Source organism: Arvicanthis niloticus, chromosome 29 (assembly GCF_011762505.2).
Source record: "Arvicanthis niloticus isolate mArvNil1 chromosome 29, mArvNil1.pat.X, whole genome shotgun sequence".
Taxonomy (NCBI): Eukaryota; Metazoa; Chordata; class Mammalia; order Rodentia; family Muridae; genus Arvicanthis; species Arvicanthis niloticus.
The window spans coordinates 1,469,801-1,613,979 of NC_133437.1; positions in this window are offsets into that span (position 1 = coordinate 1,469,801).

Sequence of the window (144,179 nt, forward strand, 5' to 3'; positions counted from 1 at the left end):
TTTTAATTAGTTCATGCAGTTCTCACAAAAAATTTAGTAAAATAACATAAAACTAGGTGTATATACTGCTCCTCAAAGCTGTGAGTTCTGAAATGAAAATCCCAACACTAGGTATGCTTTACTCTTTACCAGTATATTGGTGACAAAACTTTTCCTAAGGAGATGTAATACACATACACTTCTCACCCCAACAGGGAACCCAGAACAGACCAAAGCATAGATACCATCAAAGTCCAACTTAGTGAACTCATAAGTCCTATTGAAGCTACTTACCAGAATATGGGTGAGGGGATACTTATAGGAGCAGCAATGACTCAAAGACATCTGTACCACCAGAGCCCACCCCAGTATCAGTGGCAACTCATGAAAGCTGAGAACTTGGAGCACACTGCACAGCCAACAGGCAGATCAACAGGTTGGATGGTATCTTTTCTAAGTGACTCAGTTCGTTTAAGCTTCTTCCCACACAGCTCAACTGGATTCAGTTTCTTTCAGCTGGCTGGCCTAGTCTCAATCTTCATTGCATATTGGTTTATCTGAGAGTAACTGTCAGCAGTTTGACTTGCTTACTCCAACAGGGAAGAGGCTATAGAATCTGATCAGTTTCAGGAACTTCCTGAGGCTATTCAGAATTGTTTATTTTCTTGTTTAAGAAGCTTCCAGTCAAGATGGAATGTTCTGATCTCTGAAGAAACTCTTATGCAACGAGTTATCCAGACAAGCCCAAGTCCCTCCAAACAATACTCATTGCTCTCTAGTGCCCATTAAAACTTGATGGTTTAATGAATTTAGTACTGAACCCAAACCCAATGAAAGAACAAATGCCAGATGACAAAGTGTCAAAACTTTAACTGATGGTTGAGTGGCAGTTTTACTTGGAAGAGATGCCATATGCAGAGACATCAATATCACATAAATTTTGTTGCTGGGCAAACAAGAACAAGCAGGCAGATTAAAAAGGACCAATGAAAAGCAGTTAGTTTGAGCTAGAACACAACATTTTTACAAAGTTTGAAATAACAGACATTGTTCCACATATAACCAAACTTGCACAACTTCAAATGTTATCACCTTCCTCTATGACCCAACTTTAGATGCTATCTTTTTCCTGTTATTGCACTTTCTTACAGCACACTGAATCTAGGTATAGAACATTTTCACCCTTGGGCTGATTTTTTCTTTTCTTTTAGAAAAGTTTCTCTCCTAGGGTACATCAATGGTAAGACAGATGCTGTTGTTGAAGACCACATACTTTGGTCACAGAACACAGATAAATCAAACTGTGGTAGAGGTAGTTGTGTCCTCCTCTCCGGACCGTGATCACAATGTTAAGAGAGACTATAAAGGGTGTTTGGGTAGAAAAGTCACCAATAGTCATAATCAACTAGAAATTTTTTTAGGTACAGTGAAGAACTATCAAGCAAGAAGTACTTTTTAGTAATATTATGATAGCAAGGTTGTCCATTTGCTTTCTAGCTGGATTTTAGGACTACTCCAGAGGAAAGAACTCAAACCTGGTTCTGTAAACTTTGTGAGATGCTTCTGGCTAAGGAAGTCAGAGTTTCTAGGTGAGGAATCTAAGTTCCAAAGTTGTCAGGGAAATGGCTTCCCCGGTACAGGTGTTACAACTCAGAGTGGAAAGGATACAGCTCTGCTCTGTCAAAAAAAGTTTTCCCCAGTACAAGTGCAGCAGTGTTAGGAGCCAGGGTGAGCATGACAACATTCGCCATTACAAGATGGCGCGGGCATCCTGTGCTCCCACAAGTAAACAACTAACTGCGCAGGTGCAAAAGGCAAAAGCGCGCCAAAGTCACTGCCCATCCCGGGGTGTAATATGGGGTGATGAGTTAACAGCCATTCAGAAGTGAACACACCACTCTAGGGTACATATAGCAGTGCCTTTCCAGGGCTTGGGGTCTTCCACTTCTGCTGATACAAGAATAAAGCCTCGCTGTAGTAATTACCCGAACACTGCCTCACGTGTCTCTTTTGCGGGCAAAGGGGACTCGGAAGGGGCGCAGAACACTGCAGCTCTAAATGGAAAGGTATCTTGGTATCCTGGAGCCAAGGAATACTGTTAGGAAAAGAATTGGCTCAGAAACCCCAAGACCAAGTACGCAGTACAAAGGACATTTATTTGCTCCAGAGGGACAAAGGACATGGAATAAGAGGCAAAAACAGGCAATACAGGATGAGGGAGAAAGGGAAGAGAACAAAGAAGGTGGGGGTGGTATGTGTCCCAGAAAGGACTGCCTCTGGATAGGGAAGAAACAGATATGGTACATAGGAAAATGACAGTTTATAAAGGTAAAATGGGAAACCCTGCATTAGAAAGAGGTGTTTAATTTTAAGTGGACATGTTAATTATGTGATCCAAAGAGGACTTTGATTGTGTAGAGTGAAAAATTGTAAAGACCATTTTATGAAATATATACAGGCTTTTTCTTTATCCTAGACCTGAGCAAAAGAATGCAGGTTCCAGAAGGCAGAACTGAATGTAAGATTTCAGGCCTTCACTGCCCCTGGATACATTCCTGGAAGAGCAACATTCCTCAAGCCTCAGGGAAAGAAACCCACCTGTGGGTAGGGAAGACCCAAAGCAGGAAGACACATTCCTGACCACAAAAATAGGTGTAAGTCACCTATGTGGGGCTGTGGCCAGAGCAAGTGAGAAATAGTTAATCTGAAATAGTTGGTAAATGACAGGGTAGGGCACAATGACATGGTAAAACTACATTCTTGAAAAGAATGAGTGTGCAGAGTGATTTTCACATGACTCTAAATCATTTAAGGTGGGTTCCTCTGAAATGTTCCACTATTTTTGTGTTATGTATCCTTGATAACCCCTCACCTCGCTTCCCACTCCCCTGGTTTGTGGCTTCCCCCTTTAAAAACCCTCCTCAGACTGACTGGCTTTGTCAATACAACTCCTGTATGAGTGAACTGAATTGAACTTGGCTAGCCAATTTTCTCCCTAATAAACCTCTGCTGATTGCATCTAGGTACGGTGTCTTGCCAGTTTGTGGGTGGCCGTGACTTCCCGAGACTTGAGTAAGGGTCTCCCAATTCTGGGGGTCTTCAATTGCTGGACTTTAATACTTTGATAGCTGGACCCTAGTAGTCAACTTCAGGAGGAGGAAGTGGCCAAATAAGAATATAGACCTTGGTGGCTAGTTTTAGGAATGTGGTCTAACAGTTGTTAGCAAGACAGAGGGAAAGGGAGAGAAGGAAAAAGCCTGCCAGAGCTATGCTCACCATGCTCAGGCTTGCCACAGTCCCTTCAAATACTACAAAGTCACACTACACAATCAACCTCACACAAGAGTTTTATTAGGAGAGATACAAGGTGCTTACCTCTGCTCAGGGAAGAAACAGCAGGGATCTGGATGGGAGACAGGCATTATATAGGGTTTTAGAGGAGAGAAGTTTTCCAGGGTAGAGATTTTCAAGGTTGGGAATGACCAGATTTCAAACCATACCCAGGAATAGGTGCATTTTGGTAGGTAAATTTTCAAACCATTTACCCTACAAGGAATGAACTATTATTATTTTTTAAATAGTCATTTTTATACCTGCATGTGCTTCTTACTATAGTGAACAGCAGTCACTGCAGACTTAAATGCTAGGATAAAAGATTGCACTTAAAAAACTCACAATTGCTGAGGTCATCTGCACAAAATCTACACAACATCAGGCCCATTCAGACTTCATCATAGATAAGGGTGAGACCAACTAGGCCCCACCCTTCCCTGAGGAACTATTGGCAACTAACAGTCGTTGGGTGAGGGGTGTCATTTTCTTCAAATATGTAGCCTCTGACTGCATTCTTCTGCCCAAAATGGAACAAAAAATTGTATTAAACTTGGTGGATTACACACACACACACACACACACACACACACACACACACACAAAGAAGACATGGAAGCAGGATGGGGATTTATTTAAAAGAAAGTTTTCAGTGGGCAAGGGATGAGAACAGACAATAGGGAAGAGTGAAATGACTAAAATTCAGTATATGAATACATAAAGCTGTTAAACAATAAAAGTTAAATATATAAAAAATTTATAGCAAACAAAGACATTATGTAGAGTTTTTTGTGGTGTCAGTAAAATTTTCTGAGTTTCTAAGTCAATAAATAAAAAATAGCTTTACAGTTTGTGAAATATTTAATGTGTTAGACTTAGTTCTAAATGTATTACATATATTGTCTTCCTTGAACTAAATCTCTAGGATATTAATGCCATTATTATCACTTTACAAAAATGGGAACCAAGGCAGAATGTATGAAATGAGTCTGCGTTAAACTTCACTTTAAAAAGAGAAGGAGGTAGCCGGGCAGTGGTGGAGCATGCCTTTAATCCCAGCACTTGGGAAGCAGAGGCAGGTGGATTTCTGAGTTCGAGGCCAGCCTGGTCTACAGAGTGAGTTCCAGGACAGCCAAGGCTACACAGAGAAACCCTGTCTGAAGAAACGAGAAGGAGGAGAAGGAGAGAGAGAGAGAGAGAGAGAAAGAGAGAGAGAGAGAGAATAGGAGATTAACGGAGAGGGAGGTTGGGGGATGGGGAAAAGGGATAACATCTGAAATATAAATAAATAAAATATCACATAAAAAAATAGTGGGCCTAGAATTTAAATTTATGTACTCAAAAGCCATACTCTGTACTGGAAATGGTTGTAGCTCATTTCTTGAAATACATTTGTACTTGAAAAAATAGTCATTTTTAAGAATGCTTTTTCAAATATAAACTGTCAAGCAAGCCATCACACTAATATTAGCAAATTCAGGTCAAAACCACCAGTGGTACTGAGACTTCTCAAAAAGAAGCAAAGGATAAGATAATTTTAATGAAAAGTAAAAATGGAGGAAGAACATCATCAGGGCCTGACAAAAAACAAAATGAATCTAAATGTTCCAGGTCAGTGGGATGGTTCAGTGGGTGAAAGTACTTGCCATAAAACTAGGGTGTCTGAATTCAACTCTCAGGTCCCAGGTGAGGAATACCAAGTCCCAAAAGTTGTCCTCTGAATGTGGGGTAAGCCCATATTCAATCTGTAAGTAAATCAATATAATTAATTTTCTAAAAATGTTCCATGGTAGAAAACTAGCTTCAAAGAGAGCTGTTCTGAAGAACATTAAAGACTTGGCATTTCAAATTTAGCAATGGATTTTTATGCCTTTCATTTTGTCCTTAACTTTACTGTCTTTTTCTAGTTTGTGATTTTGAAGCAACAGCTAACAATTATTTAAGCATTATTTTGATTTTCAAAATTGTAAATCCTAAAGCATGTGTACAGCATCTTCTAGACACATTTCTGTCTTGACCTTCATAATATTTACACATCAAACCAGTCAAATATAACAAATGTTTTGTTGGCATATAAAGAAATTGAATATTTTTGTATGTTTTTAGTTATAATGTTAAACTTAATCATATTTTAAATTCTTGGAACAAATGTTTGTAAAGCCTAAAAAGTATGTGTCAGAGATCTCACACTACTAATTACAGGAAATAGAGGCACACAGCACTCACCCTGTCCCACTATACAAAGAGATAGCACTTTCTCTTTCCTGAGTGCATTTAAGCTGGCCCACACTCCTAGCAAAGGAGCAGGCATCAGGTTTCATTAATCATAGACTCACAGAGAGACACTTATCCATATGCTCAGAAAGATTTATGCTGTGTCCCTGCCCAGTCACAAATTAGTCACTTTCTGCTAGTGACTGTGAATATAAAGAGAGTATTTTCTTGATTATGGACGTTGTTTGAACAATTAATGATGGAGAAGGCAATAATCATTTTTCTTTCTTATGTCTATGGCTTCAGTCTATTGCCTTTGTGCATATTAATGGGAGTATTCCAACCTTAAACACACCTCCAAAGCCTTAGCTCTAACATGAAAAGATAGAAGAATCTTGTTTCTCTTCTTTCCTTCACTGAGTAAAGTGCCATGTTGCTTACAGAACACAGAACTGAAGAAGCAGAAAGAGATCTAGACATTATGCAGGCTAAGTCTTTCTTTTGTATGAATTTATAAAGAATTTATACAGTTGCATTTCTTATGGTCATTCAGATAAGGAATTCACTACTTCATTATTTGACTGTATTCCATCTTTTGAGAGTAAGAATTTAGGGAAATTTCTACCTAATATATGCCCACAGCTTAGTTTATCATTAATTGATAACCATTAAAGTTGTGTTCAAGCTTTTGTTAAAAAAATAAATATGAAGTAAATATTTTTGTAAGTACATTTGTAATCCTTAGGTTGCTTTATTAAAAAGAGGTTCTCATGTGTTAGTTTTCTTAATACATATGTGCATTTAGAAACTTTTGTTGTATGTTTTTATGCATGTGTGTATACATATATTGTATGTGTAAATACTGATGTGGCAGTAAGTAGCATGGTAAGTGTGACAGAAGGACAAATTCAGGCATCAATACTTAGCTTTTAAGTTGACTGAGACATGGTCTCTTTTGAATTAGTTGCCACATTGTACACTGGGCTAGATGGAGCATGAAATTCCAGGGATTCTCCTCTCTCTCTCTCTCTCTCTCTCTCTCTCTCTCTCTCTCTCTCTCCCTTCTTTCTTTCTTTCTTTCTTTCTTTCTTTTTTTTAGTATATGATAGAGTTTATTTGGGGCATGGGGAGGGGAGTTGAGAGTGTAGTAGAAACAGAGAAAGGGAGAGAGAGAGAGAGAGAGAGAGAGAGAGAGAGAGAGAGAGAGAGAGAGAGAGAGAGAGAAGAGAGAAGAGAGAAGAGAGAAGAGAGAAGAAGAGAAGTAGAGGAGTAGAGGCCAACCATAGCAGCACATGGAGAGAAAAGAGGGAGGGAAGGGAATGAGGAGAGAGGAGAAAGGAGTGAGAGGACACAGCTAGAGCAAGAAGGCCAAAGCCTATCTCTATTTCTTATCTCCTCATAGAAACACTGGAATTGCAGATACTTGCACTTCATGTCTCATTTTTTAAACATAGGTTCTGGATATTTAAAACAAAGCACTCATGGTAATTGCTGATCCATGTCTTTAAATTCATTAAAAAAAATTTTCAAATGAGTTATCAGAAAGGTTGTGACAATTTATATTCCCTAATATTGATGTGCCTATTTTTTCAGCAAATTCTTTGAAACTTTTAGGCTTTCTCCAATCTCTGTTTGAAAATGTCATTGTAATCCTAATCTAGATGCCATGACCCTTGATGAGCTTAAATAACTTTTCACATACTCATTCATTATCAGGTAGCTCACCCATTTGTATTTGAACAGTTTATATTAACAATTTGAAAGAAATCTGAGTTGATTAAATGTTTGAGTTTTCTACTCAACTATTTTCATGAGTTTTCAGCATGACTCTTATGAGGATATAAACATTCAGATAATAGTAATTTTCAACTATGTTGCCTGAACTTTACTGAGCAGATTTATTTTTCAGCAGTTCTCTCAAAACTGATGTTTTCTCATAAATTAACAGGTCATTCTAGATTAGCACAGGGTAGGGCCAATAACCCAACAGAAGAATACCTGGAGGTCACTGAGCTGCAGAATTTTAAGTCTTTCTTAGATGAATCTTAGGTTTTATAACTATTATGACATTCTGTCTGCAAATAAAAAATTGAAAATATGGTACAGCATAAAAGGTTATAATTTCTGAATATGGAAACATAATTTTAATGTGAAGGGTTAAATAGTAGTAAATAACAGAGAAACTAGAAATACACTCACAAAAATATGATGAGTTGTGTTTTAAAGAAGTTTTAAGATGATTCAGGGAAGAAACTCCATCTTTTCCAACAATTGGATATGTGTAGGCATAAAATTGTCTCTGAATTTTTAAAACCATACTTTATACAAAAATCAACAAAAGGAGCCAGGAACATATATGTAAAATCTTCAATTATAAAACTTCTAAAGAAACAGAACAAGAAAACAATTTTGAATTAGGCCAAGCAAAATATTCTTAGAGATGACATAAAAATATGATTTATAAAAAAAAATCTCGTAAATAACACTTTATTAAAGTGAAAGGCTATATTGGAAAAACAGACAAACAAGAAATGAAGAAATATATGAAGATTTAGATAACACATTTTAGATACTAATAAAAATACTTCAGAAATAAAAATCAATGACACAATAATTCATAAATCAGGGAGGACTCAAAGACATGCATCAAAGAGCCCAGAGTATAGATGGATTCCATTTCAACAGTGATCTAAAAGTGCAGTCTGTCAACACAGAATAGAGAGTAACTTTTTGATGTTATGGGTGTGATTGTCTGGGATGGAGTTAGGGGTCTTGTTGAGGTAATATTTTAAATTGGTGGCTCCTAATCTTGCTTGTTCTTAAGCAGCCACCATCTTCCTGACTAGCCTAGGCCTAAGACACTGTCTTCACTACCCACAAGACTCCAGCATGAGAGATGGCTTTGCCAATCTTCCAAGCTGTCTCTACAAGGCTGGGCTGAGTCCAGACCATCCCTCCATCCATGTGGTACCCAGTAGAAATGAGACTCTAATGTTTAAAAATTATCCAATAGCTATATATATTTGGTAAAGCTCAATAACAAGATGCTCACACAATTGGAAGTGTTAACCAATTAACTAACCTAGATATAAGTTGTTACCCAGAACTGCTCTCAGTACATTTGTGGTTATCCATGGTGCCTACAACTTTTTCTCCTTACTCCTCCTTTTCCTTTTTCTCTTTCTCTACTTACTCTTCCCACCTTAGCTCCTCCCAACTTGCAAGAAAAATATGTCACTACATATCACCCTTCCTGTTAAAATAAAAAAAAAAACTTTCTCTCAAAATACAATTAGAGCACAACTATACCAATTTGTATCAGTAAGGTACAAGATAGACCTAATACCCAGTCCATCATTTTTGTTAACTAAATATAACCTCTGTCATCACTCCTAACTAAAAGACTTAGTTCTGAACCTGGCTCATGTCCTGGCTTTAGAATGAATGTTAGCTAAAAACGATCCTCTCAAATCTATTCTCTCAAAGTAAATAGCCTGGGTTGGCTATAAGACCATAAGTCTTCAACCCCGTCAGAAACCCAGAATGACTGAATTAACTGAAATTATGGAGAGCACAAAGCATAGCTTCTAAAACTTGGCCAATTTATAGAGACCACTAAACACCTGGACAGTTCCTTACTTTAAAATGTTGAAGCATTTAGTCATCAGCCTTCTGGCCCAGGATCATCTGACAGATGTAGTAATGCAGAATTTTTAAGGTCTGATCACTCTATCTTGGCAGATATAATCAGTCAAGTATTCCGCAAGTGTGTCCTTTTTCTAGACAGTATATTGTCTGTAGATAAAAAAAAAAAAAAAAGACAATTCTTGCCTAGTGGCTGTCTCACCACAACTCGAGTAACTCCAAAGATGCTCAATTTCTTCTTAGAATCCAAAACAGGGAAGCTGTCAGGAGCAGATATGTCTCTAATCAAGTGACTTTAATAAAGAAATGTTTGTACTGTCAATTTTGTGGACTTCTGACATTTTTGAAAACCAATTATCTATGTAAAGTAATCTGGACTGGTGTTTGTTAACTCCTCTAAGCTATTTCTAATTAAAATCTAGAAAACAGCCTAACAATAAACTCAGAGCCATGAATTTGCTATAGGCCCTTAACTCACAAGTTAACTATCTCAGATCAGTTAGAAAAGTTAAAGAAGGACTGGGTCTAAGCCTTGTACCCACCAATTTTGACTTAATAGAAGAAAATGCACCAATGAAACCATTGAATTTGAAATCAAAATAAATTTTGTACCATTTAAGAAATTATAACTTCAGCTTAATAACAATTATATATATTTCTACCAATAGGTTATGGCTATGTAATTAATTGTAGCTATTCCTCCCTATTCCAATAAAACCATTACTTTTTCCTAATATTAACCACCACAGTCCCCAAGCCCAGGGAACTGGGGTGCTGACTCTTCATTAACTTCTTCAAACTGAATTTGGGCATTGAGATATTAGAAGGGGGTAGGGTAAATTGATAAGCCTCTGATGTCTGTGTCTTCACTGCATGCAGCTGAAATTCCAGGACATCAGAGGTTTGAGCAGGTCTGCTCAGCTTGCTTGATGAGTAAATACACCAAGGCTGTGAATTCTACAATAATCAGTTCTCAAAACAAATTTTAGTATCAAGATAATTTTTTGTTTGAATTCTGAAATCTAGTCTCTTGTCAGCCTGCCTCTGTCATGTCTAATCCATATAATTCTGGGATGTAGAAAAATACCTTAATCATCTCTTCTGAAAACACACAGATAAACCTTTTCCCCAAAACAGCATTTCCTTGAGCCAGTTACCAGAAAAACCTTTATCTTGACCTCTTTCCCAGAAGAAAAATATAACCAGAAAACTGAAAATCACACCTATCTTGAAAATAAAATCAATTTAAGACTGTATGTGTCTATTCTTAGGCCTTTCCTATTTTGCCAAGCAGGAAATGAACCCAGAATTCCTGTGGGGCCCATGTTAGACAGAACTCAAGTCTCCTGTGAGGCAATATAACTTTATATAATCTGAATACATCTGATTTACACTCTCTTTCTGTTAAGCCTTCTGCCTAGAACAGTTTTTTATTTATACCATCTATCTGTTTGGTTCTGTACTCCAGAGCAGCTTCCACTTATACACTATAATCTTTACACTAGAGTCTGTAACAATTTTCCTTATCTTAACTAAAGTACTGTATGTGCCTATTCTTGGGCCTTTCCTATTTTGTCAAGCAGAAAATGAACCCAGAATTCCTCTGGGGTCCATGTTAGACAGAAGCTGAATCTCCTGTGAGGCAATATAACTTTATATCATTTGAATACATCTGATTTACACTCTCTTTCTGTTCGGCACTCTGACTGCAACAGTTTTTTATTTATACCATCTATCTGTTTGGTTCTGTACTCCAGAGCAGCCTCCACTTATACACTGTACTCTTTACTCTAGAGTCAGTGACAATTTTCCCTATCGAAGTTCCAAATAGTGGGTAAAAAAATCCCCATGTGATTTGGACAAATATGTTTATAAATCTTTCCTAAATGCAAATAATCTCTATATTGTAACTTTATACTTAATACAGTAACTGCTCCACAATGAAGACGTTTTTACTTAGGTCTCTTGACTCAGAGAAGCAAATAATGTATACCTGTCTAGGCACAGAGCCACAGACAAATTTTCTCTACCTATCTTTGTTCCAAACCGCAGATTCCCCACGTGAATCAGACAAAACTGTTTCTAAATCTATCTTAAAAACAAATAATCTCAATTTTAACTCATAGTTCAAACCTCTCTGTCATAGAAATAAGCTAATTCCTTCTTTTCTTAGCAAAAAGCAACCTGTGTTTCCTCACAACAGGGAACAAGCATTTTTTTTCAGGGTTCCTGCTCTAGGAGTCATGTGACTTACCTCAGTGCTTTCTTCCTTCCTTCCTTCCTTTTTTCCTTTCTTTTTTCCTTTCTTCTTTTCTTCCTTTCTTTCTTTTTTGAATACAACTTTTACTCTCAGGTGAAATAGACTTAAATTTCTGGTGAATTTGTGTCAGACATTGGTCACCACTCTGTTGCAGAAGATATTTAAAAATTGTAGCACCTGATCTGTCTTTTCTTACAGAGCTGCCATGTTCTCAACTAGCCTAGGCCTGAGGTCACAAGCAGTGGCGGCATGCTGCTTGGCTAAGGCCACCCGCTCTGCCAGCTCAGGTGGCTAGAGACACTGGCCCTGCAACCCAAAAGATGCCAGTGTGGGAGATGGCTGAGCCCAGACTATCCTGCCATCCACATGGTACCAGTAGAAATGAGACTGTAATGTTTAAAGATTATCCAATAGCTTTATATATTTGGTAATGCTCAATAACATGATATCCACACAATTGGAAGTGTTAACCAATTAACTAATTTAGATATAAATTGTTACCCAGGACATTTAGATATAAATTGTTACTCAGTACATACGTGGTTATCCATGGCACCTACAACTCTCTCTCCTTAGATTCTCCTCTTTCTTCTCCTCTTCCTCTCCTTACTCCTCCTCTTCCTCTCCTTACTCCTCCTCTTCCTTTCCTTACTCCTCCTCTTCCTCTCCTTACTCCTCCCACCTTAGCTCCTCCCAACTTGCAGGGAAAATATGCCTCTACAGGGTCTTTCTAAATTCATGTGAATACTCTGCTTATTTGCAGTACTATTTATGTGGGTATGTGTACTAGCCAACATTTATTAAACTGGATATTTGTACTCTGCTCATTTTAATATATACATATTTTGATATATATATTATTGATATATATATGTATATATATCAAAACAAAATAAAATATAAAAACAAAACAAAATATGAATAAAAAACAAAACAGATAAGAACATTTAATTTCAATGTAAATAAAAGTGGTTTAAAGTTCAAATTTCTGTTGTAACAATTAGAGAAGTAGTTCAACATTTTGTGTGTCTTTTCCTTGCCCTTCAGCTTCTCTTTGCTTTCTAGTATTTCAGTATTTGTGCTTCTTTCCAGTTAATTATCAAGTAACTTGTTCCTGCTGACACTCAACTTCCTGCCTAGTTTATTTCTGTTTTGTTATGGACAGCCTTGGTATCCATTTAGCTTTCTTTGTCTTTTTGTCTTTCTCGGGTGAGTGTTCATAATGCTGACAGCCCATGGAGACTTCACAAGTCAAATATAGTGACCCTCAGCTATGACAACCTCACAGCTATTCTGCTTTCTTGGTATGCCAGGGGGAATAAAGTTCATCCAAAATATAAAGGGCAACATAAAACAAGATTTAGCCTCGGCATACATTTAAGCTTTGTTTTTGATATTTGAGTCAATGTAATTTGATGAGGAAGAAATGGGAAACCAGAAGACTTCAGTCTCAACATGACACATTATTGAGTAGTTTCCTTTACAAAGCTCTTTCCAGGGTTGTGGCTTTAAAATTTCTTACACTACATATTATATATTAGGATATATTATATTTTATTATACATTATAGTTTTGCACAAGGTAAAGTATTATACAAATAGTAAAATGTGTGAAGTAAAAAGAAACTTGTTCAGATTCTAGATCTTTAAATTACTATGTGTAAGTCTTCTTGGCAAATTAGTTAATGGGCTGAGATGCTAAGCTTCAGCGTCTATATCTGCCAATCTAGAAAACATTTAACTGAAAGAATTGGCATTAGAGCTATATGCTCAATATTTGTGAAGCATCTGCCTATCATTGCTGGCACATATGTCCTTTCATGTAAACATTCATTTCATTGTACAATTCATTTACTGATGTAAATTCAATATTAATGTTTCTTGTGTGTGTATGTGTGAATCAGTGTGCATGTTCCTATGTATGTACAGATGGACACAAAAGTGTGTACACATGTGGAAGCCAGAGATCAATTTTGAATATTGCTCTGATAATAAAACACACACACACACACACACACACACACAGAGAGAGAGAGAGAGAGAGAGAGAGAGAGAGAGAGAGAGAGAGAGAGAGAGAGAGACCTGTTTTTTGGAGACAAGGCCTCTCACTGGCCTAGAGCTTTTCCAGTACACTTGGTTCTCTGGCAGTAAACTGCAGAGATCTATTTCCCAAGTGCTTGAGTTACAAAAGCATGCCAGTACACTCAGCATTTTAAAATATAAATTCTGTGAATTGACCCTAGGTGCTTATTTATACAAGACAAGCACTTAACTTACTGCATTGTCTCTCAGTTCCAAAAACTTCTAAGCATATGCATTTTGAGAGACTAGCACATGCTAGGCAGGGTTTCAGGATGCATCAACAAATGTAATATGTCTGCTTTCATACAATTTATATTCTATTTTGGGAAAGCACACACTAAACAAGTAAGTGAATTCTTACATGTATAAATGACATAAATATAAAGAAAAGTAAATCAGGGCATGGATGTAGAAGGTGGCTAAGGTACATACATTTTATAAAATTTGGTTCACTGAAGTTTGCTGCATAGATGTTTAAGATAGTATAATCTTCTTGGCTGTTTCCCTGATTAAAACGAAGCATATTTCTTCCAAATAGGATTAGATTGAAGTCTATTTTGTCAGATATTAGGATAGTGAGATCTATTTGCTTCCTAGTTTCATTTGATTGAGATATTTTTCTTTCACTTGAAGGTAACACCTATATTTAAAGCTAAGATGCATTTCTGGTAGACAACAGTGAGTTAGATTCTATTTCCATTTAACCAGCCCTTGTTTTTTTATTGCAAAATCGAAGTCATTAATATTTAAAGTTATTACTGACAGGTATTTATTAATTGAAGTCATTGTGTTATTGATTTTGTGTGTGTGCATGTGTTGGAGTTTTTGTTCTCAGTGACACTCTGTGTTTCAACAATTATAGCTTCATTTTTTTCTACAGTTTCTTGGCTATACTCATTCTTCTCTTCAGTCTGAAATATTTCTTCCTGTATTTTCTTTATGGTTGGTATGTTCAGAGTGTCTAATGCAGTGGTTCTCAGCCTTCCTAATGCTGCAACACTTTAATATGATTCTTCTTGTTGCCATGACCCTCAATCACAAAATTATTTTTTGTTACTTTATAAATATAATCTTTCTTCTGTTTTGTGTATTGTAATATAAATATCTAACACATTGAATATCTGATATACAACCCTCAACAGGGCTGAAACCAACATGTTAAGAATTGCTTGTCTAATGACCTAAAGAGTGTTCTTTGCACTTCTTATATCTGTGTGTTAAGTATTAATTTAGTCTGGAAATGTTTTCTTCTATGGCATTATTGAAGATCTGCTCTATGTTACTGGCTTGAGATTTTTCTTCCTCATGCATTACTACCATTTGAATGTTTAGTCTTTGCATGGTGTCCCACAATTCCTCTATGTTCTTTTCCTCTGTGTGTGTGTGTTTTATTAATATTCATTGAATATTAATTTATACTATCTTCTATTTTATCTTTAAATTTTGATCTTTTGCTTGATTCATTCTACTTATAATGGTTTTACTTGAATTTTCTAATTGAGTTATTAGATTTTCCAATTTCAGGTTAATTTAAACTCAAGTCCTCTTCAAGATTTCTATTTCCTCATTAAATGTCATTGTCAAATCCTGGATTATATTCATTATTTCTATCAGCTTTCTGGTTGCGTTTTTTACATTAGTTAAGCATTATTCTCTTTAAATTTTATGTCTTTAATGTCATTGAGCTGCTCTTTTGTGTATTCTTTAAACTCCTTCAATTCTTTGATGATTGTTATAATATTTTTAAACATGAGGTTCATCCAGGCTATTCTTATTGGTGAATATGGTGGCTAGGTTCTAATGTTATTTGAGTTAACATGTCTTCCAAAATTACACAGGAACCTGAATGTCTGCCTATAAGACACTGAGGGTTTCTGCCCCCATTTGGCTCTAATTGGTAAATAAAGTTTCCAAGGGTCCATGGCTGGGCAGGAAGACAGAGGTGGGCCTCAGATTTCCAGGACATGGGAAACACAGGAAGAAGAAGGATTTAGAATCACCATGATAAAAAAGCACAAAGATCAGGCTTGGGAGCTTCAGGAGAGAAAGCATATAGCTATGTGAAAGCCAGAAAAGAATGGCCCCAGGGGCCCCTCCTATATTTGAGTCTGGGGTAGCAAAGATAGAATATAGATTTTAGTAAGTAATAATTCAGGAGTATTGGAGGAGAGGTGTTAGCAACATGGAAGTTTGGGAATGGCCCAACCGTTGAGTTGCTTAGGGCATATTAAAATAGAAAGCTCTGTGTCTGTCTCTCTCTCTCTCTCTCTCTCTCTCTCTCTCTCTCTCATCTCTCTCTCTCTCTTTCTTTCTCGTGTGTGTGTGTGTGTGTGTGTGTGTGTGTGTGTGTGTATGTGTGTCTTTCATTCAAAAATCCAGAGCATTAGGGTGGTACTGAGAAGTGCATGCACACTCATCAGGGGAGTTTAGAGTGGATTAACTGTCATGCTTCAAGCATTTCCAAGTGACTAGTGGGTTTACTTTTATATTGCCTCTATTATTGTGATGGAACTTGGGCATGTGTATATCTTTTATTAGTTTAATTTCTGATATGAACAGAGCAAATTGGATCAGAACACAGGATATCCAGATGATTTGGACCTGATTATTGAAGAAAGCTTAGGTAGGATGAAGTGAAGCTGACACTTAAAGCTGGGGTGGTGAGCAGGATGTGTGTCCTGATTCAAGTCTAAAATTTGAGGATATATTTGAGATCGAGGAAGATACATGGTGGAGAAGAGCAGATGAACTTACCCTGGTAAATCATAGCACAAAATATGCATTTTCTGGCTAGATCGAGGCATTAGAATATGGTATGTACGGGTCCCATAGATTGAGGATAAATGGGCTGTGAACCTGGAGATTGGGAGTAAGGCAAGCAGCATTGACCAGACTAATCCATGGCACTGGAAGTGATGCAAATAATTAATTTGACTATATAAATAGTATCAGAAAAAATGACATATTAAAACAACACAATGACTGGAAGTAGTTGACAACCAATATGGTATTTGAGCAATAAATAATCTATAGTTGCTTTGTTTTGTAAAACTGTGGTTATCAATTTGCCCATCTAGTTTTTTAAGACTACTTAAAATTTTTTTTGAAACTACTATTTGTTTTCTAATAACCATTCCTCAGATAGGCATTAAGAGAGCCATTGTGTCTGTAACTACCAACAGTCAAGTGTCTAGATGAGTCCATGTGAAGAATGTAATAGCAATGGAATAGTGTTTATAGGCAGCACAAGATGTGTCCATGTGAAGAATGTAATAACAATGGAATAGTGTTTATAGGCAGCACAAGATGTGTCCATGTGAAGAATGTGGTAACAATGGAATGGTGTTTATAGGCAACACAAGATGTGTCCATGTGAAGAATGTAATAGCAATGGAATGGTGTTTATAGGCAACATAAGCTGTTATATTGGAACACTGACTCATGTCACAGTGGATGACTTGCTTAGTATTGTTTTGAGACTTTTAGTCCCTTTAAGTAAGACCATTCTAAATTCTAGTATTCCTAAGTTAGCAGTAAAATAGAATGACAAACAGGAAATTGAAGACTGAATGGAAATCAACAAAATTCAATCAGATTTTGAGAAAGTGGGAGCTACAAAGAGTCTGGTATACTGGAGGGAAAATATGTCATGGGCAATAGATACAAATAAGTTGAGATTATATACAAGAGTGTGGATTTGGTATCTAGTTGCAGAAATAGTACAGTTAGTGGGTTTTCTAATGGACTTTCATACGTACAAATATATAGACAATTTCTATTTTTTTAATCTGCCTTCAAGCGATAGCACCACTACTTTGAGCTAAAGTATACCAGACTCCAAAACATGAGTGTTTCCCATTCAAGATACTGCCTGACTGTCAAATGTATCTTATCTTTGTGGCAGAACAGACCCATGAATGGGGATATCTTTTACTGTTTCTATTTATTCCAAGACCTTCAACATGAAAGATCTTTAGAACATCTGTTTCAGTGGGAAAATGTTCATAAAATTAAGTTTGTTTCAATTGATTTGGCACCTAGGCACACTCTGAGAAGTTTTTCTAATCCTCCTCAAATGGTTGAGAGCAAAGGCAGAGGCTGTCGCAGCTGTGTCCAGGGTGTATGATGATATATGTCACTGGTGGGTAAGGCAATGTGCTGACTTTCTGGTACCAATTAATCCCTAACTCATGCTCTTACCCAGATGATAGACTCTTTGCTATTCTAAAGAGATGTTTTCAACATTTGTTCAATAAAAGTACTTTTTTTTTCAAGAATAAGTTTTAATCAAAAGCCCCAGAAGTCTGGACCTATTCCGTGCCCCTTCCGAGTCTCCTAGAGTGGTGTGTTCACTTCTGATTGGCTGTTCACTCACCACCCCATATTACACCCCGGGATGGGCAGTGGCTTGGCGTGCTTTTGCCTTTTGCACCTGCACAGTTAGTTGTTTACTTGTGGGAGCACAGGATGCCGGCGCCACCTTGTAATGGCGAATGCTGTCACGCTCACTGCGGCTTGAAATTCCCGGGTTTCGGCACCAGATATTCCGCGCCCCTTCTGAGTCCCCTTCGCCTGCAAAAGAGACACATGAGGCAGTGTTCGGGTAGTTACTACAGCGAGGCTTTATTCTTGTATCAGCAGAAGCGGAAGACCCCAAGCCCAGGAAAGGCACTGCTATATGTACCCTAGAGTGGTGTGTTCACTCATCACCCCATATTACGCCCCGGGATGGGCAGTGGCTTGGCGCGCTTTTGCCTTTTGCACCTGCGCAGTTAGTTGTTTACTTGTGGGAGCACAGGATGCCCGCACCATCTTGTAATGGCAAATGTTGTCACACTCACTGCGGCTCCTAACATGGACCTATACAATGAATAATCAGAACAGTGCTGCTGTGATTAGGAAAGAGACTACCAACTGCCTCTCCTGTTTCCCTTTCTCCTTCCATTGAGAATGAGACACTGACAAAGCAATACTTGATAAAAATGGAACTCTCAGGTGATTACATTGTCTCACTCTTTATTACCCTGTATACATTATTTCCTCTCTGCTTTCCTCATACCCAACATTCGTGAGAGGAAAAAACATTAGGGCCCACGCATTGTGCGCCGACATGCAAGCTTGGATCTCTGTTGTGTTGAGTTGTAGTTCCTGCATGTCTTCTGCCCAGGGTGAGTGCCTCAGGGAGGTGGTCCTCCACAGAGAAGCAGAAGCACGTATGGAAAGTTCGACTGGATTCCTTACACTGCACGGGGCAGACACTGGACTATGAGGAGCCCGCAGGGGTGCCTCCGGGTGGGGAGTGAACTCAGCCTGAGGCTCCACGAGGCAGGGATCTCGAGTGGACCCGAAGGCTGGTGTCTCCATTTGGGGCTTTCAGGTGCTACTGGGGAGGGCCACGGATGAACAGAGATTGTGGGCAAGCAAGCGCTGCTCATCCCCACAGCAGAAAATGCAGAGAATCTTTCCACAATGACAGTATGACGGCAGGCCCCAATGACACAAGAAAGTCTGGGGTTCCCACAGCTTTATTGACATGGCGGATGATAGATGGTCTGGATGCACCCTAACTTAAGCCAGGGTAGGCCTGACTTAAATAAGGAGGAAGAAGAAAGGAAGGTCTGGGGGTCTGTGAAAAAGAATACATAATTGGCTATGCTCTCTGGCCTTTAGCTAACTCATTGATATGGAAATCTCTCTAGGGCTCAGGCCTGTAGTCACGCCCTCTACCTGTGCTCTTTGGGAGGGGCTGTATTGTCCTATGTGACTGAATGGCGCAGGTTAATGGAGATCTTTACCATGTGTCAGGAGCATGGATTCTGGGAGCGCAGCAGAATAGATGCCCATTCCTCACAGGCAATGGACATCTGTTGGGTCACTGGGCTACTTCCAACCAGCAGTTCTACCAAAACCCAAGCTATCCTATCACGGTCCCACTCACATGAAGTCTCCTATGGGACTTTGTACTTCCCTACATAAATGTCCCATCAGTGCTAATTGAACTGACATATTATGTCATGAGTGGGTGAAGATGAGTATGGTGCTCACATCTATCAAGAGAAAACATTGTGCCAGTAGGAAAAACTGGTTATGAAAACAGTAACTAGTCAGCTGAGTAGAATGCCCTGTTTACAGAAGCAACCTCGACCTGGGAAAGATCTTTTTGAAGTGAATGACATTAGACCTCTTCACAAGAATAAGTTGGGACTTGGGAACAAATTATGGAGAAAACTGGGTCCTTGTTTTAGTGGGAAGTAATGGAGATGAGAATTAGCATGACTTATGTTCAGGAAAAAGAGAATCTGACAGGAAGGAAGGGATGTGTTGGTAGGGATGAGACATGTGCATAGATAAATAGACTGGAACAAAGCTGTAGATGGACTTTCACATGCTTAGATATCACTTCTCTGAAGGTGACTGTCACCTACTGCTAAGAGATTGATGTGATGAAAGTGGTCACTTAGGTTCTTGAGGAAAAGAGTATCATGATTCAAGGCATAGACTAAGAATATTAGTCTGGCAATATTTTGAGGACATGAGAGACTTGCTAGAGGGATCTTTTAATAATAAATGAGCTCTCTCCTCACCTCTGATAAAGAGATGCCAAAGCCTACACTCAAATTCACAAACTCCCACATAATTTGTAGCAAATGCTGACATCAGCTGCATAGCCTCTCTTATATAGATGAAGGCAATTTAATGCCAGATTTAAAACAGGTTCATACGCTTGCAAACAAGTGTATTTGAAAAGAAAATACAACAAAACCAAAATATTTTCAACATTGTAACATCAATAATAATGCTCTAGCTACTTTCAAACTCCATTTGTATACTCAATTACTGGTAGTTTATTAACTTTGTTAAAAAACTTGCATACAAGTGAGTGACTAGTTTCTCACTGGTTTTTGTAGAAGTGACAGGGCATCATTATATGTAGATTTATGTGCATTTCTAAGTTACAAACCCAATTAACCATCTTTTAGCTTGAGAATTTGACTTGAGAATATTCCTTCCTAACACAAGTCACCAAATACAGATGAATAGTGAGGGAATATTATAAATGATAGAACTCACATTTCTTATTTCTAATGCATCTCATTGTAATTCCTTGCTTAGAATAGGACTAATTTATAGTGGAGATGCTAGCTGTTTGCTTACTAGCATCTGGTGTATGCTGCTGGAAGAAGGACAGAATTGATTCTGGTTATTTTGTGGATTTTGCAGCCTCACTGATGGATTAACATCACTCTGTCATGTCTTCTCACTAATTTTTGTCCTTCCTGTTTTGCATTTGGGGCTCATCTGCTTTATTGCAACCTTAATTTGGAAAAGAAGGAATCATATTAAAGGAACAATGAAGTCAAGTCAACAAGTCTAATATATGATTCAGACAAATTCCTAAAGTGTTTTTCTCTAAAGCAGAATTTTCACATAGAGATTCACATTCATTAAGTGAAAGGCCCAGCATGTCGAGCCAGCTGCAGGTTTAATAGAGAGGTCAGAACCTTTTCTCTGTGTCATTGCTACTGAAGACATCATTAGAGCTACAGTAAAATAAGAGAATGTCACATAATGTCAGCCTAGTCATAGTGCAACTGTTCTATTTTCATTAGTGACTCAGCTGGTTGCTATGGAAACCCCACTCTAGCATGAGGGATACTAGAGCTGATGCTTCTCCACCTCTGTTTTCAGTTAGAATAAATTGAGACTCCATCTCATGGGCTCCTGCCATGATATTTATATCTGGGTCATAATAATAAAGCAATTTAGAAATATGTCTGTTGAAATTCTATCCAGGCAAAAAGGCTTTCCACTAAAAAGGAGAGCAAATACAGGATTTCTAGCTTGATTTGAGCACCAATTATCCTTAGGAGGCAGGTATTCCCTTCTGCCCTGTTGTAGTCCTTTTGGGGACTCGTTCTGCACAGTTTCCATCCTGGCTTGAGACATCTTATTCAGGGTTTTCAGGGTGCCTCCATGGTTCAACTGAACTTATGTACTTTTTCTGGATGAATTCAGTTTCAGTTCATCTATTTCCTTATTCATTTAGTTGCAGAGAGACTACATAAGCCAAACATCACAATGAATAGCAGTTTTAAGGCTGACTTGAACTCTAGCCATGCCCAGGCTGATAAGGGCCTGCCTGATCCAGTTGGCATGTATACCCTGACTTGAAGGAGAGTAAACTGTGCATAAACAGATGCTTTCATAACACTTTGTGATGCTTTATTTTTAAATTGGTTCTGGGGCTGGAACTTAGGACTTTGTGTATATAAGGTAAGGGGCTCTACCATTGAGTTATATCCCCAACCCTATGTTATACTTTTCAAAGTTTTATTCACTGCCATTAATAACAATAAAATACTTTCCAGATAAAATATGAAGCTCTGACATGTGTAAATATTGCAGAAGTATCAATTTACCTAATTATTGCATTTATCAGTGCTAGTAACACCTCATTGTGGCAGTGTTTAAAATTCTTCCTAATGTGATGCTTGTTTTAGTTGGGGCATGGGCATGTTTAAAAAGTTGAGAGGGAGAAGGTAACTGACTCTGTCCTGTGCTACAACTCAAAATCAAGAACAGTAACTTAAACTTTTTTTTAATAATTAATTTTTGTATTCACTTTACATCCCTCCTCTCCTTCCAGTTCCACTCATATAAATTCTGTCACCTATCACCCCCTCCCTTTCTCCTCAGATAAGGGGAAGTAATCTTTGGGGACTACCTAGTCACACAGAACTAGGCACATCCTCTCCTACTGAGTCCCAGCCAGGCAGTCCAGATGGGGAAAGAGGATTCATTTGCAGGAATGGAATCTATGACAACCCTGCTCCACTTGTTAGGGGACCCACACATGAAGGCCAAGCTGCACATTTGCTACAATTATGTAGGGGGCCTAGGCCCAGCCCCTGCATGCTCCTTGGTTGGTGATTCAGTCTCTCTGAGCCACCATGGGCCCAGATTAGTTGATACTGTAGGTCTTCTTCTGGTGTCCTTAGACATTCTAGCTTGATCACTTTTTTCCCCCACTCTTCCATAAGACACCCCAATCTGCCTGATGTTTGGCTGTGTGTCTCTGCATCTTTTTTCATCTGCTGCTGAATGAGGCCTCTCAGGAGACAGTTATGTTAGAAACCTGTCATATGTGTCTTTCTGCTTCTAGGTTACATCACTCAGAATGATATTCTCAAGATCCATACATTTGCCTGCAAAATTCATAGTGCCTTTGTTTGTAACAGCTGAATAGTATTCCATTGTGTAGATGTACCACATTTTCTTTATACATTCTTCAGTTGAAGAACATCTAGGTTGTTTTCAGTTTCTGTCTATTACAAAAAAGCAACTATGAACATAGTTAAGCAAGTGTCCCTGTACCTTTTCAGTATATGTCCAGGAGTGTTAGAACTGGATCCTGGGGTAGAACTGTTTCTAATTTTCTTAGAAATAGATTTCAAATGTGGTTGTACAAAGTGGCTTTAAAGTGTATTCCTAGTTGAAAACCTTTGGGATTCAGAACTGGGGCTACAGGACTTGAGCTATGAATCAATGCAAAATGTTTTCTAGTAACTATAATGGGATTCAGTTTGAAATGAGAGGAAAAAACCTGCAAGACCAAGCTAAGAGGCTCACTTTAGAAAACTGTTTTGGAATTAGAAAAGGCCTGAATGAGGAAATCAACTTGAAGACCTACCTCATTGTCTCTTAACCTTGCCTGTAGGATTAGTATAGTAGTCCAGGCAAAGCAAACGGAAAAAAAAAATACTGAACGAAAGGCTGTGTTTGCCTTACAGTAGCGGAATATGAACAGATTCTTTGCAGCACCTATTTCCTATGCAACAAAGTTGTTTTATAACTCTTTAGTCATAGGATTAATAAATTGTTATCTCTCTCCTGCATATCAATCATTGCTGAAGCTGCTGCATAATGGACATGGGTGTTTGCTAAATGCATCAGGACTTTCTTAGTGAATAAAATGTTATTCATAATGAGACAAGAAAGTTCTTTCCTACTGTGCCTGTGTCACTGCATAGTTCAGAAACTTAGACAGCACATTTTATGATGAATGTCCTGCACGGCCTACTGGGAACAGTCTTACAGATATTGTCAGTGAAATAAAAAGAACACATGTCTCACAGCCTCTGCTACACTGAGGTCTGTGGAGGCTGGGTGCTCTCATTGACGTACCCTCTCCAGATTCTTGAATAGAGAGTCCAGAGTCAGTCATGGAGGCTTTAAAAAGACGTGTCACTTTAAAATCCTAGTAGCAGTTGAATCCAGTAATTGTAGGAGTTAACATCCCAGTAAGCTGGATCTTAGCAAAATATTTTTGTAAAGCATCTTTTCATGTTTTTATGTATAATACATATGATATAGTATAAATTCTATCTAAAGGACAACAGATAACAATTGTGTCTCACTGCTATTCAATGATTTGTCTCTTTGGGGAGAGCTACTACAGAGGAGCACAGAGGAAGGACAGCTTCTCATGTATTCTTCCAGGAAACCTCAATCCAAAGAAACACTTAGAAAAATCATAGAATGTGACACAAGCTTTATGCATTCTAATTTTACTTTATCACTTAAAATTTTTGTTGGATATATAGAAAGTTAGACTGTCTTTTCTTTTTTCCACCCCAGGTTCATGGCTGGGGCCCCTATGACATGAGATTGACTAACAGTTTTTAATTATACAAACAGACTTAATACAGTCTTCAGGTGTGGTCTCCATAGTAACAGGAGACCCAACCAGTGGTAATAAACTAGACCAGTGCGACTAATTAGAGCTCATTTGATTGATTTTTCTTGGCATTTCTACATCTCTGGAGTCAAGGAGGCCATTTCTTCACAGAAAAAGATCACTTTTTACATGAGGGTCTATTTCCTCTTTCAGGGTGTTGACAGAATATTTCACACCCTGAACTACATGCTTCAAGGAAGGAGTTGGAGAATAGCAGAGGACTTCCTGTTGGTTGTTTTCTGAAGTTCTTTCAACTTAAAATATATTATAGGAGTGTGTTCTCAACCCTATGAAACCATAGTCTACATTTCAAATGAGCTGCCTCAGATTTTTTAATGGACTACACACTATTATGTGCAATGAGACGGTTGAAAGTAGCACCCATTTTTATGCCATCCATGAAAATAGTGCAAAGAAAATACTTGGTCATATGCTATTCCACCACACTCTATATAGCACTTACAGGAAAGTTTGTAAAGGTATAAATTATGCATGAATGAGTATACTTGTAATTTTTATCATTTTTCAAATTGCTTTTGATTAAGCACTGTTGCATTATTTTCTACTCCCACATAATATGTATGACATTTCTTGTTTTCCAGCATCTTCATTACCACAATTAACTTCACTTTCTTTTTGCCCAATTCTGTTGCAGAAATAAAAAATGTTTGTTTCCCTTGTTAGAAATTAAATGGAGAATTTTCAGTGTATTAATGTGTTGCATTTGGCTGACTACAACTGCAATCTTTGGACTCAAGAAGCTGAGCCAGGAAGATTCAAAATTTGGAGACAGCCTAATCAAAACAGTTACATCCTGACACAAAAATTAAAAGGCATTTGTGTTCATTTTCATAACTATTTGTTTATACAATTTTGATAACAAAAGCTCACTAAAATAAATTGCAAATGTGTTTCTATTTTGACTTTTTCATGGTCTTATTACAGAAAATTTGGGGAATTTTTTATTGAAGACTTCTAAATTTTTATGATAATTAAAATGTTTTTAATTCCACTTTACACACACATGCACACACACACACACACCATATGCATATCTGCTCCATATATTTTTAATTTGTAAAATTTATTTTTATATCCTCAGAATTTTAGTTTTAAAAATAAAGTAAGAGTTAATATAGTTTACTTTTTCTCCTATCTGTTTTTTCAGCATCAACAATATATCAAATGTACCCACTTGGACCATTTCATTGCTATGATCTATTCTGTGGGTCATTTGTGTGTGTTCATGTCCAAGCAGCACAGAATTCTCTGGGCTCTACACTAGTTAATGAGAGCAAGCTGATGCTAATTTTAACTCTACCCTTTATAATCAGGCTACAGTAACAGCATTGGTTCCTGGGAGGTGATTTCCATGCCAAAAGAGGATGCTAGAAGGTTCCCACAACAGAAAGGAGACTGCAATTCTTTGTGGTTATTTTCTCCAGTGGCAAATAGCCCTGTAAGTCTTCCAGTAAGGCACACCTCCAGTTTGCCATTCAGTGCCTGTGTTTTCCAGCAGCTCAGCTATGATTTAACAGTGGACTTTTCTGTTCACTGCTTCTTATTCCCCTTTTCTACCACATGGAAGAGATCCTAGTTTGAGGGAAAGCCAGGGTCAAAGCAGAGATACCATGTTTGTCTTTATACTAATGCAAAATTTAATTAATTATACTTTTAATTTTATGTTATTGAAAATTTTTTGTCAGAAATTTAAATTGTAGTACAAAGTTATCTATTGGACAGTTGTTGATCTAGAGTTTTTGATTTAGAACCTTTGAGTGCTTCTCAACTTGAGGGTTTCTTTTGAGAATGAACACTTCCACAAGGTTAGCATATCAGATATCCTGTATATTGTTGTGCCCATTTTATGAACCCCAAAAGACCACCAAGGAGCCAATTTGGATGTAATTGCATTAAGATCTTTATTTAAGCTGGAGCTTGGGGCACACCATTGTCACTGACACAGCAGGATGGGAGGGTGAAGCCCAGACAGAGCCCAGTTTCAAGCAAGCATTTATTGAGACAAGCAAACAAGTAAGGGGGTTTCCAGCTTGGCACATATCTGATTGGGGAGTGGGGAGGGTGATGGCTATTATGGGATTAATTGACCTTTAAAATGATTAGCTCCTGCTGGGAGCCAAACCATAAACTTTCATGAGTAAATATCTTTAGGTACAATGGTAACTTTTGCTTTCTTCCTGATGGGTAGTTGTTAGGGCTCAACCTTAGGTCAGGTTTCTAAGATATAACCTGAACCCAAGATGGAGTTGGTCTGGTCTCTTAATATCAGATATTTACATTATGATTCATAAAATAGCAAAATTATAGTTCTGAAGTAACAATAAAAATAATTTTATGGTTGGGGTTGTAAGACCCTGACCCTCAGTCAGTGGTACTCACTCTGAGATGCAGATCAATGCAAAAGCAAGAGATTTATTTTCCAGTGCATCAGGGTTGACCTTTAATTAGTCCCTCAAAAGAGTGATTCAGGAACCTGTTTTTGGTTTATTTTCCCATTTTTGAATGTACAATTGAAATTCAATCTTATGATAATCCCCATTTGAATTTAAAAGTATAAAAATATTAATAGATACCTCACCAACAAAGAGTTGGCAAAAAAAAGCACATAAAACACACAATAAATCATTTGTCATTAAAGGGTTGAAACTTTACAAGGCACCAGATACATATTATAATCCTATTATAGCTGACAAAGAAAAAAGCTGTCTAGAATAGAACACCCCCCCCACATCCCCCCACACACACAAAGAGGAGTGTGAGACGCACAGAGAGAGACAGAGAGGGGCAGAGAGAAAGACAGAGTGAGAGAAAGACACACAGAAAAACAGAGAGAAAAGAGAGAGAGAGAGAGAGAGAGAGAGAGAGAGAGAGAGAGAGAGAGAGAGAGAGAGAGAGAGAGAGAGACCATTTCACTCCAATTTGGACCCATGTATGTACAACTTCACATTGTTTCTTTTCACCACTTCTAAATACCCTTCATCTCAGGAACCCGTTGCCAAGCTAGACTGGTCCTTGGCACTCCTCATGTTCTGAATGATTGTTTTTAAATGCACGTTTCTTAAGATTAGAGCTTTGTGATCTACATCTCCACAGGTTTTGACAAACACAAAATATTAAGTATCTATCATCTTAATTTTTGTGCAAAATTATTTCACTGCCTCAGAACCCTGTATCACATGAATTATTTACTCCACTCTTTCCTCCAAACCTATGGTCATAAATGAGTTTTTATTATTTTTTCCAGAATGTCAAGTAATTGTAATCATACAATATCAGGCTTGTCTGTTTCACTTAGAAATACTAATTACTTTTCTTAGATTGGATGGCTACCTTTGAGGTGCAGACCAAAAGCCCAATTTTTATTTACACATCAATTTTAGTTATTTAGCCTACATTCCTTTTTGATTATCCTATGAATCAGCATCCTGTGACTCTAGCCCCTTAAATTTTAGATTACAAGCACTCTGTCTGCCTTTGTTAAGCACAGAGGATAAACTAGTTGGGTGGAACCCTGCCCTGAAATGACCATTTTCACAATGTCTCTGTCTAATTTAGGCTGACCCTGAACTCAGGACCCTGAACTCAGGAATCTATCTGCCTTTGTATCTTTCTGACAAGCTGTCTCATAGTGTAGCTGCCTTTGTTCCTTTAGATTCATGAAACCCCTCATAATTCATATTGCACCCTTATAGCATCATATTGCATAGCTAAGAAATTATTTATTTTTTAACTCATGGTTTTAGAGTTCTTTTCCACAGCCTTGTTTTTTTGTTTGTTTGTTTTGTTTGTTTGTTTTGTTTTTTGAGACAGGGTTCCTCTGTGTAGCCCTGGCTGTCCTGGAACTCACTGTGTAGACTAGGCTGGCCTCAAACTCAGAAATCCACCTGCCTCTGCCTCCCAAGTGCTGGGATGATAGGCGTGCACCACCACTGCCCAGCTTCTTTTCCACAGCCTTAAGGGCTGTCCTGAAGGTTCCAGTGTTTACCATTTTACTGAGACATAGACATACCTTTGACTCCTGGACTCCTGCTGTTTCTAATTATCATGGAGTCATTAACATGAACAGGGAGGACATTTCTCAGAAGAGTCTCTATACTGCTAGTACTGGTTCCAGAAAATATGTATGTTATTACAACAGCTATTGACACTTGTGGAGGCTCACACAAGGGCCCTGTCCCAGGGGCAGGAACCATGTCACTCTGTTGCCGCCAAGGCCATGAGACACAGGAGAAAATAGACATTGGGCACAGGAGAAAATGGAGAAGATGAAGACAAAGCACAGAAGTGTCTTCTGCATGCATGACACATTGTTTCCTCTGACAGAGGAAGGGCTAGGTAAGGAGCTAAATATCCTTAAAAATGGAGTTTTAAAACTAAAAATATAAAGACTATGCAAAGTGTGACACTGAAAACTTATTATTTAAGTTGGGCACAGATGAGCAATCCTAGTGTTGTTATGCACATATCTGCTTTTTAAATTAAAAATGAAATGGAGAAATATGAATGGAGGCATTTTGCACAGGTTGACACTTTCACTTCCAGAAGACATGATGGAAGCATGGGACATCTCCAGCTACAAATAACACAGGCTACTGCCATTATTCTTAGTTGTCTACCATAGCTATATGGTACAACCCTAGTGCTAAAGACACCACAAGCTTGGCTGCAGAAAATAGAAAAACAATTTTAAACTGATCTGGGCCCAGATATCTTTTATAGTTCTGTAGGTGACATGCAGGCTGCTGTGGCAGGAAAAAAATCAATGGTCACGATGAAACAGGCTGACTCCATAGTAGACTTCAAATTGTCAGTTCAGAAGATTAGGCCTAAAATCCTAGGTTTCAGGCAACTAGTCAGAAAGTGTCCCACCACCTGACCTGAAGCAAGGACAATGGGGAAGCAGTTTCCAGCCAACCCCACACCCCAATGATGGAATGTCCTTAGAGATAGAGTAAGACAAAGCCTACCCTGGGATTACTCTAAGATGCTTTAAATTGGGCCTGTGAGAGCTCACTTCAGGGTCTCTCCATCTTGATAATGGGAGGCCACAGGATGCTGGACTTCTGCAGAATAAAACACTCTTTTCATTTATATACTATTTGAGTCCAGGTGTCACTCTTTGGAGAATCATGGACCCTTACAGTCATAGCCAACAATGGACTTTCTGCATGCTTCAACACTGAGCTACCAGGCAAGATGTACCATGGTGAAATAATGGCACTACTGTTATGATGGGGTAACTAAACACTTTCTGGTTGAATCTGAGGCCTCTTCCACAGGAAAAAAATATGCCTGATATTTTAATAATTGTCAAATGTCATTAGCTATGGAGGTCCTAAGTCCTAGGATAGAACTTGCTATTCTTATTTTGCTAAATGTTCATGCTATCAAATTGCCTTCTAAATGTTTGTATATACCCATAGGTCTGGGCAACTCTCAACCTTGGTCAGAGAAGACTCTTTTTGCAATGGGCAATGCAGATAGTCAAAACTGGTCAAAGTGTTGAGAATAAGAAGTCTCTTTAGCCCTATGCTATACTGTATCACCACCTGGGATGCACACATGTGTGTGCACACACATACTACTTTCAACAAGACTCAGTAAATATGTTGCAACAGGAAGCTGAAAGAATTTAAGAGCCAGAGAATAGGGAGGGGTTTTGAAATATTGTCTTCTGGAAATGATGTTACCATTGCATTAATTAACTTATAGCAGCTGTTGTTACCTGCATCATACCTGCACAAAATCAAGATAGCCATAATTCTGGCATAGTGTTTTCCAGGCTATATATATATATATATATATATATATATATATATATATATCAAAGAATAAAAATTAATAATAAAAAAGAAAGAAAAGAGAAGGTAATTGTAGCAAGAATAGTGCAGTTGACAGTGAGTTAGAGCTGAAAACAAAATAAATCACACTTAATTTAACATGACTACATCTAATTACAAATAAAAAGAGCTATATTGCATATACATACAGGTGTGCAAAAATATATTTCATTGCTATACTCCCTAAAAAAGAATGAAGTGAAAAATAGCAACATGAAGGATCAGTACCCAGATTTTGGTTTCTAATCTAATTCCACTTCTAATAACAGGGAAAAGAGCTCATTAGAGAGAAAAGAGTTTCTAGAGGGGGCAGGGAGGTGCAAAGTGAGCAATGAAGCACATAAATAATCCAAAACTTGTGGAAAGAGAAATAAGGTGTTTAAAAATAAAGAAGTCACGTAGTCATATGTTACAGGGCAAGGAAGCCAACTCAAATAGGACCTAGTGGCCAATGCCAGGCAATCTACATACAGCACTGATTCATAATAAACTATATTTTAAGTATTTATGAGATCATAATTGTAATTTTTTATTAGTAACTTCTTTAATGTTAATCAAAGGCTTCATAAGTTTGGTAATGCTCAATAACAAGATGCCAATACAATCAGAAGTCTAACCCAACACCCAACCTAGATATACCAACTACATTTGACTGGCAAAGACACATGAACATCCACCTCCATGTTTCCCCTCACCTCTCGGAGTTCCTCCTCTCTTCCTCATCCTCTCCTTCCTCCTCTTCTTTCTCTCCTTACTCCTCCCACCTTAGCTCCTCCTACATATCACCCTTCCTGTTAAAATTTAAAAAAAACAACTTTTCTCTCAAAATACAATTAAAGCATAAGTATAACAATTTGTGTCAGTAAGGTACAAGATAGACCTAATATCCAGTCCATCATTTTGTTGACTAAACAGAACCTCTGTCATCCCTCCTAACTAAAAGAGTGAGTTCTGAACCTGGCTTTTATCCTTGGCTTTAGAATGAATGTCAGCTGAAAACCATCCTCTCAGATCTTTTCTCTCAAAGTAAATAGCCGGGATTGGCTATGAGACCATAAGTCTCCAACCCCATCAGAAATCCAGAGTGACTGAGTTAACTGAACTTATGGGAAGCACAAAGCATAGCTTCTAAAACTTAGCCAATTTATAGAGACTGCTGAACACCTGAACAGTCCCTATACTACAAGAACCTGGACTGTCCCTATACTACAAGAACTTGGAGCATCCAATCTTCAGCTTTCTGGCCCAGGATCATCTGACAGACCTAGTAATGCAGAATTATTAGGGCTGATTACTCTGTCTTGGCAGATATAATCAGTTGACTATTCCACAAGTATGTCCTTTTCTGGACAGTAATTTGTCTGTAGATGAAAAGAGGCAATTCTTGCCTAGTAGCTGTCTCACCACAACTGGAATAACTCCAAAGATGCTTAATTTCTTCTTAGAATCCAAAGACAGGGAAGCTGTCAAGAACAGACAAGTCTCTAATCAAAATGATCATTAAAACAGAAATATTTGTACTGTCAATTTTGTGGACTTCTGACGTTTTGAAAACCAACTATCTATGTAAGGCAATCTGGACTGTTGTCTCTTAACTCCTCTCAGCTATTTCTAAATAAAAATATAGAAAACTCCCTAACAATAAACTCAGAGCCATGAATTTGCTGTAGGCCCTTAACTCACAGGATAACCATCTCAAATCAGTTAAAAAAGTTAAAGAAGGACTGGATCTATGCCTTGTATTTCTAAATGTGTTATATAGGCATAATGCCTATGAGAGTAACAATATTAATCTCACTTTTATATCAATAAGAAACTCATACCAATGAATAACTTAAATTTGAAATCAAAGTAAATTTTGTACCACTTAAGAAATTATAACTTCGTCTTAATAACAATTATACATATTTCTACCAATAGGTTATGGCCATGCAATAAATCCTAGATAATACTCCCTGTTCCAACAAAACCTCTACTTTTCCCTAGAAAGACATCTCAGTCCCCAAGCCCAGGGAATAGGAGCATTAACTTCTTCAAGGTGATTACAGGTGTTGAGATATTAAAAGAGGGGTGGAGGGAAGAGTAAATTGATAAGCCTCTGACGTCTATGTCTTCACTGCATGCAGCTGAAATTCCAGGACACCAGAGGTTTGAGTAGGTCTGCTCAGCCTGCTTGATGGGTAGATACACCAAAGCTGTATAGTCCGCAATATACAACTCTCAAAACAAATTTTAGTATCAAGGTAATTTTTTGTTTGAATTCTGGAATCTAGTCTTCTGGTGGTCTGCTTCTGTCATGTGTAATCCATATAATTCTGAGAGTTTCTATGAGGGCATGCTCCCACCATGCTCTCATTCCTGACTCCATGCTTTTGAATTCCCCAACACTAGGGAATCCAACCTTTCAGGCACCAAGGCCCTTCACTTCCACTGATGCCTGACAAGGCCACCCTCAACTGCCTATACAGGTGGAGCCATGAGTCCCTCCCTTTGTGTTCTCGGGCTGGAGGTTTTAGAATGGCTACTTCAGCTTGTTTCTTAGGACCATTTGCTTGAAAAATTGTTTTCCAGCCTTTTACTCTAAGGTAGAGTCTGTCTTTGTCACTAGGTGGGTTTCCTGTATGCAGCAAAATGCTGGGTCCTGTTTATGTATCCAGTCCATTAGTCTATGTCTTTTAATTGGGGAATTGAATCCATTGATGTTAAGAGATATTAAGGAACAGTGATTGTTGCTTCCTGTTATTTTTGTTATTAGAGGTGGAATTATCTTTGTGTGGCTATTTTCTTTTTGTTGGAAGAGGATTACTTTCTTGCTCTTTCTAGGGTTTAATTTCCCTCCTTGTATTGGAGCTTTCCCACTATTATCCTTTGTAATACTGGGTTTCTGGAAAGATATTGTGTAAATTTGGTTTTGTCTTGAAATATCTTGATTTCTCCACTTATAGTAATTGAGAGTTTTGCTGGGTATAGTAGTCTGGGTTGGCATTTGTGTTCTCTTAGGTTCTGCATGACATCTGTCCAGCATCTTCTAGCTTTTATAGTATCTGGTGAGAAGTCTGGTGTAATTCTGACAGGTCTGCCTTTATATGTTACTTGGCCTTTTTCCCTTACTGCATTTAATATTCTTTCTTTGTTTTTGTGCATTTGGTGTTTTGATTATTATGTGATGGGAAGTACTTCTTTTCTGGTCTAGTCTATTTGGCATTTTGTGGGCTTCTTGTATGTTTATGGGCATCTTGTTCTTTAGGCTAGGGAAGTTTTCTTCTATAATTGTGTTGAAGATATTTATTGGCACTTTAAGTTGGGAATCTTCACTTTCATCTATACCTATTATTTTTAGGTTTGGTCTTCTCATTGTGTCCTGGAATTTCTGGATGTTTTGTGTTAAAAACGTTTTACATTTTGCATTTTCTTTGACAGTCACATCAATATTTTTTATGGTATCTTCTGCACCTGAGAGTCTCTCTTCTACCTCTTGTATTCTGTTGGTGATACTTGCATCTATGACTCCTGATTTCATTCGTAGGTTTTCTATCTCCAGGGTAGTCTCCCTTTGTGATTTCTTGATTGTTTCTACTTCCATTTTTATGTCCTGGACGGTTTTGTCCAATTCCTTCACCTGTTTGGTTGTGTTCTCTTGATATCTTTAAGGGATTTTTGTGTTTCCTCTTTAAGAGCTGCTACCTGTTTACCTGTGTTCTCCTCAAATTCTTTGAGAGTGTTATTTATGTCCTTCTTAAAGTCCTCTATCATCATCATTAGAAATAATTTTAAATCTGAATCTTGCTTTCCTGGTGATATGGGGAATTCAGGACTTTCTAGTGTGGAAGAACTAGGTTCTAATGATGCCAAGTACCTTGGGTTGCTGGGTTGCTGATGCTTATGTTCTTATGCTTGCCTTTCACCATCTTGCTCTGCTACCTGCCCTGTCCCTGACTGGAGCCTGTCTTTCCTATTATCTTGGTTGTGTCAGAACTGTTTGGGTTTGGTGTTACTACTAGGGTTAAAGCTGGGGCCCAAGATCTGCTCAGTGCTTGGGTCCAGACCAGAAGGAACCAGTGCTCTGAGCCAGGAGTGAATTTCTGGGTCCCAGTGGGTCCAAGTTACTCCCTTTTTGGGGTGGGTGTTTGCTGTCTCCTTACCTAAGGTACTGCCTGGGTTAGAGCTCCTGGGAGCCCTGCTTCCTCTGGGTTCTGCGAGATTGGGTGCACAGCTGCTGCCCAGGATCTGCTCAGTGCTCAGGCCCAACAGTAATTGTAATTTTAATGCTAGTAATAAAGAAATGATGCATTTCCTATTTCACAGAATTCAAGAAAATTATACTGATACTCTGTCTATAAAAGAGATGATACAGTCTGTGACTTCCTGCCAAAGAGCATGGGTTATCAAATTTGAAAACAAAATGTAAACTTAAAATGTAGACCCACATAAATATTACTTCTGCCAATAGACTAAACTCAATATTATCAGTGATATAAAATATTTTTAATATACATGTTCTTGCTGCAATGTGATACACACGACACTATACCTCTGTGATCATTTTCCCTGAAGTCTGCAGCCCTACTGCAACCATGACAACCATATCCAAGAACCTCCAATAAAAGAATGTCTTATAACACAATTGATCAATTCTTCTTGAAAAATGTGGAAGTCATCAAAACCAGGGAAAGCATGAGAACCAGGACAGCTTAGAGAAACTTTTGGAAGACTGAGTATCATGTTATTCTGCATGGACGAATTATAGCTTTGATTAAAACTGGAAGAAGTCAGAATATACTGAATTTTACATTGAATATACATTAACTTTAGTTAATAATAGTTCATTAATTATAACAAGTGTACCATATTAATGGAAGATATTAGTAACACACAGTGTTATTTTAGTGATACATATGAACTTTTCCTTGTAAATCTAGAGAAGCTTAAAAATAAAGTTATTAATACATATATGGAGATTTGTAAAAAAGTGAAACACTCTTTCAGACATTCAAATCTGAATGATTCCATCCACAGTAAACATATACAACAAGAAATGTTACAGCAGATCCTCCAGATAGAATAATGCTGGCAGATGTGCATCTAGATACACACACACCATTAGAGAGCACCAATAATGTTGTATAATGAATTTCTCTTATTTGTATTCATTAGTGTTATGTATTATGTGTATATATTTTGAGAAGCAAGGGAGTGTTAACAGCACAGTGCATGTGTGCCTATTGCATGTGTAAGACTCCAACCCTCAGTCAGTGGTACTTACTTTGAGATGCCCCTGAGTGAGAAACCTAGAAGCAGATTGATGCAAAAGCAAGGGGGTTATTCTTCAGCACTTCAACCAGTTCTTCAAGACGAGTGATGAGAAGGTGACCCCAGATGGCTATTACAAGCAGTTTTTATTCTTCAGTGGCACAGGTTTCATCAGCAAGATTACAGTTCAAACTTATTGGTTAAACATATTGAACTTTAAATTTATTGGCTAGCAAGCATTTGAACTCTACCTGGGACTTCCAGAGGGTCAGTACACTTTTTTTGACTTAAGAATGTTCCTGTGGGTAGAGAATGAAACTTCGTCTAGCCTTGACCCCAGGTGGGAGGGGGAAGCTATAAGGAGGGTGTGGGACTGGAAAAAAAAAAAACCCCTTAAGGTTCCTCACATACAGATTGAGATCACAGGACAGCTTTCAGGAATCTGTTCTTTCCTTTCATTTATCTGGTGACCAAACTCTGGATATCAGAGCTTTTTACTTTATAAGCCATTGTGCTTGTTAGCATTTCTTCTAGGCTCCATCCCATAGTTATCTGGCAACAGCTAGGTATGCCTGATTTTTATAAAAGAGGCTACTTGCCCCCTCCACAAGCTCTTGGCTTCTTACTCTCTCACCCTCTTACCCTCTTCTCTCTCTGTACCTTCTCTCCCCATTCCCCTCCTCCTTCACTTTCCATGGCCTGTCTCTACTCCTCTTCTCTCTCTCTCTCTCTTTCTTTCTCTCTCTCTCTCTCTCTCTCTCTCTCTCTCTCTCTCTCTCTCTCTCTCTGTCTCTCTGTCTTTACTCCATCAACTCCCTTCCTCATGCTCTAAATAAACTCTATTATACTATACCCATCCATTCCATCCATTCTGTGGCTGGCACCTGGGCGAAAGAATGCCTCAGCATGGTCCTGCAGACCCCCTCCCCCCCAACACACACTATACTGCATCTCTACCAAACATATCCTGGCTTCCCTTTCTTTTTTTATAAAACACAACTTTGCTAGTCCTTTTTATTATTTAAATCTACTTTAAAAATAAAAGCTTGAGCAGATAGTGTTAGCTGAATATTTTGTCTTAAAGATGATATTTATACCACTTCCTTGAAGGCTCAAAGAATACCATTGAAGAATGGGTGGAAAAAAATTCTTAAGAGCTAACAAGAAGATTGGAAGTTGTGCCTAATAAGGCAAAAACTGAACACAGAGCAAAAAAAATTATAAAATATCCAATCCATAGTAATATAAGAGAAAAGAAAACCTCCCCTCAACATCATCAAAAGCAACGTGTCTTTCATAAAAAAGCTAAAAGTGAAATAATGGGAAATGATGATAAAATAATAACTTATAAAGATATACTCCACAGAGATGACATTTATGTAAAATAAAATATCATTATCATCTCCCAATAATAAAACAATCAATTAATCAAGAAGATTATTAATACTATATATCTATGCACTTAATAAAGAACATAAGATATCACCTACCATACACTGTTTACTAACAAATCGCATGACAAAATAGTTGGTCAGTGTGTTTGAGCAGGTTCTTGTGGTTGTTGGGGTGAGAGGTAGGGATTGAATCCAGAAGCATAGCTATCCACACTAGGGCAGGTGCTAAGCCACCAACTCCACCCATAGCCATTGCAGAGGCTTTAAGTGTATTACTCCAAGTTTTCCTCATCCACTCGACACATTACTCAGGGCTGAATGTCATGAGTAACAACTCAAGATTTTTTTTAAAAGGATGATATTTTGACATCTGCTGTGATTGTCTTTATACACATTTTATTGAAAAAAAAACACAAATAAAAGAGAACAGAGTCTAGATTTTTTATTCTACAAATGTTAGTGCTTGCTCTAGCAAGATGTCAATAATTGAAGTTCTATCTTCAATTTCATCTAGCATTTAGACTGATGTGTTGTTACAATACTGACCAAAGTGTAGAAGCATCTTTTAAGGATGACATGATAGCAGAAGAACTATTAAAACAGTTCTTTTATGAGTTACTGGGTGTTGACTTTTGATGTTCCAGTATGTCTGTGGTAGTGAAGACAGAACTCTGACCTTGCACATCCTACATACTCTATTTTAGCTAAACTCTCAATTCAGTTCCGTTTGATTACATTTTCCTGAGGTATTTTTCAATTGTGATGCAATAATCTGCTATTTCTATAATTATATACTATGACACAGACTTGGTACCCCAAAGGTAATTCAACTTCCATCTACAAAAGCATGTAGTTGAGGGAGGTTTAAAAGATCGATGTACAATGGAAAACAATGTTTCGGTATTAAATGATTGTTTATTTTTTATTTTAAAACACATAGAATTAAAAAAATTAAGGTTGAGTTAGCTAAGAACTACTGTTAGCTACTTCAGTACCTCCTAATTTGCTTATTTTGCTTATTGTTTACTCTATTATCAGTTCAAAAATTTAAGTGGTGCTCTAAAGCTTTAAAACATTGTCTTATGCTTATAAGCAATAGGCTACATTATTTTCTAGTCGTATGTTTGTCTTCAATCTACATGCTTTAAAAATTATTTTTAAAACAAATTATTTTCCAGATATCTTTCACGCATTACCTTTCTCAACAGATAACGACACTGGAATGTTCTTTCTTTCCATAGGAACAAGGAGCATATCTCCATGCCTCCATGGCCTTTCATTCCTATGAGCTGCCACTTCTAAACTCCTTTCTTTCAAACTTCAAATTAGTGACTTTGTTTGGAGAATCTAGCCCATTAGGAAGAGAGCTCAATTGGGAAAACACTTGTCTGTTGTGCAGAATTCTTGAATTCAGTCTCCAGCATGTTCATAAAGTGGTTGCGTTGATATGCCTGCAATTTTTAAACTTAGGAGGCAGAAGCAGAAGGATCAGAAGTTCAAATCTATTCTTGCTAATGGTGAGTTCAAGGCCAACCTGGACTAGAAATCCCCATCCAAAAAAAAAAAAAAAAAAAAAAAAAAAGATGAAGAGTAGAGAGTGGATCTCTAGAATTTGCTGCTCATAATCACCTGTCTGAAGACAGCTCCTTGTAGGAAGGCTTGAAGGACAACCCTTAGCTCTGGGAGTGTCTAAGAATTTTTTCTTTTGCTAATTTTAACCAGTGGCTACATCATGCAAAAGTTACTTTATCAGGCTAGTGATTATAAAAGGGCTAAGATAACCAAGAAAATCGACTAGGTAGAGGGGTTGAGAAGAAAAGGATCAACTTGGAAATACAACTAGAAGAGTAGAAACTCATTTATGGGGGTATATTTTGGAAAGAACAGATGATAATAATGAGTGTCTTTGCTACATGGTATGTCATCTTTTCTCAACACATTAGCAAACACATGCATTAATATTCTTCCACTTTGAAGGGTGATGTGAACTGAGAATGCCCTAAGGGAGAAAGAAATATCACCCAAGAGACTCACTGACAGACTACCAGAAGCAATATTTCCAGGACAAAGAAGGTAGTTTGACTCTTGCTGGCACTTTTCTGATACAAAGGTGAAACAGTCTCAAGATAACATGTAATGAGGATAGAATCGTAATGAGATAAGGCTGACATCTTTGAAGAGAAATTGTTAAGCCATTTCATGAAAGCCAAATACATAGATTATGTTTTTCTTACTTCCCTGTGTTATTCACATAAACACAGGAACACTATTTATGATTTTAGCAGCATAAATTAATTGTAAATAGTACAAGCTTCATGATGACCTTTTCATTATTGTGTATCATGTATTTCAATTATATTCACCACACAGTACTTTCTCTTTCCTTTTTCTCATTTCCTGTGAATCCTCTTTTACCCAGCTAGTTAGGCCACTTCTGCTTTCATGTATATTCTTTCTTTATGACCAATTGAGTTTCATTAGGGTTGCTTATATGAGAGAAGGGTCATTTTGTTTTGATAACATGTTCTCATCTCAAGATCACCAATGGCTCCTTATACATATATATGAGTTCAGTAATTGAATTAAATGACTTTTTCAAATCATAGAACAACTGATGGGAAACACAGTATTTAGAAAGCTTACATAAGGGCAGGTTGGTTTCTGTATTATTTCAACCTAGTGAAAATGCACTTCAAATTTTTAATAAAATTGGCTAAGGAGTGGCAAATTAGCTTTGTAATTTTGATTTAAAAATACCAGTTCAAATCTAGTACTGAGTGAATAGAGTTTATGGGGATATTGAAGCATAGTAAATATTTTGGGCTAAGGATATAAACAACAGAGTTCAGTTGCCCAGGCAAGATATGAAAAATGACAATGCCAATTGACATGACAACATGGATGGGGGAAATCTTACCCTGTCCTACAGCAAGATGAGGTGCTACAAGCAATGAAGAACTACCAAGAGAGGGAGAATCAGTTTGCTTGAAGGATGAGTTCCCTGATAGGTTATCCATTCCCAAATGGTTACCCTTAAGCACATATACATATGAACAACACTAAAAAAACTCAACAGGTTTGTATTTATAAATATGTGCATGTATACGTTTGTGTGTGTGTGTGTTTAAAGAATAAGAGGCCATGAGTTTCAGAAGGAATGGAGAGTATGAGAAAAATTGAAAGGAAGGAGGGAGAAAATGATTTAAATATAGTATGCACATATGACATTCTCAAAAAATGAATGAAGTCAAAGCTTAACAAGGGTCCTGTCAGTAGTTAGGAGCAGACTGAATGTCCTGACACTGTTTTGAAAGTTTTTGGAAGCAGGTACCATATTTTATCCATATTTTATTAGTATAAAACTAAATGTGTATTATATCCTTAATTTAAATACTGGTTAAATTTAAATTGTAAGAAATTTAGAATTCCAGCTCCTTACATGAAAGAATGGTTTAATTATTTTTATCAGTGAGAATGAAAGTGAGGTTTCCATCAGAGCCCCATATCATACACCCATCATAGTCATATTTCATACACTATAATGTAAAGAAAATTAGTTATATTTCTAGATCCTATATCTATCTCTCTATATTATTTCTATATATAGAATATACAGGATATATCAATAATATTCTTTATCATTTATAATGAATGCTCACTTGTTGAAAACATCCCTCTAAAAAGATATCACACTCTTACCTACCAGCTATTGTTGTGGGATCATTTCCTGAGTCAGGATATAGGATAGGTAAAACAGGAATACTTTGAGATTCATGGTGGATAGAGAGTAAATGTTCTACCTTTCCTGACATTTGTAACTGGGCTTCAGCTCTCTTCTTTTAACAATTAAAGTTCTTTTTCTTCCTTTCCCTCTAGTCCACTATTAACCCATTACAGTCTTGCTTACATTCACAGCCTTCACGACATGTGTCCTTGTCAATCATAATATCAATATTCCTGTGGCCAACCATAGTAGGTGCATCCAAACCTCCTTTAATCAATTTCCTAATCATTGGATGTTGTCTTCCTTTCCCCTTCTCCTCTTCATTTAAAAAAAGAAATTGAACTTACATGTACAACATGTGGTTATTTAATGCATAATGAAATGGCTTAACCACCTCCAAAGCACATTATAATATAATGATTTCTTTAGTTCTGTAAAACTATGAGACACTCAGTCAAAAACTGAAATTTTAGGTTTGTTATATTCTTAAATATAAGATGAGCTCAACTAATTAAAGGTTCATTATTTTTTGAAATTAAAATTTAGCTGAAATTTTTGAATTTCAACAATTCTTTGAAGCATCATGTCCAATGCATTGTTCCCAGGGTCAATCATTTCTCTATTCTAAGACTACTCTTGGTAGTCAGCTCCATATTTCTAAGCAATTTCCCTATTTGTTTTTTACTTCTGTGATGGTAAATAAAGATTAAGTTCCTTGGACTGTTCTTACTCTCCATTTTCTTCTAGTCTTGTGTTGGTTGTTGTTTCCCTAGATATTTAGTAAAATACCAACAGTTTTGTACTTCAGTCCAATCAACTCTTAGTAGAGTCTGGGTTTTCTGGAAGGTGAGACCATTAGTTCTTTTGTTCTATGATGCTATTTCTACTTCCTGATTTTTATGCTCACCTAACTGAATACACAAAGTTACAACTATTTGTAATTCATTGTAGACTTTACATTTATTCTAAAAATGCAACTTAATGAGGTGATTATATGTTCTGTGACTTTACCAGACATGTTCACTGAGGAAATGAGGAAATAATGTTTATTTTCAACATTTTTGTGCTTCATACAAACTGTTTCTTAAAGACTAATTACAGTACAGTATGTGGCATCATGTCATCATGTTTTCATACTTTCTTGCATTAAAGACTAGTCTCCTAAAATCAATCATTTTTGATTACATGACTATAATTTTATATATTAAATACTTAAAAAAATACTGTTTCAATTTGTTATATAGATCTTAAGGGTATTTCACAAGGCTACTCAAGTAAATAGTATTTCATAACAAAAGCATCTAATTCAGCTTGAATTCAAACAATTATTCAATCACTGATGCCCAAGAATGCTTATCTGTTTCAGTTATCAGAAAACTATGCACATTTCTTATCTATCTATCTATCTATCTATCTATCTATCTTTAAGCATGTAGCTTTATATCTATTATTTAGCTAGTTAGCTATTATCTATCCATCCACCTATCAATCCATATTCACCATCATCATTTATCATCTACTATCTAGCAATTTACTTATGTTTTGAGACAGGGTCTCAACATGAAGCCCTGAGTAATCTGGAACTGACTGTATAGAGCAGACAGACCGTGAACTCATAGAGATCTGTCCCTCTCTCACATGCCTTGATTACTGTTGTTTTAAAGATTTATTTTTACTTGATGTGTAAACATATTTTATTGGCATGGATATATGTGGACTATATTCATGTCTGATTCCCTTAAAATTCCCATCAAATCCTACGGAATTGAAGTAACAGATAGTTATATGCTATCATGTGGGTTCTGGGAACTGAAACAGGGATATATAGCCAGGGGTCAAGGTAAATAAGTTATTAAGGTTGTCTGTTTGCATGCAATTATATTCCAAAATAGAATTTTAGGTTTTAAACTTTATACCCAAAAATAGAAATGTCATTTTAGGTTTGTGTGTGTGTGTGTGTGTGTGTGTGTGTGTGTATGTGTGTGTGTGTATCTAAAGTGTTAGCAATTTTTCACCATTGTTTATGCACCATTGGGGCACAAAGCAAAGCACTGACAAAGGCATATTTATGTCATTATTCTGAAAAGAGTTTTGAAAAGAGTCTTGTGAATTAACAGATTTTATACTGAAAGAGTTAAATTTTTTTAAACTGTCCACAGATGGAGCCAAGAGTGCAGATCAGCTTGTTCTGTGCTCTGGGTCTCAGGAAATTAACCATCCACAAGACAAATTAGATAAGATACGGAGCCAGGAGTTCAGAGCTGGGAGTTCAGGTCAGCGTGCTCGTGCACTCTGGGTACCAGGAACCGAACTGACCACAAAATAAATTGAATACGGTTTGATTCTCAAAAGAAGAACGGCTTGTATGAGATATTTCCCCATGACCATTTCTTGAACCTGTCACGGAAGCTGAACACTGGACAGATGCTTTCTATAGATACTTAATCACAGTCACACACACCCCCCCCCCTTATCTCTCCTGGGTTGCGGTTTTGGCCTTTAAAAACTCTACTTCTTTCTGAGTCGGGTCATACTTCATTGCTTGTCTCTGCGTAGGACAGGCTAGAAGTGCGACCTCAACTTGTTGATTCAAATATACCGTTTGCTGTTGCATCGAGTTAGGTGTCTTGTGAGTTACTGGGGTGGCCGTGAATTCCCAAGCGTTGGAAGGGAGGGAGTTACTCCCTTCCAGGTGAACCTTACAAGTTTATGTCTTCATTTATATATTTAATTTATTTTTTTTGTCATTGTTTACTAGAGGCTAGATATAGAAGAAAAAGAACTAAACATGCTATAATCTTACACTTTAGCCAGTGTTTTTCTTCTTACTGTCTTCTTCATCTGTCTGACTGACTATATATAATTTGATACATACATTTTATTGAAAATTATTTCTTCATATATATTCTTCATATATTTGGATAATAGTTTTCCTTCTCCCAACTCCTCTCGTATTCTCTCCAATTACCCCACCAAGATAAATCCATACCTCCTCTAGCAATCTTTATCACACTCACTCTCTGTCTCATTAGAATATAACAAGCATCTAAATAAAATAGTCATAAAATAAAGAAGAAACAAACCAAGATAGGACAAAACAAACACAAAGAAAAACAAGAGTCAAAGGAAAAACACAGAAAACACATACAAACATGGAGACACACATATTTGCACACACAGAAATCTCATAAAAACAAAATCTGAAGCCATAATATGTTACCAAAAGATAACATAAGGGAAAAAAAAAACAACTCAGACAAAGCACTGTGAGACAAACAATAAAACAAAACACCTCCAAAAATATTTTGAGTTTTCTTTTGTTTTGGCTATGTATTGCTGGCTATGTGGCCTGCCCTTAAATGTGGTTCATATACCTAGTGAGATTCCAATGAAGAGAGCTTATTTTTCCTTGGTAAGGGGTTATCAACTGGAGATAGCTTCTGGTTAGGGCTTGGGGCTTTTGTCAAAGTCCCCTCTCAGTGCTAGAATCCCATCTGACTTAGACTCATGCAGGCCCAGGGCATGCTGCCATAATCTCTAGGATTTTATGTGTGCTTAAGTCGTGTTGTGCTCTGAAGTTCTTGTTTCCTTGGTGTTGCTCATTCTGTCTGGCTCTTATAATCTTTCTACTTCTTCTCCCTCAAAGTTCCCTAAGCCTGATGGGGAGCAATTACTACACAGAATTTTTTTCTACCCTGACAGCTTGCTCTTGTAGCCTCTTTCTTCTCCATCCCCCACTTCCTGGTCAAGCATGCCTCCTGTGTTATCTCAAATGTTTACTAGTTTCCTTTTTGCTATCTTCCTTGATGACCTTACTCTTGATACAAGATTGTATATCAGGTTGCCTACTTGAAGTCTACCCTTCAGTATTTCACAGATACTTCAAATGTGGCTTTCAATTATCTCCTCTTTGAATCTGTATTCCTGGTTAGTTCTCCTTACCTCCGAAAGGACCTCTAACATACTTATTCTCCTCCCATAATTCCATTTTCTTCTCTTTCTTGCATGGCTTTTCATTCTTCTCATCTGTCGACCTTTGTTTTCAAGTATTCTCTGAGAAGATTTCCATGAGTATACCGAGTAGCTCTGTCCTTCCAGCCCTCACAAACGCTGTCTTGTCCTTAGAGCTCCGTTATTTGTCCACAGATTTCTACTTCAAATTAGAAATTATTCACTAGTTTTTTTTCTCCTTCTCTTAGGTAGTCAGACCCAAGACATGTACAGACTATACCATCATCATGTTTGTCATGGCCTTTTCTGTTTCAGCAGCACTTATTGAGGCACACAAAGGTGAAATGGAACAAATACACATTGAATTGAGAAACATAGTTTAAAATGAATGCTGAGGCCCAAGTTATTATCAACGAAAATTACCCTTTTAAGTAGACTTGATATTAACAAGTAGATTGATATTAACAATCTGTTTTATTGTTTTTTCAAACACCTAACTGAAACCTAAAATTTTGGCTCAAAAATATGTTTTGTTAATTAGACTCAATATAGCCATTTAACAAATTAACAAAAACTCAACAATCCTTAGAGCGCTTTCTAATGTTTACTCCAGAAAACAATATACACATTTTGAACTGGAATACATTGTGTCCTGCAGGATGATTAATTCTTGGTGGGTTTACCACTTCAATACATTTCTCTCAGTCTTTTCCCCATGCCCATACTTTACTCAACTTTATGAAATTAGCATAGTTTGTTTGATGGGTCATGAACACTCACTTCAAAAGAAATATGAATCATAATATCTCTGTGAGAACATAGAAATAATAAAGAGGTAAGAATTTCCTGCTAAATTCAGACAGCTCTGTTTCATCCCTTTAAACCTGTCAAATAGAATGTCGGCACATGGAGGAGACAGGAATGAGAGGATCTTGCTTCCAGAATGAGCTACATTCACCAAACAGATGTCAGTTGTCTCTTTATTGGTTCTTGACTTGGATCTCAACATCTGCTTCTTCAGAAAAGACACAGCGGTGGCAACAGTTATACAGAGAATTTAGACTTGAGAACTGACATAATAAGATTTTATTGATGACTATGACCATGACTCACTGCCCAGTCTAGTCATCTCCACTCGAGCCTTCTCTTGCTTGCTAGAAATACTAATGTGGGATCAACCGTAAAGAGGTTAGAAACTAATGCCTTACGTGCTGCAAGTTCTTGATTTTAATGGAAAATATCTTTTAAATGAATAATTTTTTTCAGTTTTGGAAATAAATGTAGTAAGAGCACTTTCTTTCTGCCTTATCACAACCAAGAGATATCAACCACTTGGGGAGAGCATCTATTTTTGTTTCCTAAGTCTTGAGAGACCTTTGAAATATTTCCAGTATTCTTCTGCTAGCTGCTTCTATCTGGCAGAGCTGTTGTTCACAGGATCATACTTGCAATGTCTCTAGTCTCCAGGGAGAGTCACAGTATAGGGTACTAGTGTTAGCCCAGAAGTGATTATTGATAGAGCCACAGGTGGGAAGGAATTAATTAGATTCCATTCTACAGCTTCTTTGGCCCCTTAAAGCCAAGATGACACCTGCCTCTTTTGGTGTGCTCTTGCTAAACTGGAAAATGCTTTGTGATGAGTTCTGAAGGCAGATGCCTAGATTCTGACCAACTCAACCATTTCCCAGTATTGTGACTTCAATGAGTTATTTAGCCTCCCTGAGTTTCAGTTTTCCCTTCTAAAAATGCCTGTGAAAGTATAACCTTTCTTGGTATTTGTGTTTTGTTCATGAGAATTAAATGAAAGGGTTCCTTAAAAAAAAAAATTAAAAAAGGACAAATTGCTATTATTTACTGTAGACCTGTTGCTTATTTTTCTATCAAGGGGGTACTATTCTTTCTCTCAGCAACTACTTTAACCATTTTGGGTCTGGGGAGAGGAGCTTAGACCTAGAATAATTTTGTACTGTTTTTTTAAACCTTAGACAAAGTTCTACATACCCATAGCTATGGTTAGTTTATTTCTGGTACTAGTCAAAGGCACTGAACTCAGGCCTAAAGTAACAGTAGAGTCTTCCCTGACATGGTTTCTAGATGTAGAGAGATCTTGGAGTGATTTTCAGGTGTGGTTTGGACTTCAGAGAAAGAATATACCTTTCAGGGGTTTCAAAGCAGCCATGTTAGTGATGCTATGTTGTGATAACTTTACATTCCTCCTTTGTGGAGTGAGAGGTCAGAGACTCTAAAGAGGCTTCATACAAAAAAAAAAAAAAAAACCTGCATCCCAGTCAATGCAGAAAAAGCTCCCTTCCACCCAAATAACTATAACAAAAAACTTCACCCCTTTTAGTAAAGGATATGCATATTTAAAAAGAAGTTTCTATTAGTAAAGATGTCAACACAAGAAATTATTGCCTGAAACATTTCCATTTACATGAAAAACAACATTTATTCATGATTTTCCTCCTGTTCCTGTTCTTAATCCCCATACCTCCAAATCTGAAATACCCATTTCTTTCTATTGAACAGGATTCTGCATGCCCATCAGCTGGCTGCTTCCCAAGTCTCATATATTTGTCTGTTTTCATGTATATTTATGTACTTAAAATTGCTTTCTATGCTCTTTTATATTAATTTAATTCTTAGATTACCACATAACCTAGAAAAGTAGAAAACATTTTTCTTCACCACAGGGCATTAACAATCTTGAAAAAGTAAGTTCTTGAAGATCCTTGCTTTTCTTCTAGCTGCATGGTCAGCACAGAAGGACATTTTCCAGTAGATTTGGGTAAGTTTCTAACAAGAAAAGCCATCCCTGGGCTAGGTTGCAAGCCTTCCTACCAAAAGAAGTCAGATATGAGGTTACTAGTGCAAGTTTCAAAAATCTAAAACATGTGGGCCAGTTGTGAGACATAGAATAGTTTTCATTCTTTTAACACTCAATTACAACTTTGTCTTTCTCTTTGTCCTGTTTTGTTCATGCTCTCCATGTTAAAAAAAAATTAACAATGGACAGTAGGACAGTAGAAGCAGTAGCTGACAAAAGTTTTCAGCCTCCTGCTGGCAAGGTTTATCCATGTTTGGAAGAAAATCCATGTCAATTCTCTGATTGTCAAACTCTGTTGCAAAGTATAACAAAGTTAACTGACATTTATAGTGTATTTCATTGTTTGCTTATCTACAATGACTATTTTTTTAGCTTAATTCAATAACTACATAACTTGGTCTAGAATTTATATCTGATTATCAGAAACAGAAGATATTGGGAAACATCAAGTTCTTTCACAGTATTTAGTCATGTAGATAATATCTAAATAGGCACAGAGAAAGAATATAACCAAATTTGATTTTAAATAGCCTTTTGGAAAATGTTTCATGAATTTTTAACTGTGTAATAGACTAGGAACTTTTCTTTATGACTCAGCAGAAGGATGTTTCTTCATAACCCACTGATTTCAGCTGACATTCAAAAAAAGAACATTATCTACTAAATCATCAATATTCCTAGCTGAAACACCTTGGGTTTCCCTTAGAGACTTAGTTTTGGCCTATAAATTTGCAACCAACCTCAGACACAGAGGAAAAAAATCCCTGGTGAGTGTCAGCCGACAATAATCTTCCCTATCCATATAACATCAACAAGAGACAGTTCTTTCCTTCCAACTTTCAGATTAATTTAGTTTTTTTTTTTAAAGAAACAAACAAAATCCTGATCAATGAATCTCAGCATCCATGATGACCTGACAAAGGATGGATGAGATGATGACCTCTGGTATCAACATATTATACTGGTGGTCCATGTAACTAAATAGACTGAGCACCTGTCCTTAAAAAGTTTATACCCTGAAAAGTAACCAAGTAGGATTAGATCAGCATAGGAAAACAGAACAAAAGATGAATCAAAGGTGAAATATGAGAAATTTAGATGAATCATACATCAGTGATGAATTCTGTCTCTACTTCTATCTTTGAGCCTTAGAAACAGCAAAACTATATAAGAATATTCTCAGAAGACTTGAGCTTTGTTTTTAGCTCTACTCATTAAATCATGACAGAATATAAACCAGTAACACAAAGATAAATAAATAATTTAAAAACTATAATGTTTAAAATGTAAGATTCTCTACAAAGTTTTATCTGCCTATCTCATATTCTTGAGTCATTTGGATATGTAACTTTTACCACTTTAGGTAAAAATTTGGGGGTTACATTATATTTTATCTGCATAAGAAAACTCAGAATTAGGAGAATATCCCTTTAATTGTATGCTCATATTGATCATTCTTTCTGAGAATAAGTATCTTAGTCATAAGATCTATCTCTAGGTTTGGAAGAGTTTCATAACCTATGTCCAGCTGCTAGACATACAGCATCTGGTCATTCCTCCATGGCATACATGTGGTCTAGAGTGCTATGAATCATCACAGCACTGATCTGCACTCCATGCTAGATACCTGTGCTGCATAGTTTTATGTCAATTTGTTACAAAATAAAATGATCTGAGAGAAGAAAACCTTGATTAATAAAATACCTCTATAAGATCAGTCTGTAGGCAAGCCTGAAGGACATTTTTAAAATTATTGATTGATGAAGAAAGACCTAGTTCATTGTGGGTGGTAGAATCCCTGGGCTGGTAAGCCCATGGTTTCTATTTAAAAAAAAAAAAGTAGGTTGAACAATCTACAAGGAACAAGTCATTAAGCAGCAATTCTACATGGCCTCTGCATTAGCTTCTGCTTCCAGGTTCCTACCCTTTTTGGGTTCCTGTTCTGACTTTCTTTGATGATGAGCAATAATATGGAAGTACAAGCAAAATAAACCCTTTCCTCCCAAAATTGCTTATAGTAATGGCGTTTCATCACAGCAATAGTAATCCTAAGACCAAAGCATTTTTCTGTTTGAACTGATCCAGTTCTGCTTTCCCTAACCTCTGTGGTTCCCATTCTCTCTATATATACTTTCATGTCACTGCTTTCATGAGCTTGTTCCTTAGAAACAAATGCCAAGACTTAGTTTACTGGCTTAGTATCTGATAACTTCTCATTCCCACAACTGAAAGCACAGGAAAACATTAGCAGACATCTCCTTGGTGATTTGGGGAGAGACATGTATTAATCTCAGTAAGAAGAAGACACAGATCTTCCATACATCATCCTGTCTCATGTTTGCTGTGGGCGCACAAGCACACACATGATTTCTCATAGCTCTACATATACATGTGACCTGAGGAATGCACAGGCTACATTTTTTTTAAATTTTTATTACTGAAGATAATAGCTGTTTTTCACTGAAATGTTTTGTTAATATATGAACTTAGGATGGGCTAAAAAATTGCTTTTTAAATAAAAGCCTAGAACTATTTATGATTGTATAAAAAAGATTTGATTTCAAGAATTTAATATTGTCCTATGTACAGATTGTGTAGGAGGTAGTATTGGCTTACAATTTTACTATAAGTGGAGGGAGAACAGTAATGTAAATAACCTTTTGCATTTAAAGAATAACACAAATAAATAGTGGGTGGCCAGCCAATAAAAAAAAAGTGCTTTCTTTAAAAGACTCATTTGAAACAAAGGTGTCATAATTTACTTTGACAACATGGTTTTAACCCTATTTTCTCAACAGTTCCAAATATACAGAGGTTTTTTTCTTCTCCAGCCTTCTTCCACAATGCAATGAAGAGCTAAACAAATATAGTCTTTATCTATCTATCTATCTATCTATCTATCTACCTATCTATCTATCTATCTATCTATCATCTGGTGCTTTCTAGAAGTAGATGTGTCACACAAAAGTAGAAAGAATGGAAAGTTGAGTGGATTATAACCCTTGTTGCCTCCTGTAAAAAGACAAAGGGAACAACTCACTGCAATATAACATGACAAGTGGATCGAAGATAAATATATTTCAAGAATAAGTCCTATGGGTCACGTGGAGATATGTGATTTTTGAGTGTAGTCATTGGCTGGCCACAAGGTATGAAAACTTTCCTCATCCACCACAAGCATCATGACCAATAATACCCTTAAAGCAAAAGACAGCCTAACAACAACAACAACAAAGTATGACAGATTTACTTAATCAAAATTTTGTGTAATGTGAGCACTTCAGAAATGAATACAAAACATCGAAGTAAAACTATTTTATGCTTATATTTAATCAAGAGTAGACAGTTATGATATGATAGAATCATGTGATCTAATAATAACGTGTGTTGCAGGGGCTAAGTAGGCAAGAAATCTACAAAGGCCTAGTTGTTTAGATTCTTCTTGATATATTTGTGTAACATTTCTCTGGCAAGATACTGCTGGATAAACAGTCCTCAAAAAGAAAAATAAGCTGGAATAGAATGTCTTCCAAGGATCTATGCTTTTTTTTTTTTTTTTTTCAGAAAGATAGGCTCTAATTTATAAGACCTGCCTTGCAGAAGACTTCTAAGTTCTGTGAATTGCTTTAAGGAAAAAAAGACTAGCCTGAGACAAGAGGACAAAAGATCAGTAGGTCCTGGATCTGAGAGCTCTCAACCTGCTTAGGTTAAATGTCAGTGTTACATAATCAGGATATGGTATGCTGAGCAGCAGCTTCATGGGTGGTGAGTATGACTTTATTAAGAGTAGGTAAGTTAGCAGGAATTGGTAGCTAAAACCTATAATAGCAGTGGTTAGGAAGTAGAGGCAGGAAAAAGCTGATCAAGAGAACTTAAGGGCTTTATTATGGCTCACAGTCTCAAAGTATGGCCTATCACTGTGGAGGTCATGAAAACAGGAGTTAGAGACAGCTGCTGTTATTGTATCCACAGGAAGAAGAGGGAGATGAATGCTCAGCTTGTCTTCTCCTCTCTATTCAGCCTGGGGCCCCCATCTTTAGGACAGTGCTGCTGACCTTCAAAAGTGCTGTCTTCTCCCCTCAATTAAACCTCTTAAAATGAACCCATAGAGGTGAATCTCCTAGGTGATTCCAAATCCAAGCAGGTTGACAATGGTGATTAATCATTTCAGGAAAAAGGATGGGGAATACTGGAGAAAAATTGCAGACCTAGGACATACCTAATATTTTTCTCTGACTTCTAGAAATAGCAGATGGAAATTTAAAGAAAATAAAATCAAATGCAATGCTAGATGGCAGAATGGAAGACTCTCTTTTTCAATAATTAATTAATTAATTTGTTTTGCATCCTTGGTGCAGCTTTCTCTCCCTATTCTCCTCTCCTTCTCTCCTTCCCCCTTCTCCCTTGGGTATCAACATGCCTTGGAATATAAAGTTGCAGTAGGACTAAGTACATTTTCTATTGAGGCTAGACAAAGTAGCCCAGTTAGAAGAAAGGAATCTAAATGCAAGCAATTACTTTAGAGACAGCACCTGCTCCTACTGTTATGGGTCCCACATAAATACCAAGCTGCACATCTGTTACAAATGAGTAGGGTGCCTAAGTCTGTGCTTAGCATGCTCCCTGGTTGTTGGTTCAGACTCTGTGAGCCCCTATGGGCTTAAGTTATTAAGTTAGTTCATTTTCTGTAGGTTTCACCTCTCTGGTCCCTTCATTCATTCCACGAGACTCCCCAAGCTCTTCCTAATGTTTGGCTGTTGTTCTCTATATCTGTTTCTATCAAATGCTCAGTGATGCCTCTTGGATAACAGTTATGCTAGGCTCCTGTTTACAAGTGTAGCAGAATATCAATAATAGTGTCAGGACTGCTATCTCTCTAATGGCATAGGTCTCAAGTTGGCCCAGTCAAGTATTAGGCCAAATTTCTCCTCCATCTTTGTCTCTGTACATTTTGTAGGCATGACAAATTGTGGGTCAAAGGTTTTGTGGCTAGGTTGGTATCTCCATCTGTCTTAGTTAGGGTTTAACTGCTGTGAACAGACATGATGACCAAGACAACTTTTATAAGGACAACATTTAATTAGCACTGGATTACAGGTTCAGAGATTCAGTCCATTATCATCAAGGCAGGAGCATGGCAGTGTCCTTGTAGGCATGATGCAGAAGGAGCTGAGAGTTCTAAATCTTGTTCCAAAGACAAAAAGGAGAAGGCTGGCTCCTTTGTGGCTAGGAGGAGAATTTCAAAGCCCACCCTCACAGTGACATCTTTCCTTCAATAAGACCACATCTACTCCAACAAGGTCATACCTCCTAATAGTGCCATTCCCTGGGCCAAGCATATTTAAACCACCACACCATCCCTTCATTGGAAGTCTGGTCTAGTTACAGGAGGTGGCCATTTCAGGTTCCATATCGTATTCTGGTAGTTTTAGCTAGGGTCACCCTCATAGATTCTTGGAATTTTCTATTGTTCTAGAATTGTAGCTAATCCCAGAGATGTCTCCACTTCACTATGAAGGAGACTCTTATGAATTAGAAGTTAATCCATAAATCTCAATAGATAAAGGTAGATAGATCCAATCAAAAAACCATATCACAGACAGCTTAAATTAGGGCACACATGAAGGTGATTTTGAGGACTCTGTATGGAACTTGAAAATACGAGGGTCTTCCCCACCTTCTCTTCTATTAGTTTCAGTGTATCTGGTTTTATGTGAAGGTCCTTTATCTGCTTGGACTTGAGCTTTGTACAAGGAAATGAGAATTGATTGATTTGCGTTCTTCTATATGCTGACCTCCAGTTGAGCCAGCACCATTTGTTGAAAAATGCTGTCCTTTTTTTCACTGGATGGTTTTAGCTCCCTTGTCAAAGATCAAGTGACCATAGGTTTGTGGGTTCATTTCTGGATCTTCAATTTTATTCTATTGATCTTCCTGCCTGTTTCTGTACCAATACCATGCAGTTTATATCACTATTGCTCTGTACTACAGTTTGAGGTCAGGGATGGTGATTCCCCCAGAAGTTCTTTTACTGTTGAGAATAGTTCTCACTATCCTGGGATTTTTGTTATTCCAAATGAACTTGCAAATTGCTCTTTCTATCTCTATAAAGAATTGATTTTGGAATTTTGATGGGAATTGCATTGAACCTGTAGATTGCTTTTGGCACTATGGCCATTTTTACTAAATTAATCCTGCCAGTGCAGGAGCATGGGAGATCTTTCCATCTTCTGAGATCTTCGATTTCTTTCTTCAGAGACTTGAAGTTCTTGTCACACAGATCTTTCACTTGCTTGGTTAGATTCATTCCAAGATATTTTATATTATTTGTGACTATTGTTAAGGGTATCATTTCCCTAATTTCTTTCTCAGCCTGTTTATCCTTTGAGTAGAGGAAGGCTACTAATTTGTTTGAGTTGATTTAATATCCAGCCACTTTGCTGAAGTTGTTTATCAGGTTTAGGAGTTCTCTGGTGGAAGTTTTAGCGTCACTTAAGTATACTAACATATCATCTGCAAATAGTGAAATTTTTACTTCTTCCTTTCCTATTTGTATCCCCTGGGAAAGACCCTTGAATACCTAGGCACAGGGGAAAAGTTCGTGAACATAACACCAATGGCTTATGCTCTAAGATCAAGAATTGACAAATGGGACCTCATAAAATTGCAAAGCTTCTGTAAGACAAAGGACGTTGTCAATAAGACAAAATGGCAACCAACAGATTGGGAAAAGATCTTTACCAATCCTACATCCAATAGAGGGCTAATATCAAATATATACAAAGCAATCAAGAAATTATACTCTAGACAACCAAATAACCCTATTAAAAATGGGGTACAGAGCTAAACAAAGAATTCTCAACTGAGGAAACTCAAATGGCCGAGAAGCACCTTAAGAAATGCTCAACATCCTTAGTCATCAGGGAAATGCAAATCAAAATAACCCTGAGATACCACCTCACACCAGTCAGAATGGCTAAGTTCAAAAACTCAGGTGACAGTAGATGTTGGTGAGGATGTGGAGAAAGAGGAACACTCCTCCATTGTTGGTGGGATTGCAAGCTGGGAAAACCAGCTCTGGAAATCAGTCTGGCTGTTCCTCAGAAAATTGGACATAGCATTACCTGAGGATCCAGCTATAACACTCCTGAGCATATACCCAGAAGATGCTCCAACATATAACAAGGACATATGCTCCACTATGTTCATAACAGCCTTATTTATAATAGCCAGAAGCTGAAAAGAACCCAGATGTCCTTCAACAGAGGAGTGGACACAAAAAAATGTGGTACATTTATACAATGGAGTATTACTCAGTTATTAAAAATAATGAATTCAAGAAATGCGTAGGTAAATGGATGGAACTAGAAAATATCAATCTGAATGAGTTAACCCAATCACAAAAGAACACACATGGTATTTACTCACTGATAAGCTGATATTAGCCCAAAAGCTTGAAATAGCCAAGATTCAGCTTATAGACCACATGAAGCTCATGAAGAAGGAAGACTAAGTGTGGATGTCTCAGTCCTACTTAAAAGGAGTAACAAAAATACTCAAGGGAGCAAATATGGAGACAAAGTGCGGGACAGAAACTGAAGAAGGAACCATCTGGGCATCATTCCACCTGGGTATCCATCCCATATACAGTCACCAAAGGTAGACACTGATGTGGATGTCAGGAAGTGCATGCTGACAAGAGCCTGATATAGCTGTCTCCTTAGAGGTCTACCAGAGTCTGCCACATTCAGAGGCAGATGCTCACAGCTAACCACTGATCTGATCAAGGGTTTCCCAATGGAGAAATTAGAGAGAAGACTGAAGGAGCTGAAAGGGTTGGTGGCACCATGAGGAGAGCAGCAATACCAACCAACCAGAGCTTCCCAGGGTCTTAACCACCAGCCTGGGAGCATGGAGGGACCCATGACTTCATTTGTACATGTAGGGAAGGATGGCCTTGTTGGTCATAGGTGGGAGAGGAGATCCTTGGTCTCATGAACATATTTTTTAAATCAGTATCCATAAAAGCTTACCCTTCTTTCTTTCCAAATCCACTGACCTTTTCTTCTGAAAAAAAAAATGACTCCACAAACCTTGGTGTTTGATGCTCATTTATTAGTGCAAAATAAAAGCCAATTTCCTAATTATTAACATTTTGCAAAGATGTAGCCTGTGATATTTTGTTTGTTTAATTAAAAATATGTTTTTCAGATAGTATATTCTGATTAGGTTGTCTTTCTATTGTTTTCTCCCAGATTCTTAGTATCTCACCATCCAATCAACTCCAAACATTCTTCTTCTTTTCCTTTAGAAAACAACATGTCAATAAACAAACCAGAATAAAACAAAACAAACAGACAAACAGAAAAAATCACAACAACAAAGAAAAAAACACAAAAAACCACACACATGTCTACACAAGTTCACACAAAACCCATTAAAAACACAATTCAGGGACCATAATGGATACACATATACAAGAAAGTGAAAAAAGGATACATTATGAGACAAGATGTCCAAAGTTAGCATTGAGTTCATCTTGTGTTGGTTACTTACTCCTGGGCATAGTGCTTTCCTTGAGGGCTTCCCTTTTAACTGACAAATCTAACCAACATCATCATGGAGACAACAATTCTTTAAGTTTATAATAAATTCTGGTGCCTGCTACTCAAATAAGGTTCACTATCACCATATACATTCTCATAAAAGTCTGGTTCATTTAACATAACATTTCCTGGGATCTTAATAACCTCTCACCAAAATCTTTACGTTCTTTAGCAAAGCTTAGTCATTGGGTGCTATTCATACATGTTCTGAAAAAGAAACTGAGTATAGAAGAAGCCAGCTTCATTCCAAATGGATCTAACTTTTGAGACAATCCACATGATAGCTTAAATGTATGTTCTAAGATAAAGTGTATTCAAATGCCTATCAATATTTATGTGTGCACTGAAGTAGAAATATGCCATATAATCTAGCATCTGTATTTTCTAAGCATGACTCTCCTAGATACCCTAGACATCCTAAGTGGACTTTTTGAATATCCCCCTTTCCATTTTTAGCTAGTTATCATGAAATATGCTCTCTCTATCTTAGAATAAATGAAGATTATAACTGCTGATTGGGTATAAGGAGTATTTATATTTCACCTGTAATTAAACACCAACATAGGTAGTATAAATACATAATATTGTGCTGTTATTTTTTCATTAGTTATCATTAGATGTTATTTTTCATTATTCTGTCTATTTTCTGATTTTGAGTTGAAGCACTTCAAAGAGAAGAATTTCATTGTATCAAAGAATAGAATTTGATAAGACTGATTTGACATGTCACACCAATATTTTTGGTGCAATCTTGGACAAGGTATTTAATTTCTATATCTCAGCTTCTTTTTTGATAGAATGGAGATATTTTTTACATCTTTTTAAAACTATGTTGTGTATGTGTGTGGATATGTCTGTGTGTGTACATACATAAGTAGATTAGAGGTGTCAGGTTCCCTGGAGCTGTAGCTACAAGCATTTGTGAGCAACCTAATATGGGTGTTAGGAATGCAACTCAGGTCTTTAGAAGAGAAGTAAAGGCTCTTACAGGCTAAGCCCTCCTCTCTAGCTTATAATATTTTGTTTACTCTAAAAATTTCATTATATCTTGATCATGTATTCCTATTATTCCCTCTTTCTAATTCTCCCCCACTCACCCCCACATATCTCTCTCTCTCCTAACTTCATGTCATCTTTAAAGTTTTATAATCCAGTGAATTCTACTAGTGCTGCCAACATGCATGTTGGTAAGAGGACCATCTGATAGGGCATGATTAACCACAAGCAGCCACCCCCAAAGAAAACTGATACTTCCTCCTCCAGAAGCCATCAAATTTCAATAGCTTTCAGCTAGGTGTGCTGTCTCCAACACCATTTTCCTGCTCTATGTTCAGAGTTTTTTAACTGGCTTGATCATATGAAGATAACCCCAGCTGTAGTGAGTTCCTGTGTCATGCCCTGTCATGTTTGTCAGTCATCTCATTTCCAGAGGACAGCATTTCACCACAATCTTTTCCATTCTCGGGCTTCTTACATCCTTCCTTTACCTCTTCTATGACGTTTCCTGAGCATGGTGTTAAAAAAAAATGGTGATTGATAAGATATCCTGTCTATGCCCAAGTAGTCACAGTCACTTATTCTGAGCAATTTGAAGAGTTATAGGTCTATGCATTAACCAAATCCTCTGCAATAAGAAGCTTCTTTGAAATGTTGTTTATCCTCAATGACAATACATTCATAACAGGCTTATTGCAGCCTCCACAATATGGCAATCACTTAACTGAGACTAGATTTTACATTGTCATAGTATAGCTACATAGAACTTGTTATAATATGTGATCAACGTGAATAAAGAATTGCCAAAGTGGATGGGAATCACCTCCAATGTTAGAATATTTTAAAAGTTGATAAATCACATTAACTAATCTGATAATCTTGGGGATTTGCCTACAGGTTTATTTTTGCTTTGTGGTAGAGCAATGGAGGCAGACATATTTCACATGATAGCCTGCCTTAAAATCTCAGTCTCTTCTTTTACATCTCTGATTATAGAATGTCAGTTTCATTTGAATATTTTCCTCCATAAATTCTTTCCATCTCTAATGCCAAAAGGAGATAATCATCATCAGAGTGTTTATGCAAATCTCCATGGTGACAATGCATTCTCTGCTGTACCCAGTAACACATCCAAATACTTATAACCTCTCAAAATCATTTTGTTTCTTTATTTGAAATGTGTACTGATTTGATTTGTCAACCTAACTCATGAATAACAACATGAAGTCAAATAATATAGCATTTTAAAGGATTTATTCTATATTTTCAATTATGTGAATTCCAATGCCAAAGAGACCAGAGTTGTCAGAGGTCCCTAGAATTTGTGGAGTGCCTGGCATGAGTTCTGGGAAACCGATCAAGTCCTCTGAAAGAGTAATAAAACTCTAGTTGCTGAAACATGTTTTATACATAAATAATTTTCTAAATAGTTTTAAGAAGTATCATGGAGGAGTAGGTCATCAAAAGACCTGAAATCTACACCTTTTTTAAAAGCTGACCTAGGCTTTTCTATCATAAAGACTTTGATTGCTAAAGTCAGGATAGATTTAAAAAAAAATAGGTGGTGGTTTACCTCAGTGTATGAGTGTGAATCAGCCAACTGTCTTGTCTTAATATTCTTAATACTATAGGGGAAAGGTAGAAATTTTTGTAGTTCCTTCCAGATTAAATATTTTATTTCTCTAAAAAATAAGAGTGGAGACTTAAACCCCAGAAATATACTAGTTCATGGTAAAGATGGTATGTTATATTTACTTATTAAATATAAAAGTTTTGATATGACAGAGTTAACCAACTGTAAAGTTGTACTTTCTAACTGAGTGATTTTTTATATAATTCTTTTGGACTATTCCTCAACATTCTCACCAAATAGAGAATTTTTCCGGTGGTCAGGACAAGAGTAAGTTATCCATTTAAAAGAATACATATGTTTTCTAGAGTGCATCAGTGCAAGTGAAAGGGTTAAAATTTTTCAAAAAACTCCTAGCAGGCTGAGCAGAACCAAGAGTACAGGTCATCTTGGTCGTAAGCTCTGTGTTTCAGGAACTTGGCTGACCACAAGATAGATGGTTGATTACGAATAGGCTCTTTGAGAATAGCTTATACAAAATGTTCCCCATGACTGTTCCTTGGACCCTGTCACAAACTGAATAATGGGCCGGGACTTTCCACAGGTACTCTCCAATAACCCTCCTTCACTCCACCTGGGTTGTGGTTTCCCCCCTGAGTTGTGTTTTTTGGCTTTAAATTATCTTTGTCTCCAAAGCCCAGGGGTCAGACCCCATTGCTCCTGCGTGGGTTATGGGTCTTGACCTCAACATGTTGATGGAAATATACCTTTTGCTGACTGCATTAAGTTCGGTGTCTTGTGAGTTATTGGGTGGCCACAAATTCCTGAGGCTTGGGTGAGGTTCTCCTGTAGAGTGAAAAATTATAAAGACCATTTTATGAAATATATATATGCTTTCTCTTTACCCTAAATCTGAGCAAAAGAATACAAGTTCCAGAAGGCAGAACTGAATGTAAGATTTCACTGCCCCAGGACACATTCTGGGTGGAGGACATTATCCCTGAATCAGAGGACACTTGCTAGATTAACATTCCTCAAGCCTCAGGAAAGAAAAACAGTTAATCTGAAATAGTTGGTAAATGACAGGGCGGGGCACAGTGATGTGGTAAAGCTACATTCTTGAGAGGAATGAGTGTGCAGAGTGATTTTCACATGACTCTGGATCATTTGGGCTGGATTCCTCTGGAATGTTCCACTGTTCTTGGTTACCCCTCCCTCCCTTGGTCTTCCCAGTGTTATGTTCAAAATTTGTAAAACAACCAATCATGTGTAACTGAGTGAAAATGCAACCAATCATGTGTAACCATGCGAAAATGCCTTCCTTTCCCCACCCCATGCTATAAAAAAAAACCTCAGTTTGCGGACCTTTTGTCAAAATTCTGTTCCTGCGTGGACAAGCAGTTTTGACCGCTGGCTAGCCAACTCTCCTCAATAAACCTCTGCTGATTGCATCCAGGTATGGTTTCTTGTGATTTTTGGGTGGTCGTGATTTCCTGAGACTTGAGGAAGGGTCTCCCGAGTTTGGGGGTCTTCACTCCCTTCGTGGGGGCCTTAGACAAGTTTGCAAAATATTCTAAAAGTTATAAAGAAATATACTTCTACATCTTTTTATATTACATGAGAATGAACATTAAAATATGAAATATATACTTCTTTGTTCCATAACAGTAGAAGAATGAACTGCTGAAATCATAAAGAATTACTCCAAAGAACCCTTTCTTTATTTTTATATGGTGGCTTACCATTTATTCAGGTGTATAGAAGATAATAAGTTGAACTTTTGAGAATAGCAGTACATTATTTTCTTCATTCTAGTTCTTAGTTTTCTTAGATTTTATTCCTTGAACCAATGTCTTATTGAAGAAAAATAGTTGCTGTGGTTCTTGCTTCTCCCAAGGGGCTATTGGCCATTGGCCCATGAGGACAAAGAAAGCAGAGTCAAAGAACAGGGTCCAGACAGCCTGTGAGTACTATGAAAATGATAGACTTCCAGGATCAGCTTCAGAGAGGCAGCTAGACTTTATTCAGGGTAAATCAAAGGATATACAGTTTTTCATAAAAGGATAGGGGTTTCCAGAGTAAGTATCATGGTCTAGAATTTAGGGTATTAAAGAATGTTTCATTTGCATGGAAAGGCATTCCAGGAATTCCAGGTGCTTTCTGTACAGGTCCTTATTAAGAGAATGAAGGTGAACCTGTAATATCACTAAGGTTATAAAACACTCTGCAGATGGAGAATATGGGGACCAGATTCTCCAGAACAGGTAGAGAAGAGGAAGCCCCACTAAGAAAAAGGAGTCTGATATTTGTTCTGGTCCATATCCAAATCAGTGGTGGCCATACAGCAGATCATCATGCCCCACCACACAGCCTCCCATGATGCCAGCTCTAATCTGACACACACAGGTGAGACAACTCCACCTTTTAGTCCAATACCTCTGCCTTTGGGAACCCCAGCAAGTCTAGCAGCCAGAGGCTTTGTCTGGCCCAGTTGGAGCTCCATCTATCTCTGGTCTGCACCTGCACAAGCACATGTCATGGAGTAGCACACTGTGCCCCACCAATGGCTTTACCTGCCTCCTAGGAGGACTGCTCAACAATCTTTTGTTATTGACATCTCCCAGTGTCAATGGGCTCAATTCACCAATAAAAAAATCAGAGGCCTAAACAGGATCCATCATTGAGCAGTATAGAAGAAATACACCTCATAAACAAAGATATAGACTACCTCAGAGTAAAGGGCTAGAAAAAAGTTATCCAAGCAAGCAGACCCAGGAAACAACATGGAGTAGCTACTCTAATATTTAATTTAAAAATAATCAAAAGTTATCAAAAGATATGGGGCCCCAAATGTAAGGGCATCCACATTGATCAAAGAAAAATTTTCTAAAGTTCAAATAACACATTTAATCCAATACAATAATAGTGGGAGGCTTCACCACTTCACTCTCAATAATGGACATGTCATCCAAACAGAAAATAAACAGAGAAACAATGAAACTCACAGATGTTATAAACCAAATGAGTTTAACAGGTATCTACAGAACCTTTCATCCAAAAACAAAAGAATATACATTCTTCTCAGCACCTCAGAATCTTCTCCAAAATTGACCATATAATCAGGTACAAAGCATGCCTCAACAGATACAAGAAGATTGAAATAACCCCTTGTATCCTATAAGATCAGACTTCAACAACAACAGAAACAAGAGAAACCCCACATATTCATAGAAACTGAACAACTTTCCAGTCAATGATAACTTGGTTATGGAAGAAATAAAGAAAGTAAAGACTTTCTAGAATTCAATGAAAATGAAGGCACAACATACCCAAACTTATGGGACACAATGAAAGCAGTGCTAAGAGAAAAATTCATAACACTGAGTGTTTTCTAAAGAAATTGGAGAGATCTCATACTAACAATTTAACAGCACACCTGGAAGCTCTAAAACAAAAAGAAGCAAACACATCCAAGAGGAATAGACTGCAGGAAATTCTCAAATTCAGGGCTGAAATCAATCAAATAGATACACAAAGAACAAAGCGAAAAATCAAGAAAACTAAGAGCTGGTTCTTTCAGAAAACCAACATGATAAACAAACCCTTAGCTAAACTAATGAAAATACACAGAGATAGTATCTAAATTAACAAAATAAGAAATAAAAAGGGAGACATAAAAACAGAAACTGAGGAAATTTTAAAAAATTTTTAGGTCTTACTCAAACCATGTACTCCACAAAACTGGACAATCTAAACTAATAGATGAATTCCACATATCAAAGTTAAATACATCAGGTAAACAATCTAAATAGTCCCATAACACCTAGGGAAACAGAAGTAGTCATTAAAAGTTTCTCAACCAAGAAGAATGGGGGAAGGGTAGTTGTTCAGAATCAGGTATGGGGAAGACAAGAGAGATGGCTAGATGGCCATGAAAATGAATAGTAATCTCAACTGACAGAGGTGAGGAGGTGAAGTGGATCTTCAGGATGAGACAGAGACCAGGGATAAGGGAGGTACCCAAGCATCAACAGGGGTGACATTAATTGCGGCTCACTACACTGGGGATATGGTACTTATAGCTAGATAGGAGCCCCAATAGAGACACCAACCCATCTACAAACTTTCAACCCAAAATTTATCTCATCTACAAGTAATGTACGCAGACGGATGGAGCAGAGACTAAGGGAATGGCCAACCAATTGCAGGTCCAATTTGAAACCCATCCCATGGTCAAGCACCAGTCTCTACCACAATTAATGATATTCTGTTATGCTTGCAGACAAAAGCACATTGTCTTGCAAGAGGTTCCACCCAGCAGCTGACTCAGACAGCTATAGAAACCAACAGCCAAACAGTAGATGGAGCATGCAGACTCTCATAGAAGATTAGGAGGGAGGATTTTGTGCCCTGAAGGGGTTAGAAACTCCACAGGAAGATCAACAGAACCAACCAACCTGGTCCCTTGGGACTCTCAGAGGCTGAACATACACAGGCTAGACTGGGCCTCTCCTCACATATGCAGCAGATACTGCAACTTGGTCTTTATGTGGGTCCTGGAACAACTGGAATGGGGGCTGTCCCAAAAGTCATTGCCTGCATGGGAATATATTCTTCTAGTTGGGCTTCCCTGTCTGGCCTCAATGTAAGAGGAAGCATCTAACTGATCTCATATTAGCAACTGAACAACACACCTGAAAGCTCTAGAAGAAAATGAAGTAAACATATCCAAGAGAAGCAGACAGAAGGAAATAGTCAAACTGAGGGTTGAAATCAATCAAATGAACTGATTTGATTTCAAATCAAATAAAAAAAAAAAAAAAAAAAAAAACAACCAAGAGCTGGTTCTTTAGGGAAAATCAACAAGATAGACAAACCTTTAGCCAAACTAACTAAAAGGCACAAAGAAAGAATACAAATTAACAAAATAAGAAATGAAAAGAGAGACACAACAACTGAAACTGAGGAAATTAAAAAAAACATTAGATCATACTTCAAAAGCCTATACTCTACAAAACTGGAAAATCCAAATGAAATGGTTGATTTTCTAGACAGATACCACACGCAAAAGTTAAATCAAGATCAGATAAACTAAGCAGCTCAGTAGCCCCTAAGAAAATAGAAGTAGTTATTAAAAGTCTCCCAACCAAAAAAAGTCCAGGGCCAAATTGTTTTAGGGAAGAATTCTACCAAACTTTCAAAGAAGAGCTAATGCCTATACTTCTCAAATGATTCCACAAAATAAAACAGAAGGAATCTTATCTAATTCATTCTGTGAGGCCACAATTATCCTGATAACTAAACCACACAAAGACTCAGCAAAGTAGGAGAACTTCAAACCAATTTCAATGATGAACATCAATTTAAAAATATTCAATAAAATTATTGCAAACCAATTAGAATGCCCCTAATGTGAAAGAGATTTAGAATGCCAGAATGGAAGGATACCCAGGGGGTGTTCCACCCTCTCAGAGGAGAAGTAGAGGATGGATGGGGGAGGGACTTGGTGAAGGAAGGACTGAGAGGGAAAGCAGTATTTGGGTTGGAAAAAGAAAGAAAGAAAGAAAGAAAGAAAGAAAGAAAGAAAGAAAGAAAGAAAGAAAGAAAGAAAGAAAGAAAGAAAGAAAGGAAGAAAGGAAGAAAGGAAGAAAAGAAGGAAAAAAGAAAATGTAGAGTGAAAAATTATAAAGGCCATTTTATGAAATATGTAGACTTTTTCTTTGCCCTTAGACCTAGGCAGAAGTGCAGATTCCAGAACGAGGAACTGAATGTAAGATTTTCACTACCACAGGACACATTCCAGGTAAAGGACACTGCCTCAACAAGCCTCAAACAATAGGCCAACCTATGGGTGGGAGAGGCCCAAGGCAGGAAGACACATTCCTGACTACAGATAAAGATGCTGCCACCTAGGTGGGGCTATAGCCAGAAGATAATTAATCTGAAATATTTGGTAATGGCAGGATAGGACACAATGACATGATAAAAACCACATTTTTTAGAAGAATGCAGGGTGATTTCCACATGACACTAACCATTCAGGGTGGGTTTCTCTGGAATGTTTCACTATTCTTATGTTATGTATCCTTGGCAACCCCTCACCCCCTCCCCACTCCCCTGGTTTGTGGTTTTTCCCTTTAAAACCCTCCACGGACTGGATGTTGGGGTTGAACTTCCACTCCTGTGTGAGTGTGTGGTGAGACCGCTGGCTGCCAGGTTTCTCCCCTAATAAACCTCTGCTGATTGCATCCAAGTATGTTTTCTTGTGATCTTTGGGTGGTCGTGATTTCCTGAGACTTGAGGAAGGGTCTCCAGAGTTTGGAGCTCTTCAAAAGAAAGAAAAAAGAAAGAAAAGAAGGAAAAAAGAAAAAAGAAAGAAAGAAGAAAAAAAGTAGTTTCCTATCTTGCACCAAGCTAACCAGACACTGAGGACCTCAACCTTCAGCAACAGGGCCCAACAAGTTGCTTGTGTGTTAAGTGTGTGTGTGTGTGTGTTGCTTGTTTGTGTATGAGTGGAAGGCCGTGTGTGTATTGAAGTACTTAGTGGGGTTCAGAAAACTTGTAGGAGTTGGTTCTCTGCATACACCAAGTATAGGGCCTGGAGATTGAATTCAGGTCATTGCATTTGGCAAGAGGAATCTTTGCCCACTGAACCATCTCATTGACCTTATATCTCACATATATTCATTTTCTCTTCTGAAATGCATGGCCACTGAATACAGAGAAATTTTTATTCATATATAATTATTTTTCCGAGTCAATGTTATTGTAAAGTTTTCACTGATATGCTTGATTATGTATTTTCAGTTAATTTACCTATTATCTAACTATTGCTACTGATTTATCTGTCTCGCTAAAATGTCTGTCTAGCTACTTATCTTTATAGAATTTTCTTTTTAATACAAATGATTTGAAGAATGATATCTATTAAATGACAGCTACATAGGAAAATATTAAAAGAGAAACATCCTCACTCATGAGATTAGCTCATAAAGAATGAGAACTTACCCATCTTTATTTCATTTCTATTTTTCTTATGTTCTAAAACTAAATATTGCCTACTTTTCTTCATTCTAAATGATTAATCAGTTGGTTTTTCTTTTCTCTCATCAGATTGAATTTTCAGTAACATTCAGTTTCTTTGCTTTTTATCCCTTTACCGCTCAAAAAGGGAAGTAGACATCTCCTGGAGCAAGCCTATGTATGTTGTTTGTTATATGAGGAGTAATTGTCATTAATAAAAGAGATTTGTCTGACAGGTACTGAGCACAGAGAACATAAGAAATGTCTTTGTTGTGTTACTTTTGATGGTGTTAATCAGGAGGGTCAGCACCATTCTCAAAGGAAAAGACACAAAATGTCACAGGAAGTGGAGACTTTCCAGTGCATATTGATGATCAATTCTAATGGTCTTGAATGAAGTCTTTCTGATGCTAATAAACATTTTAAACAAAAGCAAAGCAGTTTAATTACAACTTTGCTAAGAACAGCAGGCAGGTTGATTAACACAAAAATGGTTTTTATTACTCTGATGCAAGTGCATTCATTCCTCTCTTTTCTCATTGCAGAGTTCTCAGTAGTATATCAAGCTTGCATGTAGATCTTATCTTTCCCTCTGCCTCTCTCTGTGTGTGAGAGTGCTTCTCTGTGTGTGTCCATGCATTCATGCATGTGTGTTGTGCATCAAAGTATATAAACTATTTGAGACTTCTATACTTGATTGTATTCAACCCCAACTCCTCTCATATCCAAGCCTTCCCAATTTTATCTTCCTTCCTAATTTCAAGTTTTCTTCTTCTTTGTTCCCTTATGTAGTTCAGTTTGTGTTGCCCAGCTACTGTTAGAAGTGGAACCTACTTTGGAGTATAGGTAATATACCAGTAGTCATATTATTAAAGAAAACTGAATTCCCCTCTTCCAGAGTTATCAAATGTCAATAGCTCCTGTATTCTGAAATTTTTCCTGGATTGAGCTTGCACAAGTCTTGTGTATGCTGTCATAATCACTGTGAATTCACATGAGCAACTGCCTTGTCTTGCCAGAAAACACTGTTTCCTTGAATTCATCTACTTCAGGCTTTTAATACCATTTCTGTCAAGTTCCCTGCATGTACCATTTATGGATGAACACACTATAATCTTTTATTTTCTTAACACTGACCAGACAAGCATCTCTGTGTTGATTGCCATCTTGTATAGAAAGAAGTTTCTCTGAGAAGGTTTGCAATCACTATGGCAATATATTAGATTTTCAAATGAGAAAATAAAGCATTGGTGTAATGTTGTACAGGAACTAGCTTTACTATATATATAAGCCATGATCATTCTTCTCCTAAAGAGAAAGCATGCTTGAATCCTGCTTGAACTTTTTGAGTACTTGGTGAATCAAGGGAACAAAGATGGTTAAACACTGACATTCTTATATAGAGCTATAAGATGAAAACATATCTCAGCAGAAAAGTAGAATATCTCTTTACTATGAGTGTTTAATTAATGAATACATGAAGAATTTCTTTAGAAGGTATTTGAGAAATGGGATCTTAAGGGTCCTGTAATGGGGTGTCGGTAATTGTTGATGGAATTTTAGAGGCTATTCCCTGGTATGAATGAAGCATTAAAAAGCCAGCAAAGACAGAAGACCAAGCTGTGGAGAAAAAAAGTAACAACTTCATACATTATCATACCTCCACTTGGTCCCTGGGGCAGAAGAACAACCAGGAGGGTACACATTGTCCCATTTGTATTCCAAAGCTGAGTTTTAGACTGAAATGTGATTTTTCAAGAATGCATTTGGTAAGCAAAGACCAGTGGAAAGAACTTTGAGTTTTATTTTGTTTGTTTCAGAAGTAAGATTTTTGGGAGGTTTAAACCTGATGGGCAGATCCACTAGTGTTCAGTATATACTAGACTAACAAAAACAGAGGGAAAACATGTTTTTTTTAAGGAAGCTATTAGCATTAAACCATAAAGACTCCTGACTTCTTTGCAGTCTCAATGAATTTTGAAGGAAGACCTACATCAAGCACTGAGCTCACCTGGGAGAAACCATGGTGGTTTTCTTTTGGAAAATCTGTGGTGACTAAAACATTCAGAGTCCCAGAAAACAGAAATTAGTCCATATATTTCAAATACAGGTTATATGTATGAGAAGTCACTTCACAGATAATTAAAGAGCAAGACAGAAACTCCCTCAGTGAGGAGACCTGGAAAATAGCAAATGGGAAAATCTCCCATTGCCACCAAGTAGACAGATACTGGTGGAGAGGGTGCTTCTTGGTTCCAAGAGCCAGAAATATTTGGTCTAAGGAGGAATTTTGAGAAGGGCAGAAATAAATATAGGTATAGTTAAGTAAGATGTGACCATAGTGCAATAAAATGGCTTATTTACTCATTAAGACATATTCTTATAAAAGGAAAAAAAGAAGGGGCATAGACACTGGAAGGAAATATATATTCCAAGGAGCCTGATGCACAGATAGACTGATGCTACTATACAAACCAAGGAAAGCAGAGATGGCCTTAGAGTTGTATAGACGAGCCTATCTAATACCCACCAATATAAATGTTCTCTGAGCAGAGATGAGGGAAAGAAATCTGGCCTGCCATCTAGTATCCAACACATTAGCTGAATCATGCTGGAAGGCAAAGGACAAGGATGCATGGCAAATGTCATTTCCTAAAATACCAAGTGGAGTTGACAAGGCCAGGGATGAGAGTAAAAGAAAGTATTGCCTTCACTATGACTTCACTAGTTAGGATCTTTGCTTTTGTCTTAGGGTTTCTATTACTGTGAAGAAACACTATAATCACTGCAAGTCTTATAAAGAATAACATTTAATTGGGGGCTGGCTTGCAGTTCAGAGGTTTATTCCGTTATCATCTTGGAAGAAAGTATGGTGGAGTGCAGGCCGACACGACACTGGAGAGGGACTGAGAGTTCTTCATCTTGATCCACAAACAGTAGGAAGGAAGATATTTTATTTATATTTCAAATGTTATCCCTTTCCCAGTTTCCGCTCTGGAATCCCCTTATCCCATCCCCCTGTCCCTACTTCTATAAGGGTGCTACCCCACCCAACAAACCACTCCCACATATCTGCCTTAGTATTCCCCTACACTGGGGCATCAAGCCTTCACAGGACCCAGGGGCTCTTTTTCATTGATGTTCAACAAGGTCATCATCCTCTTCTATATATGAGGCTGGAGACAAGGAACACTCCATGTGTACTCTTTGGTTGGTGGTTTAATCCCTGGCAGCTCCCAGGCAGGTGTGTGTGTGTGGGGGGGGGGGGAGTCTGGTTAGTTGATATTGTTGTTCTTCTTATGGAGATGCAAACCCCTTCAGCTCCTTCAATCCATTCTCTAACTCCACCATTGTGTACCCCATGCTCAGGCCAAAGGTTGGCTTCAAGCATCCACCTCTGTATTTGTCAGGCTCTGGCAGAGCCTCTCAGGAGACAGCGATATCAAGCTCCTGTCAGTAAGCACTTCCCAACATTCACAATAGTGTCCAAGTTTGGTGATTGTATATGGGATGGATCCCCAGATGGGGCAGTCTCTGGATAGCCTTTCCTTAAGCCTCTGTTCTACACTTTGTCTCCATATTTGCTCCCATGAGTATTTTGTTTCCCCTTCTAAGAAGGACTGAAGTACCCACACTTTAATCTTCCTTCTCCTTGAGCTTCATGAGGTCTGTGAATTGTATCTTGGGTACTGTGAGCTTCTAGGCTAATATTCACTTATCAGTGAGTGCATACCATGTGTGTTCTTTTGTGACTGGGTTACCTCACTTGGGATGATATTTGCTACTTCCATTCATTTGCCTAAGAATTTCATGAATTCATTATTTTTTAGTAGCTTAGTAGTACTCCTTTGTGGAAATGGGCCACATTTTCTGTATCCATTCCTCTGTTGAAAAACATCTGGATTCTTTCCAGCTTCTGGCTATTATAAATAAGGCTGCTAAGAACATAGTGGAGCATGTGTCCTTGTATGTAGGAGAATCTTTTGGGTATATAACCAGGAGTGGTATAGTTGAATCCTTAGATAGTACAATGTCCAGTTTTCTGAGAAACCACCAGACTATTTTCCACAGTGGTTGTACCAGCTTGCAATTCCACCAACAATGGAGGAGTGTTTCTCTTTCTCCACATCCTCACCAGCATTTGCTGTCACCGGAGGTTTTGATCTTAGCCATGCTGTATAGTGGAATCTCAGGGTTGCTTTGGTTTGCATTTCCCTGATGACTAAAGATATTGAGCATTTCTTTAGGTGCGTCTCAGCTTTTTGAGTTTCCTCAGTTGAGAATTCTCTGTTTAGCTCTGTACCCCATTTTTAATAGGGTTATTTGGTTGTCTGGAGTCTAACTTCTTGAGTTCTTTGTACATATTGGATATTAGCCCTCTATCAGATGTAAGATTGGTAAAGATCTTTTCCCAATCTGTTGGTTGACATTTGGTCTTATTGACAGTGTCCATTGCCTTTAGAAGATTGGCAATTTTATGAGGTCCCATTTGTCCATTATTGATCTTAGAGCATAAGCCATTGGTGTTCTGTTCAGGAAAATTTCCCCTGTGCTCATGTGTTTGAGACACCTTCTCTTCTATGAGTTTCAGTGTATCTGGTTTTGTGTGGAGTTCCTTAATCCACTTGGACTTGAGCTGTGTATGAGATAAGAATGGATCAATTTGCACTCTTCTACATGCTGACCTCCAGTTGAACCAGCACCATTTGTTGAAAATGCTGTCTTGCTTGGCAGTGGTGGTGGATGCCTTTAATCCCAGCACTTCAGAGGCAGAGGCAGGAGGATTTCTGAGTTTGAGGACACCCTGGTCTACAGAGTGAGTTCCAGGACAGCCAAGGCTACACAAAGAAACCCTGTCTCAAAAAAAAAAAAAAAAAAAAAAAAATGCTGTCTTTTTTCCACTGGATGGTTTTAGCTTCTTTGTCAAAGATCAAGTGACCATAGGAATGTGGGTTCATTTCTGGGTCTTCATTCCTATTCCATTGATCTACCTGCCTGTCTTGGTACCAATACCATACAGTTTTAATCACTATTGTTTTGAAATACAGCTTGACATCTGGGACGATGATTCCTCCAGAAATGCTTTTATTTTTGAGAATAGTTTTTGCTATTCTGGGTATTTTGTTATTCCAAATGAATTGCAAATTTCTCTTTCTAAATCTATGAATAACTGAGTGGGAATTTTGATTGGGGTTACATTGAATTGTAGATTGCTTTCAGCAAGATGGCCATTTTTAATATATTTATCTTGCCAATCCATGAGCATGGGAATTCTTTCCATCTTCTGAGATCTTCAATTTCTTTCTTCAGAGACTTGAAGTTCTTGTCATACAGATCTTTCACTTGCTTGATTAGAGTCACACCAAGGTATTTTATATTATTTGTGATTATTGTGAAGAGCATGATATCCCTAATTTATTTCTCAGCCTGGTTATCCTTTGAGTAGAGGAAAGCTACTGATTTGTTTGAGTTAACTTTATATCCAGCCAATTTGCTGAAGTTGTTTATAAGGTTTTTTTTTTTTCCTCTGGTGGAATTTTGGGGGTCATTTAATATATATCATCTGCAAATAATGATATTTTGAATTCTTGCTTTCCAATTTGTATTTTTTTTAACTCCTTTTCTAGTGTAATTGTTCTGGTTAGGACTTTTGAGTACTACATTGAATAGATAGGGAGAGACTGGGCAGCTTGTCTAGTCCCTGAGTTTAGTGGTATTGCTTCAAGTGTCTCTCTATTTAGTTTGATGATGGCTACTGGTTTGCTTTACATTGCTTTTACTGTGTTTAGGTATGGGCCTTGAATTCCTGATCTTTCCAATACTTATAGCATGAGGGGTGTTTAATTTTGTCAAATGCTTTCTTAGCATCTAATGAGATGATCTTGGGTTTTTTTTTTTCTTTGAGTTTGCTTATATGGTGGATTACATTGATGGATTTCCACATATTGAAACATCCCTACATCCCTGGGATGGAGACTACTAGATCATCATGGATGGTTGTTTTGATGTGTTCTTGGATTTGGTTTGTGAAAACTTTATTGATTATTTTTGAATCGATATTCATAAGTGAAATTGGTCTGAAGTTTTTTTGTTGTTTCTTTGTGTGGTTTAGGTATGAGTATAATTGTGGCTTCATAAAAAATTGGGTAGTGTTTCTTTTGTTTCTATTTTGTGGTATAGTTTGAAGAGTATTGGTATTAGGTCCTTTTGAAGGTCTGAGAAAATATTGCACATCTGATCATGAGCTTTTGTTGTTGTTGTTGTGTTTGGGAGACTTTTAATGTTGGTGGGAGCCAAGCTTCAGGAGATGAGGGAGAAGTACTCAGATAAGGCTATGATTCTTTCAGAACAGGAGTTTTGCTCTGCTTTCTCTAGTTGTATTACAGAAACACACCCTGATTCACCAATAAGCTCAGAGTTGGCACTGAACCAGAATATCCAACAAGGCACAGGAAAATAGAGTAAAAATGGCTGAGCAAAGTCTTTGGAAGATTTCATTAATATTCTTTATATTCCATTGATTTTTCTCATAGATGGCATGTAGAAACAGCTTGAGAGCACCAGCTGACAGGCTCAGATGACTGTGGAATGGCAATATGGCTCTGATAGCCACTGTATAGACGACTTCTGTCAGTAATTCATTAGGAAACAGGGATAAGCCTCAGAGTAGCAGCAGCACCAACAAAGGCAGAGAAAAAAAATAAAAAACATAGGCTCAAACATTGACAAATCAATCTGATTCTATTGTGTAAGATACAGCCCTTAAGAGGTAGACCAAGAATTATATAATTCTGAGCCCTTAAGAGGTAGCCCAGACATGATAAAGCCATCTGCTTCTACTGTATAAAATACAATGCTTAAGAGGTAGGCCGAATGAAGACTAGAGAACATCAGGATATAGTAGCCATACTGTTGGGGGCCGACTTTTAGCAGAAAGCGGCTATCAGCTTTGCAGCCATCTTGAGCCATATACCCTGACATGAGACTTGGATTACAATAGCCTACAACAGCTGAGCACACTCTGATAATCTTGGTTTAGATACCTTGGGTGTGTGGGATTAAAGGTGTGTGAGATTAAAGGTGTGTAACTTAAGAGTATGACTTAGAAGTGTAGAGATCAGATTTAGAGACAAGACCTAAGGGCATGATTAAAGGTGTGACCAAAAGGCATGGCTTAGAAGTGAGACACATAAAAGGCAGAGGCAGACGGTAGAGAATCAGACACTTTTAGGAGACACTTAGAGGAAGAGAGACTGAAGAATAAAGGGGATTGAAACACACTCTGTCTGGTCTCCATTCTTCGAGTCCGTCCTCACTCTCTCTCTTGCTGAACCCCGACCCGCGGACCTTAGCGGCAGCTTGGACTGGGATACAGTGGCCGCCAAATGCGGGGCAGCCCGGGCCTCAACATTTTGCTCGGGCCGCTACATTTTTTGGTGCCTGAACGTGGGGCTAGTGCGGTTCCCAACACCATACCACAACTCAGTCTTAGTAAAGAAGACACAGAGACTATTAGTTTAGATGAGGCAATTTGAAATGATAAATACTTTAAAGCATATACAAGAGTGGAAAAGTACCATGAACTTCTAAACATACAATCAATAATAGTATAGATTCTTGTCACTGGTTTCTTGTATACACCATACCTTTTTAAATAAAATACTTTACTGCAAACCTCAGACATAACATCAGTTTGCATATACTTACTCCAGAATGCATGTCAAAAACTTTAGGCAATTTCAACCATTGTCATAATGATATGCTCACACCTTAAGCAATAATCATTTCATAGATTAGTTAATATTCAGTACATTTTTTAAATGTCTATCTCATTGGCTTTTTTTTTTCCTATTATCATTATTTTTGTTATCAGCTGGTTGCTGGATGAAGATTCAGTTAGTATGATGTATTTGGTTATGTCTCCTAAATGTCTTTAATCTAGAGAAGTTTTCCTACAAACATTCACAGCTGAAATTCAAGACCAACACATGATCCTTGGAGGGTGAGTAGGTGGAGACAAAATCCAAATTAACTGACATAGGTCATCTGGGTCTGATTGTGCAAACACTGGTGCTATCCCCACGATACAAAGAGCAAATTGTCACGAAGACCACACTGAACTAGAAGCTTACTTTGCCAGAAGCTTACTTTACTAGAAGCTTTAAATTTCCTGAGTGAGTTGTATTTACTAAAAATTAGACAGACTTTGCTAGCAGAAAGACTCACATTTAGGAAATATTTTTATATACTCTTTTAAAAGATATTGAGTGGACAGGGGCTTCAATATCTGGGTCACCGTCCTATAAATCCTACAAGACTCATTACCATCAGCACCCACTCTGACTCAGAGGCTATTAAGGCTTATTGAGAAATAACTTGGACTTCCCAGAAGACTAATTTACGTCAGCAAGCAAGGTATAATCACAGCCATAAATCTTAAACCCTATCCAGTAGTACAGCTATTTAAAAAATAGATTGTATTTTGTGACTTTCAACCCAAAGATTTTTAATTTTTCTTCCTTCCTTCCTTCCTTCCTTCCTTCCTTCCTTCCTTCCTTCCTTCCTTCCTTTTTTTATTTTAATAATCTGCAATGTTTTAAGAGGCATTCTTTAATACTTTTCCTTTCCTGTCACTGAACAGGCTGACACCGTAAGTCACGACCAAATAACCAAAGTACATTGTTTACTTCCTTTTGTTCCATGTTAACGGTTGGGGTGGGGGAACCAGAGAATGAATATTCAAAGGGACACAACAACAAGCACCTACACAATGGTCTGAAAGCATATCTTTATCCTATCTTTATTCATATAAATTGTCCTTCCTAGAAATCGAATTCATTCCCTCATCCCAGTTTATTGGTTAATTGTAAGATAAGTACCTCTGGGGGTGACTCTAAAACATGGTGATTAAAATGATCTCTTGGCACACAGACTTTGCCTGTAGCCAACCCTGCTTATTTCTCTCCAAGATCACATTCTATTCTTTGACCAGAGATGGATTATTTATAGCTGAAGCACCAGAGCACACAGAATCCTGATCACCTTTTGTTGTCAAGGAAACAACTTAGATGTTGTCCCCTCTGCTGATTTCTGATTATATGAGTCACAAAGCTTAGGAAGATATTTCAAACTGAAACAGCATGTTTTCAAAGACAAATTAAAAATCAAGGTTTTATAAATATCCAGACCATTTAAATTGGGTTTAAACCACTAGGTATGTTATAATAATTAACTCTGACACTTCCTTGACAGTGAGAGAGATCTGTACCTAGGAAATCCCCTCTCTCTGATACTCACAGGCCTGTTCTCTGTAAATTACAACTGCAATTACTTTTTGGTACAAAGTATGTAATAAAACTTGTTTAAAATGTTTTTATTATAAGTTTCAGATTTAGAAGATTCAATGTCACAATGAGGAAGGACTCCTATGCTGATAGTTAAAGTGAAGCACGTGGTATGGTAGGCAATACTAGAGGCATATATGTTAATTTGATTTCTCAAAGTAGCACAGAGACAGAAAGTGTCATAACAATCACTTCTTTATAAAAACAAAGAAGATAAGACACAGGCTCATCACTAACTTAGTGGAGTTTCCAGGTCTAAGACATGTTAAAGGCCATCTTGGGTCTTGATAGCTCAACCACCCATCCTGAACTCATCTCCTGGGCACAGCAGTAGATACTTGTAATCCCAGCACTGTAAAGCCAAAGCTAGGAAGATTCTTGAGGCTAGCTGATAAGCCAGTCTAGCCAAACTAGACTGGTCCTTGTAAAAGAGACCCTATCTAAAACAAACAAACAAACAAAGCAAAGATGGGTAATTCCTGAGAAACTCCATCCAAGATGGACTTCCACACATAAGTGCATGCATACACATGCACATGCAGTCCTTTTAGTGTGTGTAACCTCACACACATAAACTAGCACACATGAGATCCCCTTAGTGTGTGTAACTTTATATGCATAAACAATCAACCAAATAAACTATTGGAAAATCATCTCCTGTAATTCCCCAAATTCAATTTGATCTTTCAAATTTTAAAGTGTTGTGAACTCCTTGTGCTTTGAGTCCTAGGCAACTTGCTTTATTTATAAGAACTACTATTTATTAAACACATGCTTCTTGGAAACATCTCTGAGAAGTTTCCAACTTAATTACTAAGAAAAAAGTTTTGAAGTGGCAAGGAGGATTGTCCTGAGTTATACAATGGGAAAGGAACAGAGTTAAAATTAGAACTTGAGTCTTTATTTAGTCCATTTTTACAGCATCATTTTAATTCTTAAAGGGGAAGTAAGTGAGAAATCCAGCTCAGTGTTTCACAAAAGTGATGTTTGAAAAGATCTTTGAAAACAGATTTAAATTTTTATGTGTTGGGTCTTTGTGAAATGCCAAACATGGTGATCATGAAAGTGAGGAGGGTTTTTTGCTTTGTTTTGCTTTGCTTTTATTGTTGTTGTTTGGTTTGTTTTATAAGTAATCTTGTACAAACAGCAAACCTAAAGACAAGTGCCATTTCTTTTGTATTGGTTGTTAATGGTGTTTATAACTTAAAGAAGACTTAGCACATTCTTGAATGTGAAATTTGTAATGGAGGCTTATGAGAAAAGGTCATGGGCAGGGAACCTTGAGAGACGTCTCACAGATTGCAGTGAGGAAAACATCCAAAAATCTAGCCTTCTTTCCATAGATCAAAAAATAACTACTGCTTTCAGCAGCATCTCTCATTTCTAATTGTTATAGAAATCATAATCACTAAGGGGTTTCAGCTAAAAAAAATTTTAAACTATTTTCTTGGTGTCCTCTGCAAAGTTACAAGATGTGAATTCATTCTAATTTATAGGAGAATATTTAGATACTGGGAACTGCATAACCACAGATAAAATTCAATTAGATGTTTCTGTTCTATACATCAAAGAATATCTTATGAAATGATGGATTATTATACAGACTCAGATGAAGCAATGCCTAGGTCATATTCTCCCATCAAGCATAATATTTATAATTAAAGTCTGATGTAGAAAGAATGAAGTGAATGCACATCTATTGAGCTCTGTCTCTTTCACCTACATATGGCTAATTCCTTCCTTTCCTCAGTACCAAACCATACTCCCCTGGACCTTGCTCGCCTGAGCACTCACACTGACAGAAAAGGTAACAATCTCAGACAATAGAATTCTTCTAAAACTAAACCAGAATGAGGACTGTACAACTGCACTCTGTAACATACTTGTCAAGTCACAAACATCAAATACATGATTTATTGGTAATGTATGCATACATGAAATTATTAAACATGAATAATCCTTGGATCTCTAGAATTGGAGGGAGGAAATGGGGTGGGTTTGATAAAAAAAAAACAACATGCAAATGTATAAATGTTAAATAAAATAATTTTAAAAGAAAGAAAAATTACATATTTGGTGAAAAACAGAGACATACTCTAAGGATAAAATATACTTGGTGTAATATGACTAAAGATTTGAGATCTGCTTATGAACAAACTAAAATCTGTTCAAACACAGCTATCATCTGACATTTCAAGCTAGTTCCTGTGTGGGTTGAAATATGCAAGCACAGTCATGATAGTACCCTGTTTGTGGAATTCTCTGTAGGATGTGATTTTTATTTTTTAATAGGGGCAAAGAATAAATGTCACCCAGCATGGTAAAAGAGAAAAGACAGACAATAATGTGCTAGCACAGGCGTTTGGAGAAGCCAGTGAGGCTAGAGAGGGTGGGAGAGATGTTATTGGGATTGTCTTGGGCTGCAGTCAAGGTTATTGTTCTGTTCCTCAAGCTAACAAGCAGAAGAAGGTTTATGGACAGAAGCACCAGGGTGTATTTTATAGGTCTTCAAAGTACATGTCAACTAGGCTCTCAAAAACATTAGACTATGGTCAAGGAGGCGTTTTAATGAAAGCAGACAGCTGTGTTCTGACTCTCATCAGCCTTGTTGTGGGTTTGAAACTAACTCCTTTTTCTGTGGGAAAGCCTTCTAGACGTAAATGGACTAACAAGATGAGGGATTTTTTTTTTTCTATTTCTTTTCTTCGTTTCTTCCCAAATCAGCTTGAAGCTCATTAGCATCCACAATATGAGCAAGGCCCTCTTATGAAATATGAAAGGTAAGGTGTACAGAGGGGGAGAAAAGTCAAGCACTGTAGAAGTGTTCAAAAACGCAGGACAAAAGCCTAGTGCAGAGGAACGTGGAAGCCCTTTCATTTGAGATGCCACACTTGGGGCTTCTATTCCCTTAAGTGGGACTATCAGAAGGAGGCCATACTCTTCAGAACAGCATGACACTAAGTGGACTATTGCTGAACACTGCAGGATCTCTGCAGGTGAGTTTTATGCTGTACTTTTTGGTTGCTGGAATAGAAATACCACATGAATTGTACCATAGCAGCAGTGGTTTGTTTGTTTGTTTGGTTTGGTTTGGTTTTTTTTGAGACAGGGTAGCAGCAGCGTTTGAGGATAGCAAAGAAGATTATTTGAGGTGAGAAGGGCCCTTTTCTCCTTTGCCTCTACCACTCCCCATTTAAAAAAAAATGGAGGCATTTGACTTCCCAGAGAAATGGAATCATGTCTCCTCAACCTTTGGACAAAAAATTTGAGGAAAGGCTCTATTAATTCAGGCAAAAGAAGATTTTTTTCTGGTCAATCACCTCACATCAAATAGAAAAGCATGTGCTGAGAAGTGTTTCTGAGGAAAGAGGAGTACAGAGAAGGAGGAGGGAGAGAACAGAAACAATAAGAATGATAAACAGATCACGTAAAGACAACAGCATATAGTATCTTCTGGCGAAGCTTTAAACTTCTGGAGAAAAATGCAAACCAAAATGATGATGATTTATGAGGTGTGTGTGTGTTTGTGTGTGTGTGTGTGTGTGTGTGTGTGTGTTGTTTCCCAAGCCAGATATGGGATGGTAGAGAAATACTCATACCAGGAACATCTCTCAGAGAGCAAGGCAGGAGTAGAACTGCTCCCTACCCAAAGCAGGCTTGTGCCTACCTACCAAACTCAGGAGAGACAAAGGCCAAGTCATTGATAAATCCAATTGGGTTTCTGCTTCTCCAGCAGAGAACTTGCTTCACAAACCATGTGACCAGCAGTTTGCTAATCTAATTTCCTCTTTTGTCCATTCGCTGCCCCTCTCCCTTTACTGGAGCTATATATGAGCTAGAATTGCTGCTATTTCAGTAAATAAGCTTTCTTCCCAAGTGGTCTCCCTGGTGGTCCATACCTGCCATACTCACCACAGCTGGAGATGCTGCTCCCCAGCTCCTCTGCAGCCTAGACTGCTGGTGTGCAAAGTCAAGTTAGGGGTGGAGGAACCACGCATGTGTGCTATGCAATTTTTAGTAACAAAAAGTACAAATTAATATTTTACTCAGGAGGCAGAAAGTGTGTACTTTAACATATTGTATATGGGGATATAACTCACAACAACCTTTTAACAAGCTAAAAAGAATTAGCTTTTAACATTTTAAAAACATTTTTAATTAAAATAGAATTATGTCACTTTGTCCTTTTTTCTCCCTACCTCCAGTCCCTCTCAGGTACCTCAGTCCCATGCCTCACCAACTGTCAAACTGATATTTATTCTTCTTTTTAAAATTATTATTGTTACATACATAGACACGTAAACATAAATACTGAGTCCATTTTTGAGATATATATATATATATATATATATATATATGTATATATATACACACACATATGTATATGTATGTATATATATATAGTTTTAAACCTAACACTTTGTATTGGATACCAGTAAGGATGCTTATCCCTGGGAAAGGCTAATTCTCCCTCTCCTAGAAGTCATTAATTCCTACAGTTCTTTGTCTAGAGATGGGGCCTATGATATGTTCCCCTTTCCACATTAGCATGTCTATTGATACTGCCACTGCTCTAGTCTTGGTTATGAAGTCATTTCCAGGATATACTGTTTCAAAGCAGACTTCCAAGTGTTCTGGCTCTTACACCCTCTTTGTACCCTGTTCTGGGATGTTTTCTGAGCCATAGATGTACAGCTTTGATGTAGATGCACCCATTCGAACTGGAATCTTATTTATTTATTTATTTATTTATTTATTTATTTATTTATTAAGATTTTTTAAATTTTACTTATATGAGTACACTGTAGCTGTCTTCAGACATACCAGAAGAGTGCATCGGTTCTCATGATAGATGGTTGTGAGCCAACATGTGGTTGCCGGGAATTGAACTCAGGACCTCTGGAAGAGCAGTCAGTGCTCTTAACCACTGAGCCACTCTCCAGCCCTCTTCTTGATTTATTGACTTTGTTTTGTTTCCACTTGTGATTTTTTCTGATGGTCTTATGGTCTTATTTTGATGATCCCTTTATTTGTTTCTTGTTGCTGTGAATATTCTTTTTGTAAATATATATATATATATATATATATATATATATATATATATATATATATATATTAGGAACTGCAAATGAGAGAGAATATTAAGCATTTCTAGGTCTGGGTTAATTCACTCAATATGATCTGTTCTAGGTCTATCAATTTATTTGAATTATTTCCAATTTCATTTTTTAAAATTTTTTTTATTGGATATATTTACATTTCAGATTTTATCCCCTTAGCCCCATTTTCCCCCACCACCCAGGAACCTCTTATCCCATCACCCCTCCTCATGCTTCTATGAGGATGTGGTCCCACCTACATCCCCACTCCCACCTCCCCACCCTTGAATTCCCCCCACACTTAGTGTTCAGCCTTCATGGGACCAAGGATCTCCTCTCCCACCTATGTCCTACAGGCCATCCTCCCCTACATGTACAGATGCAGTCATGGGTCCCTCCCTATGTGCTCCCAGGCTGGTGGTTTAGACCCTGGGGAGCTCTGATTGGTTGGTATTGTTGCTCTCCTCATGGGGCCACAAACCCTTTCTGTCCTTCAGTCTTCTCTCTAATTTCTCCATTGGGAAACCCTTGATCAGATCAGTGGTTAGCTATGAACATCTGCCTCTGAATGTGGCAGACTCTGGCAGACCTTTAAGGAGACAGCTATATCAGGCTCTTGTCAGCATGTACTTCCTGCCATCCACATCAGTGTCTACCTTTGGTGACTGTACATGGGATGGATACCCATGTGGAATGGTCTCCAATGGCCCCTCCTTCAGTCTCTATCCCACACTTTGTCTTCATATTTGCTCCCTTGAGTATTTTGTTACTCCTTCTAAGTATGACCTAGGCATCCACACTTGGTCTTCCTTCTTCATGAGCTTCATGTGGTCTGTGAGTTGAGTCTTGGCTATTGCAAGCTTTTGGGCTAATATCCACTTATCAGTGAATAAATACCCTGTGTGTTCTTTTGTGATTGGGTTAACTCACTCAGGATGATATTTTCTAGTTCCATCCATTTACCTAAGAATTTCTTGAATTCATTATTTTTAATAGCTGAGTAATACTCCATTGTGTAAATGTATCACATTTTTTGTATTCATTCCTCTGTTGAAGGAAATCTGGGTTCTTTCCAGCTTCTGGCTATTATAAATAAGGCTACTATAAACATAGTGGAACATATGTTCTTGTTACATGTTGGAGCATCTTCTAGGGTATATGCCCAGGAGTGGTATAGCTGGATCCTCAGGTAATGCTATGTCCAATTTTCTGAGGAACCACCAGACTGATTTCCAGAGCTGGTTTTCCAAGCTTTCCCAGTTTTCCAGCTTGCAATCCCACCAACAATGGACATTCCATCAACAATTCATTGATCTTTCTACCTGTCTCTGTACCAATAACATGCAGTTTTTAATCACTATTGCTCTATAGTACAGTTTGAGATCAGGGATGGTGATTCCCCCAGTTCTTTTATTGTTGAGAATAGTTCTTGGTATCCTGGATTTTTTTGTTACTCCAAATGAATTTGCAAGTTGCTCTTTCTATCTCTATGAAGAATTGATTTGGATTTTTGATATGGATTTCATTAAATCTGTAGATTGCTTTTGGCAAGATGACCATTTTTACTAAATGAATCCTGCCAATCCAGGAGCATGAGAGATCTTTCCATCTTCTGAGATCTTCTTTGATTTCTTTCTTCAGAGACTTGAAGTTCTTGTCATACAGACCTTTCACTTGCTTGGTTAGATTTACTCCAAGATATTTTATATTATTTGTGACTATTGTGAAGGATATCATTTTTCTAATTTCTTTGTCAGCCTGTTTATCCTTTGAGTAGAGGAAGGTTACTGATTTGTTTGAGTTGATTTTATATCCAGCCACTTTGCTGAAGTTGTTTATCAGGTTTTTTTAGTTCTCTGGTGGAATTTTTAGGGTCACGTAAGTATACTATCATATTATCTGCAAATAGTGAAATTTTGACTTCTTCTTTTCCCATTTGTATCTTTTTGACTTTCTTTTGTTTCTAATTGCTCTGGCTAGGACTTCTAGTACTATATTGAATAGGTAGGGTGAGAGTGGGCAGCCTTGTCTAGTCCCTTGATCTTGGTGGGATTGCTTCAAGTTTCTCTCCTTTTAGTTTTATGTTGGCTACTACTGGCTTGCTGTATATTGCTTTTAGTATGTTTAGGTATGGGCCTTGAATTCCTGATCTTTCCAAGACTTTTAACATGAAGGGATGTTGAATTTTGTCAAATGCTTTCTCAGCATCTAGTGAGATGATCATGTGTTTTGTTTTGTTTTGTTTTTTTTTGAGTTTATTTATGTAGTGGATTACATTGATGGATTTCCAAATATTGAATCATTCCTGCATTCCTAGGATAAAGCCTATTTGATCATGATGGATGATTGTTTTGATGTGTTTTTGGATTCTGTATGCAAGAATTTTATTGAGTATTTTTGCATCGATATTCATTAGGGAGATTTGTCTGTAGTTCTCTTTCTTTGTTGGGTCTTTGTGAGGTTTACGTATGAGCGTAATTGTAGCCTTCATAGAATGAATTGGGTAGTGTTCCTTCTGTTTCTATTCTGTGGAATAGTTTGAAGAGAATTGGTATTAGGTCTTCCTGGAAGGTCTGATAGAATTCTGCACTAAAGCCATCTGGTCCCAGACTTTTTTGGTGGGGAGACTTTTAATGACTGAATCTATTTCTTTAGGGGTTATGGGACTGTTTAGATGGTTTATCTTTTCCTGATTTAATTTTGACACCTGGTATCTGTCTAGAAAATCGTCCATTTCATTCAGATTTTTTCAATTTTGTTGAGTATAGGCCTTTGTAGTAGGATGTTGATTTTTTTTTAATTTCCTCTGTTTCTGTTGTTATGTCTCCCTTTTCAGTTCTGATTTTATCAATTTGAATACTGTCTCTGTGCACCTTTGGTTAGTCTGGCTAAGGGTTTATCTATCTTGTTGATTTTCTCAAAGAACCAGCTCCTGCTTTTGTTGATATTTTGTATAGTCCATTCTGTTTCTACTTGGTTGTTTTCAGCCCTGAGTTTGATGATTTTCTGCAGTCTACTCTTTTTGGGTATATTTGCTTCTTTTTGTTCTAAAGCTTTCAGGTGTGCTGTCTAGTTATTAGTGCATGCTCTTTTCAGTTTCTTTTTGTAGGAACTTAGAGCTATGAGTTTTCCTCTTAGAACTGCTTTCATTGAGTCCCACAAGTTTTGGTATTATGTGTCCTCATTTTCATTAAATTCTAAAGTCTTTAATTTTTTTCTTTATTTCTTCCTTGACCAAGTAATGATTGAGTAGAGCATTGTTCAGTTTCCATGTGGGCTTTCCATTGTTTTTGTCATTATTAAAGACCAGCCTTAGTCCATGGTTGTCTGATAGGGTACAAGGGATTATTTGAATCTTTTTATATCAAAAAAGGCCTGTTTTGTGACTAATTATATGGTGTATTTTAGAGAAGGTACCATGAGGTGCTGAGAAAAGGGTATATTCTTTTGTTTTAGGATGAAATGTTCTATAGATATCAGTTAAATCCAACTGGTTCATAACTTCTGTTAGTTTAATTGTGTCTCTGTTTAGTTTCTGTTTCCATGATCTGTCCATTGCTGAGAGTGGGGTGTTGAAATCCCCCACTATTATTGTGTGAGGTGCAATGTATGCTTTGAGCTTAATAAAGTTATGTATGTGGGTGCCCTTGCATTTGGGGCATAGATGTTCAGAATTGAGAGATTATCTTGGTACATTTTTCCATTGATGAATATGAAGTGTCCTTCCTTATCTTTTTTGATTACTTTTGGTTGAACATCGATTTTATTTGATATTAGAATTGCTACTCCAGCTTGTTTCTTGGGACCATTTGCTTGGAAAATTGTTTTCCATCCTTTTACTCTGAGGTAGTGTCTGTGTTTTTCAAAGAAGTGTGTTACCAGTATGCAGCAAAATTCTGGGTCCTGTTTATGTATTCAGTCTGATAGTCTATGTCTTTTTATTGGAGAATTGAGTCCATTGATATTAAGAGATATTAAAGAAAAGTGAACGTTGCTTCCTGTTATTTTTGTTATTAGAGGTGGAATTATGTTTGTGTAGCTATTTTCTTTTGGGGTTGTTAGAAGATCACTTTCTTGCTTTTTCTATGTTATAGTTTCCCTCCTTGTGTTGGAGTTTTCCACCAATTATCCTTTGAAGTACTGGATTTGTGGTAAGATATTGTGTAAATCTGGTTTTATCATGGAATATTTTGTTTTCCTCCATCAACTAGTGATTGAGAGTTTTGCTGGGTATTGTAGTCTGGGCTGGAATTTGTGTTCTCTTAGGGTCTGTATGATATCAGTCCAGGATCTTCTGGCTTTTATAGTCTCTTGTGAGAAGTCTGGTGTAATTATTATAATTCTGCCTTTATACTTTACATTTTTCCCTTACTGCTTTTAGTATTTTTTCTTTGTTTTGTATATTTGATGTTTTAATTATTATGGGATGGGAGGTATTTCTTTTCTGGTCTAGACTATTCGGAGTTCTGTAGGCTTCTTGTGTATTTATGGATATCTTTTTCTGTAGGTTAGGAAAGTTTTCCTCTATAATTTTGTTGAAGATATTTACTGACCCTTTAAGTTGTGAGTCTTCACCCTCATCTATACCTATTATTCTTAGGTTTGGCCTTCTCATTGTATCCTGGATTTCCTGGATGTATTGGGTTAGTAGCTTTTCGTATTTTGCATTTTCTTTGACAATTGTGTCATTATTTTCTATGGTATCTTCTGCACATGAGATTCTCTTTTCTATCTCTTGTATTCTGTTGTTGATACCTGTTTTTATGACTCCTGATCTTTTTCCTAGGTTTTCTACCTACAGGGTAGTCTCCCTTTGTGTTTTCTTTATTGTTTCTACTTTCATTTTTAGATCCTGGATGATTTTGTTTAATTCCTTCACTTGTTTGGTTGTGTTTTCTTGCAATTCTTTAAGGAATTTTTGTTTCCTCCTTAAGGGCTTCTACCTGTCTACCTGTGTTCTCCTTGAATTATTTGAGAGTGTTATTTATATCCTTCTTAAAGTCCTCTATCATCATCATGAGAAGTGAGTTTAATTCTGAATCCTGCTTTTCCAGTGTGATGGGGTGTTCAGGGCTTGCTATGATGGGAGAGCTGGGTTCTCATGATGTCAAGTAACTTGGGATTTTGTTGCTTATGTTCTTGTGCTTGCCTTTCGACATCTTGTTAACTCTAGTGCTACCTGCACTCACTGTCTTTGACTGGAGCCTGCCTTCCCACTTATCTTGCTTGGGTCTGAACTCCTCAGGGTCCAGATTTCTCTGTGATCTTGTAATTCTGAGCTCCAGCTGCTCTGAGTACAGTGGCTCCTTTAGGATGTCTCAGGATATGGTATCTCCATGGTAGCAGACTAGCTAGGTGTCTGCTGCTCTGGGTGCAGTGTTTCCTGTAAGATGTCTCAGGATATGGGTGCCTGCTTCTCTGAGTTCAGAGGCTTTTCTAGGATATCTTTGAATATGTTGTCCATTGCTCTGGGTTCAGTTGCTCCTCTAGGATGTCTTGGGGTATGGTGTCTGTAGCTCTGAGTTCAGTGCCCCCTCTGGAATGTCTCAGGATAAGGTGTCCACATGGGAGCAGACCAGCTGGGGGTCTGCTCCAGGCACCGGGCCCTGGTGAGGAGTGGAAGGGGAGTGGTATTCCACAGGGGTGGGGTTTGGGTGTCTGCTGGGCCTTGAGTGCTCCCTGCCCCCAGTTGTAGCTCTAGGGCAGGCATAGGGAGTGGGTGAGTGTTCTTACCTACTGGTCTGAGTTCAGTGGCCCCTCTAGGTTGTCTCAGGATAAGGTGTCCACACAAGAACAGACCAGCCAGGTGTCTCCAATTTCATTTTTCTTTATAGCTTAATAATATTCTACAGTGTAAATGTGTCATGTTTTTATTGTCCATTCACCTGTTGAAGAACATTTAAATTGTTTGCATTTCCTTGCTATTGTGAATAAGACAACAATGAGCACTGCTAGACAAGTGCCTGTGGAGCAGAAGGTTGAGTTCTTTGGGCACATGTTAAGGACTTGTATATCTGTTTCATATGTAGACTTAATTTTTAGTTATTTTGAGGATTTTTGTACTTGTTTCCAGAGTAGCTGCAGCAATTTGTATATCCATTTATAGTGAATGACATTTTCTCTTGTCCTAGAGAGAGTATGACCAGAGGAGACATACTTTAACATAATAAAGCCATCACATGACAAATCCTATAGCCAAATCATCCTAACTAAAGAAAAATTTGAAGCAATTCCACTAAAATCAAAAATGAGGCCAGGCTGCTGACCTTTCTCAAGGCAGTAAGGGAAGAGAAGGAAATTAAGAGAACACAAATGGTCAAAGAAGGAATCACATTGTCCCTATTTGCAGATAACATGGTATTATACATGATAAAATGATATTGTAGGAGGAGCTAAGGTGGAAGGAGTAAGGAAGGAAGAGGAAAAGAAAGAGGAGAATCAAGGCAAGAGAGAGCAGAGATGTAGGAGGATGAAGAGCCATGCAGGTATGGAGAGCAGTCCTGGGTAACAACTTATATTTAGGTTAGATAACTGAAAAACAACTCTAATTGTATGGGTACATTGTTATTGAGCATTACCAAACATATATTGATTAATACATATATTGATTAAACATATATTGATTAATCTTTAAGCATTAGACTCATTCATGCTGAGTATTTCGTGGATGGCGAGATGGTCTGGGTTCAGCACAGCTTTGTGGAGGCAGAGTGGAAGATTGCAGAGCCATCTCCCACACTGGCATCTTGTAGGTGTCAGAGCCAGTGTCCTGGCTGCCAGAGCCAGCAGTCTGAGCCAAGCGGCAGGTGAAAATATGTCGCCACTGCTTGTGGCCATAGGCCTAGGCTAGTAAGAAACATGGCGGCTGATTAAGAAAAGCCAGATTGAACACTGCCATTTTAAATATCTCACACAACATGATATGATGTGTAAAAAAAAACCCTAAATTTTTACCAGAGTATATCTAGAAACAAAGAGTTCAGAAAAAAAGTAGAGTACAAATTATAAAAATCAGTTGTTATATGCTAACAACAGATACACTAAAAAAGAAATCATGGGCACACACCCAACTATAATAGCTTAAAAGCCAATAAAAATATCCTCAAAAAATAATCAAGAAGGCAAAAGTCCTTTACAAGGGATACCTCAAATAGCTAAAGAAAGAGACTGAGACAGATACTAGAAAATGGAAAGATATTCCATGCTCATGGATCAGTAGAATTAATATTGCAAAAATGGCCATGCTATCTAAAGCAACCAACAGAGTCAATGAAATCCTGATAAAACATATCCACAACATTCTTTACAGAAATAGAAAAATATCCTAAATATACGTGGTACCAGAAAAGGTCCTGGATAGCCAAAGAAATCCAGGCGTGGGAAGGCATAGTAGTGATATTGCTATTAACATAGAGCAATGGTAATAAAAATAATATGCCACTGATGCAAAAAATGACTTGCATACCAATGGATCAATGTAGAAGACCTGACCCAAACATGAATACTCACAATTACAGCTATTTGATATTTTGAAAAAGAACAAAAAACCACACACTCTTGGTAAATAATAGCATACACAACAAATGATGCTGAGAGACTGAAGACTAAAATTAGACCTGTGACTATTATCTTGCCCCGTAATTAGATTCAAGTAGTTCAAAGGCCTCATTTGAAGCCCAAAACAGTAACACTGCTAGAAGAAAGCATAGGTACTACTGTATATAATATAGGTGTAGGAAAGGACTTTCTGAACAGGACTCCTCTTGCCTAAGAATTAAGGCCAACAACTGACAACTGGGATCTCAAAAAACAAAAAGCCTTCTGTACAATTTAAAAAAAAAAAAACAATCAAGTGAGTGAAGAAGAAACTCATAGTGTGAGTAAGATTCTGTCAGCTATATATCTGATAAAGGATTAATATTATGAAAACAAAAAGAGCACAAAAAAGTCAAAGAAAAAAATAACCCATTTAAAAATGGGCTATTGAATATATGCATATGTATATACACATACATCCCTAAATACAACCTGCTCAGTCTATATAACATTACTTGTATGTATGCTTTCTGAGCTGACCATTTGGTTTTGGATAAGTAGTTGATGTGCTCTTCCCTAGGGAAGGCTATTTCCTCTGCTCTCAGAATTCCATAGTTGCCTGTAGTTCCTTTTGTAGGGTTGATGACTCCTGGACTTTTCCCCATCCACTTTGGCATGTCTGTTGATATTGTCTTTGTTCAGTTCATGTTTAGACAGTCATCTTTTCTCCTGCTCTTAGCATTTTATAGTTGCCTGTAGTTCTTTGTATAGGGTTGGACTTTTCCCCATCCAGTTTGCTATGTTTATTGGTATTGTCTTTGTCCAGATCAGGTTTAGACAGTCAGGTTGGTGAGGCTTTATAAATGGAGCTTCTGTCATTACTAATATGTCAGGGGGTGGATTTCTTTTACATAGAACAAAATTATAAAACTGCTAGGAAAAACATCACAATATAATGAAACACCTCCACACACACCACATTGCTGGAAAAATATGAGTAAAAAAATGTGACTATTCCAATAGAAAAAGAAAACACTACAAAGACAGTGCTATGTGGCAAACAGGTCACAAAGCACATAGTAAATGGGTACTAGGGAATAAAATAATATTCTTGATGTATATATTGGTGAATTTTTGTTTAAACTTAACTATGTATTCAAAAGTTTAAGTGTGTAATATTTAAAGTTATATCAAAAAATTAATAAATGACAATAAAGAATCACATTAACCAACTAAAAAAAACATTTCTCCCACACTCAGAATTTTTTAGTAGCATGTAGTTCTTTATGCAGTATTGAGACTACTTGGGCATTCTCCTGTCCATGTTAGCAGCTATATAAAAACATACATACAATAACATATACACATACTGAACAGGCCATATTTATGTATTTAAGAATATATAAAAATATGCATATACACATATATGTAACAAAAATTGTGGAGGGGTTAAGTAGGAAAAGGGATCATGAATTTAAAAGAGAGCAAGGAAGGATACATGGGTAGGTTTGGTAAGAAGAAATGGAAGAGAAAAAAATAATGTAATTTTATTAAATCTAAAAAAGTAAAATAAATTCAGAAATGGGCTATGAATCTAAACAGAGTTCTCAATAGAAGAAATAAAAATAGCTAAGAATTACCTTTAAGATGTTCAACATCTTTATCAGTTAGGTAAATGCATGTTAAAATATCTTTGAAAGCTTTGAAAAGAGATCCCCAAACTCCCTGTTAGTAGTTTATCCTATAGAAGAAAAATGCAAGTATGTGAGATGGAAATATCTCCAAACCCTGAAACAAGAATGGATTAAGAATTATCGAATTTCTCTGTTATGGAGTGTCATGAAAATATAATAGGGAATGTACTAGAGCCATATTTATGAATTTGGAAACATTTCCATGATCTGTCAAGTGTACCAAAGATTTTATGCACACAATTGATTCCACAGTAAAAACACACATCAATGCCATCTAGAAAGCAAAGGTTCTATTTGTAGATACAGATAGATAATAGAACATAGATAAATAATGATCAATAGATGATAGATATATGATAGATAGATAGATAGATAGATAGATAGATATAGATAGATGACATCAATAGGTAGATATATGGATAGCTAATAGATGATAGATGATAAATGATGGATGATAGATACATAGATAAATAGACTGACATAGATATTAAATATAATGAATAAGTAGGCAACCCAGATTATCTCACCAGAAGGAAATGGTAATATTATAAATGTTTAAATATATTTGGGTTATTTAATTATAAAAATAAATACATTATTGTGTCCTTCCCCCAGGCCTGAGAAGGCCTGCAAGCTCTTTTACCACAATAGACCAAGCAACAGTAGGACCTGAGATGCATTGCATTACCAGCCTTGGCACCTTGGAGCCTGCTACCTGAGCTAAGAATGGTCTGCCTGCTGAGCTAGCCTTGACACCTTCTGGACTGCTATCTCCTTGCCCAGCTCCTGGGCTGAACTGAGAAGAGACTTTGGGGGGTGGGGCTTCCCCTTTATATGTGAAAGCAAATTATTAAACTTCGGGCCTTGATCAGAATACTTTGTCTTGGCCGTAAGTTTCTCTCACCCTACATTCCTATTAATTCCCAGGCTTCGTCTTAAGAGAACTCAGTAATCAGTAGTTGCAGGCAACTAAAGAATGGTACCCACCCATGGAATCTGAGAAGAGAAGACCAGCAGAGGAACACTGTCTTGGTAGAGCTCCACGGAAAATGGAAGAAAAAGTAGAGTATCCGGAGCACTAGGTAAACAAGGAACACCATTGATGCTAGCTAAGTTATGGCTGTGTTTACAGGAAGTGCGAGTAAGGTGGATACGGGTCTAGAATTGAGTGAGCATTGACTCAATACTAAACTCATCTAGGGAGGTGACAGTGAGTTGGGGAAAGGAGAGTATTTGTCAAGCCCAAGAGAGGTGGCCTTAGACAAGAAGAACTGGGTTTAAAAGAATTTGAAAAACGAAAAAGGGCAGAGCACTGAGTAGTGTCCATAATTCTGCCTTCTTTGTTTGTCCCTTGGCACGCCAATGTCCACGTGTCTCATTGTATGTTTTTTAGTCCACATGTTTCTTTGTGTGAATGATTGGTGGTCTGTCTATGTTTTGTGGTGTTCTATGTTTAATGTTCAAAAGATAGTTAAAATTGCTTGATCCAACCCTTGGTCTAGTTTAACTTGGTTTTCAGAGGCAGCCTTAATATGCAGAGCAGCGGCTGATAAGTTTGCTTAACACCTGTAGTTAAGAGTTGAGCTGAGCTGGAAAAGCTGCTTTTAAAGGGACCAGCAGGTTTTTTAGATTCAATAAGGAAGCAAAGAGTTGTTTGTCGTAGAAAAATCTCTGTGACAAGGTGCTTTTATCTTGAAATTACAGCTAGAAAAATTGAGAAATTTTGTTTGGTCTAAATATATCAGATGTGTTGTTGTGAAAATAAAATTTGAAAGCAGTGTTGAAACATTCATGGTCAGCAAAGACCACCAACAATTTGTTAAATTTAGTCATAATAAAATATTAAGTCCCTACAGGGGCAGGGTGACCAAAAATAAAGGCATGCAAGGGTGTGTCCCAGACAAGTCCAAACAAGCCCAAGTGAGTAATGGGCTATCTGGTGTTTACCTCTCTCTCCCTCTCTTTCTGGAAGGTCCTAGGTGCTGCAAGTTCTGCCAGTTCTGCAAGTTGCTGATGTTTGAAACATCCAATCATGTGTAGCCGCGTGAAAGTGCAACCAATCATATGTAACCGCGCCAAATTTTCCTGCTCTTCCCAACCCCTACCGATAAATATCCCAAGTTTCCTGAGTCCGGGGTCGGAATCTCTATCTCCTGCGTGAGATATGTTCCGGCCCGAGGGCCCTTGTCATTAAACCTCCTCTGCAATTGCATCAAGATGGTTTCTCGTGTGTCTTTGGGTTCGTGCAGGTCCGGACTTGGGTGAGGGTCCTCATTTGGGGGTCTTTCATTGTCACTTCATTTTGTTTCTGATTGGTTTCAAGGTATAAATATGTTCTACATGTCTTGGTTATAGATTATGGGCCTACAAGTTATTGGATATGATTAAAAATTTGCAACCTTGGTAACAAAGATTTGGCTTAAGATTGGTAACTCAGGGCTAGAGTCATTCAGAAACCAGATGTATAAAGATAAGGTTTAAGAACAATGTCTTTTTAGTGAGATATTAAAAGCTGCACTATCATGTATTCATATATAAGAATTGGCAGCAAAACTTTGTAACATAAAGGTAATCTACTTGGTGTTGATTTTAGAGAAAATAGATTGCTTACAACGTTAAAAATTGGTTTTGTTTCTCAAAATTATGGTTATACTCTAATGTTACTAAAGAGGCTTAAAAACATAGTTAAACTGCCAATATTCCATTGGCTACAGTTGGTAGTTCAATCAAGAGTTTGAGATTTTTTGATTTGCCCATGTTTATAGAGAAAAGATACAACACGTATCTTTTAAAGTTTAAAGTTTAAATTTAAAGTTTAAAAAAATACACAGTTCAGGCCTAGCCAGGCCTCAGAGAACAGGCTGGAAATTAAGAGCATTTACATTTGAATTAAGACAATGCAGACCAAGCTCTGCAGCTCAGGTACCAAGCATTGATTTTGTCCTGGGTCTTGACCAGCAAGGTGTTTTTTTGCAGGGGAGGAGGGGTAATTCTTAGACCCAAAGACTTTACAACAGTCTGTGGGCCAAGAGTTATGATTATGGCTGGAGACATTAAAATTATGCCTACTTCCCTCCATGAGTTATAACTGTACCTGCTGACAAAAAATTGTTCAATTTGTTCTTGTTCCTTTACATCTTCTTACATTCAAAGTTGTTAAAAATGAGATGCTTTTGGTTCCTCTAATGTATGTAACAATTACTAGAGGATAAGGTTGTCCTTTATCTGATATTCTCACTCAGCTACAAAGAAGATTGGTTATTAAATTAATGTCAACACAAAGTTCAACCTTAAGATTTATGCAGCCTGACTTGTCTACTCCAGCTGCCATTCCAGTAAATGCTTATAGAATTATTATAGAGCTAAAAGATGTTTTTATACCATTCCTTTACATTTCTGGTAAAGGTGGGAGGTTTCTGGTAAAGGTGGGAGGTTTACATTCAGTACATTTCCTCGTAATTTTTGAGAACCCATGGAGTGATATTCATTAAAAAGGTTTGCCTCAAAAATGGTTAATTGCTTTAATATATATATATATGTATATATATATATATATATATAATATATATATATGTTGCTTTAATACAGAAAATTAAGTTTAAATCTTTTAGTGTATATTATTTACTGATGTGATGCTTTATTAGCGGATCTCTCTAAAGAAGTTTTTCTGCAAGCCTTTGCTCCAATATAACAAGCTTTAAAAATTTTTGGAGTACTTGTTGCTCCAGAAAAAATTCAAAGGCAGTATCTTTTCAATATTTGAGACCTCAGTTATATCCTAAACAGATTGTGGCACAGAAAATTCTAATAAAAGATAGTTGGGGCTTAGAGAGTTGGCTCAGCTGTTAAAGGCTAGACTTATAATTAAAAATATAAAAATTGAATTCCTAGCAACCACATGGTGGCTCACAACCATTTGAGGTGGGGATCTAGCTGCCCTCTTCTGGCTTGCAAGTGTACATGCAAAAAATGGTTTATTTTGAATTGATTTAGTTAGTGATTTTCAAAAGTTGTTAAGAGATATTAATTGGCTAAAACCTCATCTTAAGCTTACTATAGGAGGATATAAACCTCTGTTTGATATTTTCAAAGGGATGCAAGTCCTAATTCCCCTTGACAATTAACTATAAAGGAGAGATAGCTTTGCTGAAAATAGCGTAAGCTGTTAGTTATCAACAGATAAATTATATAGACTATAAAAGTTGTTGGCTGTTTGTGTTATTATTACTCATATGCCCACAGCAGTCCTTTGGGAAAAAAAAAACATTAATGTGAATTCATCTTTCTTCAACTACAAGTAAAGTTTAAACATCCTATTATAAAATTATAATTGTGTTAATACAAGATTATATGATAAAATTCTAAAAACCTTTTAGATGAAAGTTTTATTCCTTATTCCAAATAGCAATTAAATTGGTTATTAATAAATAATGATATTTGGCCTATTATATGACAAACTTTTTAGACAAATTTGATAATCATTTGTTACAGTTTTTCTCTATGCATGCTTTTATATTTCCTAAAATGTACTATGCATGCAGCCCATGGAAAAGATGTTTGTTATATTTACTATATTTGCAGATGCCTCATCTATTGAGAAGACAATATATGTAATTAAATCACATGTTTATTTTCTTGAGTTTCCCCTGCTTCAACACAAATAATTAAATTATGTGTTGTAGCCACTGTTTGAAATGCTAAAAAAAAAAATCAAGCTTTCAATTTATGTGCTCAAAGCCAGTATATGGCTCATGATTTATAATTGCTTAAAATTGTTCCTTTTTAAGATATAGCTAATTCTCAAATTTTATTTATAAAAATACAGCTTAATTTATGAAACGTACTGTTTCTTAACTTTATAAGACATCTAAAAGATCATTGGATTACCTGAACCCCAGGGCAATGCCAGTGCAGACTTGTATACTAGACATATTCTAGACCTTTCAAAAATAAATGGCCACACAATCTTATTCTTTACAACATCAAAAGAGTAATAGCTTAAGACAACAATTTGGCATTTCTACAAAGTGTGCAAGTTAAATTGCAAAAACTTGTTCTCAATATCTTCAATTTTTTCATAATGGTGTTAAGTATTAAAGACTTATATGTAATCAATTTTGACAAATAGATGTTACTCATTTTTTTAAAAATATTAAAATATGTACATGTGAGTTGACACCTTTTAGACTTTTTAGTTGCAACTACTTTAACAAGAGAAGCAACTAAAAATATAATTAATTATTGCCTATATTATTTTCCTGTGCTTGGTGTTCCATATCAGATTAAGATAGATAATGGAACTGACTATTACAGTTATTTGGCTACAGTCAAACATTTGAGATGTTTGTTGACAATTTAATATTACTGATATTTCCTTATTATCCTCAAAGACAAGAAATTGAAAGAAAGATTATGAAACTTCAAATTAATATCTTCATAACTCTCTGAGTGTGGAAAAAACAACTAATGGTACTTCTTTCCTGCTTTTACAAGTAATTCAAAAAATTTGGCTCTTTTAAACTAGAAAGGGGGAATTACACCCCACAAGGTCAGCAAAAGCACACCTTGCTTTTGTCTTGTTTTAAATTTTCTGCAAACTGATGCTAAAGGTCAGTCTGCAGTGGATTGCCACTGGCATCCAGTTATTTCCAACTCATTTGCCAGGGTCTTGTGGAGAGACCCCTTAACAATACTTGGTGTGGTCCTGATCTTGTTTTAGTTTGGGGTCGTGGGTCAGTCTACATTTTTCAGAAAAAGAGAATGGAGCCTGATGGCTGCCTGAAAGACTGGTCTGTCAAGTGGACACAGATCTTGAGCCTAATAACTATGATTCTAATGATAAAGATGGCTCAAAATCTTTATCAACCAGCTGATTTAACAGTCTTCACTCTTACTGGAGTAAGTAATTTTTACTAAGCCACCCACCTCATGGCCAGACTTTGTGTCTGATCTCTGCTAACTAGCAGATGGATTAGATACTGAAACACTTCCACTTCCAACCTTATTTTCTACATTGCTTGAATAATCATGTTGCTTTTTAACCTTTGAACCTTGTATTTTAAGCAGATTGATTGTCCTCACACAGGATCACTCTCAGCAAGCTCAGCTATTCAGCATAACAACTACACATCGCTGTGAAGATTTGCATCTAGTGAATGACCACAGGTCCTTTGGTCTGAATGTGGTCTGGGTCTAAAGAGTGTGCCAATGATGGACGGTTAGTCAATGACAGGTAAGAGTGTTTTGAGCTCATATAAACCTAAGACAGAAGCATACATCAATATGCTATGTATGATTTCCCCAATGATGGGCAATATAGAAGTAATACTAAGTAGTAGCAAACCTAAGCCAGGCACGGTAGCCCGGCCACTCGAGACCCTAGATGGGACAAAATATTGTGCCCCAGTCCAGATATTGGCACTGCAATCTTAAAAAACTAAGGGGGGAACTGTGCCCTTCCTCCAGGCCTGAGAAGGCCTCCAAACTCTTTTACCACAATAGACCAAGCAACAGTAGGACCTGAGATGCATTGCATTACCAGCCTTGGCACCTTGGAGCCTGCTACCTGAGCTAAGAAGAATGGACTGCCTGCTGAGCTAGCCTTGACACCTTCTGGACTGCTATCTCCTTGCTCAGCTCCTGTGCTGAACCGAGAAGAGACTCTGGGGGTGGGGCTTCCCCTTTATATGTGAAAGCAAATTATTAAACTTCAGGCCTTGATCAGAATACTTTGTCTTGGCCCCAAGTTTCTCTCGCCCTACATTCCCAGTAATTCCCAGGCTTCGTCTCAAGAGAACCCAGTAACCATAGTTGCAGGCAACTACACATTATGTTTTAATATAACATAAACAATAAGTTTAATCTGTAAAGAAACGAAATAATTTTTAACATTTAATTGTTTCCAGTTAGAAAGGAACTATTAAGCTAGACATGTTTCTGCAAAAGGCTGGAGGATGGTTTCTAGAAGTTTAAGTCTCTACAACAAGACCATGTATTAAACATTAATAGGAAGAAGTTCAAGTAATACAAAGTATAATACTGTTTTAAATTAATCACTGTGCATGTAAGTTTAGGATCCATTTCTGTCATCAAACAACTTACAACAAAGTCCAAACGTGAGATAAAAGCAGCTAGAGAAAAATAAATGCCATTATATAGTGTGACATTGTATGCATTTGGAATCTAGACAATCATGTGTACAATGCAAAAGTGTAGAATTATGTGTTCTTTGTCATATTGTAGAAGAAGATGAGTTAAGAATTTACAACCTGGAATTTGAGTCATGTAAAATATCAAAAGAGAAAAGAGGTTAGATGTAAATGGTAGAATTATAGGCGAACTTCACTAATGTGATTTTTCAACTATTCCAAATTCTTATTCATAAGTTTTATCTAGAAAAAAGAAAATGAAAGTTGGGCTGGAGAGATAGCTTAAGAGTTAAGATTACTTGCTGCTTTCTCAGATTATGACATTTGTTTTTCCTAGTGTATATGTTGGGCAGCCCACAACCACCTGTAACTCTAGTTATGAGGGATTTGACATGCTCTTCTAGCTTCTAGGTACATACATAGACACATGTAAACACACGCATACACACCCAGATACCCTACAAGCATTTTTTTAATGATGAAAGAGATAGGGTATATAAATATTTCCTACTTAAAGTATATTTGTTAATTTTTTTGGCATGTTACTTAAACTGAGTGATAGCTTTAAATAATATTTTCCCCCAAACACTTTATTTATCAGTATTTGTATACACATACATACTTATACATGTATACATATATACATACATATATGAAAAATAATTAAATAAGATATATTTGAAAAGTATTGGGGGTTGGGAAGAGTCAGAGGAAGGAGAGAAAGAAACAAATTATGTAAATACAGTGCTCATATATGAAATTCTCAAAAAGGAATCCATTTTTTAAAAAATGTTCAACAGATTAACTTGCATTTTATAATATGAAAATAAATATGACCTATAATTATGTTGAAGGACGTTTTAACTCACTACAAACTTTAAAATTTAAAATGAAATCAATAAAAATTATTTTACCCAGCATACTAACAAAAACCACAATAACATTTTATTGTGGTTTTTGTTATGTTAATAACATAATTCAAAGTATTTCTGAGGCAAATGGATGGAGCTTGAGAATATCATCCTGAGTGAGGTAACCCAATCATAAAAGAACATACATGGCATACAATCACTGATAAGTGGATATTAGCCCAAAAGCTCACAATACCTAAGACACAATGCATTGACCACATGAAACTCAAGAGGAGGAAGGAAGACCAAAGTGTGGGTGCTTTTTTTTTTTTTTTTTGAAGGAGTAGCAAAATACTCAACCAGAGCTCCCAGGGTCTAAACCTCCAACCTGAGAACAGAAAGGGAGGGACTCATGGCTCCACTTGTATAGGTAACTGAGGGTGCCCTCGTTAGGCAACAGTGGAAGTGGAGGGCCATGTTCCCCGAAAGATTCGATGCATAGTGTTGGGGAATTTGAGAGCAGGGAGGTGGGATTAGGAGAATGGTGGGAGCACACATTCATAAAAATTGGAAGAGGGGGTATGGGATAAGGGGTTTTGGAAGAGAAAGGAAGTGGAGATAACAGTGAGAGGTAAATATGTAAAATATCCAAAAAAACAAAAACCCAGATAATGGGTCTGGAAAAAAAAAAAAGATAGTTTACTTATTTCAAATGATTTTCAAAGGTTTCCAGGAGATGCTTATTGGCTAAGATCTTATTTTAAGCTCTAAACAAAAGAATTTATGTCTCTGTTTAATATTCTCAAGAGAGATGCAAATCCTAATTTCTCTCAACAATTAATTGACAAAAGAGGAGTAATTTTACAAAAAGTAGAAGAAGCTCTCATTAATTTATATATTATATAGATTTATATAGATTGATTAATTGTTGGCTGTTTTATAATAGTCCTTTGATAAAAGAAATTATTAATAAAGAATTATATTTATTTAAATAGTGTCTTCATGACTCTCTGAGGGTGGAAGGGGCATGCCTTGTTTACTCTGATTGCCTCTGGCATTGCTGAGACCAATAAAAAGTAAACCACAACTATGTGGAAGGACCCTTTTACTCTTAAATGGAATGGCCAGGACCCAGTTCCTACATGGGGCCGAGGATTGATATGCATGTTTGATACCACAGAAGGCACAGATAAATGGCCACCAAAAAGATTAATGAACTAAATAGATACCCCCACAAAACCGAGGCCCAATTATAAATAAGATGAATAACAATTGACATCCAGGGAAGAGAAATTTCCCTGAGAATTCCCTTCTTAATATTTTTGTATTATAGAGTTATTAGATAACATATTTCAAAAGTTATGAAATTCATTCAATGTAAACAATAAGAAAACTCACTTTTCTTATGGGCAATTTTTACATTTTCCAACTGAGAATGTTGCTTAACCATTTTCTGTGAATCAGAGCAGTTTATCCTAGACAGAAGCTGGCTAAGACCCAGGAAGTCTCACAAATCTCAGGAAGTTACTGAAACATATAAGATTCATAAGACCCCTCCCAAGAGTTATACAAGTAGTGATAACTGCTAGGGAGACACAGGCTCTCCAGCCTGTTAAGCTGCCTGTAAATTGTGCAGAGAACTCTAAAAATAGAGTGTTTCAGTGACTTCTTAGCCATGATGGAGTAGGTCTTGGTGCTGTAGCTGCCTTTGACACACCAATTATCATGAAAGAAACCCCTCATCCATACCTGTAACTGACTTCAATAAACTCAATTGCTTGGCAAATTAGACTTTGATAGAATTACTACTTTGATCTGGCATTGGTACTCTATTTGCTATGAATCATTATTTGTGTATCTCCTTAGGAAAAGTTAATACAATAAGATGATATTCTAATGTAATTGCATGGTTACTATCTTTACTACCAGTAATGCTTTTTGTATTAAAATAAATTTTGTCAGAATGTTTGTTAAACTGATGTTTAAATAGTTCAATAGGTTTATTCCTGCTTATCTTAAAATTATGTTTCTAGGAGAGAAAGAGAAGGAGTAAGGAGAGGAGGAGGAAAAGGAGAGGAGGAGCTAGATGGCAAGAAGAGGTGGGGGTGGACATGGAGACTGGTGTCCGCATGTCTCCGCTGGTCAAAAATAGTTGATATTTCTAGGTTGGATATTGGGTTACACTTCTGATTGTTTAGCATCTTGTTATTGAGCATTGCCAAACTTATAAAGCCTTTGATTAACATTAAAAAAATTGTATAAAAGCAAAAAGGAGAAGGTGGGATGGAATATAGGTTTTCTAGGGAGGAGAAATGGGGAAAGGGTACGGCATCTGAAATGTAAATAAAATAGCCAATAAAAAAATAAAGTTTATTTATTTTTCTAATTATTATAGAAATGTTTGTTTCATTATTCAGATTATAACAATGTTTCTATTGATTATAAAAATGGCAGCACAAAAGTTCTTCTAAAACTTGTCTTTAAAGTGAAGAGTTTAGTCCATGCAACTTTATTGTGTGGTAATTTATTCAAGTATGTGTGCCATGCCAACCCTGACCAGCAGGAATTAAAACACAGAACAACCGGTTCCTTCTCACAGCAGTTTACTCAGGATGCTTAGCAGTTGGTAGTCAAGATGGCGAGCCCGAGAGCCCTTCCTGGGTGCAGCTTATAAACCCTGCCAGGAGCCCATGAACTCATGCCACATATCATTTCTCTATAGGCTTGTGACGCTTGCGTAAGATCAGGCCACCTTGAAGCACAGCCTTCACACCTATATAGGACTTGTTTATCACTCGGCCCTCGGGAGGCCATCGCCATCTTGGGGCAAGGTTCTTATGGTGCCTAACAGTTCCCCCTTTTTGTTTAAATTGAAAAAAAGTCACAGAAAGCATTGACCTGTACCCAGCAATTAAAGTATTTACAGGGGAAGATTGTACTACCCTCCCTTCGGGATCACCTCCCAGAGTGATGGTAGACCCATCCTGCACTCCTTTTTCGCTGGGATGGGATCAAGGGAATGCAAAACCCGTAGGCATACAGGTATACCTCCCTGTGCCAAGATAATCAGGAAATCTGGCACAGTGCGTTACCTCACCCAACATGTGACTATTCTTTCAGGCTAGCAAGCCATGCTTGGGGAAATGTGCCAATCTCAGTGGCATAAAAAGCTTGTGCTATCATGGCAAGATCTCTCTTTCAGGCTCTTGTGCTATCATGGCAAGATCTCTCTTTCAGGCTTGAGCCATATGGCAGAGGCAATAGAGGCAGAAAACTGAGATACCTAACAAGACTATAGCCAACGCCCCTATGTTGCCCGCCACTCCTTCAGGTGATGCATTGCTTGTCGAATCCATGAAGACAGTCCCTCAGCCAGTGTAAGATTAATCCGGGTGGAATTCACTGTGAGCAATGACAACTCACAGCTCTCTCATCAAGCGATCGAACCCCTCGGACCAGTTTCCTATCAAATGCTTAGACAATTCTTTGGACAAATTAGCAGCATGTGTCATGTTATAATAAGGAACATTGATTACACATAACCCACTCATCTTCCAATCCCATCCCAACATAGAGTATAAAAACAACTTTCTTTATAGCAACCTATCTTATCTTTATTTATACTACCATTGCTAACTATCCACAATAAAGGTGGCCAAACACACTGATGTAGGGCTAAGAGAAACATTTCTAAAGGATCCCTTCCTTTCTCTCCACACTTTCATAAAAGGATGCACCATAACTGGTACTACCCTATAGAAACAAATACTACCCTCTAATCCTATACTAAAATTTCTATTTACACTGGCTATATCATCTTTATAAGGCAAAAAAAGTAATCCTAAACTCTTATTACTAATAAAAAAGCATGGAAAAACTTGTGCATCATGGCAAATTGGCATTGGAACCTGAAACGCCAACAGAATTCCCCATCATGGTTCCATCATCACAGGACTTGCTTTCCAGAGTAGAAGCAGGAGGATCATCCAAATTGCATCGATGAACCAGTCTCTCCGGGACCCATATAGGATCATCTCATGTCTGTGGATAAACACAAACAGATCCTCTGGACCAGGCCAGAACAGGATCAGGGCCGTTCCATTTTCCAGTTAAAACATCTTTTCACTGTACCAATCCTTTTCTTTCTGGAATCCAATTAGTATGTCGTTCACCCAAGGAACGACCTTGCTCATCCACTTGCAAAAAATTTAAAGTAAATAATGCAAGGAATATCCTTTCTTTGGGGTTGCGTTCATGGCCAATTCCCCCTTTTTGTTTAAGAAGACATTCTTTAAGGGTACAATGGGCTTTTTCCACTATGCCCTGTCCTTGTGGATTATAAGGCAATCCATGTTTTAACGTAATTTGCATTTGTTCACAAAAGGATACAAATGAGACAGCTGTATATCTCAGGCCATTATCTGTTTTAATAATCTGGGGCTTACCCCAGGCTGCCCATGCCTCTAGGCAATGTGCAATGACATTGTAAGCCTTTTTCCCCCATTAAAGGGGTGGCAAAGATAGGTCCTGAACAAGTGTCCACTGAAACATGGATATATTTTAATTTTCCAAATTCGGAAAAATGAGTCACATCCATTTGCCAAATGCGAAGAGGCTGCAGGCCTTTAGGATTAACTCCTGTTCCTGGAGGATTATGATGAACGCTGCAATCCAGGCAGTTCACCACAATCTGTCTAGCAGCCTCTCTGGAGATGCCAAATTTAAGCTGTAATGTATTAGCATTGACATGAAAATTGGCATGAAATTGTTTAGCCAGATTTACTAGAATCTCAGTAAGAGAAGGGAAGACAAACTCCCTTCGAGTAGCCTCATCAACTTCTGCATTAGCAGTACTTATAGGTCCTGGTAGGCCTGTATGGGCTCTCACATGTTGCACAAAAAATGGAAGTTGCTGTTTCCATAGAAGATCTTGTAATTCAGCAAGCAAGCAAAATATAGGACTGGAGGTCTTAATTTTACCAGCCACTTCTAATTCCTTTAATAAATTTACCACATACAGGGAATCAGAAATCAAATTAAATGATTGTGGGAATTTTTTAAATACCTCAATTACTATCTTCAATTCAATAATTTGAGGTGAAGCTGGAGCAAATTATATAATCACTGATTCATTGGTATTAACTTTATAAGAACCACAGCCAGTCTTTGATCCATCAGTATAAATAATGGCTGCCCCAGCTATTGGAAAATTCTTTGTCACTTTGGGCATAACAATAGGGTGTTCCTTAAAAAATTGAATCAAAGGATGCTGGGGATAATGATTATCAAACTCTCCAGCATCTCCACATTTTAAAATTGCCCAATCATCCACAGTGGCACATAACACTTGCAATTGATTGCTATTATAAGGAATTATAATTTTAACTGGCTCTATTCCAAAATATTGGAAAGACTGTTGCACTCCTTCTAGAGCGAGTATAGCAACAGCAGTAGGATAATGATCCAAGGTTTTTGCAATGGATATTTTTGGATGAATCCACTTTAATGGTCCATTCTGCCACAAAACAGCAGTAGGTTGAGCTTTTGTTTTAAAAATAATTAATAAAATATTTTCTGTGGATTCACAACGTCACAATGACGACTTTGCTATCTCCTTTTCTACAATTTTCAATGCTTTTTGCCCTTCAGGAGTCAACTCTCTGGGCGAATCCAATGCAGCATCTCCACACAGAAGATTATACAAAGGCTGAAGCTGATAATTGGGAATTTTCAAATAGGGCCTAATCCAATTAATATCTCCCAATAATTTTTGAAAATCATTTAAGGTCTTGAGATGATCTTTTCAAATCTCAATCTTCATTGGCATTACTTTATCAGACTCAATTTTTGCACCCAAGTAGGATACTACTTAGTCTTGTTGGACCTTTTCAGGGGCTATATACAACCCCTGAGCTTGCAATCTCTCAACTAATAAATGATAGGCTTCTTGTAACTGTTTTTCATTCTTATGTCATAATAAAACATCATCTACATAATGAAAACATTTAAGATTAGGAAATTTGTCTCTAACAGGCTTAATGGCTGCTCCTACATAAAGCTGACACATAGTAGGGCTATTAGCCATGCCTTGCAGAAGCACAACCCACTCAAATCTTTTATTGGGCTCTTCCTGATTAATGGAAGGCAAGGTAAAAGCAAATCGTTCACTATCCTTTTCACATAAGGGAATGGAAAAGAAGCAGTCCTTAATATCAATCACAATAACAGGCCATTCCTGAGGTAAGGTTGTTAATAATGGAAGGCCACGCTGAACGGGCCCCATGACTTGCATCTGAGCATTAATAGCACACAAGTCATGCAATAGTCTCCATTTTCCTGATTTTTTCTTAATTACAAATTTTGGAGTATTCCAAGGTGACACCGAAGGTTTTATATGGCCCATTTCAAGTTGCTCTTTTATCAACTCCTGAGCAGCCAATAATTTTTCTGAGGACAATGGCCACTGAGGAACCCACACCAGGTCCTCAGTCTTTCAGTTAATGGGTATGCCACCCCCAGTGGCCCCTAGGAAAAATCCAGACCCTGTCTAAAGGGTCCAGGGTTGGGAAGGATGGGATTTCGTCGTCCCTGTAAAGACTTCCCTAAACCAAAGGACGGATGCCATCCCATCTGTCTCATAATCCTTTTTGAGGATTGTGAATAATTACCTTCATTGGATAACTTAAAATCCATTTCTTTCAGCAGATCTCTTCCCCATAAACTCACAGGAAGATCCAAGACATATGGCTAAAACATTCCTTTATGACCCTCCTGGTCTTTCCAGGGAAGTTCTCTTGCACTCATATCAGGAGACAGCATAACCCAACCCTTGCAACATCTGAGAGGATGCTTGTATGGACCAATCTGATGGCTGATCCTTAAGGGCAACAATGCTGCAATCAGCACCAGTATCAAGAAGTCCTAATAATTTCTTCCCATTGACTTCCAAATTAACAAGAGGACGTCTATCCAAATCTAAGGATAGAAATATAGAATCTGGACCTCCTGAAGATCCAAACCCTTGAGTTCCCCTTTTTCCTTTTTTGGATGGGAACAACGCATGTAAGCTGGGCAATAGCACTAATTGAGCAATTTTGTTCCCTGGGGAAATTGTGGTAATTCCCCTTGGAGACAAAGCAAGAATCTTAACTTCTCCTTCATAATCAGAATCAATAATTCCAGGGTGGATCATAAGGCCTTTTAAGGTTGAAGATGAGCAGCCAATCAACAATCCAACTGTATCTTTAGGTAGAGGTCCTTTAAAGTCTGTACTAATAGATTGGACTCCTAATTGAGGGGTTAAGACCAGTCGAGCCATGCAGTGGAGGTCCAACCCTGCGGAGCCTGATGTCTGCTTCCGCAACTTTGGAATTAAGTATATTACATTCCTGGGAGTGTGATTTCAGCTTCTTTACTTTTATGAAACAAATGGAGCCATTTGTTCTCCCTATGATCTATATATATTTGTGCTGCTCTCAGTTTTGGTCAGAGAAGCTTCATTTTGCAGTGGTGGTGGTGAAGGAGGTCTCTTCTAACTCATCATCAAAGTAAATGAAGATAGTGTATCTACCTCGTGTTAGGCATGGTGTTAGCTGTTGAAGATAAACCAAGACACATTCCTCAGTTGAATTCACTAATAGAGCTGTATAGATAGATCCTCATCACTGAACATCACTTAACCTGTATCAGCTTTGTACCTGGCATCCTTCTAGATGTTACCCAAGCTGGCTCTGCCCTCTCCTTCAAGGCTATGGCAAGCCAAACTCATGAGGTTCATTTCACAAATGCAATTGACAATCTGCAATCAGCTGTGAACTACAATAGTAGAGAGCTGTTTGTGCAATAATGTCAAAAATATCACAGGAGGGAGTACTTTCTGACTGGGTTTAAATCCCACTGAAATCCATACATGGCACTGTTATTGGGCCAAGAATTCATAGATAGACAGATCATAGACCCTAGAGGAGAACCTAACACTATTATTCTATTGGATGGACATAATACTAAACTGACTCTTAATGACTTCTTGGTATATAAATTAATTTCTCAATCATCCAAAGAGAGGCTTCCTCTTGCAATACATGGTGATTAATTCAAAGATCTACAACTGGTCAAAGTGCAGAATATAAATGACTACTGAATGCTGTCCTATGTGGGATATCTATATCACACCCTCTCTTTAAAGACCTAGAGAGCACTGTACAAGAGGGGCAGAAAGATTGTAAGATCCATGGGCAGTGGGTGACTACAAAGAAACATTTTCTGAACATAGCAGGATAGCAGGGCAGTTGTACAGAAAACCTCCCAGTTATGATAGCATGCACAATACCTCCAAAAGCTTAAGACAAGGGGTCGGGGGTGGGGGTGGGGGGTAGAAAGCACATCATAGAAAGGGGGAAAGGTACAATGTTCCACCCCTAGCTGAGAATCTATTTGCAATTGATAACTGCTGGAAGACTCTGCTTCCTTTATGGGTATGTCCCCAGATAGGACTACTATGCTCCTGAAGAAAGATGCATGTCCAAGAGTAGATGGGCAACACAAATTGAATGTGATAGAATCTTTTTAATGTAAAAGTCTTAACTTTATTTTTATTTATGATTTTTCACAACATATTTTGATCATATCTTTTTTCTTTCTTCAAGTTCTACCAGACCTTCCCTACATCCCTACCCACCCAATTTCATGTGGTGGGTAGTCATACTCCATGGTAGACTGAATTTGCAGGAGTAGTTGGTCAACACAAAACAGACTTAATTTTTTATTTACTTGAGGGAATTAAAAAAAAAAGGTTAGAGAAGTTGAGATTGATCTGAGAGGGACTTAAGAGGAGCAGATGAGCAAAACACATTAGATGTAATTCTCAAAGAACTAACGGCAAACAAAAGCATATCTATGTATATGAAAATGTTACAGCAAAACCTGTTCTCTTCTACAACCAATGTATATTAATAAAATAGATGTGAGCAGCCTTCTTCTAGGGCAGATCATCAGCTTGTCTGACCCTCAGAAGAGCCCATAGTCTGTAGGACTCCCAGGAGATCTGCTACATTCAGGGGCACAGGTCTACCAGGACACCTGCAACAACCCAGAGACATAGGAGGCAGGCTCTAGACAGAGACATCCAGGCCTGTTAACACCAGAGATAAACAGATGGTGAGAGGCAAGCACAAGACCATAAGCAAAAGGAGCACCCTCAGAACCTAGTTCTCTCACCACAGCAAGCCCTGGATACCCCCTGACAAACCTGAAAACCATTATGTTGACCTGAGACCCTATCTTATGAAAGTATAGAGTCCCTTAAGAAGGATATAAATAAATACATTGAAAAAATGTAGAAAAACACAGGTAAACAGGTAGAAGCCCTTAAAGAGAAAATAAATAAATCCCTTAAAGAAATATAGGAAAACACAATCAAACAGGTGAAAGAATTGAACAAAGCAGTCTAAGACCTAAAAATGGAAGTAGAAACAATAAAGAAAATAAAAAATGAAGGCAACCCTGGAAATGAGAAACTTACAAAAGAAGTCAGGAGCTACAGATACAAGCATCAACAACAGAATATAAGAGATAGAAAAGAGAATCTCAGGCATAGAAGATACCTTAGAAGATATTGACATAACAGTCAAAGAAAATACAAAACATAAAAAACTCCTAACCCAAACCATCCCAGAAATCCAGGACACAATGAAAAAAATAATAGGAATAGATTAGAGTAAAGATTCCCAGAGCAAAGGACCAGAAAATGTCTTCAATAAAGTCATAGAAGAAAGCTTCCCCAACCTAAAGAAAGAGATGGTCATACATATACAAGAATCCTATAGAATACCAAACAGATTGGATCAGAAAAGAAAATCCTCTCTTTACATAATAATCAAAACAATAAGTGCACAGAACAAAGAAAGAATACTAAAAGTTGTAAGGGAAAAAGTCTAACTAACATATAAAGGCAGATATATCAGAATTACACCAGACTTCTCAACAGAGACCATAAAAGCCAGAAGATCCTGGACCAATATCATACAGACCCTAAGAGAACACACATGCCAGTCCAGACTACTATACCCAGCAAATCTTTCAATCATCATAGATGGAGAAACAAAAATATTCCATAATAAGACAAATTTAAATAGTATCTCATCTACCAATCTGTTCCTACAGAGGATTCTAGAAGGAAAACTCCAGCACAAAGAGGGTAGCTACACCAATGAAAGAAAACAAGAAATTATCTCACAACAAAATAAAAAGGAGAGAATTGCATACACATAATACCGCCTACAACAACAAACATAACAGGAACTAACAATCTGTCTTTAATATCCCTCAATGTCAATGTCAACCTACTCAATTCCTAATTTTAAAAAAATCAGATTTTATATGCAAGCAGCATCCATCATTTTGCTACATACAAGAAACACATCTCAATGACAAAGACAGATACTACCTCAGAATAAAAGGCTAGCAAAAGTCTTCTAAGCAAATGGTCCCAAGAAACAAGCAGAAGTTGCCATTTTAATATCCAATAAAATATACTTTCAAACAAAAGTTATCAAGTGAGATGGTGAATGACACTTCATATTCATCAAAGAAAAAAAATCCACCAAGAGAAAGTCTCAATTATGATCATTCATGCCTCAAATGCAAGGGCACCCATATTCATAAAAGAAATGTTACTAAAGTTCAAAGCACACGTTGAACCCCACACAATAATAATAGAATACTTCAACACCCCATTCTCACCAATGGACAGATCATTAAAACAAAAACTAAACCAAGGTGAAGCTAATAGAAGTTATGAACCAAATATAGATCATAATATAGATATACACAGATATATACAGAACATTTTACCCTAAAACGAAAGAATATATCTTCTTCTCAACATCTCATGGTACCTTCTCCAAAATTAACCATATAATTGGTCACAAAATAAGCCTCCACAGATTGAAGAAGATAGAAATAATCCCATGCATCCTATCAGATCACCACAGACTAAGGCTAGACTTCAGTAATAACAAAAACAGCAGAAAACCTACATACACATGGAAACTGAACAACTATCTACTCAATAATAACTTGGTTCAGGAAGAAATAAAGAAAGAATTTAAAGACTTACTGGAATTCAGAGAAAATGATGACACAGCATACCCTAACTTATGGGACACAACAAAAACAGTGCTAAAAGTAAAATTCATAAAACTAAATGCCCTTTTAATGAAATTAGAGAGAACCTACACTAGCAACTTAACAGCACACCTGAAAGCCCTAGAACAAAAAGAAGCAAACACACCCAAGAAGAGTAGACTGCAGGAAACGTCAAACTCAGGACAGAAATCAACCAAATAGAAACAAAGAGAACAATAAAAAGAATCAACAGACCAAAAGCTGGTTCTTTGAGAAAACAAGATAGATAAACCCCTAGGCAAACTAACTAAAAGGGCACAGAGACAGTGTGCAAATTAACAAAATCAGAAATGAAATGCAGTGTTGTGAGTCCTGTGTCCACTCCACCACAGGGCACAGTCCCTTGGTGAGGTGGAATGAGGGTAGTTTGACTGCACTTGTCCCATGCCAGGTAGGTAGTGTGCTGGGCTGTAGAGGAACACCGAGGCAAAGTGAGTGGGAAAAGTGCGATCTGAGGTGCAAGACCACTAGAGCTGGTTTGGGGGTCTGTTGGCCTGTGGCAAGACAGAGCTGTGAAGTTCTCAGGCTCTTGGACACCCAGGTACCACTGGAAGTCACTGAATAGCTGAGAATGAAATCTGGCCCTTCAGGCTGGATTTAGCCTAGGGCTAAGGAAGAGGGGAAATCTGAGTGATCCCTCAGGGAGAGTCCTTGGCTTGACAGTGACATACTTGGTGGTGTTTGTGGCTGGGAGAGCAGGGAGGCCTTCTACAGGAGACTAGGGAGACTAGAGAGACTAGATGGCAGCTCTATAGGCAAAGGCCTTCTCCATGTCTCCTCATGGAAGATCTCAATTAAAAGAGCCAGTCTATAGTTTTAAGGCATTTATTGTTATGGCAGAAAGTGGATGTGTAAAACCATACCCACTTCTCAGTGTGGGCCTGAGATTAAATAACTTTTGCAGGGAGGAATATCTGGGAAAGGAAAGCTTATTGACTATACCCTCCAGGCCTCTATGTACCTCATTAGCATAGAGATCTCTGTCTTGAGCCTATGTGAGACTACAGATCATGTCTCTTTTCTGATTATCTTAGTCTGAGATGTTAGGGATGCCTCATCTCCAGGTGTGTGTGTGTGGGGGGGGGGGCTCAGGGAATTGCCCTTAAGTGACTGATGGCCACAAATCTATTGGAGGGGTGCTATATGACAGGGGCCTGGTGCCGGGAACAGGTAAGCTCTTACCATTCCTTCAGGATCTCAGGGGCTTCTAGCCTTAGCTCAAACAGGGATCAGGCTACCTTTAATGGTCTACTTCCCTTCTCTCTACTTCCCTTGTTATGTTTACCCTAAGAAGGGAGACATAACAACAAAAACTGAAGAAATAAAAATAAACCCACCTGATCCTACTACAAAAGCCTATACTCAACAAAACTGAAAAAATCTAGGTGAAATGCATGATTTTTTAGACAGATAACACACACTAGAATTAAATCAAGGGTAGGTAAACTATCTAAACAGGCCTATATCTCCTAAGGAAATAGAAAAAGTTATTAAAAACCTCTGAACAACAACAACAACAAAAAAGAAGTCAAAGCCAGATGCCTTTAGTAAAGAACTCTATCAGACCTTCAAAGAAAAGCTAATACTAATACTCCTCAAGCTATTCCATATAATGAAAACAGAAGGAACACTACTTAAGTCATTCTATAAAGCCACAAATATTCTGAAACTAAACCACACAAAGACCCAACAACGAAAGTGAACATCAGACCAATTTCCGTTATAAATATCCATGCAAAAATACTCAATAACCAAGAACACATTAAAGCAATTATCCATAATGATCAAGTAGGCTTCATCCCAGGAATGCAAGGTTGGTTCTATATATGATAATCCATCAATGTAATCCATTATATAAACAAACTAAAAGAAGAAAAAAAAACACATGATCATCTCATTAGATGGTGAAAAGGCCTTTGACAAAATACAACACTCCTTCATGTTAAAATTTTTAGAGAGATCAGCAATTTGAGGCCCATACCTAAACATAATAAAAGCAATATACAGCAAGCCAATAGCCAATATCAAATTAAATGGAGAGATACTTGAAGCAATCCCATTAAAATTAGTGACAAGATAATGACCCCTACTCTCCTCATATCTATTCAATGAGAAAATATAAAGTTTCAAAGAAATTTTAAAGAAATTCAAAGTTCTAGCTAGAGCAATAAGAATACAAAAGAAGATTAAGGGGAAAAAAGAAGTCAAGGTACAGTCAAGAAGTCATCTACAGGCCAGGCAGTAGTGGCACACGCCTTTAATCCCAGAACTTGGGAGGCAGAGGCAGACAGATTTCTGAGTTCGTGGCCAACCTGGTCTACAGAGTGAGTTCCAGTACAGCCAGGACTACACAGAGAAACCCTGTCTCGAAAAACAAAACAACAACAAAAGAAGTCATCTATGCTATGTGTAGATGATATGATAGTATACATAAGTGACCCTAAAAATTCTACCAAAGAACTTCTACAGCTGGTAAACAAATTCAGCAAAGTGGCTGAATATAAAATTACCTCGAAAAAAAAAAATCAGTAGCTTTCTTTTATTTAAATGATAAACAGCCCGAGAAGGAAAACAGAAAATCAACACCCTTCACAAATGTCACAAATAATATAAACTATCTTGGGGTACCTCTAATCACACAAGTGAAAGAAAGTCTCTCAAGAAAGAAATCTAAGACACCAGAAAATGGAGAGATGTTCAAGGCTCATTGATTTGTAGAGTAAACATAGTATAAATAGCCATCCTACCAAAACCAATCTACAAATGTAATGCAATAATCATCAACAGTTCAACAAAATTCTTCAAAGACATGGAAGAGCAATTCTCAATTTCAAAGGAAAAAAACACAAACCCCAGGATAGGGAAAATAATTCTTAACAATAAAATAACTTTTGGGAGAAACACCGTCCCTAACCTCAAGCTATACTACAGAGCAATAATGATAAAAAAACTACATGATATTGGTACAGAGGTAGACAATTGATCAATGGAATAAAATTTAAGACTGAGAAGTAAAACCACACACTTACAGACACTTCACCTTTGACAAAGAAGCCAAAAATATACAATGGAAAAAAGAAAACATCTTCAATAAATGGTGCCAGGTTAACTGGCAGTCAGTATATAGAAAAATGAAAATAGATCCATGTTTGTCACCTTGCACAAAGCACAAGTCCAAGTGGATCAAGAACTTCAACATAAAACAAGATACACTGAATCTAGTAGAAGAGAAAGTGGGAAAGACCCTCCAACTCATGGGTGGGGAAATTTCCTAAACAGAACCCTGATGGCTCAGGCTGTAAGATCAACAATTGATAAATGGCACCTCATGAAACTGAAAAGCTTCAGTAAGGCAAAGGACATAGTCAATAGGATAAATCAGCAACCTATAGAATGGGGAAAAAAAAACTTCCTTAACCACACATCCAATAAATGGTTAATATCCAAAATATATAAAGAACAAAAGAAGCTAACTTTCAAGAAACCAGACAATCTAATAAAAAAAATGGGGTATAGAACTAAATAGAGAATTCACAACAGAGGAATCTCAAATGACCTAGAAGCACTTAAAGAAATGTTCAATGTCCTTAGTCATCTGGGGAATGCAAATCAGAACCTTGAGATTCTACCTTATTTCAATCAGAATTGCTAAGATTAAAACTCAAGTGATAGCACATGCTGTCTAGGATATGGAAAAAAGAGGGACACTCCTCCATTAGTGCTGGGATTGCCAACTGGTACAACCACTATGCAAATTAATCTGGAGTTTCCTCAGAAAATTGGAAATAGATCTACCTGAAGACCCAGCTATACCACTCTTAGGCAGGTACATAAAATATGCTCCATCACACAACAGGGGCACATGTTTCACTATGTTCATAGCAACCTTTTCTGTGATAGCCAGAAGCTGGAAACAACTCAGATGTCCCACAACAGAAGAATGGATATAGAAAATGTGGTTCATTTATCTAATGGAATACTATTCAGCTATTAAGAGTGAGAACATCACGAGCAGGTAAATGGATGGAACTAGAAAATATCCTGAGTGAGGTATCTCAGACCCAAAAGAATATGTGTAATCACTAATAAGTGGATATTAGCCAAAAAAAAGTACAGAATACCCAGGATACAATCCACAGAACTCAAGAAGGTTACTAAGCAGAAGTGTCCAAGTGAGAATGTTTCAATCCCACTTGGGAGGGAGAAGAAAACAATCACAGGAGGCAGAGGAAGGGAGGGACCTAAGTGGGAAAGGGGAGGGGGGGGGAAACTGGGAACAAGATTAGGTATGGGGGATGGGGGCGAGATAGGGTCAACAGAATGAATAGAAATATACACTCTGGGTGGGGGAAGTGAACCCTCCAGAAAGTACCAGATACCTGGGAGGTGAGAGACTCTCTGAACTCAAAGGGAGGGACTTTAGATGAAATGCCCAACAGTGGGGAGAGGGAATTCGTAGAGTCCACTTCTAATAGAAAGACAGGGCAACAAGTGGAGGGATGGGGTTGCCATGCCACAGTCAAAAACTCTGACCCAAAATTGCTCCTGTCTAAAAGAACTGCAAGGACAAAATGAAGAAGACACTGAGGGAAAGGAGGTCCAGTGACAGGCCCATCTTGGGATCCATCTCAAGGGGAGGCTCCTAGGCCTGATACTATCATTGGTGCTGTGGTGTGCTTACAGAAAGGAGCCTAACTTGGCTGTTCTTTGAGAGGCCCAACAAGCAGATAACCAGATAACCGAGACAGAAGCAGATACTTACACCCAACCAATGGTCTGAAGTCCCGGACCCCTGTGGTTGAATGAGGAAAAGACTGGAAGAGGCTGAGGAGGACAGCGACTCCATAGGAAGACTAGCAGTCTCAACTAACCCAGACCTCTGAGATTTCTCAGACACTGAGCCAGTCAGCATATAGGAGCTGGTCCAAGGCCCCTGACACATTTACAGCAGAGGACTTCCTGGTCTGGACTCAGTGGAAGAAAATGCACCTAATCCTTTAGGGACTTGAGGCTCCAGGAAGTGGGGAGGCCTGGAGCTGGAGGGTATGAACATCCTCTTGGAGACAGAGGGGAAAAGGAATGGGATGAGGAACTGTGGGAGGGCAGAGCAGGAGGGTGGTAACAACTGGAATGTAGAAAAAATTAAAAGTAATAAAACAATAAAAATAGTAAAACTTTAGGATATCTATAAAATTTATTATAAATAGTAAAGGAATTTTTGGAAGAAATCAACATCCTTAATCTCAAATTGTACTACAGAGATATAGCAATAAAAACAACATGGTATAAAACAGAAAAAAAATAGACATGAGGAAAAAATCAAATTGATTACCAAAATCAACCATCACATATGCCCTCTTATTATTGTGAATATGTGGGTTTTTTTTATGTTTGTGAAAGGGAGAGGTGGAAAAGAAATTATATATAATTTTGGAACTAATTGGCCCTTGTCTACCAACCATGAGAACTATTTAGGGTGTACTCAATGATGATGTGGAGTAGGGTTGTGGATGACCCAATATTTGTAAATAGAAACATTGATGACTATTCTTGGTTGTCAACTTGACTAAACTTGGAATTAACTAAAACCCAAGTGACGGGGTGGTACACCTGTGACGAAAACAATTTAATTAAGTCATTTAAACTAAAAAGAGTCACTTTTAATACAGCTTTTTTGAGATGGGAAGATCCAATTTTAATCTGGTCCACACCTTCTGCTGGCAGCATACAGAAGGAATACAGAAGAAGGAATGGTCTTTACCTGCTTACAGGTAAAGATCATAAACTTTATAATAAGCTTATCTCAAAAAGGGAAAAGCAATGTGGTTAGCATTAAATGCTTATGTTGTTTCTTAACATTCAAGAGGAGATTTATGGACATACTTATCTCAGAATGCTAAATTATCAGAGAAGGGGACTTACTCCTCTAGGTCTTTTATACTCATTTCATCTCAGTATTGAGAACAATCATCTCCATAGCTCATAGAATTAATAAACAAATAATTTTTCTCTAAGAAATTATTTTTTTCTAACTCCTTGTGATTCTGTTCTGAAGCATAAAAGTACTTGATAATTATAGTAACAGGTAATTTTTTAGCCATATGTCCAATTCTATTAAAATTTTATGGCTTAGTCATATTAAATAAATTTCCAAGATTAAAGTTTTTTAAAATCAAAAGACTATTTATGGCTAATAAAATATAAGAGAAAAAAATCTTACGTAAGTGTTTATATTGTTTCTAAAGTTTAACATCATGTATTCTAAGTACCTCTTTAGATTATGTGCATAATGCCATTTTTATATTGTACAAATTTATAGTAATGAAAAAATATGATGAGCTTCATTCACACACTTTCAAAAGTCTGGCCCTACAATCACATTTTAAATCTACTCTTTCTAAACACTTTCTTCAAGAGGAATATTCATAATAAGCTTTTAGAAAGGGTTTGAAATAAGTTACACATAACCTATAAAGAGGCAGCAGACTGTCTATAGATTTCTGGAGTAACTTAAACTTGAATGATACATTAATCCTTCGTTAAGGAGTCTTTTGCTATGATCCAATTGATGTTGGAGAATATATATGCTTCATTATCTACCTCATGTTAATCCAAGCTAATGAGATCAATGCCCCTTAACTAGATGGCTGATTTGGTAATTTAGAAACTTAACAACAAGACTGTAACTAATGAGAGGAACGGAAACATTATCACCAGAATTGACATGGGCATCAAAATGATACTTTGAAAGTATGAAAAATATTCACTGAATATCAACATTACTATAGTAATTTCCTTACTTATAAAAACAAAACTGTACATCAGCCTAGATAGTCAGAATTATAAATTGTATTCCCTGGAGTCTTGGGGTTTCATAGTTATCTCCATGGGCTGCCTCAGAGAGTGTTAGCAAGCTAGGCAGGCAGGGATTTCTTGAGACTGTCTACCCTCCACACCATGCCTGTTTCTAACAGAGTAGCTCACTTTTATCCTTAAGTTTCTATGGAGTTATGGTGTAGCATTAGCATCTCCTTAGAAAAAAAATTCTGACAATTCAAAATATATACTGCAACTCACTGGCCATGCTAGCAAGTCACATAGGTGCTGTTTAGGAATCTTCTGAATGAATTCCATGTTGGTTCCCAGTCACTGGGAATCTTATATCTATGGCCTTGATCACTAAGAAACTCCCTAAAGAAGAAAGGTTTTGTCCAAATAATCTCAGAAGATGCCAAGAAAAAGTGTGCATTTTATACAGAAGGAAAAGACTTCTAACTTCGTGATCCATTTCTTCTAAAACCAACCAGTGAACTTAGTTAAGACGGGAAAGGAAAGCATGAGGTTCTTTTGCCCACCAGAATATTGTCATCATTGTGATACATAGTAAGGGCTGGATATGCTAAGTGTCCCATAATATGTGGGGCAGTTTTGTAAAATGAAATTTGGATGTCCTTACCAACCACAAAAATAAATTTGTTTAAAAACACTACATAACCATAACTGATGCATAGTAAAACCATGGAGTATATTCCCGAAGCTCTTTTTTTTAGGATCTTGTACTGTGCTCTTATATTCCCAGCAATTGGTAATATGAACAACTAATAATACTGTTTCCCATTAGTCCTTAGTGGTATATTTTCAAAACAGAGAGGAGAATGTTTGACTGGAGTAGAACTGAAGCAGCTGTACTCTCTGAGATCACTTTTCCCCTTCATGGAACATATTCACTGCCAGACCATTACATGATGGGTAGGAAACAGCTGACCATGCTATAAAAAGAAGATTGATTCTGCTATGCTTTTTCTGACTTTTAAGGTTCAACAGAGGCAAAACATCTTTTCCTTTAATAAACTCACTTTCTCCTCTCCTTCTATTCTCACTTTTGAAACTAATTGCTCATTTATTTCCCTTATAGATATGCACATTAGCTCTTTTATAATTATTCTTACCTTGTTTAATAGTAACAAATTTATCTATTAAATATATAAAATGAAGGTTTACTGACGGCAGATATCAGACAGTAAGGAGCTAAGCAAAAAATTGCTATGGGGTGACATTCTAGAGGACTAGATGTCGTTCTGTGTGGACCCTTCTCTTTCTACAATTTAAAGAAAAGGGATTGAGAATTTGTCTGTTCTATTTTGGCATCTTTGGTTTGCAAGAGTTTATTGTCTGTGTGCGTAAAAAGTACTCACGATTCCAATTCTCTTTTATTTAAGGGATTCAGTAGACTTACACCCTTATCTTAATGTCTTTGTGACCCATTCTCTCAGTATAAGGCATAATGTATTCTGCAGAACAACAACAAAAAGCTTACTTTTAACATCTCTAGGTTTCCCTTCTGTATAGACCTCAATTGACGTTTTTGTTTAGGAAGTGGTGAAATCTGCTTAGGACTTACATCTTCTTTGCTTACTTCAACCTCTCCTATTAGAAAGCTTCATCCAGATATGTGTGTTGCTATTAATAAATTAGCTGTTGTCCTTTGCATGGAGTTTCTACAGATAATTTGACTGACAACCCAGAAGAAGGGAAGACAAAATTCAGGATGACGGCAGCATTAATTTGCAGGACAGAAACAAAAACACCCTACAACAGAGTCAATGAGCACAATGCTATGCTGCCTAGATCAACTATCATGATGTCATCAGCTTGTCACATTATGTCTTCCATGAAACATTAGGGCGAAAACTAATTAATATCAATCTGTCATCTGTCCTAGATTGAGTAACATGTATAATGTCAGTTTCCAAGTAGTATCAACATGTCTTCCAGATGTGCCTGGTAAGTGTTATTATTAAAGTTTATACTTGGTTTAAAAGCAGATGTAGAAGAACAAAGAATAAATGGGTCATTACAATTGAAACTGAAATAGGTTCCACTTTCCTGATAATTTTAATGGGCTGCAGGAGATTACTAGATGGGTTTAAAGTGTGCTGAAGGGTTTAGGAAAACTGAATAGTCTTGATGGTCAGCCTAGTCATCGGCATATATCACTCATAAGATGCAGGCTCCAAGAATATCAGTGCTGTTCTCAGAACCACAGAGTTATGAACTTCAGTGCTCTAACTTGAATCAAACACATATTATTTACTGAGACATTTTCCTAACCCTCATAGCCTTTTTGAATGAATCAAGTTACAATAGATTATGAGTATCAATGAATAAAAATTGTCTGTCACTCAAATATCTAACATATTATTTTATAAAAACAAACATAATTAAAGATCAGATTTGACTTAGATAGCATACCAGCAAACTTACAAATGCTGAAAACTATTTTTGTGAAAAGTTTGAATAATTGTTTTATGAGTCTTTGAGTTGACACGGCCACCAGTTCAAACACAGACAATTCAAATACTAAGTGAAGCACAGCAAAGGCTGAGACCATGTAAGTATATTCTAAAAGGCTGAGACTGTACAAGTATTTTGTAAAAGGCTGAGACCACACAGTGAATGAGTTGAATTTAACTTGAAATTAGTTTACTTTACCAGCAATATTTTGTTGTTTAAAATGTGCTCGCTGTTTTATTTGGTTGATACGCAACATGGGTTTGGCCAATCTAACTTTAAATCAGATTTATGGGGAGGATCTGTAGCTTTCTGAGTTCACTATTTTCTGTACTTTATTGAAAACAATCTTAATGTAGTCTACTTAGAAACAAGAAAATTGTATACAAGATGATGTATTAAGCCTATATCTACTAGCTGGCAACTTTCCAAAATCAATACTATTCCCATTTTGTAAAAAAAGTAGAAGTAATTTGTGCATGTCTGAGGGAGTAGTGACTCAGCAGTAGTAAAGGCCAGATTCCAGGCCTAGTTACGCTCAAAATGGGTCTTTCAACCACTTTCACTGAGTGATTGTTGTGGTTAGTAGGACTTGTCCTTATCATGGGTTGGACTCTCCAGGTGTACTCCTTTCCAACACTAATATTTCTTTCCAGACTGCAGTTCCAATTAGGGGTCCATATTCACGCTACAAAAACAGGAAATTTCTTCTCTGGTGCTAGCTGTGAAGATAAGTGGCATCCATGCAGAAGGCAACACATCACTTATCAAAACAGAGCATCCATGTTATCATCAATAACAAGCAGCTCTTATTTCATTAACACATTTCTAGAGATTTCATAAATTTATGCTATGAGGACAGAAAAACCTTTTATGAATATCTATTAAAGTCTCTAAGTACTATTCAAATCAAAAAGACACAGATAGGATAATACCCAGACAGAAATGAGTAATGGAAGGCCTTTCTCACTGATCAGACCTTTGCTGTATGAAGGACATTTAAAAAGGGATTTCATTTGTTGCTTCTAAAACTGGTCAGCTTGAATTTGTGCCTTGCCTTTATTGAAAAGCATCTTGTGACTCTGGTTTCTTGACAACTAAACATGAGCTAACTTATGCTAACCTTTGTGGATTCTGTTGTGTCTCATTTCCTGTCTTTTCTTCAGTTCTAGCCGGATTTTATTAGAAAGATCATTATTGATGGATTGCTTCCAAGGGATATTTTTAGTGGTATGGATAAGAAAATCTCCAGCAAAGGTCAGATCTTTCACTGTTTTAATTAAATTGCAGCTGAAAAAGACTCTATCATGAGAATGCCCAGCCAACTCACTCTTCTGCAATATACACAAAGGTACCACAAGTCCCCTTCATTACCATGCCTGTATAAGAGTGAAGTGGGCAACCAGAACAGGCTTTTAATTGGAAATGAGACTTGATAATTACTTACTTTTTCTTCAGAGATGCCAAGGGATATTTAATAATGTTTGACAGAAATTCTGTGATTATAATTTTCTTTTTAGTGGTATAATATTTCATTACTTTGCCTTCAGACATGAGTAGGTGGTTTCTACCCAATTGGGTACTGTTGTTAGTCACTAAATGCCTCCAACATAAATCCTTCCTGTGACCTTCAGAAAATATGTCTCTATTGGAAAATATCCATAACACTCTCCACATATTTACCTCATTGTATATTCTCAAGAAGACAAACTTGTTAAGACTCCATTTCAAAAGCAAATATTACACAAAATTCAGAAAAGATATTTTATTTCAAGGAAGAAATCTTGTTAGCGATTGTTTTTGTAGTACTGAGGCTGAGATGAGGGTTAAACACTAATGCTCTTAGACTAATACTTCTTCTTTTATACTACAGCTATGTATGGCTGAACACACAGCAACAGTCCAGGTGCACAGATGATCCAGTTTTACCTGCTTCATGTACTCAGCAGGCAACCATGAATTTTACTTTATTTTAAATTGGCTTTCTTGGGTTTCAAATTAATTATTTTAGTAACATTTTTATTCAAAGTCATAGCAAACATTCTCAAAATTGCTTTAAAAAGTAATAGGAGTCTTTAATTTCAGAACTTCTTATCATATGGCTGCATTTCAGAAATTTATAGTAACATGCTACATATGATCATCTTTCTACATATCTTTGTATCGTTATCATCTGTCTATTTATCATCTATCATCTATCTATCTATCTATCTATCTATCTATCTATCTATCTATCAGCTAATCTATCATCCATCCATCTATCTATCTGTGATATGATTGTAACTCATGGCTTCATATATATTAGCTAAGTACTTTATGAGTTTGCCATAGCTCATAATAACTCATAACTTTAATAAGTATAGCTTATTAAAATACAATTAAGACAAAAATTGTTCAAAATGAGGAATAACAGCAAACTACAAGAACATAGAATAGTGCTGAGTAATGGCTGTTAGTGATGACTTCTTTGAGTGAGCTTACACACACACACACGCACACACACACACACCTAAGCATGCACATATGTGCATGTACACACATATGCACACATGCTTATAGATGAAGAAGGAAAAGGATAGGAGAAAGCAGGAGTTGAGATAGAGGGAGTAGAAGGAGGAGACAAGGAAAGAACAGGGGTAGGACAAAGTGAAGGAGGAAATTAAAATATGGATGTACTTGCCTTTCAGAATGATCCCACTGTCACACTGCTTCTTCCATTTTCATACCCCTTTGTCTGATCAAGAGCTTCACCAGGAAGCCTCGATCCTGAGTAGACTGGGAAAGGTGACCATTATCACAAATGACCATCTTTGGTGACAATCTTGTCCTTTGTGTAGCTGTTTTAGTTTAAAATCTGTCTCCCTTCTCTTTCTTCACCAAAACTTTTTTCTTAATCCAACAGTATAGGCCACCCTAAACTTTCTAAGATATCACCTAATCTTGATCTCCAATGGAATTATAGTATCTGATTTCTGGTCTATTTAATTAATTATTATTTCTTCATCTGTAACTTCTATTTTGTCCAATTCCAAATAACCTCAGTGCCTATCAAATGTCATTGATCTGTTCGGGTCAACCTTTTCACTGGCAAAATTATTGACACACCTATTTAGACTGTTACAAGCACTAAAATGTTAAACTGTCCAGGAATGAATGGATCTTCTCTGTCCCAAGTACAACCATTCAAAAACATTTTGTATATGTTCTTCCTTTAGACTGACTCAGAGTGTGTTACTATTTTCAGCAGATCCCTCAGCTCCTCAGTTCTGTATTTAGTTTCTGTTTTCCTATTTGTCATAGCTTTACTCAGGATTCCAAATTACACCACTTGTTTCCTCAACAAATTGTTCTAGTACCTGCCTTTCTGAACTGCAACCCTACATTCCACTCTACAAGAAGAATCATCTCTCTGTGATGAATAGTTCCTCCATGTTGCCCACCTCACTGAAACTCTGGATGTTTGTATAAAAATTCAAATTTTGTTACCTGACTAAATCCCCTTTTGTTTGAATTTTTCAAAACTTTTTAAGTACCCTCTCTTGGTTGATCTACAACAACTCCTCTCTGTAGTTCTAATGAATTTACTTTCTCCCAACCTAGGTTTGCTGCTTCAGCTGATTAGAATAGGTTTGTATCCTCTTTTGCCTGGTGAATTATGTCTCACTCTGTCTTTAGGTTTCAGGTTGTCCTCCCTATAATTTCTTTTTACTTTTCATTTTCCTGGGCAGACTTTAAGGCACATGAAGACTGTTTTATCTACCCAGCTGGAAATGGTAAGCTGTCTTAGTTAATTTTGCCTTGCTGTAATAGAACTATTTTACGAAAAAAATACATTTTTGTTTTTCATGGCTCTGGAGGTTGAGAGATATTGTAAGTCAGTTAATATTTTAGCAAGGGTTGTTTTGCTATAACATCATGGAGAAGAAGGTGATGAGGTAAGTAAACTTGAGGAGAGGGAAGGAGAGATTGATTTTTTTAATGAAAACTCACTCCAGAGATGACTAATTTTCTCCCATATAATGCATTAACACATTTAAGAATGAATAGTTTGAAAGCCCCACCTCCCTACACTATTGTATTAGTGATAGTTCAATTATGTAAATTGTGATGAAAGGTTGCTTTTAAATCATAAACTCATCTCAATGATGTGCTTTATTGTCCTTGTCTATACTGACTCCTCTGTCTCCTGTAAGATCTCATCAGAATGGTTTTTTATATCATAAATGCTTCTATCAATTTCCAAATCACCACCTCTGCCACTACCAATACCAGCACTGCCAGTACCACCACTCATGAGCCTAATATCTCATTTACTGTTCTTTTCACAGCAATCTATAAGTTTTTCAGTCATGTTTCCCTCATTTTTTTCATCTAATATATATCAATGTTCTTTCCACATTTCAGCTACTTATTATAGCACTTTTTAGTATCAGTTTCCTGTTTAATTTGTTTTATATTCTTGTAAAATAACTCTACAGATGGATAATTTACAAAGAAATCAATATATTTCTCATAGTTGTAGAGGTGGGGAAAGCTAAAATAAATGTGTCAGCAGTTGGTGAAGACTTTTTTTCCTATATCACCCATGGCAGAGGCAGAAGGCAAGAGAATATAAACGTGAAAATAAGAAGAGTGGGTGGTTACAATATCTCTCAACCTCCAGAGCCATGAAAAACAAAAATGTATTTTCTTTGTAAAATAGTTCTATTACAGCAAGGCAAAATTAACTAAGACAGCTTACCATTTCCAGCTGGATAGATAAAACAGTCTTCGTGTGCCTTAAAGTCTGTCCAGGAAAGTGAAAAGTAAAAGAAACAGAGGCTAGATTCATCTTGTCTTAACCATATATAACGAACTTACCCTCACAATAATGTATTAACCTTTGTGAGAGGGTACAAGCTTGATGACACTATTACACTTGGAACTACCAACACGTGAGCTTTGTGAGGCATAGTTATAACACTGCATAGTCCCTCACTGAATATTTGTATGTGGTTGAACATTTTACAGACAAGCTCCACAGCATATTTGTCTCTAAATATCCTTAGTCCATTGAATTACTATTGCCTGATTGATTATCTCTTAATTTAATCAAATAGACAAACACATCTGGAGAGTGCTGGCTTGAGCTCTGTCCACTCATTTTCTGCTGGTTGTAGTTCCTCCTACTGCTCATGGACTACTGATTAGATTTTCAACAGTGACTGTTTCATCAGTTATTAGAAATGGGTACACCTATTTCACCCTCATCTCTTTTATTATCCAGTACTCTTTGTATATCACTTCTTTTTTTCCATTAATTCATTTATTTATTCACTTTACATGCTGGTCACTGTCCCACTAAACTCCCTGTACACATGGTCACTCCCCCACCTCCCTCTCCTTTTTCTCTTCTCTGACTGTGAATTACTTCTGAGTCTATTCTACTAAACATCCTGTGAAGTTTTCCTTCTCAGCTTAGCATGACAGAAACTGAGGATAGCTTGTAATCAAGCAGATATTCTGTGGGGCAAGCTGGACTTTGAGCTGTAATGTAAGTACTCGTTTGATGGTTTCTGCAGGCCAAAGAGACCTCTAATACACGTAGTTGAGTCCTCACTGAGTACTATCTGTGGTAATAGAGGAATTATGTTGGAAGAAACAGGATGTTCTTTTCACTTTACATTGGTTCAGTTGATGTAGTTAATGCAGTTCATCAAAGATTCTGTGAGGTTATATCAAGCACTACTAGCAACCACAGTAAAATAAATGACACCAAATATCTAAGAGAAACAAATAAAATGGTATGAAGCTTTATCTGCCCAACACTGAAGACCAATGAACTTAAGAAAAGTGGTAGCCCAGCAAACCAAGAATAGGCCAAGGCAAATATTTGGACAATTTCTACTTTGTGATAGTTTCTGGAACTAAAATTTCTATTTAACCAATGTGAATTTTGGATCAGATATATGTTTTCACAGTTGATATTGATGAGATATTTAAGATATATAAATTTTGTATGAGGTAAAATGAAACATAAAATGTAGTACTTCTCAAAGGTGTTCATAGAAAGAATTAATTAAATATTTGTATTGTTTGAATACACTATCAGTTCTTTTCACATTTGCGTTAAAGTAGATTGCATATTCAGTCATGGAGAAATAAAAGCATAAACAGCTGATGCTAGGTTTCAATGAAATTATAAAAATGTGATAGACTTATTAGAAAGTATTAATGACCCAACTTTGGCTATTTACATGAAATATTCAGATCTAGAAAATAGACATATTTCCACTTAAAAAGAAATGTATAAATTAGCAGAGTAAATTGAGGAGCTGATAATAGGTATTTAAAAATTTAGTTGTGTCTGTGGATGAACAGATTTCTGTATATCTTCTGGCTGAAGTGTCATTTTATGACATCTGTATCTGGAAATGTTTTTTTTTAATGTATATATAATCTAGACAGGGTTATAACTCACTATATTAGTTATTTTTCTATTGCTACGATAAGACAAAGCACACAAAGCAGAAAGAGAAGACAAAATAGAAAGGGGTTATTTTGATCTTACAGATTCAGAAGGTTACAGTCTGTGATTGCACAGTAGAGGTACTGGCAGCCAAATAGAACACCAGCTGAGAAGAGGAGGCAGACAGAGCTAACTTAAAATAACAGGAGTCCTTTGAAATCTCAAAGCCCACTCCCAATGACACACTTCCTCCAGCAGAACCACATCTCCTAACCGTCCACAAACAGCCACCTACTTGGGACCAAGTATTTAAATACCTGAGACTTTATGGAGGACATTTGAATCAAACCACTTCATTATGTAAATATACCAAAGGATGGCTTTGAACTCTCTATTCTTCCTACCTCCATAGTTCTGGGAGACAGGTGTGCACCACATTACTCTGCTAAAAGGGTCATTTGTTTTTTTAACCAGTTTGCTTGATGAGGAAAATCAGTTCTTTTCTATCTCTCACCTTCCAATCTCTTCTGATGCCACCATCATCATTTTAGAAACATTGATTATATTTCCAGTACAGCACTTATAACCTGGATACTTGAGTGAAATCAGTGCAGAAAAGTTATATTCTTTCAGCAAATGTAATGATGAGATAACGATGACTAGGAAAAATGACATGAAAATTTTGCAGTTAACATCTCCTAAAATAACACAAAGTCACAGTGAGGGCATCGATACCCTGTCCCACAACCCTGGGAGCACCAGGCATTATCATTGGAAGTTAAAGCACCATGGGCCAAAATATGATGATGGCAAATTGTGAAGCTGATGCTAAATTACTCTAAAAGTCAACTATTTTGTTGAGAATAGCAAAAGCTAACCTATACTGATAGAACAATTACAAAAATGAGATAAAGAAGTAAGTTGGCTGCACAAGGAGAGTAAAGAAGCTCCCACATTATGTGTATATATCTGTTGATCTCTCACCACTATTACTTTCTTTATAGATATGTATCTCCTCTAAAAGAATCATCTAGAAAATTGTGAATAGACTGGTTTGTCTTTTTCACTTAAGAAACATTTAAAAAAAAGCCTAGTTTTTTAGGATTCCTAAGATTGTAGAAGTTTGTCTTTTTTGGCATACTGATCGTCCATCAACTACCTTTACTGCCCTAAAGAAAACAGAATCAGAGTGTTGTTGAGATCTTTGAACTTCATTACATGCTTTCTGTGAATATACTCTTGAAAAAAAAAACTCATTTACAACTGGTGTTGAGAGTGTTCCCTGTTCTACAGTAATTCAAGAGCTAAGATCTTATATTGAGACAGCCACAAAGAAGATGCGTCAGTATATTTGTATGTCTTTGTGTGTTTGTGTGTGTTTGTGTGTATGCATGAGAAAGAACAAAGAATGTTCTAACATTTTCTAACTATTTTCTTTTTTACTAAAAATTAAATACCTGCCAAGAGTGTGAATATCCTTGAAGGATACTCATATGGATCATATGACACATATGCCCACTCCAGTATACATAATAATGCAGTAGCCAAGAAACTGGAGGCTTTTGAAATGTGGAATTTTATTTCCAGTTAACATAGAAATAATTTTATGATTGTAGATGCAATATCAAAGGACATAATTTGAGGAAGGAGGAGAGATGTTTTATGTCCTAGATTTTTATAAAATAATTCTTTATTGTAGTTCTAATTAGATAATTTTCTGGCTCTTAGCATCACTTCAGAGTGCTGCTAGGAAGCCTACACAGTGGGAACTTCGGCATTCTATAAGCATGATAGTTTTCCAAGTTGACATTGTCAGGAAATAATAAGGTCAAGCAACTAGCCATAAACATGGGGACAACAAATTTGGTGCCATCTAAAAATAACTAGAAGCCTTGGATACAAAAAAATCAATAAAAAATAAAAGTTAATAAGGTACAATTGTACTGTAAATATATTACCTTCTCCTTTCAATACATGCCAAATAGCTCTTTATTTCTTACGGCTGAATTAAATGTTCTTATGAGGTTCCCACCAAAGGGGTGAAAATGGTTCAGGTCTCAATCAATAATATTTCAGTTGCTTTAGTTTAAATGGTCTCTTAGACAAGAACCAGGGCATTTTTAAGGTGACTGCCATTTTTGCCCAAGAAGGAGCAGTAGAGTTCTAGCAGATAAAGTTGCCTTCCAGAACAGGAGAGCTACAGGCTTGGTCTACTGGCTGTCACTAGCTCCTCATTTCTCTCAGTTGTGAAGCATTTCTTCTACTCTTCATGTGCTTGTTGTATCCTGACTGCAACTAATTCAGCTTTCCTTGGACACATGGTTCAACACCAATCCCTCATTTTGCCAACTCCTTGGTAGACACCTACTCTAAAAGATTTGGCATCCACAACATAGGGAAGGGGAATTTCCAAGTTTCTCACTGCTAAACATGGGCAAAGTGAATTCACCAAAGTAGTGTGTGCTCGGTAGAGCCTCCTCTACCCTATTATGGACTTGCAGTGTGGAGCCTCCTCTGGGGAGCCCTTCAGTACCTCTGACCTGCTGCTTTACAGTATTCCTTTGCTATCTGATTAAAGCATTGTGGGACCTGAAAAGTCTATTTACAATTTCATGACTGACATAGGATGGGCAAGAAATATCTAGAGATTTTGTTATTTATGTTTCTCTGAAACTGGAGCTGGAAGTTAATCTTTGCTGGGATTTAGAAGTTTCAGTCCATCAGGTGCAGAGGAAGGAAGGTGCCTTGGTAATAAATCCTTATTAATTCATCCTATATGACAACATTACCCCAGGATGGAGAGCAGAGAGGCTTGCTGCATAGTAGCTTCCTCAGTCTTGATGCTGCATTTTTTTATTCCAACTAGCACATGAGACATCCTGACAGAACCATTTTTAAAGCAGCGTAAATACTATATTGTTCCCTAAACAATAATAATATTGTTACACTAAATTTAAGACCTCAAATCTCCACGCTGTCTTTAATAATAATGTGGGCGTACATGTTTACATGACAGGAAAAAAATTGCATCATGTTAACCCTAAACAAAGAACCCCAAACAAAGGCAATGAATGACTGCTGGGAGGAGAATTAGCCTTTCCCAAAGATGAGCCTTGTTATTTTCCAATCCTTAAAGCCATATACTCATACACTCAGCACCAATAAAAGAGGCAAAGAAGGTTGTATTTGCATATGTTTGAACATGCACACATCTGAATAGTAATTAAAGAAAAAGCTATCAACCTGAGGGGATATGAGAAGGGTAGGCAGTAGGGAACCTGGGATGCACTGAAAAGAAGAAAGATGGGAAGAAAGGGATATACTATTTCAAAGGAAAAGTTGAAAATATATAAACAACAAAAACACAAAAGACAACTTGTTTTAGGTACTGTTGATATTATTTACAAATGTATATTTAATTTGTGGAGGAAAATAAATGACTGGCAAAACTAAAAATATAACTTTTGTCAATTTTACTGTGTCTCTGTTTAATTTCTATTACCATGATCTGTCCATTGATGAGAATAGGATGTAGAAGTCTCCCACTATTATTTTGTGAGGTGCAATGTGTTCTTTGAGCTTTAGTAAAGTTTCTTTTATGAATATGAGTGCCCTTGCATTTGGAGCACAGATGTTCAAAATTGAGAGTTTATCTTGCGGCGTGCTGTTTATATATCCATTCTGTTAGTCTATTTTTTTTATTGGAGAATTGAGTCCATTGATGTTAAGAGATATTAAGGAAAAGTGATTGTTGTTTCTTGTTATTTTTGTTATTACAGGTGAAATTGTGTTTGTTTGGCTATCTTCATTTGGGTTTGTTGAAAGAAGATTATTTTTTGTTTTCTCCAGGGTGTAGTTTTTCTGCTCCTGTTGGAATTTTCCATCTATAAACCTTTGTAGGGCTGGATTTGAGAAAAGATATTGTGTAAATTTGATTTTGTCATGGAATATCTTGGTTTCTTCGCCTATGTTAATTGAGAGTTTTGTTGGATATAGTAGCCTGGCTGGCATTTGTTCTCTTAGGGTCTGTATGACATCTGCCCAGGATCTTCTGGCTTTTATAGTCTGGTGAGGATGAGATGTCTGATCTTCTGGCTTTTATAGTCTGGTGAGGGTGAGATGTCTGGTGTAATTTGGATAGAACAGATGATGGAAACAGAAACTAAACAGAGATACAGTGAAACTAACAGAAGTTATGAATCAAATGAATTTAACAGATATCTACAGAACATTTCATCCTAAAACAAAATAATGTACTTTCTTCTCAGCACCTCATGGTACCTTCTCCAAAACTGACCATATAATTGGTCACAAAACAGGCCTCAACAGATTAAAATAATCCAATGTATCCTATGAGATCACCACAGAATAAGGCTAGTCTTAAATAGCAACAAAAACAATAAAAAACACACATACACATGGAAGCTGAACAGTACTCTATTTAATGATAACTTGGTATAGGAAGAAATTAATAACTTTTTAGAATTTAAAGAAAATGAAGGCACAACATACCAAAACTTATGGGACACAATGAAAGCAGCACTAAGAGGAAAACTCTTAGCTCTGAGTGCCTCTGAAAAGGAACTGGAGAGAGCATACAATAACAGCTGGAGAGCACAGCTGAAAGCACTAGAACAAAAAGAAGTAAATATACCCAAGAGGAGTAGATGGCAGGAAATAATCAAACTCAGGGCTGAAATCAACCAAGTAGAAACAAAAAGAACTATACAAAGAATCAACAAAATCAAGAGTTGATTCTTTGAGAAAAATCAACAAGATAGATATACCCTTAGACAGACTAACCAGAGGGGGCAGAGACAATATCCAAATCAACAAAATCAGAAATGAAAAGGGAGCCATAACAACAGAAACTAAAAAAAAAATTAAAATATCAACAGATCCTACTACAAAAGCCTATACTCAACAAAACTGGAATATCTAGATAAAATGGACAATTTTTAAGACAGATACCAGGTACCAAAGTTAAATCAGGAGCAGATAAACCATCTAAACAGTCCCATAACCCCAAAAGAAATAACAGCAGTCATTAAAAGTCTCCCCCAACAAAAAGAAAAGCCCAGGACAAGATAGTTTTAGTGTAGAATTCTAGCAGACCTTCAAGGAAGACCTAATACCAATTCTCTTCAAACTATTCCACAAAACAGAAACAGGAGGAACATTCCCACATTTGTTCTATGAAGCCATAATTACAATTATACCTAAACTACACAAAGATTCAACTAAGGAGAACTTCAGACCAATTTCTCTTATGACTATTGATGTAAAATACACAATAAAATTATCACAAACTGTAGAGGGCTAATATCCAATATATAGAAAGAACTCAAGAAATTAGACTCCAGACAACCAAATAACCATTTTTTAAAAAATGGGGTACAGAGCAAAACAAAGAATTCTCAACTGAAGAAACTAGAATGGCCCAGAAGCACCTAAGGAAATGGTCAATATCCTTAGTCATCAGGAAAATGCAAATCAAAACCACGCTGAGATTCTACCTCACACAAGTCAGAATGGTTAAGATAAAAAACTCAGGTGATAACAGATGCTGGTGAGGATGTTCCATTGTTGGTGGTGTTGCAAGCTGGTAAAACCACTCTTGAAATCAGTTTGGTGGTTCCTCAGAAAATTGGACATAGCATTACCTAAGGACCCAGCTATACCACTTCTATTATTTATACTATTATTTATAATAGCCAGAAGCTAGAAAGAACCCAGATGTCTTTCAACAGAGGAATGGATACAGAAAATGTGGTAAATTTACACAATGGAGTATTACTCAGCTATTAAAAACAATGAATTCATAAATCTTTTAGGCAAATGGATGGAACTAGAAAATATCATCCTGAGTGAGGTAACCCAATCACAAAAGAACACACTATGCACTCACTAATAATTGGATATTAACCCAAACACACAAAATACCCAAAGTACAACTCACAGACCACATGAAGCTCATGAAGAAGAAAGACCAAAGTGTGGGTGCTTCAGTTCTTCTTAGAAGGAATAACAAAATACTCATGGAAGCAAATATGGATACAAAGTGTAGGACAGAAACTGAAGGAGGGGCCATCCAAAGACTGCTCCACCTGGGTATCCATCCCATGTGCAGTCACCTAAGCAGATGATGGTATGGATGCCAGGAAGTGCATGCTGACACGAACTTTATATAGCTTGTCTCCTTGGAGGTCTGCCAGAGTCTAACATATACAGAGGTGGATTCTCATAGATAACCATTAGACTGATCATGGGGCTCCCAATGGAGGAGTTAGAAAGAAGACTGAAGGATCTGGAAGGGTTTGTGTCCCCATGGGCAGAGTAACAATACCAACCAACCAGAGTTCCCAGGGTCAAAACCACCAGCCTGGGAGCACATAGGGAGGGACCCATGGCTCCAGGTGTATATGTATATGTAGTGGAGGATGGCCTTGTTGGGCCTAGGTGGGAAAGGAGGTTTTTGGTCCCATGAAGGCTGGATGCTCCAGTGTAGGGAAATTCGAGGGCAGGGAAGGTGGAAGTTAGTGGCTGGGAGGCAGCACATCCTCATAGAAGCAGAAGGAGAAAGGATGGGATAGGAGGCTTCTGGGTGGAGGGAATGAGGAAAGGGGATAACATCTGAAATGTAAATAAAATATCCAATAAAAAAAAAAAAGAAAAAAAGAGTCCTCTGAATGGATTTAATCTCTGTAAAAGAAGAGATGAAAATCATGAAGCAACTAAAAGAAAAATTATTGCAAACTGAACATATCAAAGAACACATCAAAATGATTATCTATCATGATCAAGCAAGCTCTATCCCAGGAAAGGAGGGATGGGTCAATATATGGAAATCCATCAACGTAATCTACTCTATAAATAAACTCAAAGAAAGAAAAGAATGCTGAGAAAGCATTTGACAAAATTCAACATTTCTCATGCTAAAAGTACTATAAACATCAGGAATTTAAGGCCCATATCTAAACATAGTAAAAGCAATATACACCAAATCAGTAGCCAACATCAAACTAAACGGAGAGAAACTTGAAGCAATCCCACTAAAATCAGGGACTAGACAAGGCTGCCCACTCTCTCCCCACCTATCCAATATAGTACTCCAAGTCCTAGCCAGAGCAATTAGATAGCAAAAGGAGGTCAAAGGGCTACAAATTTCAAAGAAGAAGTCAAAATATCACTATTTGCAGATGATATGATAGTATACTTAAATGACCCCAAAAATTCCACCAGAGAACTGAAAAACCTGATAATTTCAACAAAGTGGCTGAACATAAAATTAACTCAAATCAGTAGCCTTCTTCTACTCAAAAGATAAATAGGCTGAGAAAAAATTAGGAAAGTGACACTCTTCACAATAGTCACCAATAATATAAAATACCTTAGTGTGAATTTAACCAGGCAAGTCAAAGATTTATGTGACAAGAACATCAAGTCTCTGAAGAAAGAAATTGAAGAAGATCTCAGAAAATGGAAAGATCTATCATGCTCTTGGATTGGCAGAATTAACATAGTAAAAATAAATGACCATCTTGCCAAAAATAATCTACAAATGCAATGTAATCCCCATTAAAATTCCAACTCAATTCTTCATAGAGATAGAAAGAGCAATTTGCAAATTCACTTGGAATAACAACAACAACAACAACAAACAGGATAGTGAAAACTATTCTCAACAATGAAAGAGTACCTAGGGAAATCAACATCCCTGACCTTAAGTTGTATTACAGGGCAATAGTGATAAAAAACAAAAAACAAAAAACAAAAAACAAAACACAAAACAAAACAAACAAACAAAAAAAAACCCTGCTTGGTATTGGTACAGAGACAGGCACGTAGATCAATGGAATAGAATTTAAGACCCAGAAATGAACCCACACACCTATGGTCACTTAATCTTTGACAAGAAAATTAAAAACATTCAGTGGGAAAAAGACAGCATTTTCAACAAATGGTGCTGGTTCAAATGGTGACTACCATGTACATGAATACAAATCAATCCATTCTTATCTTTTTTTACAAAGCTCAAGTCCAAGTGAATCAAAGACCTCCACACAAAATGAGATACACTGAAACTGATAGAAGAGAAAGGGGTGAAGAGCCTCGAACACATGGGCTCAGGGAAAATTTTCCTGAACAGAACACCAATGGCTTATGCTTTAAGATCTACAAATGGGCCCTCATAAAATTGCAAAACTTCTGTAAGGCAAAGGACACTGTGAATAGGACAAAATGGCAACTAACAGATTGGGAAAATATCTTTACTAATTCCACATCTGATAGAAAGCTAATATTCAATATACACAAAGGTCTCAAGAAGTTAGACTCCAGAGAATCACATAACCATATTAAAAAATGGGGTGTGGAGCTAAACAAAGAATTCTCAACTGAGGAATATTGAATGGCCTAGAAGCATCTAAAGAAATGTTCAACATCCTTAGTAGTCAGGGAAAAGCAAATCAAAACCACCCTGAGATTCTACCTCACAACAGTCAGAGTGGCTAAGATCAAAAACTCAGGTGATAGCAGATGCTGGTGAGGATGTGGAGAAAGAGGAACACTCCTCCATTGTTGGTGAGATTGCAAGCTGGTATAACCACTGTGGAAATCAATCTGGCGGTTCCTTAGAAAACTGCACGTAGTATGACCTATGAGGACCCAGCTATACCACATACATGCTCCAACATACAAAAAGGACACATGCTCCACTATGTTCATAACAGCCTAATTTATAATAGCCAGAAACTGGAAAAAAAAAAAAAAAAAAAAACAGGCGTCCTTCAACAGAGAAATGGATACAGAAAATGTTACATTTACACACAAGCGAGTACTAATCAGCTATTAAAAACAACAAATTCATGAAATTTTTATGCAAATTAATGGAACTAGAAAATATCATCCTGAGTGAGGTAACCCATTATCAAAAGAATACACATGGTATGCACTCACTTATAAGTGGATATTAGCCCAAAAGCTCACAATACCCAAGATACAATTCGTAGACCACATGAAGCTCAAGAAGAAAGAAGATAAAATGTTGATGTTTTGATCCTTCTTAGAAGGGAGAACAAAATACTCACGGGAGAAAATATGTAGAAAAAGTGTGGAGCAGAGTCTTAAGAAAAGGCCATCTAGATAGAGACTGCCCCACATGGGGATCCATTCCATATAAAGTCACCAAACCTGGACACTATTGTGGATGCCAAGAAGTGCATGCTGACAGGAACCTGATATAGCTGTCTCCTGAGAGGCTCTGTTAGAGCCTGACAAATACAGAGGCAGATGTTTACAGACATGGTTATTGGACTGAGCATGGGATCCTCAATGGAGGAGTTAGAGAAAGGACAGAAGTAGCCTAAGGTGTTTGCAACCTCATAGGAAGAACAACAATATCAACCAACCAGACCCTCCAGAGCTCCCAGGGACTAAACCACCAACTAAGGAGTACACGAGTACACATGGAAGTACTCATAGTTCCAGCCGCATATGTAACCTTGTCTGGCATCAATGGAGAGGCCCTTGGGACTGTGAAGGCTTGGTGCCCCAGTGTGGAGGAATGCCAGGGCAGGTAGGCAAGAGTGAGTGGGTAGCTGGGGGAATACCCTCATAGGAGGAAGGGGATCCTGGGGAGGTTGGGGGGGGAACTGGGAAAGGGGATAACATTTAAAATATAAATAAAGAAAATATCTAATAAAAACTAAAAATATAATGTGTAATAACTTTATATGAATGGTTGTGGACAATTTATATTTTAATATGTGAACTGTTTAAGTTCATTAAAATATGAGTAGTTTTTTCTTTACTTTTTATTAATTCTTTGTGAGTTTTACATGATGCACCCCAACACCACTCATCTTCCTGTCACTTCATGATGACCCTTTGCCCTTGCAACTGACCCTCGAAACAAAAAACACAGGAACAAAACACAAAGCATAGAAAACATGTTATTGTGGAAACTGCAGTATGCTACAGTGTGTCCCACACTATATTTCTCTGTCCACACATCTTCACTTGCAAATATTTATGGCAATGAGTCATTGGTCTGGTTGGATCCTCACCAGGACCCCTACTGGTTATCTTGTTGTTGCCCTGTGTCATGGAGATCCTCCAACTTTGGATCAGCAGCACTGGATTTTCATGATCCTAACCTTTAGCAGATCGACCTGGACCTGTGTGACTAGCTGAACTAGTCAATGCACCAGCTCTCCCTTATCCGAACCATCATGATGAGTTCTCTGGCACTGTTATACCCAGTGTGGCCATGAGCAGGAAGCAAGGTCAGCATTTCAGACCTTGGGGCCTGCTCACCTGCACCATGCTCCCAGGGCCAGCTCCATTGTGTTGCCCAGTCCAAGTGTGAGGTCCACTATCCCAAGTGCTACAGCCTGCTAGGGGTTGGACCAGCTGTCCCTGCTCTTATATCCTTGAGCTGACTCGCCAACGTCTTGCTCATCAGGGCCAGCTCTGCTGTGTTGCTCAGGCCAAGCACAAAGATTGTTCTCCCAGCTGCTGCTCTGGGTGAGAGGTGGGGCCAGCTCTCCAGAGCTTTGCAGCCAGTGATGGGCATGACCAGTTCTACCAACCCAAGATATCCACATGGTCCCAGGTGGCTGCCTTGACTAGGAATATTTTCTAGTGGTAATACTAGCCATGGACATTGACACTGACACCTGCCTATGGAAAATCACGAACTCAGGACCCAAACACGACTCACAGTTATCTCGGGCTAGGACATCACTATGGCCCCACGTGGTGGGGTGTCCATTCACAAGTTATTTCTCTCTACCTTCGAGTCTTGGTAATGCTCAAACTGCTCCACTTGTCTTTCTCTCCCATCTGTCTACCACATACTCACCTCACACATTTTGTCTCCTGATGCAAGCTGGCCACTCGGCTGGTGGACCCCTGGGTGATCCTTTGGCAAGCAGGTGACTATGGCTGCCTGTGCTGTGTGAAGGTCTGGTCAGGGCAGGTCTGTTGGGGGCATATTGGTTTGTAGGTTTCTAACTGTCTTCCTCCTCCCATGTTGCACTGCAAGAAGCTGTGTGGGGTCTGTGCGTCTATAGCTCACCACCTCCATGGGATAAAGGGCAGATTTGTGAGTGTTTTTCCCTGTTCATACTGAGAGGTGTGGCAGAACACAGGTCTCTATCTTCCTCCTCCTGCACTGCACTGCCTAGATTTGATCCTATTTGATTTTTATGTGTCCTAAATATAAAACTATTACTCCCCCCCTCCGAGTCCCCTTCGCCCAGGAAAGAGACACGTGAGGCAGTGATCGGGTAGTTACTACAACGAGGCTTTATTCTTGTATCAACAGAAGCGGAAGACCCCAAGCCCGGGAAAGGCACAGCTATATGTACCCTAGAGTGGTGTGTTAACTTCTGATTGGCTGTTCACTCATCACCCCATATTACACCCCGGGATGAGCAGTGGCTTGGCGCGCTTTTGCCTTTTGCACCTGCACAGTTGTTTACTTGTGGGGGCACAAGATGCCCACGCCATCTTGTAATGGCGAATACTGTCACGCTCACCGCGGCTCCTAACATCTCCCCCTTTCAATTTTATTAAGAAGGAACAGCCTTTTGCCTATCAAGCACGGCACCAACTCAGTGAGGGAAAGCAGAGGCCTGATCCCCTGTGCAAAATGAGATATTGTAATGGGTTTCTTCTCTTGTCGTGCAATGAGTAATACTTCCCATACCCATCTCAATGCCTTTTGTCGGGGAAAGGGAGCCTCCACTCTGGACCGCCTGGTGAACATCCGTGCGCAGAGAGGAGGCTTTGGCATCAAACCTTTGTGTGATCAGGCATACTTTCAGGAAATCTATCCACACTCGTGGAACATTCCCTGTCGAGTACCCACTCGCAAACACCTCTAAATATTCAGGTACCACAGTTATTCAGGCAAGGGCTGGCTGGACTTAGACCTCTCATCGACCCAGTGCAATGGGCTGAACCCTTGGGGTGCATCGACTGAGGGTCTCACTCATCAGTTACTTTCTTAGCATAAATAGCCAAATTTCAGGGGGAGATCCTTGCTCCAAGGCTGTGAGTGCTTGGGCGATAGCGGCCTTGTCATGTTTTTGTTGTGCTCTGAGCTTACAGACCAACCATCATGAACACTAATCCACAACATAGGGCTGCACCAAACAGGCCTATCCCCACCCTTTAAGAAAGAAAGAAAAGGCAGAGGTAAGCCAAGAAGTAAAATCACCAGGGGCAACAGGGTCCACTCGTGTTCCATCAAGGCTCAAGATCCAGATCTGCAATTGCTGCTGCACCTAGTCCAACTCCCCAGTCCAATTCCTTTGTAAATAAGCAGAAAGATTATGGCTTTGAACAAATGCATCATTCACAAATCTCAGAGGTGTAATACATAGATGTGGGGTTGCTGACATGCAGCTCATTTGAACCACATCTGTGAGTTGTTCTACATGGGCTTGGAGCAAATCAACTCTCTGATTGACCAACAGAATGTCTGATGCCAAGTGTGCACTCATTTTCTGTAGAGTGGTCAAAGCCTCAGAAGTCTTTTCTGAAATTTGATTAACAACAGTAGCTGCTGTAACTTGATTAGCCATGGCTATGCCGGCTGTCACAGCTGTAGCTGCAGAGATGGTAATAGCAATGATAATGGCTGCAGTAATATCAAAATCTCTCTTCTGTCTTATTAATGATGTAATAGGAGAAGTTTCAGGATCGGCTTCTACTGGGATGGTCACAAAGGTAGGCACGTGCACAACCAAGGCTAGGTCTAGTGATCCATTCCAGCATTGTGCCAAAAGGCATGTAACATTCTTACAATCCAAGATATCAGAATTATTTTAAAAGTTGGATAACATAAAGAAAAATGGGGGGTCCACACACACTGACACCGGTTGTGCAGATGCATTCCTAAACACTTTATTAATTTTAATGTTATCCAAATGGCTAGAGATATTAGATCGTGTAGCTGAAACATTTTGTACCTCATGAAATATACCATTCAACAAGGCAAAGGCAGATACACTGGCACTAGCTCCAGCCTCATTACTCAACACCCAATGATAAAAGGGCCAAATATTTTCTATGCCAGTGCTCTTACCTGTATTATTCATTATAGCCAAATCGAGAGGAGGGGATAAATTAAATCCTCTAGCAATTTGTTTTTTGGGTTTAATCTTAGACTGGCAAGGTGAAAACACCACTGGAAAGGACAAATCTGGATAGTACCATGGTATCATCTGTTGCAAAGTGGCATTATTGGTATGCCAATTGGACCTCTTTATTATAGTAACATTACTTCTAATCATGGTGGTGGTAATGTTTATAGGTGCTGATTAATTCAGACCGACATTTCCCAATCTTTCCATCTGTCCTGAACTAATCTGATTCAAGACAGCCCCTAGCACTCCTGTCTCCACCTTACTGTAAGTCACAGGATCCACCCAATTAGAAAGAGTAGCTTTCTTAAGAATCATACAAGGTGTATGCAGTTTACTTGTCTATTACCCTTGTTTGCTGTCACAAAACAAAGTGTAAAATTTAATGGAAAACTTGTAGCATTATATAACTCAGGCTGCTGGTGGGTGTGCCGAGAGCACAGGGCATCCATGTAACACTCAGTAGCTATAAACAATGGCAGCACTGCAGAATTTGAATGTACTGGCATGGGAACAGGCCAAGATCTAACTATGGCCCATAGTTGTATACTTATCCCCAAATCGAACATCCGCATCAGGAGAATCAGAACCGTTATCTTGCAATCTAGCTTCATTCTTCACGATCTACACCAGTCGCATGGGGACCCAAATTGGATTGTCTTCACCCTGTGGAAAAACACAGACAGCTCTCCTCCCCAGCCATGGCGGGGGTCTATCGCGTCCCTGACCTTGGAGAAGGACAGCAGCCATCTCTAAATTTGCTGCCGCAAGTCCTGCATTAGTGAGGGGACCTCCCAAGCCACGACAGATTCTTAACCAGTCTTGTAATCCCTTGGCTCTCCGAGGAGCAATGGCTGCACGACATTCAGCTGTGGCATTTTCAAAGATCATCTGTTCAATTAATGGCATTGCTTGCTCTGGTTCCCCAAAGATTCTGCCAGCTGCCTCAGTCATGCGGGCCACAAAGTCAGAGAAAGACTCACTGGTCCCCTTAGTTATTTTGGACAAATAAAGATTACTGCCTTCCTTCCTAGGGAGAGACTTCCATGCCTTTATTGCAGCTGATGCTATCTGTGCCAGGGATACCTGCCAGGGATGAGTGGTCTGGTCGTTCACGTGTACGCCAACTCCAGCCAGCATGTCAAAAGTTCATAATTGTTGTCCCTCAGTGTTTGCATTAATCCTGGCTTGTGCTTGCAGTGCCTCATGCCACAAGGCCTTCCACTCTAGGTATTGGCCCATATTGTTAAGTACCGCCTTCACTGTGTCCTGCCAGTCTCCTGGCGTCATAGCAGCCGCACTTAACCTCTCCACTTGGGATACAGTAAAATTAGCCCCAATTCCATATGCGTGTACTGCCTCAGCTAATTCTTTGACCTGCCTATACTCTACTGGGGCATGAACACGGACACCTTCTGCCCCTTCAAAGACCGGAAATGCCAGCTGTAGCTGTCTCCGATCTCCTGGGCTGAGAAATGAATTAGAGACGCTGCCCGGAGTATAGGCCAGAGGCAAGGGCGGGGCTGAGGGACTCAAGGTCTTTCTTAGTCTTATCTCAGAATGGTTATTTTTTGCATAGGCGGCTGCTTCCTTCTCTAGGCTTTCTTCTTCAGAGCTGCTAAGGTCTATGGCAGCAAGCTCCTTAATGGGGTATGGGGGGTCCTTTTGACCTCCACTCTCTCTTCACTAGCCGGTGAAGGGTCCTTAACCTTAACAGGCCCTGCAGTGGCCCCTGTTCCTTTTGAGTACTCTTTTCTTTGACCAGGCTCCTTGGCCTGTCTCTGTTGCCCAGGCCTTTTTGCCTGCTTCTCCTTTTCAGACTCCTAGGCCTTATCTTTTTCCCCAGGCTCCTTGGCCTGATGCCAGCTAACATGCTCTGTTTCTGATACCCTGGAGTGGACCTCTCCTGAAACCTCTTGACTTGCACTAATAGCTGTGCTGCAAGCTAGATCCCCACAACACAAATAAGCCAAAAGCAAAAGCAACACAAGCAAGAGGCCAACTAGTACAGTGGCGGCAATGGGTGAAAATCCGCCCGCAACAAAGGCTTCCACCCCAAACATATCTCTCAGAGATGTACCTCGATCCTGTAGTCTTTTAACTGGCCCCGGATCTCAGGGGGGGCTCCACAGCGCCTTGAAATTCCCAGGTTTCGGCACCTGATATTCCTTGCCCCCTCCGAGTCCCCTTTGCCCAGGAAAGAGACACATGAGGCAGTGTTTGGGTAGTTACTACAACGAGGCTTTATTCTTGTATCAGCAGAAGTGGAAGACCCCAAGCCCAGGAAAGGCACTGCTATATGTACCCTAGGTGTGTTCACTTCTGATTGGCTGTTCACTCATCACCCCATATTACGCCCCGGGATGGGCAGTGACTTTGGTGTGCTTTTGCCTTTTGCACCTGCGCAGTTAGTTGTTTACTTGTGGGAGCACAGGATGCCCGCGCCATCTTGTAATGGTGAATGTTGTCATGCTCACCGCGGCTCCTAACATAAAACAGCTTTTGCTACCAAGCTAGGCATCAAGCTAGGATGAGCAAAGGACTGCCATCTGCTCTGCCTCTGACTGATAAACAACCATGGAAAGGTGCTTCTTTGCCCATTGCCAGGGGTGTTCTTATTTTCTAATTTGTTGTTATTTTTAAAAATTGATTCTTTTATCATATAAAATATCTTGCTTATAGTTTCCACTTCCTTTTCTCTTCCCATTTTCTCCCTTCTTCTCCTCCCCTCTGGATCCACTTTCTTTCTATTTCTCATTACAAAAGAACAGGTTTCTAAGAGATAACACAAAACATAACAAAATAAAATATAGTAAGATACAACAAATATAATCAGATCAAGGCCAGGCAATCCAACAAAAAGTCAAAGAGCCCCAAGAGCAGGCAAAAAATCAAAGGCTCACTCATTCACACACTCAATAGTCTTATATTAACACTAACCTGAAAGCTATAATACATATGCAGAGAACTGCAAGCACAGACCTTACATGGTTCTGTACCAGTCCTCTGCATATATATTATAACTTTTAGTCTCTGTGAGCTCATATGATCCTTGACCAAGTTTATTCAGAGGGCCTTATTTTACTGATGTCCTCTATCCCTCTGGCTCTTTTCTTCCTTCCTTCTTTTCTTTCTTTCTTTCATTCTTTTTTCTCTGAGAGGAGGGATTTGCTAGAGACTTCCCATGTCAAGCTGTGTGTTCCAAGGGCTCTCTGTGTGTAATGTCTGGCTGTGGGTCTCTGCATCTGTCCCATTAGCTGCAAAAGGAAGCTTCTCTGGTGACGACCGAATAACACACTCATCTATGAGTATAGCAGGATATCATTATAGCAGAAATAATTTTATTGATAATTTTTTTTGACCAGTAGTATCTGGTTTTACCCTCAGCCCCTGAGCTATCTGATCTGACTTTTGGTCAAGCAAGCAGTTTCAGGAATGGGTGCCATCTCATGGTTAAGTCAAATCAGACATTGCTTTACTACTCACACCATTTCTGTGCCAGCATAGCCCTAGCATTCTTTCAGGCAGATGATAGGTCAAAATCTTTTGGCTGGGTAGGTGTTTACACTTCTCTTCTGGTAGTCTTTGGAGTACTTTCCCACAACAAAGAGGTAGAGGTTTTATGTGGGTACCAGCTTGACTTTTCCATGTTCAGTAAGTTGTGTGGGTGTTGTCCTCAGCAATGCGACTCAGCTGTCAGTTTGTAGAGAGCAATCCATTGTCTTAGCAACAGCCTGGGCAGTTTGGGAACTTCCACTGGAATCCTTTGACCAACAAGTCAATTGAATATAACCCAGTCTCAGTACTGGAAGCTTTGTTTGGTGGCAAGAGATGGCCAGGTGGGACTAGATCTTCCCCATTATTAGATGACTTTATTAGGGTTGCTTTCATATGTTTTAGGAAGTTTTCACTGCACTAGGCTTCTATACCATCCCTCAAATGCCTCTCGGTTTCAGCCATCTTTCCCTGCTTTCCCTCTCTCATGTCCTTTCACCTTCCAAATCTGATCTTCCCATTCTTGCCCTACCACATGCTCTAGTCCAACCATAAAATCTATTTTACTTTGCCCTCCCAGGGAGAGTTTTGTGTCCTCTCTAGCCCATTTCTTTATGTCTAACTCCACAAGACCTATGGATTCTATGTCAATTAGGATTCATTTAATAGCTAATACCCACATAGAAATGAATACATACTATATTGATCTTTCTTAATTTACATAATATCAGTCAAGATGATTTTTTAATCTAGTTCTATTCATTTTTCTGCAAATTTTATAGTGTCATTTTTTAAACAACTGAAAAATATTCCATGTATAAATGTACTTTTCTTTTTATCCATTCTTCTGATGAAGGACACTGAGGCTATTTCCCGTTTCTGGCTATTATGAATAGAGGCAAGAACAGACATCATTGAGCAAGTATCCTTGTGGAATAATGAAGCATCCTTTGGGTATATACTCAAGAGTTGTATAGCTGGATCTTGAGGTAGATTGATTCCCAATTTTCTGAGGAACTGCCCTATTGATTTCAATAATGACTGTGAAACTTTGAACTTCTCCTACTAATGGATAGTAGTTCTCTTATTCCACATCTTTACCAGCATGAGCTTTCACATGTGTTATTGATCTTAGCCATTCTGACATGTGTAAGATGAAATCTCAAAGTAATTTTGATTTGCATTTCTCTGATGGTTAAGGATGTTGAACATTTCTTTACGTGCTTCTTGGTCATTTGTGATTCCTATATTGAGAATTCTCTCTTTAGACCCATACTCAATTTTTAAGTTCAATTATTTGGTTTATGGAGATCTAGTTTCTTGAGAGTTTTATATATATTCGGAGAGTAATCTTATATGAAATGTGGAGGCAGTAAAAATCTTTTCACATTCCATAGACTGATGCTTTCTCAGGATATCCTTTCCTGTACAGAATCTTTTCAGTTTCATGAAGTCCCATTTATTAATTGTTGATCTTAGTGCCTATCTTAACTGCATTCTGTTTAGAAAGTCTTTTCCTGTGCCAATGAGTTCAAGGCTCTTCCCCACTTTTTCTTCTATCAAATTCAGTGTGTCTGGTTTTATGTTGAGGTCTTTGATACACTTGGAATTGACTTTTGTGCAGAGTAATAAGCGTGGATATATTTTGCCTTTTTCTCCATGTACTCATCTAGTCTGACCAGTTGTTGAAGATGCTGTCATTTCCCAGTGTGTATTTTTAGCTTCTTTACAACAAATCAGATATCCATAGGTATGTGGATTTATGTCTGGGACTTTAGTTTGATTCCATTGATCAATGTGTCTGTTTTTATGCCAATGACATGTGGTTTTTATTGCTGTAGCTTGGTAGTACAACTTGAAATCAGAAATGATGACACCTCTGGACACTATATTATTATTCAAGATTGTTTTACAATCCTGGATTTTCTTGTTTTTCCATATGAAGTTGAGAATTGTACTTTGAATGTTTGTGAAAAAAATCATGTTGGAATTTTGATGGGGATTGCATTGAATATATAGATTGGCTTGGGTAGGATGACCATTTTCAATATATTGGTCCTACCTATTAGTGAGCATGAGAGATATTAACATTTTCTGATATCTTCCTCAAATTTTTTCTTCAGTGACTTGAAGAATTTATCATACAAGTTTTTCACTTGCTCAGTTAGAGTTATGTCAAGATATTACTTGATACAAGATATATTATTTGAGGCTATTGAGCAAGGTGTTGTTTGCCTGACATCTTTCTCAGTCAATTTGTCATCTGTATGTAGGAAGGCTATTGATTTATGTGAATTAATTTTGTATACAACTAGTTTTTTGGAAGTATTTATCAGCTGTGGGAGTTCCCCAGTGGAATTTTTAGGGTAACTTATGAATACTTTGACATCTTCCCTTCCAATTTATACATCCCTTTGATCTCCTTCAGTTTTATTACTGATCTAAGACGTCAAGTACTATATTTAATAGTTATAGAGTGAAAAATTTTGCTTTGTTCCTAATTTTAGTGTAACTGCATAGAGTTTATCATCATTTAAATTGATGTTGTCTATAGGCTTGCTGTAAACTGACTTTATTATGTTTCAGTATGTCTTGCTTATCCACAGTCTCTCTGGACCTTTTATCATAAAGGGGTATTGGATTTTTGTCAACATAATTTTTTGCATCTAATGAGATGATCATGTTGTTTTTGTCTTTCAGTTTGTTCATATGGTAGATTACATTTATTGATTTTCATATATTTAACCATCACTACAACTCTAGGATAAAGACTATTTGACTATGGTAGATGATTTTTGATGTGTTCTTCATTTTGTCTTGCTAGCCTTTTATTGATTATTTTTACATGCAAGTTTACAAGAGAAACTGGTCTATACTTTTTTTTCTTTCTTGGGTCATTATTTGGTTTGGAAATGAGGTCAATTAAATGAATTGGCCAGTATTTTGTTGTTGTTTCTATTTTTTTATTTTTTTATTTTTTTATTTTTTTATTTTGTGGAATAATTTGAAGACTATTGGCATTGACTCTCTCTCTCTCTCTCTTTTATTTAAGTCTGGTAGAATTCTTCCCTAAAACCATCTGGCCCTTGATGGGTTTTTTTTCCAGTTGGGAGATGTTTAATGATGTTTTTATTTCCTTAAGGGTTATGGTAATATTTAAGTTGCTTATCTGATCTTGATTTAACTTTAGTAAGAGGTACCTTTTGAAAAAATTATCTATTTCTTTTCGATTTTCCATTTTGGTAGAGTACAGGTTTTTAAAATATGTCTTTATGATTCCCAAGAATTCCTCAATGCTTGTTTTTATACCCCATGTTTCATTTCTGATTTTACTAATTTGGATATTCTCTCTCTGCCTTTAGTTAGATTTGATAAGAATTTGTCTATCTTGTTGAGTTTTTCGAAGAACAAACTTTGTTTTATTGGTTCTTTGTATTGTTATCTTTGTTTCTAGTTTGTTGATTTCAGCCCACAGTTGTATTATTT